The sequence below is a fragment of the Cottoperca gobio genome, chromosome 7 (assembly GCF_900634415.1).
Source record: "Cottoperca gobio chromosome 7, fCotGob3.1, whole genome shotgun sequence".
Taxonomy (NCBI): Eukaryota; Metazoa; Chordata; class Actinopteri; order Perciformes; family Bovichtidae; genus Cottoperca; species Cottoperca gobio.
The window spans coordinates 443,832-561,693 of record NC_041361.1 but is presented as its reverse complement, the minus strand read 5'-3'; the positions used below and the strand labels follow the sequence as shown (position 1 = coordinate 561,693).

At 41.7% G+C, this 117,862-nt stretch overlaps 9 protein-coding genes and 1 long non-coding RNA gene across 22 annotated transcripts in view; 6 read left to right on the top strand and 4 right to left on the bottom strand.

The window, feature by feature from the left end:
• The first annotated feature begins 11,963 nt into the window (after positions 1 to 11,963).
• Positions 11,964 to 15,787, top strand: LOC115010826 (zinc finger protein 652-like). 4 transcript variants are annotated; one of them, XM_029435651.1, is made up of 5 exons: positions 11,965 to 12,225; positions 12,980 to 13,067; positions 13,596 to 13,737; positions 14,028 to 14,254; positions 14,306 to 15,787. In XM_029435651.1, exons 2-5 carry the CDS (start codon positions 12,991 to 12,993, stop codon positions 15,042 to 15,044), a joined length of 1,185 nt encoding a protein of 394 aa, XP_029291511.1. In that variant the 5' UTR covers positions 11,965 to 12,225; positions 12,980 to 12,990; the 3' UTR covers positions 15,045 to 15,787. The 4 variants fall into 4 exon arrangements, with proteins under 4 accessions (XP_029291510.1, XP_029291511.1, XP_029291508.1 ...); XM_029435650.1 differs by having other exon boundaries at positions 11,964 to 12,225; positions 13,614 to 13,737; positions 14,028 to 15,787; XM_029435648.1 differs by having other exon boundaries at positions 14,028 to 15,787.
• Positions 15,788 to 16,309: 522 nt separating this feature from the next.
• Positions 16,310 to 24,850, top strand: porcn (porcupine O-acyltransferase). 3 transcript variants are annotated; one of them, XM_029435645.1, is made up of 14 exons: positions 16,310 to 16,648; positions 17,487 to 17,624; positions 18,009 to 18,201; positions 18,282 to 18,325; positions 18,461 to 18,642; positions 18,771 to 18,901; positions 19,188 to 19,208; positions 20,281 to 20,406; positions 20,488 to 20,588; positions 20,710 to 20,786; positions 21,743 to 21,806; positions 22,004 to 22,089; positions 23,699 to 23,809; positions 24,549 to 24,850. In XM_029435645.1, exons 2-14 carry the CDS (start codon positions 17,489 to 17,491, stop codon positions 24,648 to 24,650), a joined length of 1,374 nt encoding a protein of 457 aa, XP_029291505.1. In that variant the 5' UTR covers positions 16,310 to 16,648; positions 17,487 to 17,488; the 3' UTR covers positions 24,651 to 24,850. The 3 variants fall into 3 exon arrangements, with proteins under 3 accessions (XP_029291505.1, XP_029291506.1, XP_029291507.1); XM_029435646.1 differs by lacking the exons at positions 19,188 to 19,208; positions 20,281 to 20,406; XM_029435647.1 differs by lacking the exons at positions 21,743 to 21,806; positions 22,004 to 22,089.
• A 6,776-nt stretch (positions 24,851 to 31,626) lies between these two features.
• Positions 31,627 to 32,602, bottom strand: LOC115010829 (uncharacterized). Its single transcript, XR_003832538.1, has 4 exons — positions 32,478 to 32,602; positions 32,304 to 32,335; positions 32,144 to 32,213; positions 31,627 to 32,010 (listed from the first exon to the last, which is right to left on the bottom strand). It is a non-coding gene; the product is annotated as an uncharacterized LOC115010829 (long non-coding RNA).
• A 2,435-nt stretch (positions 32,603 to 35,037) lies between these two features.
• wdr13 (WD repeat domain 13) lies at positions 35,038 to 48,453 on the top strand. Of its 2 annotated transcripts, none has more exons than XM_029435642.1 (10): positions 35,038 to 35,104; positions 35,945 to 36,032; positions 36,154 to 36,385; positions 37,160 to 37,269; positions 37,395 to 37,525; positions 38,008 to 38,315; positions 43,740 to 43,920; positions 44,057 to 44,198; positions 45,132 to 45,250; positions 47,601 to 48,453. In XM_029435642.1, exons 2-10 carry the CDS (start codon positions 35,992 to 35,994, stop codon positions 47,783 to 47,785), a joined length of 1,449 nt encoding a protein of 482 aa, XP_029291502.1. In that variant the 5' UTR covers positions 35,038 to 35,104; positions 35,945 to 35,991; the 3' UTR covers positions 47,786 to 48,453. The 2 variants fall into 2 exon arrangements, with proteins under 2 accessions (XP_029291502.1, XP_029291504.1); XM_029435644.1 differs by lacking the exon at positions 35,038 to 35,104 and adding an exon at positions 35,117 to 35,353.
• Positions 48,454 to 52,732: 4,279 nt separating this feature from the next.
• gpr173 (G protein-coupled receptor 173) lies at positions 52,733 to 56,986 on the bottom strand. Its single transcript, XM_029436502.1, has 2 exons — positions 56,862 to 56,986; positions 52,733 to 55,866 (listed from the first exon to the last, which is right to left on the bottom strand). Exon 2 carries the CDS (start codon positions 55,695 to 55,697, stop codon positions 54,492 to 54,494), a length of 1,206 nt encoding a protein of 401 aa, XP_029292362.1. The 5' UTR covers positions 55,698 to 55,866; positions 56,862 to 56,986; the 3' UTR covers positions 52,733 to 54,491.
• Positions 56,987 to 63,423: 6,437 nt separating this feature from the next.
• On the bottom strand, positions 63,424 to 74,768 carry LOC115011340 (protein phosphatase 1 regulatory subunit 3A). 2 transcript variants are annotated; one of them, XM_029436468.1, is made up of 5 exons: positions 73,656 to 74,768; positions 69,898 to 69,944; positions 69,234 to 69,304; positions 68,904 to 68,930; positions 66,667 to 66,802 (listed from the first exon to the last, which is right to left on the bottom strand). In XM_029436468.1, the coding sequence occupies exons 1-4, from the start codon at positions 74,510 to 74,512 to the stop codon at positions 68,904 to 68,906; spliced, it is 1,002 nt and encodes a 333-aa protein (XP_029292328.1). In that variant the 5' UTR covers positions 74,513 to 74,768; the 3' UTR covers positions 66,667 to 66,802. The 2 variants fall into 2 exon arrangements, with proteins under 2 accessions (XP_029292327.1, XP_029292328.1); XM_029436467.1 differs by lacking the exon at positions 68,904 to 68,930 and having other exon boundaries at positions 63,424 to 66,802.
• Positions 74,769 to 76,154: 1,386 nt separating this feature from the next.
• tspy (testis specific protein Y-linked) lies at positions 76,155 to 81,508 on the top strand. Of its 3 annotated transcripts, XM_029436223.1 has the most exons (8): positions 76,155 to 77,610; positions 77,701 to 77,778; positions 77,860 to 77,971; positions 78,468 to 78,622; positions 78,923 to 78,999; positions 79,262 to 79,473; positions 79,977 to 80,024; positions 80,192 to 81,508. In XM_029436223.1, the coding sequence occupies exons 1-8, from the start codon at positions 76,651 to 76,653 to the stop codon at positions 80,227 to 80,229; spliced, it is 1,680 nt and encodes a 559-aa protein (XP_029292083.1). In that variant the 5' UTR covers positions 76,155 to 76,650; the 3' UTR covers positions 80,230 to 81,508. The 3 variants fall into 3 exon arrangements, with proteins under 3 accessions (XP_029292083.1, XP_029292082.1, XP_029292084.1); XM_029436222.1 differs by having other exon boundaries at positions 79,977 to 81,508; XM_029436224.1 differs by lacking the exon at positions 79,977 to 80,024 and having other exon boundaries at positions 76,156 to 77,610.
• A 10,116-nt stretch (positions 81,509 to 91,624) lies between these two features.
• Positions 91,625 to 97,907, top strand: LOC115011425 (semaphorin-3F-like). Of its 2 annotated transcripts, none has more exons than XM_029436634.1 (9): positions 91,625 to 91,688; positions 92,461 to 92,605; positions 92,682 to 92,904; positions 93,210 to 93,298; positions 94,132 to 94,173; positions 94,260 to 94,417; positions 94,498 to 94,565; positions 94,646 to 94,773; positions 96,012 to 97,907. In XM_029436634.1, exons 1-9 carry the CDS (start codon positions 91,660 to 91,662, stop codon positions 96,384 to 96,386), a joined length of 1,257 nt encoding a protein of 418 aa, XP_029292494.1. In that variant the 5' UTR covers positions 91,625 to 91,659; the 3' UTR covers positions 96,387 to 97,907. The 2 variants fall into 2 exon arrangements, with proteins under 2 accessions (XP_029292494.1, XP_029292493.1); XM_029436633.1 differs by having other exon boundaries at positions 95,982 to 97,907.
• A 6,967-nt stretch (positions 97,908 to 104,874) lies between these two features.
• LOC115010445 (uncharacterized) lies at positions 104,875 to 109,968 on the bottom strand. 3 transcript variants are annotated; one of them, XM_029434986.1, is made up of 5 exons: positions 109,495 to 109,968; positions 108,791 to 109,130; positions 105,991 to 106,035; positions 105,634 to 105,691; positions 104,875 to 105,510 (listed from the first exon to the last, which is right to left on the bottom strand). In XM_029434986.1, exons 1-4 carry the CDS (start codon positions 109,924 to 109,926, stop codon positions 105,648 to 105,650), a joined length of 861 nt encoding a protein of 286 aa, XP_029290846.1. In that variant the 5' UTR covers positions 109,927 to 109,968; the 3' UTR covers positions 104,875 to 105,510; positions 105,634 to 105,647. The 3 variants fall into 3 exon arrangements, with proteins under 3 accessions (XP_029290846.1, XP_029290845.1, XP_029290844.1); XM_029434985.1 differs by having other exon boundaries at positions 104,875 to 105,691; XM_029434984.1 differs by having other exon boundaries at positions 104,875 to 106,035.
• Positions 109,969 to 112,210: 2,242 nt separating this feature from the next.
• Positions 112,211 to 117,862, top strand: part of gripap1 (GRIP1 associated protein 1) — a 52,921-nt gene continuing 47,269 nt past the window's right edge. Inside the window, exons 1-8 of the mRNA XM_029435875.1 lie at positions 112,211 to 112,401; positions 114,818 to 114,884; positions 115,711 to 115,772; positions 115,922 to 115,948; positions 116,210 to 116,317; positions 116,515 to 116,677; positions 116,989 to 117,149; positions 117,504 to 117,543. Of these exons, the coding sequence (XP_029291735.1) occupies positions 112,354 to 112,401; positions 114,818 to 114,884; positions 115,711 to 115,772; positions 115,922 to 115,948; positions 116,210 to 116,317; positions 116,515 to 116,677; positions 116,989 to 117,149; positions 117,504 to 117,543 (676 nt within the window). The 5' untranslated portion in view covers positions 112,211 to 112,353. The remainder of the gene's footprint in view (positions 112,402 to 114,817; positions 114,885 to 115,710; positions 115,773 to 115,921; positions 115,949 to 116,209; positions 116,318 to 116,514; positions 116,678 to 116,988; positions 117,150 to 117,503; positions 117,544 to 117,862) is intronic.

Below are 117,862 nucleotides of genomic sequence, written 5' to 3'. Positions count from 1 at the left end.
CTCCTCACTCCCTCCTCCTCCTCACTCCCCTCCTCCTCCTCCTCCCCTGCCTCTCTCTGCTTGTCTGCAGGCAACAGAGCACGCAGAGTAAAGCCTGCATACTGTTTGAGCAGGACAGGACGAGATAACCAGCAAAGCTACATAAAGTGAATTGAAATATCAAGGCACGCCGCCCTGCACGGTGAAGACACGCAGACAGCCTTCATCTTATAGCATGTAAGCAGTTCTGTGTCACCTGAGTTGTTATTCGATGGTGTTAGAAAGAAAAGGATGATTGCACCTTTTCATACCAGCAGAAAACGCCCCAAAGCAGGTAGAGAGCTCATGACTGGCTGTGCATTTAGATGAGGCTCTGCACAGCCACGAAGAAGGAGAAGAAACACTGTGGGGGGAAAGAGGAAAAACAAGTGAATAACAGGTGTGACGGGATAAACTGGAAGATATGGAAAGAGCCAGGAGAGGAAATGCAAATGACTGTGTGGGAGAGCAGCGGAAAAATGTGTTTCTGCAGTAATCAGAATGACCTGCTGAGGAGTGTGTGTGTGTGTGTGTGTGTGTGTGTGTGTGTGTGTGTGTGTGTGTGTGTGTGTGTGTGTGTGTAGTAGTATCTGCCCAGCCCGGGAGATATTTGTGAGTAAAATCGTGTTCTCCCAGTGAAACTCTGCACACGATCAGAGCACGACTCGCCGGCTAATTTTCAATTTAAAAAGGTCTTTCCGGGCACATTAGCTGCACTGCCAAGTACCTCGGGGCTGGAGAAGGAGACAGAAAGGATTAAGTCACTGAGACCAACTCGCTAAAATAAATTTAAATTTAAAGTACGCAGCCACGCTCAGGGTTGACCTTTCAATGGTGATGCTTTCATTTCCTATTTTTCCATCATTGAGTGCTTGGACTCTCAGAAAGCCATTTATCAGCGGTCACTTTGCTTTGTGCCGTGTCACAGAAGTCTATCCTGCACGGGGTCATGGGACATCTGTACGGGTGTGTTGTGAATGAAAGCTGGAACATTGCAGGGAAAAACATGTAAAGTCTGACGAAAGACACTTGAACCAATCACAAGACTCCACTATTTATTTTTGGTTTAGCATTTACGCTACCGCTAAAAATTAGCATTAGCCTGCCCCATCTTCTTCTTCATCATCTTCTTCTTCTTCTGTTGAGTTTTATGGCGGTTGGCATCCATAAGCGTTGCATTACCGCCATCAGTTGGACAGTCCCTCGCTCCATCTGTCCTGGCCGTGCCATGGCAAGACGGAAATGTCCCTGAATGCATCGCATGTGTGAATCCTGAAATGTCCCAGGAACTATGTGTGAAAGAGTGTTTCTGTGTTTACCTGCTGCTCTTTCTCTCTCACACACACATTGTTAAACTCCCGTTTTGCAACATGAGCTGTTTGAAATCCATGTTGGCTGTTGGTTCAACAGTTACACACATATTCTAGTTAATCTCAGAATGCTGCAGAGCTGCTCATACTGAATGCGCCTCACATAGTTACACTCACACGACTACACAGGCAGACGTCGCTCTGCTCTTGTTATCTGTTGCATCAGTCGGCCCCAGTCTGTCTGATCTCATCCCCAACACGGAAGGTCAGCGTGTTGTGTGGAAATAACTCTGAAATATCAACCGCTGCACAAGACAGAAGAAAGCAGAGATCCTCACATTTAATCGGACACATCCGCCTCGTACAGCTCATGTCATGATCTGTCACCTCACATTATCCACCAGTGAGTTCTACTTTCACTCCCGCCTGAACAAAGAGCAGGGAGCACGGAGGATTATTTCTCAACCTTTAGTCTGACATTAGTATACGTCCACAGATCTCAACTCTACATGAGTGATAAACACGAATGCATAGCAATATGTAATGGCCTGTAATATTCCTGCAAGTTGTGCGTCGCCAAAATGCACGAGGGAAGCTTTCATCTGCAAATGTTAATGTAAAGTATTATGTATACACGAGTCAAAGAAAAAGAGAAGTAGCTAAAGAAAAAAGAGAGGAAGTTTTTTAATGGGGAATAAAAAGCAGAAGTAAAGGAGCTGGAGAGGGGGGGGGGTGCAAAGTGGGGAGATTAAAGCAAAAGGAATAAAAGATATAACAAGAAAAACAGCCTCTGTCTTTCAAGCGAGACCTTCCTTCTCCTCAGAGAGAGGCAGAGCAAGAAGGCACAAGCAGAGCAATACTGGATGAATTTTAACAGCGTTCTCATTATTTATTTACTGCTCCGAGGAAAAGACTGCCAGGACATAATACACTGCTGCAGGAGCCACGTTGTGTGTGTGTTTTGCATACATGTGTGTGTGCATGCTTGCGTCGGTGTGCACGTGGCGTGATTGCCACGATAGTCAGGGTTATGACTGACAGGTAGTAGAGAACGGGCCCGTCAGCAGCAGCTTCATTCACATTCTGGAGAGGTCTGTGTGAAAGCGATTTCATAGAGTAAAACGATGAGGGCCTGCAGCCCCTAAGCGGCACTGAGATGGGGGGCTTAGACTGTGGAGAGATGGATAAATGAAAGAATGTAAGAAATGGAAAGCCTGCGTGACCACTGAGAGGAGGCTCTGCGATCGGTGACTATATCTAATCGTAGCTGAGTGGAGGAAGCTTTCGTCAGCAGAAGCGTGGACTTTAATTAAGTAGCTGAGGAAATAGACTCCAGACAGGAATCAACACGCATCAAGACAAAACACGAGCACACATTGTGCTGCTAACTGATCAATAATAACAAAAAGGTAGTTATCCCTAATATCAATATGAATATTGTACATTTGGTTGCTTTCAAAAGGATGTTGCTGTTGGTTTCAAATCAAAAGTTACCAAATGGTTGATTAAGGTGTCCCACAGGGATCCATGTTAGGCCCTCTGCTCTTCATTATAGACACAAATAATATAGATGTTTTTCAGCTGAGCGCTGCGATGTTCCTACTTATGCTGATGACACCGTGTTGTATAAGATCGTCTTTGCCTTAAAACAGTCTCTCTTACAGTCTGTGTTTGACCTCTAGACCTCCGTGACAGCCCCCGTGTGTTCCAGGTGTTGGTCCGTCCCGTTCTCTTCAACGTAATAACTCAAGAACGCCTGCAGGGAATTTCTAGAAATGTGCACAACAGTCACCTTCAAGGATGGTCTGTTAATTTAGCTGTCAATGATGAGTTCGGGTTGGACAATGTTTTTAAACACAAAATGTACAAATAAAGCCTCTGATGGACCTTAAAGTTCTACTGACTGATATGTTATATATTATTTGTTCTTGCTTTAAACAGTGTGTCTGTGTCGGTGGGATTTTAAGTCAGCTTGAGATCTTTTGTTCTCTTGCAAGATAGTGGTCTCTGGAACACTTCCTGTATAAATAAATCTAATCTAACTATTGTAATAAAGTAGAAATGCTGCGGTGAAGAAGACCTAAAGTATGAGAGATGTTGTAACACGGTGTAAACAGCACGGCCTTCTTCTTGTGAGCGGGGAGAGAAGAGCCGTCACACTGAGAGTTGTTGAGCAGCACGAAGAAGTGAACTATCTGTCGATCATAAAAGACTGACTGGCATGTGGGACATGTAAGTCCTCCTACACAAATTAATGGCTTTTCATGGCAGTCGGGGTGATTGGGCCGGGCCGGGGGGGACGAGGGGCGTTATTCCCTCATGTCAACCCATCACAGTTCTCAAATCCTCACTCATCACAACTCCATATCCTCTATTCCCAATTCTCATCTGGCTCTGCTCGTGTGCCACGACAGACTTAACACAGAGCAGGGGGGGGGGGGGGGGGGGGGGGGGGGGGGGGGGGGGGGGGGGGGGGGGGGGGGGGGGGGGGGGGGGGGGGGGTCGTCTTTGACCAACACACCTCGCCTCGGGCTGAATAATTCCGAGAAAATATCTAATTGCTGTTATTTTTGACAGATTTTATTATTGCAAGTTGTTATTTTTGCATAGTTTTTCTCATTTTCATTGAAGAATTTATTAGAATCATGGTGGTTATTTTGTGAGGATGTGTTCCAAACATTAGTCTTACATGAGAATACGATTTGTAGGCCGGGATATATATATTGCACAAGTCCAAATTTCAATGTAAATAGAATCGAGATACATTTTTCAGCCCTTATCTCATGAGAAGGAATCAATACAATGCAGACTGAGACCAACGAGATGAGCGTATAAAACCCTTTGTTCCACCAAAATGTGCGTTTATGAGGTGTAAACATGTGAATCTGCTAATAATACACGATTGCCTTTCTGTTTATTTTTCTGGTGCGTCACGTTACTTCTTCACCAGAGTTGGTGATTGTTGGAACAGTGGAGAGACGAACAAAGACGCTTGTTTAAGATGTTTAAAGATGATCAGTGTAAAAGAAAATACTGTTTTTTTAATGGAGTGTGGTAGCTTTGAGGGAGAGCTTATTAATTGTGTGTTTTGTACGTTATTAATTTATCATAATTGTCCAAAATAGTGTGACTTTAGTTTAGTGTGTCATTTGTTCCTGGAATGAATGTCGAACCTTTCCAACGAAAGACAAAAGCCAGATGTTAGTGGGGTTTATGGTCCAATGGGAAAAAGGACCTTAATTGGCTCCTGGACATCGTCAGTAAGGACCAGCTGAGAGCTGCTTGTGGCATTTTTGCAACAACATAGAAAGAGATTAGCTAAAGGAGAAAATGGAAAGGAAGGAGTGAAGTGAAAGTGAAGGGAAGGCATGAGAGAAAGCTGGGTGGAGGAGGAGAGGTGAAGCAGCAGGTTGGGAAACAAAGGAATACACAAAACAAAGTGCAGCGGGCGTTAGATTTTCCAAAGGGAGAAGTGATTACCACGATACCGCTGGGGAGGAGGAAGGCTTAGAGAGAGGTTTAGTTTGAGTGCTAATCTGGAGACCACATTATGGAGTCTCCATCTCCTACACCTACATCTGCCTGCACCACCCCCTGCATACTGGACGTGGACGTAGTAGCTTCTGGACTACCGTTTGGAAGCCTTGTTTGGCAGTTTGGCCGTCGCCATCTTGTTTTTTTGGAACCAGAAGTGACATGAGAGGGTGGAGCTGAGTACAACCGAACGCTGAACAAGACATAAAGCCATCAAAATGTTACGCCCCCTGCTGGAGGTTACAGAAAAGTAGAAACATTTTCTCATAGACTTCTATACAACCAGAGAAGTCGCCCCCTGCTGGAGGTTACAGAGAAGTAGAAACATTTTCTCATAGACTTCTATACAACCAGAGGAGTCGCCCCCTGCTGGAGGTTACAGAGAAGTAGAAACATGTTCTCATAGACTTTTATACAATCTGACTTTTTTATGCAGCCAACAGAAGAATTCAGGTTTAAGGCCATTTCTTTTGTTCTTTCTTTTTAGGTCGCTTGGTCTTCACACATGAATTCACATCTCAAATCTCACTCCTGTGCATCACAGGAATCTTTATTTTTCTTTATTTTTTCTGTATGTTTCTTGTCTAACCACCAAAATACTAAAGCAAATTTCTTGGATTTGAAATCAGCCAGGTAGAATATGTGAGTCATAAAGGCTCAGTGAGAGCTAAATTGAACAATTAAATTAATATATTAAATCAGATTTTAATTGAACGTCTCCAGCCGTGAGCTTCCAGATTATTCCCACATAGTTTTCTCATCATGATGCTTCATCTTCACTGGATCTTCAGATCAATAAAGACAATATCTTTCACCCAGCAATGTACTTAATGATCTTTCACCTACTTGCTCACGAGGACATGTGCATGGATTGACACACACACACCCACACACACACACACACACACACACACACACACACACACACACACACACACTTCGATGCATTATGAAGAGAAAACGTACAAAATCCCATTAATTCCACTCCATCCCCCAACATGTGATCTCACCTAATGTGATCCCCGATGGCCGTCCGCTGTCTAAATGCTTTTATAGCCACAAGCTTTGATATTATTGTGGTGCAGCTCTGGCAGACAGCTGAGCGATCGTGTTTCTAACATGAAAACCAATTAAAATTCCCGTCTAACTGCACTTTAGATGAAGTGCTGCAATACAACGTTGAAATTAGGGCTGTCACAATATCAGATTTTCACTGCAGGATTATCCTGCCATAAAGAATTCATAATAATTAGAAAAACTGTGATCAGTCAAATGTATCTTTAACTTTGTTTATTATGTGTACATGAGATGCATAACTGTACAAAAGCATTAAAAACAATCAGAATGATGCTTGTTGTCTTTACACTCAGCTGCAATAACATGTTGTGAGATCCTCCTGTCCTTAAACAGAACACTAATAACTGAAAGCAGTAATGAAAACAGTGATAGCTGCTAAAAACAAAAGCTAAACATACGTGTATTATTAACATGATATAATATGTTGAAATATAAATATTTTGTAGGTCTTGTTTACAAAAGATGCTCTCTCTCCGTCTCTATGAGAACATAATAAACTCAACTTATCCCGCCAGGTGTTTTAAGACATCTGCGAGCTGCGGCTCTCCTCCCACACACTCCCACTTATATGCTCGAGGCTCAACCAAATCAATACACCATTATCCAGAAAACCTTCCCCCCCCCCCAATTCTTACTCTGTTACTCTATTTCATGCTGTTTACCTCCCTTTACTCCCTTTACTCCCTCTCATCCCTCTAGTCTCGCTCCAGCTCTGCTTCTGTCCTTTGTGCATTTAGGAGGAAGAAGCAGACGTAGCAGGGAGAGATGGAGACGGTACGCTTTGCAGGAATATGAAGGAAGGTGGAGAAAAGAGCAGGGAGGAGGTGGGGAGCACGAGGGGGGAGGGGAGGCTCTCTGGCTGGCTGGCTGCGAGGGTGAAATGAATGTGTAATTGCGTTGTAGTGGCTCAACCCTTCACCAGACAACTGAGTGATGGCAGGAGCGACAGCCACAACGCTCCCCGGTGGAAGTGACTGAGCCTGTGTGTCGCTGTGCATGTTGGGTAAACAGAAACGCTTGTCAGTATCGTGCACAGGCGGCGGCAGCACCAGGAAGCAGCACGGACCCTGCTGCAGAGTGTCAAACATGGCAAGTGGTGAGGTGAGAGAGAAACGTGCAGGTGAAGTACAGACCGATCTGAAGAAGAGAGAGACACGTGAAGAAAAATTATATATACACACAAAATAAAATATCAATTAACATGCAATATCTTTTATGTTATGTTTATGTTTTAAAATATACATTTATTGGGTAAATAATCAGTTTTAAATTTGGGGATTCGGATATTCTTTTTAATATTTTTTGCTAAATTCAGGCGTACAGGAAATACATTTTGTCAGCACATTCTTATATTATATTTATAAAATGTGTAAATACTGTATCAAATCAAATCAAATCAAATCAAATCAAATCAAATCAAATCAATGTATTTATACAGCCCAATATCACAAATTATACATTTGTCTCAGTGTTTACAGACTGTACAGGATACGACACCCTCTGTCCTTAGACCCTCTGTCCTTAGACCCTCTGTCCTCAGACCCTCTGTCTTTAGACCCTCTGTCCTCAGACCCTCTGTCTTTAGACCCTCTGTCCTCAGACCCTCTGTCCTTAGACCCTCTGTCCTTAGACCCTCTGTCCTCAGACCCTCTGTCCTCAGACCCTCTGTCTTTAGACCCTCTGTCCTCAGACCCTCTGTCTTTAGACCCTCTGTCCTTAACCCTCTGTCCTTAGACCCTCTGTCATTAGACCCTCTGTCCTCAGACCCTCTGTCCTTAGACCCTCTGTCCTTAGACCCTCTGTCCTTACACCCTCTGTCCTTAGACCCTCTGTCCTCAGACCCTCTGTCCTTAGACCCTCTGTCCTTAGACCCTCTGTCCTTACACCCTCTGTCCTCAGACCCTCTGTCCTTAGACCCTCTGTCCTTAGACCCTCTGTCCTTAGACCCTCTGTCCTTAGACCCTCTGTCCTTACACCCTCTGTCCTCAGACCCTCTGTCTTTAGACCCTCTGTCCTCAGACCCTCTGTCCTCAGACCCTCTGTCCTTAGACCCTCTGTCCTCAGACCCTCTGTCCTTAGACCCTCTGTCCTTAGACCCTCTGTCCTCAGACCCTCTGTCCTAGACCCTCTGTCCTTAGACCCTCTGTCCTTACACCCTCTGTCCTTAGACCCTCTGTCCTCAGACCCTCTGTCCTTAGACCCTCTGTCATTAGACCCTCTGTCCTTAGACCCTCTGTCCTCAGACCCTCTGTCCTCAGACCCTCTGTCCTCAGACCCTCTGTCCTCAGAATCCAGGAAAATGTCAAAAAGGCTTCCTGGTGTCCAGCAGGACCAGGGCAGCAGGCGCAGCCACGATTCATGATCCTGACGTAAACTTTATCAGAGGCAACCTGCCACATGAGAGACAGACACTCCGGGATGATGCCCTGGATGATGAGTTAGTAACATACATTTACATTAATGCATACAGATAGAGAGGGAGAAGAAGAGAGGGAGGGGAGGAGAGAGGAAGAGAAGGAAGAGAGCAGGGAGGTGTCCCCCGGCAGTCTAAGCCTATAGCCTATAACTAGGGGCTGATCCAGGGCATGCCTGAGCCAGCCCTAAATATAAGCTTTATTAACCTGCTCTTAAATGTGGAGATATACGTCTCATCAGCACTTTGACACACGTTGACTTTGGATTCGGATCCTTATGAACATTTATGTTCGTCTATAATTAATCCAATATAAGAATAAATCACAAGAGTGCAGAGATGGGACCTCGTTTAACCAAAACATTTATTTAAAAGCAAATAACATAAACTGTAGAATAACAGAACGCTGTCTTTAATCAAATAAAGAACTTTTAAAGCGTTCTGGCAACTTCATAAAAAAAATAAAGGTTCATAATTGAAGAATGTTAATATCCAAAATAGCTCATTTCAAGAAATGGTCATTTTTTAAATGGTATTCTGTATATTTCAGCTGTTAAATTATATTATTTGAATGTCTGCCTCACTTTCTCTTCTCTCTTCACCCCGCCCTTCTTTCATTTCTAAAGAAACTGCATTCTCTCCTCTTTATTCCGTCCCCCTCCTCTACCTCTTCACTTACAACGACGCGAAGGGGGTGAAGAAGAGGATAATTAAAATGTGGAGGCTGCGCAGTGAAATGAAGCGACACGCCCTCGTCCCTCAGAGATGAAAGTATGAATGGAATAGAAAACACTCGAGTGTGCGCTGCAGAAATAGGTAAACAATATATATTCAGATGTTATTTTCCATAAGAAAAGAGGAGAAAAAGCCAACTTTGATGACCCACCTGCTCCTCACACACACACACACACACACACACACACACACACACACACACTCACACGAGGAACAAAGCAGCACAGCGGTGCGATTGATGTGCATAGCTCCAGCACGATGAAGGGAACAGCCAGGTGAGACAGTGACAGCTCACAGAATCAGATCCAGTGTGCTGCAGAGAGGGAGGGACAGGCAGCAGGCTGCAGATGGAGGAGTCACCTTGAGGGAGGAGAGGGGACGGAGGGGTGGAGGGGGGGACGCTGGGGACACTGGGGCAATGCCAATTTCTCTTCTTTTTCAGGTCATAAGCTTGTAGATATTAAGAAACACACTTGATGAGCTTTGTTAACTGTTTCCTGACGTGGAGTTCAAACTTCACAGGTGTCAGCAGGATTTTCTCTGGAGGTGCAAAGATATTGATTTAACTCTCAGACGCAGCTTTTTATAGATTGATCTTCAAACCGTGAGACGTGACGTTTGTCCACAACCGTCCTTAAGCTCACCAGGTTACTGTTTATCACCAGGACACATCAGCTGAGCTCTGGACGAGTTGGTTTCAAATAGTTATATATATATATATTATATTGTATATTGTGTATATTGTATATATTATATAGACATATAAGTCATGTCAGGTGTTAATATTGTGTTATTTTACTCTTATTTTGAAATCCTGAAACCCAAAGCGGATACTTCCCCTCATGACACAACAGTGACATCTGTTGGAGGAGCTCTGACACACAAAACATACGTTTGCTGATATTCTATATTTTTCTTATTCCAATGAAAAGACTAAAAGTGTCCAGCTGATGCTTTTAAGAAATGTAAACCAATATATTTGTGGGTCATTTTTTAAAGATTTGTAATAACATGTGGTCCGAGCTCGAGAAGCAGCTGAACATAAAGTAAAAGTGCATAAATGAATACACACAACATCTCGAGCCTCGTCCTTTTACTTAATATAATAAATAAAGTTTACTTAATATGTGGAGTTCAATGTGCTGTGACTGATATTAATCTTGAGTTGTTGTGGGAGGAACAATAATCCCGTCAGCGTGTCACAGCAGACATTTCATGGCAGTAAAAGCTAATAACCTTAATGATGGCTGTTCTACACAAGTGCTCCAATAAGCATCATTACTTTTTATTATCTGACAAATCTAGAAGTCTTCCGTGTGAAAGTGCTCGTGCATTAAAGCCGGCCGTGTATCCGTCACTGTCACACAAAGCACTTCTGAAAAGGTTTTACTTAAGAAATCTTGTAAATGTAAAACAGGGTTTTAAACTAAATTAATCTCAAGGACAATTTATGAACGTAAAGCCAGAGAAGTGGGAGATGTATTCAGCACAGAGATAAAGCATCATGTGCTGCACAGATACATGTGAGACATGTAAATATCAGCATATGGCAGGACAGTGAACCTCACAGTGTGAGCCTCGGTCCTGTTTCTGCCCCTCGTGTGATCCCAGCCGTGGGAGGATGAAGAATGTGTTTGAGGTGTGGCTCTGCAGAGGAAATATTTTAATGTTTTAAAGTGCAGCCCAGAATATATTTGTGAAGATGCACGAGCTGTGCTGCACTGATTACTGTAAAATATGTCTGTACCAGACCAAGGACACTGACAAATTAAACTAATGTTTCACATAAACACACTGTACTTTATATTTTAACTGGAAATATTGTATTAAAACACCTCAGAGAGAATGAAAATGATAGTTTAAAGCTGCGTGTTCTGATATATAAAACAATTCTAGCCCACATTCTCACATAAACACATTCTTATTGAGGTTGATCAAGAGATCAATAAAGTTTTATTGTAACCTATGATAATACATGATCCATTATTTGTTGATCAAACCATGCATTATTAATATGAATCTGAATCTTCAAAGTAACTTTAAAATACAAAATGGAAATACTCAAGTAAAGTATGAGAACTTTAAAATGTACTAAAGTACAGTACAAGTAAAAGTAAAAGTTACTTTAGACCACTACTTAAGATGGCTTTATCAAGGTATTTGTTGAAACTATTTAAATGATTGTATTTCCATTTATATCTTAAGTTCTGAATCTTTGTTAATTGTATCATGTTGTATTGTTATTATTATTATTATTATTATTATTATTATTATTATTATTATTATTATTATTATTATTATTATTATTAAGTAGCTGAGGGAGATAGCACCTTCTGCTCTGCCGCTCCCAGACTGTGGAAAGCTCTCCCTGAACATCTGAGGACGCCACAGACTGTGGATGCTTTTAAAACAGGCCTAAAACGCATCTTTTTAACTTTAACCATTTTAAAGTGTTGTCTTGTCTATCAAATGTTTTTTTTAAATGTATATTTTGCTCATCGTTTTTACTCTGTAGCACTTTGAGTTTTGTTTACGCAAATGAAAAGTGCGCTTATAAATAAAATGTATTATTATTATTATTATTATTGTTATTATTATTATTGAGTAGGCTGTACTACCCTAACCCGCCACCAGGGGTCCTCAGTGCGCCGCGTGGTGTCACACAGGCACAACAAAACTCTTCTTCGCTGTTTTCTTTTACGTTTGAATAAATACCCAACAGTCCCAAGACCAACGTTTTGACCTCAAAGTAAAATACACCAGATATACTGTTCAACAACATGTTTAACAACATGTTCAACATCTATGTTTAACAACATAGATGTTTAACATAAAAACAAATCGCTCACAAACCCTAATGTTTTATTCACGAGGGTGCGCGCGCATCTTGGCAACGGAAGTCGTATGATTGTTGTTGCCGGTAACTTCCTCAGCCGAAGATAAACAACTGGATCCAAAACAGTTGTAGAGTAAAGAAGAGAAACATGTCCGCCTGCTGCGTGTCTGGCTGTAAACACATTCCTCCAGCAGCAAACTGAAGTTCTTCAGAATCCCGTTTCAGACGAACCGGAGACGTTTCCGGCAGCCGCGAGGAGATCCGAAGAAACGCTCGTGTTTGTGGCGCTCATTTTATCTCACGTAAGACACGCACGTTCTCAGTTATACGCGTGTACGGCGGGAGCATTGTTGTGGTGCAGCCGGGAGTGTTTGGTGTGTGTTTAGTGTGTGTTTAGTGTGTGTTTAGTGTGTTTTAGTGTGTGTTTAGTGTGTGTTTGGTGTGTTTGGTGTGTGTTTGGTATGTTTGGTGTGTTGTGTGTGTGTTTAGTGTGTGTTTGGTGTGTGTTTGGTATGTTTAGTGTGTGTGGTGTGTTTGGTGTGTGTTTAGTGTGTGTTTAGTGTGTGTTTGGTATGTTTGGTGTGTGTTTGGTATGTTTGGTGTGTTGTGTGTGTGTTTAGTGTGTGTTTGGTATGTTTGGTGTGTGTTTGGTATGTTTGGTGTGTGTTTGGTGTCTGTTTGGTGTGTGTTTAGTATGTGTGGTGTGTTTGGTGTGTGTTTAGTGTGTGTTTGGTATGTTTAGTGTGTGGTTTGGTGTGTGTTTGGTGTGTGTTTAGTGTGTGTTTGGTGTGTTTGGTGTGTGTTTGGTATGTTTGGTGTGTGTTTAGTGTGTGTTTGGTGTGTTTGGTGTCTGTTTGGTGTGTGTTTAGTGTGTTTGGTGTGTGTTTAGTGTGTGTTTGGTATGTTTAGTGTGTGTTTGGTGTCTGTTTGGTGTGTGTTTGGTGTGTTTGGTGTGTGTTTAGTGTGTGTTTGGTATGTTTAGTGTGTGGTTTGGTGTGTGTTTGGTGTGTGTTTGGAGGTTTGACTCTGAAAACGTCATTTTTAATGTTTGTGCAGAAGAAGCGTCCATGGAGCACGAGAGTCCGGACTTTGTGCCTTCTGTGTTTCTAAGCACTAAACACCGTCCGAAGAGAAAAGTGAAACGGTAAGAAGTGTAAACTTCAGTACATTTACTCGAGTACTGCACTTCAGTACAATGTTGAGGTACTTTATACTTATACACCTCTACAGAGGGAAATATTGTACTTTTCTTTTTACATGTTTGATAACTTTAGTTACTTTGATTCATATTAATATTACATATATATAATAATAATAATAATAATAATAATAATAACTGTAGAAATCATAAAGTATGAATATTTCTGTGTATATACTCCCGGTAGCTCCACCAGCATGTGCCGTATAAAACAAGTACACATTGCTGTGCATATGTCTTAACGTTGCATTTGTGCCTCTGTATAATAATACTATACTATAATATATATATATATATATATATATATATATATATATATATATATATATATATATATATATATAATAATTATGCAGCGTTAAGTTGCTGCACTAACGTCTCTCACGGCACCACATGCTGTTAATTCTCACCGTCGTTCCTCCTCCTCCTCCTCCACACCGACGAGTACATGTGAGATGTTTGTTGTGTGTTCAGATCAAATTCTTCTCGTAGAAAAAGACGTTGCCGTGCAGCCGATGTGGAAACGGAAGAAAAGATGAGTCCGTCTCGAGGGGATTGTCCCGCGGACCTCCCGTCCTCTGCTGGGGCGCAGGAACAGACTCCATCAGTGCTGAAGGTAGCAGCCGCTGCTTGTTGTGCTGTTAGAACATCCGTATATTTAGTTCAGTGCTGTTATTGTGCAGAGCGTTCACAGCTCCTTTAATAAGAATAACACACGTGTCTTTTATAAACTTTAAAGGAACTTTAATAATCTTTAATAATAACAAACTAAATCCTCCTGCTGGAGACCGAAGGAGCAACTTGGGAAATATTTCATGATAAAAATCAGGAACATGTTGGATTAAAAACAGAAGGTGACAGTTTGCAGTTTGGAGGCATAAAGGTTTTCTCTTCTGTGTTCCCCAGGAAGGAGAAACGTCGCCTGAAGAGGCCGAGTCCAGCACGGACAGAGCGTCACCAGTCAAAGCTCCGGCCCGCTCCCTGCACCTGCACAAAATGATTCCCGTCGTGCTGCTGAAACATGTGTTTGTATCAGCAGGAGGGTTTAAGTGTGAGAAGTGCAATCAGAACTTCCCCAACATACCACAGCTAATGAAACACAAGCAGCTGCATGAAGAGGAAGAAGCAGCAGCAGCAGAAGAAGAAGAAGAAGAAGAAGCAGCAGCAGAAGAAGAAGATGCAGAAGAAGAAGAAGAAGAAGAAGAAGAAGCAGCAGCAGAAGAAGAAGATGCAGAAGAAGAAGGCGGCTCCTTAGTCTGTGAAATGTGTGGAAAGCTTTTCCCGGGTCGGGCTCGTCTCTCCGATCACCGCTGTCCGTCTTCCTTCTCGTGCAACATGTGTGATCGAACCTTCGTCACGAGTCGGAACCTCAAGCGTCATAAACTGCAGCACGTCAAAGACGGCAGGAAGTGCCCAAAGTGCGGCGTCCTGTTCTGTAAACGTCACAATCACATTTTATTCCTGCCACAGGCCGATTCCATCACCGAGTATGAAGATGACTCCATTGAGCCGAGCCGGCCCCCCCGAACCCCCCGAACCCCCCCTCCGGCCTCACACACGGGCATCTTCTCAGGGATCCCTGCGCCGCTAACAGCTCCCGCTGTGTCACGTCTCCCCCCGCCTGTCCCCAGGTGTAAGAACGCCTCGTCTCAGTTTAAGTGCCCCCCGTACGTCTGTCCTGCAGCCTTCTTGCAGCCCCTCCCCCCCCAACACCCAGAGCTCCCGCCCTCACTGAAGCTCTTTTCACCACAGCACCTCACCTCGGCGTTACTCGAGGTTAAAAGGAATTCCGAATACATTTTCAGCAAACAGAGAGCTGTGAAGCAGGAACCGTGTGAGCTGCCGCTGGTTCCTCCAGACGAGCAGACGGTGACGCACGGCCGACGGGAGAGGACGGCGTACGACCTGGAGATTGTGATCTGATCCTTTAGTGGCGTTCGATTGTACGTGTTGCTGCACGACGTTGGAAATGTTCCGATTTGTCTTGAACGCAGCATCAAAGCAAGACTTGTGCTCATGAAGCGAACAGAACCTCCGTCACACGTCGATGCACGTCGGCATCGTTCTGCCGCACGCGGAGCAGGAAGTGGCGCCGTTTGGCTGCACGCGGATGTTTAATGCTGCTACTTTTATTAGTAAGAGTGTGTTTGGTAAATAACACTGTGAATCTGAATAATCTGAAACTGATTTTAATATCTTGACACTTCTGTCGGGTAATAACCGCTGAAGTCTGCGAGTTGATGCACACGGCGGTGAATGATCTACCTCAGTGTTTGTTGTGTTTGTTTCACCGTGCATACACGGTCACCTGCCGCAGCAGAGACGCACGCCATGGATTTATACTGCATGAGAAACTGCACGGGTGTCTTCCTCTGGTGGAGCGTGCTGATACATTGTGCATCCTTAGTTTTACTCCAGTTTCTTTGAGACGCTTCCTGTAGCGGCTGCTGACCCCTGAGACATAATGTTCACGACTCTAAAGCTGCAGCCTTTAAAACATTTGACTAACATTTCATCTCTTGCAGGAAATCTTAGTGACAGTCGACGGATGATTTTATAACGATGAATGTTTTCTTTGCCTCGTCATCCTCACTGTTTATCACTGACATTAAAACCAAATGTAATCCTGAAGATACGAGATAAAGAGATCACATCTACACATCTGAGCTGCATGTGTCCATACGAGTCTCACTGAAAGGTCTGTGTGTGCAGCGTGCATTAAAGAGAGCTGTCACTGAATCTGTAGAAGAAGAAGGAGGAGAAGGAGGAGAAGAAGAAGGAGGAGAAGAAGGAGAAGAAGAACTCGACCATAGTGAATGTTTGACTATTTATAAACTCATGAGTTGCAGTTGCAGGTATTTAAGAGAACTAATATTGAAATAATAAAGATATGTTAATAAGACATATAATATGTTAGATTCAGGGCCTCGCACACAAATTACTGTAAATTTGCCAAAAGAAAAACAAAACGCACAAACAGTTAAAGATTAATGTCACTAATGTGTAGATATTGTGATAATGTCGTGACTCGTTATAACTTTAGAGGATGCTGTTTGCTGACATTACACAACATTACAGTTTAACTCACTGAACACAGCTTTGAGTCGAACTATAATATATCTTAGAACCTTGACTTACACACACACACACACACACACACACCATCCCTCATCCCTCCAGATGCGGGTCTTCTGTCTGCACGCTGTACACATCCCATTGGTCAGGAGGCACGAGCGAGGATTCTGATAGGCGGAGCCGGCTGTCACTTAGAGCCGACGACAGCGCTGATTGGCTGGCGTGCCCGCACTTAAGGCAGCCGATTGGTCGACGGGTATCCTTGTGGCTGCCTGGAGATGACAGGCCAGTGGTGCTGATGCTGTGACAATGGGAGTCATCCAGAAGATCAGCATCATCTGGACCGAGCGTGCTTAACACCGCGGCGGCACGCGCACAGCTCGCTGCACCGGGACGGGGACGCAGCTGTGAGGAAACACGCGCAGGAAGCTGCGGCTGCTGCTCCGACAAGGGTAAGTGTACCCCCCTGGAAAACAAACTGACATGCCCGCGGGGCGTCCAGCTAGCTGTCCGTGACGCGGGGGGGCTGGGGAGAGCCGCTCTCCAGTACGCGTTAGCAGGACTGACTCCCGCTGCCGGCCAGGTGAACACAAGGTGAACATGATGCAGCTGTGAGTCAACTCATCACCTCGGCCGACTGCATTGCGGAGAGAGCCGTGCACACTATCCCGCACACTGCCCTGTGCAGCAGTCCTCCATACACCGAAGCGGCGCAGAATAATTCAGCACGGTGTTGTGCACGGTGTGCACGTGCAGATGTTGTTGTACACGTGCAGCTGGATGCATGTGTTGCACAATGAAGACGATGTTTACTATATATTTACCAAAACGTAAATCATCAGCAAAACTTTGACAGCCATTGCATTGCATGGGTTTGCACAGATTTGTAGTGAGGTGCTGTGCATGCTGGGAGTTGAAGTTTGTGTGTGTTGACAGTGAGTGGTGAAGTGGGCATTCTGCCTGTGTGTGTGTGTGTGTGTAGAGTGTATTAGTTGACACATTTTTCGTGCAAACATGTCTTTAAATGCTGTTTTCTGCGGCAGCAACATGGAGATTTCCTGCTTTTCTCTGATTGATATCATATTAAAGTGACAAAACAAGACATTTAAAGACATCAGCTTAGACTTTGACATTTTAGACCGAATTATTAATCGATGTTATTTGCAGCCCTGTTTAAGTGCCTCACACACACAGTATGTTGTACTGGTGCATTATATCCGTATATATGCTGACGTAATGCAGAAACCTTTTCTTTAGTTGCTCTATAAATGGCGCCCCTCTGCTCCCTAGTGATGGGAGCGTTCAGCCGACAGAAGTTCTTCCAGGAGCTCGCTCACGGCTGCCTGCTGCCTACAGCTCAGCAGGGCCTGGAGCAGGTGTGGCAGCTGCTGGTGATCTGCCTGCTGTGTCGGCTGCTCTGGATGTTGGGTGAGAGTTCAGTCCCTTTGTACCCACTCGCTGTTATTCACCACTCTTACAGTCCAGGCTTTATTTATACAGCATCTTTAAAAACAGGCTTACAAAGTTATTAAAGTTATTAAAGTTATTAAAGTTATTAAAGTTATTAAAGTTAGCAGCAGACGCGTCCTGGAGCTGCTCGCTCTTGTTTTCTCCAGTTAGCAGTTCAGCTGCAGCATTTTGTAAAACAGGAAGTAGTGCTGAACGATATTAAAACTTCATTTTAAAACTAAATTAATAATTCTAAGGAGAAAATAAATAAGTATATGACGAGCTTATATCACTACACTACCATACTCACGATGAAAAGTAGTGTAGTACTTCTAACCCTCGCGTGTCTCCTGGCTGCGGCAGGCCTCCCCTCGTTTGTGAAGCACCTGGGCACCATCGCCGGAGGCTTCTACACCCTCTACCTGTTCTTTGAGCTGCACATGATCTGGGTGGTGCTCCTCAGCCTCCTCTGCTACCTCTTCCTCTTCCTGTGCCGCCACTCCACCATGCGAGGCACCTTCCTCTCCATCACCGTGCTCATCTACCTGCTGCTGGGGTAAGAGCCGACAAGTCGCCGTCGCAGTAAAGTTTAATCAGTGAAACGTCCAGACTGAAGCTTTTGTGTCACTTCCTCAGAGAGCTGCACATGATGGACACCACCAACTGGCACAAGATGAGAGGTAGGACTCGTTGCTCCACCTTCATGTTCTGTTTGATAATGTTGGAATATAGGGACCATCGATAGGAACACTTTATGAATGTTCCCTCAATCCTCTGGGAGAAGCGTTGATCTCAGTGCTGCTGCTGTCGTCCAGGTTCACAGATGGTGGTGGCCATGAAAGCCGTCTCTCTGGCCTTCGATCTGGACAGAGGAGTCGTGGCCAGCGTGCCGTCGCCCATCGAGTTCATGGGCTACATTTACTTTGTGGGCACCGTCATCTTTGGTCCCTGGATCAGCTTCAACAGCTACAAAGACGCTTTAGAAGGACGTCAGCTGGTGAGTGTGACGGACGTTTATTAGCAGCTTCTCTTTTGTTTACTTGTCTGTTGATCGTGTTTGAAGTGTTTGTGTTTGTAAAGGTTCATCCTCTAACTTCTTCATCTTTGCTTCTTCCTTCTCCTCAGAGCCTGTCGTGGCTTGTGAAGGTGTCTGTGAGCTGGATGAAGAGCCAGGTGTGCCTTGTGGTTTCCAACTGCGTGGCCCCTTACCTCTTCCCGTATTTCATACCAGTGTATGGAGACAAGCTGCTACGAGGGTGAGGGGAGCTCAACGATACAATAATCAAAATCCCTGTTTATTGTCTGGCTTGCATCGTTCACATCTTAAAGGGACAGTTCACCCACAAATCTAAAGTGCATATTGTTCCTCTCAGCTGTAGAGCTGTTTGTCAATCTGAGTGTTGCAGACATCAGATGTCTTCTCCGTCAGATCATCAAACAGTTCCTACATGAAGCTGCTCACGAGACAAAGTAAACAAACAGCTTTACAGGTGAGACGGGAAGTATTTAATTATGTTCCTGTGTTACCTGCTTTGTTTACAGCAAAAAGAGGAGGAAGATCAGGTAACTGTCACCTCAGTGATGCTCACCTGCACGCATGAAACCCTCCCCTCTGTGCACCCGTCTCACCCCTCTATGTGCACCCGTCTCACCCCTCTGTGCACCCACATGTGCACCCGTCTCACCCCTCTGTGCATCCCCATGTACACCCGTCTCACACCCACATGTGCACCCGTCTCACCCTCTCTGTGCACCCACATGTGCACCCGTCTCACCCTCTCTGTGCACCCACATGTGCACCCGTCTCACCCTCTATGTGCACCCACATGTGCACCCGTCTCACCCTCTATGTGCACCCACATGTGCACCCGTCTCACCCTCTCTGTGCACCCACATGTGCACCCGTCTCACCCTCTATGTGCACCCACATGTGCACCCGTCTCACCCTCTATGTGCACCCACATGTGCACCCGTCTCACCCTCTCTGTGCACCCACATGTGCACCTGTCTCACCCCTCTGTGCACCCACATGTGCACCCGTCTCACCCTCTATTTGCACCCACATGTGCACCCGTCTCACCCCTCTGTGCACCCACATGTGCACCCGTCTCACCCTCTATGTGCACCCACATGTGCACCCGTCTCACCCCTCTGTGCATCCACATGTGCACCCGTCTCACCCTCTGTGCACCCACATGTGCACCCGTCTCACCCTCTATGTGCACCCACATGTGCACCCGTCTCACCCCTCTGTGCATCCACATGTGCACCCGTCTCACCCTCTGTGCACCCACATGTGCACCCGTCTCACCCTCTATGTGCACCCACATGTGCACCCGTCTCACCCCTCTGTGCATCCACATGTGCACCCGTCTCACCCTCTATGTGCACCCGTCTCACCCTCTGTGCACCCACAAAACACGATAAAAAGAATAAACTGCACCTGAGACGAAGATCGCCACATCACAGTAAAACATGATTCAACGTGTCACTAACGTTAACTTCTGAATGTTCTCTTTATTCTGATGCTTCTCAGAGGTACACTCGCAAAGTATGTATCTCAGTGTTGAATAACTCCGTTTTAGTTCAACCTGAAGTGCACACGTAACAGCCTCTTTTAATGTCGCTGCATCAGGTGGCTGCTGGCGTACGAGAACACGACGTCTTTCCACTTCAGTAATTACTTTGTTGGTTTTTTGAGCGAGACCACGACGACTCTGGCCGGCGGCGGCTTCACTGAGGAGAAAGAAAACCTCAAATGGTCAGAAATGCATGTTCAGTATTCCAGTAAAGTGTGTTTGTCTTCACGTTTTAAAACCTCTTGAACCTTTTTGTTTTGCAGGGACTTGACTGTATCCAAGCCCCTGAGTATAGAGTTCCCCCGCTCGATGGTGGAGGTGGTGACGTCGTGGAATCTGCCCATGTCTCGCTTCCTGCACACCTGTGAGTTCTCATGTTAGCAGTGAGCGTTGACGGCAGCAGCTGTTTCCGCTCTCATTATGAACGACGTGGTAACGGCTCATTTAAACAGACGCTCAAACAAGCTGATGCTCTCGTCTCACAGATGTTTTCAAGAGCGCTCTCAAATTCGGGACGTTCTCCGCCATCATGGTGACGTATACGGCCAGCGCCTTTCTGCACGTGAGTACTACGGCACGTTAGGTCACTTCATTTGGGTCCTTTTCAACTTATAAATACACTTTTAAACTCAATAAGTTTGACTTTTAAAAAGGTGACAGCCCAGATGTGTTCTTCTGCTCACCTGATGCGGAGACACTCCCATCTCTCCCCCAGCAGCCGGCCCCGTAACCCCCCCCACTGCCACACTGTTTGAGTTTATTAATCTTATGTTTGCTGGTTTCAGTGTTATTATGTATTTCCTCAAACCTCCACATACTAGGTAATAGATAAAAACACGTGTCATGAATGTCATGTTTGTCTTTATATTTTATTTCCATTAACTTTTTCTATTTCAACGTTTTCTATCATAATGTATTTTGTATGTAATGTAATTTGTCGATATTAAAACATTGTGATTAATGAAGCTTTATTTAAATGTTTAACAACCTGTTAATATCAAACCTTCGTTTTAAAGTTTTAAAGTGTCCAGAAGCTGCTCAAATCTTTAGCAGAACAAAATACATTTACATAAATCTGCAAACGAGACCTCATATATATATATATATATATATATATATATATATATATATATATATATATATATATATATATCATTAATTTACAAAGTAACAAGCGTAGGACCCAGCACTGAGCCCTGTGGAACCCCACAAGCTAGATTTATAATGTTTACCTAACCCTAACCCCCGAACCCTAACCCTGAATACTTAATAATCTATAGTAATCTATATATTTATCTATTATATATCTATAATAATCAATAGTGTCAAAAGCCTTTTTTACATCTATGAATACCCCTATAGTACACTCTTTATTTTCTGTATGTATTTGATATATTTTGGCTGCGGATGGATTCGATCTAAAACATATTAAAGGTCTCTCGACACGAGCACTTCCAGCTCGCGCTCTGCTCTCCTGCACGTCTGCGTTGTTTAGTTTCTAACTCTTGTGTCTGCCAGGGTTTGAGTTTCCATCTGGGTGCAGTTCTTCTATCTCTTGGGTTCATCACGTACATCGAGCACGGTGAGAGTCGGCCTAATGTTTTGTTTTTCCCACATTACACCCTTTTTCCATTTTGAAGAAGTGCTTAGCTTTGCAGTAACGGTTAATTACCCACTGGTTCTGTTCTCCGCAGGGCTTTAATTTACCTCTTATGGATAAAAAGGAGCTCTTCCTCTGGCTTCATGTTAATGCTCTGCTCTTGTTTCTTTTCGTTTCAGTGCTGCGGAAAAGGCTTGCAGCCATTTGTAATGCCTGTGTCCTCTCAAAGAAATGTCAGCCACACTGCACTCACCGGAACAAAAAGGTACGATGCATCTTCCTCCTGCTCCTCTCCGTTCACAGTCTTCATCAGCAGGGACTCTTCAGAGGCTTTTATTCAAGTAGTAGAAACACATTTTAACATATGTTGTGTTTTATGAAGCACTTTGTTAAGATAAGTACTAAAAAGTAAAGTTATTATTATAAATAGAATTCTTTATTAAATGCTTATTAAAGCAAATTATAGATATTTTCAGCTCCACATTCTTTATTGTTTCTTGCATATTTTTAATTATCTGTAGTTTAGTTTTTAGTTTCTCTTTCTGTTGTTTAATTAATGCTTCACAAAAATAAATCTCTGTTTCAACCACAGATATCAGAATCCAGTTTAAATTAAAATAAAAGCAAGAACAAAAATCAAGAAACGTAAATATAGAATAGAGGACAATTAAAATAATAATAAATACATAATATGTACATATATATATATATATATATATATATATATATATATATATATATATATATATGACTATAAAAAATGTTGCATAATATATACGTATAAATACTATTAAACATATATATATATATATATATATATATATATATACTATTTAAATATTTTACATAATATATACATATACACTATTAAAAAAAGATGTACATAATTTTGACATATATACTATTAAACTAATATATACATATAATGTATTAAAAGAATATGTACATAACATATATAATATATACTATTAAACAAATATATACATAATACATACATGTACATATATACTATTAAAAATATATATAGATAATATATAATATATACTATTAAAAAACGATGTACATAATATATATAATATACATATATACTATTTAATAACAAATATATAATTTAGCACTTTGAGTTTTGTTTACGCAAATGAAAAGTGCACTTTATTATTATTATTATAATATATATATATATATATATATATATATATATATATATATAAATATATAATATACACTATTAAGAAAATCTGTGCATATCCTGGTTTTCTTCCAACTCTTCTCTCGGTGCAAACGGACGCTGCACGGGCATCGCTGGCACTTCCTGTGAGAGCAGGAGGCGCTCACAGGGGGCCTCGTCCATCTTCTGGCCTCGTCAGCACTGTGGTCTCTGTTTTACTCTGCATGTAGTAAATATCTGAAAACTAACCCCCCCCTTTGACTCCGCCGATAGTAAGAATAATGATGAACTCACTCAGATGAGAAGACACAAGAGAAGTGTGATGTGTATCTCATGTGTTACACATGTTCTGGGGTCTGCTGGCCAGGTGCCGAGCAAGAATCCCTTCTGCTGTACACACACGAGAGCAGCGGGGGGGAATGATGATCCATGCCAAGGGGAAGCAGCCGGCGTGCACTGAAACATACGGCTGAGTCCATCACAGTTTAGACGATGACACTAATAGATATGGTTTCAAATGACAGTTATTATTCCAGAACTTTCAATCTGCATCAGCAACATTTAAAGGGAGAAGAATTCTTATAGAATATTGTGTTAAGAGTTCAACACTCATCAAGACTCATTCCGGCGCTTTAAGAGACACATTGCAAAGATAAAAGCTCTTTGTTCTCAGCTGTGTCTCGCTGCCTCGTGTCTCCCTCTGCAGAAGCTCTGGGTTTATCTCATCAACATCGCATTCAGCGCTTTGGCAGTCCTGCACCTGACGTACCTGGGCTCTGTGTTCAACTCCAGCGTGGACTACATGGAGGAGGATGAGGTGAGGTCACGGAGTGTGTGTGACGCAGATATTTATACACACTGTACTCGTAGAGCACGCTATGTGACGTAGGGACACGTGAAGTGCTGCGGAGGAATGTGAGCACAGCTGCAGCTTCTACACTTCAAAGGTTTAGTGCCGAGTAAATAAATGTGCTAATATAAACTTTAAATAAATCAGGGTTCCTGCAGATCCTTAAAGTCTTGAACAGAATTTAATTAATTAATCTGATAATAAGGTAATTAATTGGTTTTAAATGTTTAAAGTTCATCTTAAAAACGCCACGATATGGGAAGTAATTTAAAATCTCTAAATAATCTGTTTTTTAAATTATTTAACAAATGTTTACATCACGCAGAACCAACTTATTTAGTTTGTTAGGGAAATATTTTATGTTACAATCGACATTTGTGGAAAACCGTTCTTAATGTTTTAGTTATTGTAAAGTTAAATTAAGCTGAAAACAATCAAGAAACATAAATATAGAAAAGGAAAGATATAAAGAACATACTATAATAATATGTGCAATATATCTGAATTAAAAAGGTTTGTGCAGAAATGTGAAGAACGCACACAGATGTTATGTCACGTGTAATTAAAGTGGTTTCACATTATTATTATTATTATTATTATTATTATTATTATTATTATTATTATTATAGAAATGAATGACGTACACATATTTTGTGCATAATGCGTCGTCCCATTGAGCTCACATAGTGTGTGCTGCCCCCTACAGGGCGACATCGGCCATCACACCGTGCAGAAGTGGTCGGAGCTGAGCTGGACGAGCCACTGGGTCACGTTTGGATGCTGGATATTGTACCGTCTCATCCTCTGACAACAAGAGACGGAGCACGAGAAGCAATAACGAGAGACGTGCGGCTCCACGTCTGCACTGTGACGCTGTTCTGCAGAATCTACAGCAGTAAACCAACACGCAGCGTTCAGGTCGCACCGCATGTCGGCTGCGTAATCTTTCATCGTAACCTGCTGGGGACTGGTTCTGATATCCGTGAAACGATCCTCCCCCCCCCCCCCCCCCCCCCCCCCCCCCTTCTCTTCTCTGTATCGCATCCTTTTTATCTGAGCTGCATTTGTGGAGCCTCGTGTTGTGACAGCAGTTACAGATGTCTCATTGTGAGTCGCAATCAATACCCATCAGCATGGTGGGCTGCTCCTTTCTGTGGACGCTCCATGCAGCACATTATCGACAGCTGCAGATGTGCCCCCCCCCCCTCGCCTCAAGTGTTTCACAAATGGTATTTTTTAGGCTTGAAGGGTAAGGCTGGAGATGTGGTGTGGCTTTCTTATTCTCAACAGATCCCGTAAAAGAACAAAACAATGTGTTCGTTCTCTCGGCTCTAAAAAACAATCAACACTTTAAAATGATTCCAAAAATAAGGTCGTAATATTATTAAAAATGATAAGAAATGTGACGTAACATTTAATAACATATTTATTTGCCATGTAAAATCTTAAAGTCTTTGTTTTTGTTTTATTATTTTGCAAATATCTCTCGCATTAACGTGACAGACATCCAAATAAGCGGTAAAGGTCCTGCCACACATATATCCGTATGACAGAAACATATGCGCATACGAAATATCGGCAATACGTTGATATAAATTAAGGGTAAGTTGTGATCGAAGGACGCAGACGTTACGCCGAACACGCCAGACATACACAGCTCCGTACGGCAGAAACAAGCCGGCGTATATGGAAAGTAGCTCAAAATGTGTCAGAGTCCAAATACGTCCAACTTTTCCACCACTGACGTATACATAACGAATACATAACAAATTATTATACGCATGTCAAACATTGATAGCGTATCACTTACTTATTCAAAACGTATCAGAGCGTCTGGACAACGGAGCTGGAAAAGTGCCGTCTGGTTCACGTCATGCTGATGCTGGAGAACGGCTAACATGCTGAACGCTAGCTGTACTGTAGAAACACGTTTAATAAGTTACTCCGTCGTCAGGCATCATCTTAACATCGGGTAGGAATAGGTTATCCACTCGTTATCAATAAACTGGCTGTAGGAGTCACCGTCAGCTGGCGTAGCCTATATCTAACGTACCTCTAACGTAGTCACGTAGGTATTCACGCAGGTATTTACGCAGGTATTCACGTACTGTATTTACGTAGGTAGGTATTTACGTACTATATTTACGTAGGTAAGTATTCACGTACGTATTCCGTATTCACGTATGTCTAACGTAACGTAACGTAACGTCTGCATATCTTATGAAGCACACGTCGGGTACGTCCGGTAATTTTGAACATGCTCAAAACAACGCACCCCAGCGTAACACAGCGAGCTCTTAACGAATACTACGTATACCTTATATCAACGTACACCAGCGTGTTGCCGATATTTTGTACACGCCATATTTTTGTACACGTTATGCATTTGTTGGGTATTCGTCACATTTTGTATTAGGAAGTGATAACATTGCGTGTACAATTGGTCTTAAAGCATAAAAAAAAGTCTTAAATCTAACTCTATAAAGGTTGTTTTTTTAACTCCATGGGAACTATTTTCTGTAGCGGATTTATACACATTTCTAAATATATAATATAAATATATAACATACATATTAATTAATATATTAATATAAATATATACGGATTTATACACAGACTCTGCAGAGTATTCAAGACATGAATTAATAAAAAGTTTTTCACCATCAACACAAGATTTACTTTCGTCCGCCATGTTTCTGCGTAATGTGACGTCAGCTCGTGCACCAAACTCTGCGCTGACTTTCCAACTTGACAGTCTTTATTCCGACACCCCTTGAATGCAGCACAGGACTCAGAGAATACAGAATAAAGAGAAAACACTTGTTCGTAGAATTAATTAATTATTGCTTTTGGTCTTTCGATGGGATTTGTTGGGAACAAGAATAAAACAGAATATCTCCAGATTCATCACACGAGTACGACAACAAGAGGTCACGGCGGGTTACGAGGCAGCAATTAAAATGTACAATGATTTCCCCTTTTGTGATTTAATCCGTTATATATATATATATATATAAATATATATATATTATTATATATATATTATTATATATGTATTTATATATATATAATAATATATATAAATATATATATATTATTATATATATATATTATATATATATTTATATATATATTTATATAATATATATATATATATATATATATATGAACTAATTTCTGTGGTGACATTTCTTAATGGTGTATTTAACTTTGTGTTATTTTGATAATTTCCTTTAAATTGAATTATTTTCCTTTAGCTTAGCGAAGGTCTTTTTAGTATTTGTGAACGTTTGAAGAAGTCTTTCACTCGGTTTAGATTCAGGGTATTTCACACGTGTTACTGTCTGGGGGGGGGAGTATTATGAGATGAAATGATACAGTACGCTATATTAAATATGTTTCCTGAAGTACAGATTTTATTTTCATGTACTGGATCACGTGAAGAATCAGACGTTCTGTTTGTCTGAAGTCTGGCCGGTGTTTTAGATTAGAGCTGGATGTTTGTCTCTGCAGACCTGATGCCAACAAGTTCAATATTTTAAATATTCTTCTGATATTTACTTCGAGGCAACTTTTCTCCCTGTAAATGTGAAGATCTGTGATATTTTATAAAAGTTTTACATCAAACCTGTGATTCATTCTGTTTCATTGTGGAGAAGCAGATTTAAAAATGATTCAGGATCTCCTCCAGTCTGCTGGGGAGAAAACATGTATTCATGCTAAATAAACATGTTTTACTAAAAGGTTTTTAGTATTTATAAATCCTCAGTGACTTCAAGAATAACAAGTTAAAGTTATACAAAACATTAAAAAGCTTTGCCTGTTAAATATAAATATAAAAGAGCTTTAGTCTCGCTGCCTTTTTATTTCTCAGACAAAAAACAATTGTGCTCAAAATAACTGTAAAACTGGTATTTTGTGTTTCACGCTTGACTTGGTGTGTCGATTACTGTCCATCAGCAGCAGTATATAATATAATACAATATTATATGAATGGATTAAGATAAAAGACAATCAAACAAGATAATATAAGAAAATATAATAAATGAGAGAGAGAGTGGAGGAGAGAATAGAATAAAAGAGGAGGATAGGGGAGGAGAGGAGAGAAGAGAAAGAAAGAAAGAAAGAAGAAAGGATAAAGGGAAGAAAAGATAGATTAGAGGGAGTATATTGATAAGATAATATAAGAAAATAGAATAGAATAGAAAAGACAATATAGATAACATATAATAAGAATAGAATAATAGCAAATAGATATAAATTATATAAATATAGATAATATAATACAATATATGATATATAATACAAATAGATTATAGATAATTACAATATAATTAATATAATATAATACAATAGTAGATAATATATAATACAATATAATGTAATACTATATAAGTATAGATAAATATAATATAATACAATAAGGTAATACTAGATAATACTAATTATAATATAATACAATATAATGTATAATACTAATATAATTATAATATAATACAATATAATATAATATAATACAATATAATGTAATACTATATAATATAATATAATACTATATAATATAATATAATACAATATATTATAATATAATATAATATAATATAATACAATATAATGTAATATAATATAATACAATATTATATAATATAATATAATACAATATAATGTAATATAATACAATATTATATAATATAATATAATACAATATAATGTAATATTTAGCTTGTTTTGTAGAGATGAGAACATCAGATGCACATAGAAGCCAGATAAACATGGACCGTTGAAAGAAATAGTTTTTAATTTGGCGAAAGCGAAATAAGCCAAGATTGACACGTTTAAGTTTAATAAGTTACTCCGTCGTCAGGCATCATCTTAACATCGGGTAGGAATAGGTTATCCACTCGTTATCAATAAACTGGCTGTAGGAGTCACCGTCAGCTGGCGTAGCCTATATCTAACGTACCTCTAACGTAGTCACGTAGGTATTCACGCAGGTATTTACGCAGGTATTCACGTACTGTATTTACGTAGGTAGGTATTTACGTACTATATTTACGTAGGTAAGTATTCACGTACGTATTCCGTATTCACGTATGTCTAACGTAACGTAACGTAACGTCTGCATATCTTATGAAGCACACGTCGGGTACGTCCGGTAATTTTGAACATGCTCAAAACAACGCACCCCAGCGTAACACAGCGAGCTCTTAACGAATACTACGTATACCTTATATCAACGTACACCAGCGTGTTGCCGATATTTTGTACACGCCATATTTTTGTACACGTTATGCATTTGTTGGGTATTCGTCACATTTTGTATTAGGAAGTGATAACATTGCGTGTACAATTGGTCTTAAAGCATAAAAAAAAGTCTTAAATCTAACTCTATAAAGGTTGTTTTTTTAACTCCATGGGAACTATTTTCTGTAGCGGATTTATACACATTTCTAAATATATAATATAAATATATAACATACATATTAATTAATATATTAATATAAATATATACGGATTTATACACAGACTCTGCAGAGTATTCAAGACATGAATTAATAAAAGTTTTTCACCATCAACACAAGATTTACTTTCGTCCGCCATGTTTCTGCGTAATGTGACGTCAGCTCGTGCACCAAACTCTGCGCTGACTTTCCAACTTGACAGTCTTTATTCCGACACCCCTTGAATGCAGCACAGGACTCAGAGAATACAGAATAAAGAGAAAACACTTGTTCGTAGAATTAATTAATTATTGCTTTTGGTCTTTCGATGGGATTTGTTGGGAACAAGAATAAAACAGAATATCTCCAGATTCATCACACGAGTACGACAACAAGAGGTCACGGCGGGTTACGAGGCAGCAATTAAAATGTACAATGATTTCCCCTTTTGTGATTTAATCCGTTATATATATATATATATATAAATATATATATATTATTATATATATATTATTATATATGTATTTATATATATATAATAATATATATAAATATATATATATTATTATATATATATTATTATATATATATTTATATATATATTTATATATATATATATATATATATATATATATATATATGAACTAATTTCTGTGGTGACATTTCTTAATGGTGTATTTAACTTTGTGTTATTTTGATAATTTCCTTTAAATTGAATTATTTTCCTTTAGCTTAGCGAAGGTCTTTTTAGTATTTGTGAACGTTTGAAGAAGTCTTTCACTCGGTTTAGATTCAGGGTATTTCACACGTGTTACTGTCTGGGGGGGGGAGTATTATGAGATGAAATGATACAGTACGCTATATTAAATATGTTTCCTGAAGTACAGATTTTATTTTCATGTACTGGATCACGTGAAGAATCAGACGTTCTGTTTGTCTGAAGTCTGGCCGGTGTTTTAGATTAGAGCTGGATGTTTGTCTCTGCAGACCTGATGCCAACAAGTTCAATATTTTAAATATTCTTCTGATATTTACTTCGAGGCAACTTTTCTCCCTGTAAATGTGAAGATCTGTGATATTTTTATAAAAGTTTTACATCAAACCTGTGATTCATTCTGTTTCATTGTGGAGAAGCAGATTTAAAAATGATTCAGGATCTCCTCCAGTCTGCTGGGGAGAAAACATGTATTCATGCTAAATAAACATGTTTTACTAAAAGGTTTTTAGTATTTATAAATCCTCAGTGACTTCAAGAATAACAGTTAAAGTTATACAAAACATTAAAAAGCTTGCCTGTTAAATATAAATATAAAAGAGCTTTAGTCTCGCTGCCTTTTTATTTCTCAGAAAAAAACAATTGTGCTCAAAATAACTGTAAAAACTGGTATTTGTGTTTCACGCTTGACTTGGTGGGGGAGGAAGAAGCAGCAGCAGGAGAGAGAGAAGAAAGAGGAGATGAGGGAGGGAGAGAAGAAGACAAGACAAGAAAAGAGAAGAGAAAACAAGAGAAGACAAGAGAAGAGAAGAGGGGAGGAGAGAAGAAAACAAGAGGAGAGAGAGGGGAGGAGAGGAGAGAAGAGAAGACAAGAAGAAGAAAGAAGAGAAGAAAAAGAGAAGGGGAGAGAGATAAGAGAATAAAGAAAGAGAAGAGAAGAGAGAAAAGAAGAAAATAGAAGATAAGAGAAGAAAGAGAGATATAATATAATACTAATAACTATATATTATAGAATAGACTAAGATCTAATGGTAATTACGATATAATATAATATAATACTAGATAATATAATATAATACAATATATTATAAATATAATACAATATATTATAATATAATACAATATAATGTAATATAATATAATACAATATTATATAATATAATAATACAATATAATGTAATACTATATAAATATAATATAATACAATATAATATAATACAATATAATGTAATACTATATAATATATATAATATAATACAATATAATGTAATACTATATAATATAATATAATATAATACAATATAATATAATATAATACAATATAATGTAATACTATATATATAATATAATACAATATAATATAATATAATATAATATAATATAATACAATATAATATAATACAATATAATGTAATATAATATAATACAATATTATATAATATAATATAATACAATATAATATAATATAATACAATATTATATAATATAATATAATACAATATAATGTAATATTTAGCTTGTTTTGTAGAGATGAGAACATCAGATGCACATAGAAGCCAGATAAACATGGACCGTTGAAAGAAATAGTTTTTAATTTGAATTATTATTTACAACAAGAATGTGTGGACTGTTAGACAGTCGGTCGTGGTGAGGGGGGGGGCTTGTTAATTAAGGGAGGACAAAATGTTTTTTTGTTGTTGCTCAGAGCAATCGTCCGGTTTCACCTGGAGTCTAATCCTGAGCATCCTTTAAACCAGTGGGGGGCGGGGGGGGCAGGGGTTGAACAACAGATGGTGATGGATGGAGATCAGGTTCACGTGCTGCCTCTGTGAGAGGTGAGCAGATGCTGTGTTTGAAGCACAACAGCCCAGTCTGCGGGCTCCGGGGTCACAGTGCGCTCAGCCCTGCCTGCCCCGGGGGCTCCCGTGTTTACGACGGCAGGACCCCAGCAGCGTCTCCAGCGCCATCTTCACAAACGCCTGGAAGTTATTGCTTCTCTCCCTTCGGCTGTCCTGCGAGGGGATGAGACACACACAGATACCTTCACTGGGGACACGACACTCCCAAAGCACAGGACGTCCCAATCAATGTGTGTGGGACTGTAACCCTGATCATGACCAGAGGCGGCTTCTTATAAATGTTTACCTCCTTGCTTCTTGTTGTCATCTCCTTTCTGATCAACTTTCTTCGGCTGCTCTTTAGGACTCTGAGGTTGCTGAGAAATGAAAGCAAATATAATTTAAGTTAAGCTGCAAACGTTGAGAAGAACACGAGTATTTTAGACGAGCAGAGAGGATGTATCTACCTTGGTAGCTGACTTCTTGTCCGACTTATTACCTGAAAATAGCAGAATTCAGATTTGGAAACATGTCGATTCTTAGTTAGATGAGACATCTAATTGTTTATGCATTGCAGCTCTTCTGGTATCCAGATAAAATAAACCAAAAAACATTTAGTATTCTTGTTGCACATGTGTTACCTTTTGTTCCTGGCATTTTGGCTTTGCTCCGTCCTGCTTCGTGAGAATGCGGTGCTTAATGTGGCGTTCAACTCGGTCATTTATGGCCCGTGCTTGTGAATGGCTCTGTCACTGGGGCCCCTTCGAGAAACAGCACCACGAACAAGCAAAGAGCCCCGTCAGCTGAGCAGCGTGCCCCGCAGCTCTGCAGGTCTTTGCTGAGCCAGGCGGAAACCCCCCCTCGGAGCTGACCTTGTCATACTGCCATTGTGAAGCCACTGGAACTGCACCTATTGTCCAACGACAAGGAAGCGTTTTCATCAGGCTTCACGAGAGTGTGCTTTATTATTTTAAAACATGTATTTTAAATGAGGTCATCACTTTGATGTATTTAATGTTGGGTTATGAGCTCGTGCGCAGGTTGAGTTGGTGCATTACAGGTCATTAGTCTTCAGTGTCGTCAGCACTGCGGGGGGGGGGGGAGAGCAGCTCATTACGTGAGGCTCACTTCTGCCACATTTGCATTCTTCATTGTTTGGAAGTATAATTTCTAAAATACTGTAATTAAATTCAATTTAGAGGTATTTACACTTTACTTTGTTTTTTAATTTATACTTCTACTCCACTACATTTATTCAACAACATTGGTATCTAGTTATTTTGCAGATAAAGATAAAGATATGAACTTTATTGATCCACAGTGTGGAAGTTTTCATAGCATAGCTATATACATATATTCACTATATATACACCTTTTAATATATACATATATGATCCAGGATGGAAAATAGATGATTAACAAATAAATATAATATATGTTAAAATGTTAATAAAATATGTTGTGTTTAGTATTTGATTATTAATAATTTCTTCCTCTTTTTATATTCATTATTTTTGCAAATAAACTACCCTAAACTGTTTTTATTATTATATAAATAATGATTATAGATTAAGTTTCCCAACAGTACTGTATATAAATTAATTCCAATATTTTTAAATTAAATTAAATATACTAGATATGTTATTGTGAAATGGCACATTCTGCATAGTGAGTACTTTTGGTACTTTCAGTAGCCTATATTTAGATTGTAATACTTGTGTACTTGTAAGTAAGGCTTTGAAATGAACACTGTATTATTGCTGTTACCTCTTGTTGTTTGACAGGCTGGTAAAATATTGCTGATATTAACTAGTTCCATGTGGTCCCTGAAGGCAACACTCCTAAGTGCCATTGTTATAACTTTATGCGTGTTATTACAGCCTATGATATGTATGTTATGTTATATATGTTATTACACCCTATGATATGTATGTTATGTTATATATGTTATTACACCTTATGATATGTATGTTATGTTATATATGTTATTACAGCCTATGATATGTATGTTATGTTATATATGTTATTACACCCTATGATATGTATGTTATGTTATATATGTTATTACAGCCTATGATATGTATGTTATGTTATATATGTTATTACACCCTATGATATGTATGTTATGTTATATATGTTATTACACCCTATGATATGTATGTTATGTTATATATGTTATTACACCCTATGATATGTATGTTATGTTATATATGTTATTACACCCTATGATATGTATGTTATGTTATATATGTTATTACACCCTATGATATGTATGTTATGTTATATATGTTATTACACCCTATGATATGTATGTATGTTATATATGTTATTACACCCTATGATATGTATGTTATGTTATATATGTTATTACAGCCCTATGATATGTATGTTATGTTATATATGTTATTACACCCTATGATATGTATGTTATGTTATATATGTTATTACACCCTATGATATGTATGTTATGTTATATATGTTATTACACCCTATGATATGTATGTTATGTTATATATGTTATTACACCCTATGATATGTATGTTATGTTATATATGTTATTACACCCTATGATATGTATGTCATGTTATATATGTTATTACACCCTATGATATGTATGTTCATGTTATATATGTTATTACAGCCTATGATATGTATGTTATGTTATATATGTTATTACACCCTATGATATGTATGTTATGTTATATATGTTATTACACCCTATGATATGTATGTTATGTTATATATGTTATTACACCCTATGATATGTATGTCATGTTATATATGTTATTACACCCTATGATATGTATGTTATATATGTTATTACACCCTATGATATGTATGTTATGTTATATATGTTATTACACCCTATGATATGTATGTTATGTTATATATGTTATTACAGCCTATGATATGTATGTTATGTTATATATGTTATTACACCCTATGATATGTATGTTATGTTATATATGTTATTACACCCTATGATATGTATGTTATGTTATATATGTTATTACACCCTATGATATGTATGTTATGTTATATATGTTATTACACCCTATGATATGTATGTCATGTTATATATGTTATTACACCCTATGATATGTATGTTATGTTATATATGTTATTACAGCCTATGAATCCATGTTGTCTCACAATAAATGATGAATCATGTAAATGTGAATCTTCAGCTCCGCACGAGATCAGTGGGCGCGTGACGCCGCGTCACGTGACCTGACTGTAAAGCAGCGATGGAGAGAAGCTAAGGAAGGTGAGCCGGTTCCACCTGTGTTTCTCCGCGTTAAAGATCGTTATTATAACCGTGCAGTGCCTCGCACTCTGTGTACAGCTGCTAACCGACGGACTGTACACGTACACTGAAGGTTGAGGGGAAACCGGATGTTTACGCAAGGACATCGCAGATGATGTTGTGGCTAACTTGCTAGCTGCTAGCTAACGTTAGCTGTCAGGCTCGCCTGCTTGCTGGTGCTACTTCCTGTCTGCACGCTCAAACAAACACGTTCGTTCTTTAGCTCCTTTCGACCATTTCAATGCACATTCACTGTGTTCTGGTGTCACGTAGCTTCACGTTGTGTATGGGGGGGGGGGGGGGGTGATATTTCCTTTCTGTGAATGTGAAACTGTTGTGACATTAATGTAGTTTATGAATTATTTTAAACAACATTTATTTAATGTGGCTTTTAACATTACCACCGCTTCTAACACTGCACAGCTCGTGCATCTCTTGTGTGAAAAGTGCTTTAAATAAAGTTTATTGTTATTATTAGTCCTGACAGTTTTGCACAATAATACCACTTCTAAAACGGCACAGCTCATCTTTTTATTCAGATTTACTGTACGTGTTTTGTTTAAAGTAATTTGTCATAATCTTATTTTTGTTTCCTGTACACATTTCTTATTTTATTATATTTTTATTATCATTTTTAAATGATTTGTTCCAATATTTAGTCTTATTTATCCATTTTAATTCATCTTACTGTGTATGTATGTACTAAAGCAAATTCCTTGTATGTGAAAACCTACAATAAACCGTATTCTGATTCTGATTAAAGTAGCGATGAAATGACCTGAATGTTGTGTATTTTGACAGGAACCTGCCCTGGCAGTGGACTCCTCTCTTCCCAGATTGCTTGTGGAATGGCAGCAGTTTGGCAGCAGGTTTTGGCAGTGGACGCAAGGTGAGACTCAATCATGCAGCAGGCTTTTAATAGTCTAAACTGATGAAGAAGCTATTCAGACGTGTAATTGCTTATGGATCACTTGTGAGTTATCGTGTGTGTCACTTCTTTCCCTCCGCAGGTACAATGCTTACCGCACGCCTACGTTCCCACAGTTCCGAACTCAGTACATCCGCCGACGCAGCCAGCTGCTCAGAGAGAACGCCAAGTGTGGCTTTGAGCCGGGGCTGCGCAGGCAGTACCTGAGGCTGCGCAGTCAGCTGCTGGCCCTGCGCTACGGGCCCCTGTCTGAGCAGAGCAGCTTCAGGGCCAGCAGTGTGCGCAGCTCCCGCACCACACTGGACCGCATGGAGGTCAGACCCAAAGAAACAGAAAGGGGACGTAGAAGAGGAAGAATAGGAAAAATATCTGAGGGTTGGAATGAAAATATAGGATGCAGCATATGAGAGCCATCTGGAGCAATTCTCCTGCCAAAACTTAACAAACAAACAAAACACGTCTTACAAATGTCGTCAATTCACTTACAGATACAGTGTGGTTTTCAAATACTGCAAGAACAAAACAATAAATCCATCAATCCTTCTGCTTAGATTGTGCTGAGTAATTCTCCCGTCACAGCAGCAGCTGCTCTGAGTTTAAAAGTGAAGCCTTAAACCTGCATTCCTTTTAATATCCAGCAGGGGGCAGAAAGAAGTCAGGTTGTATAGAAGTCTATGAGAAAAAAAGATTAAGTTTAAAATACAGTAATTTAGTAAATTATGTCCCATTTAGAGCAGAGTCGGCTTTAGGGCGGGGCTACCTTGTGATTGACAGGTTCAAAACCGTGTGTGTGTGTGGGTGTGTGTGTTATTGAATCATGGGGCGTTTGTAAAACACGTTTTGTTTGTTTTGGCTCCATCTATCTCCATCGGCTCGACGACAGTTAGACGATCATACACTACATATTGCTCGTACACATGAAGCTGAGCAGCTTGGTTGTAATGGCTGTCTTATATTAATAACATTAATTTGCTTATTTCAATACGTTTTCAAATATTGATGTTTGTTTATGATTGTTTGTGTTATTACTTGCGCTCACTTCTACGAGGTTCTGTCCCCCCCCCCCTCCCCTCTCTTCCGTCGGGCAGGACTTCGAGGAGGACCCCCGCGCCCAAGGGGCTCGTGGTCACCGCCGGTCCGTCAGCAGAGGCTCCTACCAAATACAGGCCCAGATGAACAGAGCCGTGCACGATGAGAGGTACCCAGACGAGCAGTAATGATGGGCTCCCTCATCTGGAGCAGTCGGCTGTAGGCGAGGGTTGTGAGCTGTGTTGTATCGATTATAAGCTTTTTACATGGAGGGTTTTTTATTTCCGGCCGCAGGCCTCCGGGCAGTTTGGTGCCAACGTCAGTGGCAGAGGCCAGTCGTGCCATGGCAGGGGACACAACTCTGAGTGAAAATTATGCTTTTGCTGGCATGCACCACATATTTGACCAACATGTCGACTCTGCTGGTAAGTAAAATGTTTTTGATTTATGATAATTCATTTTTTATACATCAAAAAGTGAGATTTCCATTTTTTGGACAGAAGTACCAGCACAGAGATAAAGCGATGTCCTGCTACGCTATATTTAGAATACTTAACCGCTTTACCGTGCTGTCAGACGGCTCTTTGCGACGGGGAACTGAAGATGACATCTGCGCTCTCTTCAAAGCCACCAGACTCCGTTGTAAAAAACAGTACTTCTACTTCACAGAGCGCAGGAGCTGCTGGCGCTGCCTCCATCAGTTAATTTGTTTGTGTTATTGAAACAAACAACCGATCGAGGCTGTCTGACAGCAAGGTGAAGGAGAATATTCTAAATACAGCGTCCACAGCAGAACGTTGTTGAGCTTCCTGCTGCTACTTCCTGTCTGTTTCTACAAACTGCAGTTGTACCTCATGCAACCCACTGCTATCCCTTTAATCTGCAACATTTCTCTTTGTTCTTTCAGTTCCACGGTTGCAGTTTGCCAACGATGACAAGCACCTCCTGGCCTGCTGCTCCCTGGACGGCAGCCTGTCCATCATGACGTTGTCCCCGTCTCCTCCCAGCGTGAAGGTGACCTTGAAAGGTCACGGAGGCCCCGTCACAGACTTCGCCTGGTCTCTGAGTAATGACATCATTGTGTCGACATCCCTCGATGGGACTCTGCGTATCTGGAACACGGAGGACGGTCGCTGCATCCGAGAAGTCAGAGACCCAGAATCCAGCGAGTTGCTCTGCTGCACCTTCCAGCCGATGAACAACAACCTGACGGTGGTGAGTTCCCTGTGAGGCACGTTGTCTCTGTCATGTTCTCCACCACTAATTCCCTGGTACCGAAACAACTTGCGTGAGAGAATTGTGCTCGGGTACATGACATCGACACAAACAGAAACACTTAAAGTAAGACGTGAGTGAGGATGCATCATCGTTGTGTTACAGTATTATACTTCTAATAGATCTAAAATACAGTTTCATCTTTTATATCAGTGGTCCCCAACCATCGGTCCGCGGACCGGTAGTGGTCCGTGGGTCGTTTGGTACCGGGCCGCACAGAAAGAATGAACAAAACAATATTTTCTTGATTATCAGTCTGAAAGATGTTTTATCTTGAAAAATGACCGGATACATCCGTCTGTGTGTCATGACACACGTCAAGACGCTCGTCTCAGTCACGTGATACTTTGCTTCAAAGATGAAGCCCACAAGCGAGTAAAAGAAAACAAACGTCTTTAAAGAGCTTTTTTGGAAAGAGAAGAACAAGAAGAAGAAGAAGAACCACCAGAAGAAGAACCACCAGAAGAAGAACCACAAGAAGAAGAAGAAGAAGAAGAAGAAGAAGAAGAAGAAGAAGAAGAAGAAGAAGAACCACAAGAAGAAGAAGAAGAACCACAAGAAGAAGAAGAACCACAAGAAGAAGAACCACAAGAAGAAGAACCACAAGAAGAAGAAGAACCACCAGAAGAAGAACCACCAGAAGAAGAACCACCAGAAGAAGAACCACCAGAAGAATAACCACAAGAAGAATAACCACCAGAAGAAGAACCACAAGAAGAAGAACCACAAGAAGAATAACCACAAGAAGAATAACCACAAGAAGAACCACCAGAAGAATAACCACAAGAAGAACCACCAGAAGAAGAACCACAAGAAGAACCACCAGAAGAAGAACCACAAGAAGAACCACCACAAGAAGAACCACCAGAAGAATAACCACCAGAAGAATAACCACAAGAAGAACCACAAGAAGAACCACCAGAAGAAGAAACAACTTAGTGACCGTATCGCTAAGGTGAAGAAACCTTTTACTATCTGTGAAGAATCGCTGTTAAGGACATTTGCCGTGAACTTCTAGGCGAGGCGGCAGTTTAAAAGACAGCCCACTGCTTCAGCGTATGGTTTTTTATGCACTTTATATTTGTTTTCATGCCGGTCGTATAATTTTATTTTGTCATATTTACTTTGAAGTCCGTGAAAATATCGTCTGACATGAAACCGGTCCGTGGTGCAGAAACGGTTTGGGGACCGCTGCTCGATATGGTCGACTTTTAAATCCCCAACAACAAAGTGCAGATATCATGAGCGCAGGAACAACATCCTGCAGCTGTGACGTTTTCACCGTCGCAGTAAATCAGTGAGAGTTCAGAATTTCTTTATAAGAAGTAAAATTCCAAAAATATTTCCAGTCACATTTAATAATCTGCTTCAGACTTCAGAAGGTCACATGAGGCCGTTCACTATAAAGTCTGTAATTGAGTTTTAAACAAAGTGTGTGACGCACTATTTAGATTTCTCAAAGGCTCCATTTTTCTACACGATGCGACCGTGTTCTCGCCGAACAACCACGACATGAAGCGGTACGAATGTCAGTATTTAGTTTGCGTCTAATGGGGAAATGACCGTAGAGACGAAGCACCGGGTAAACATGAGAAATACTTCTCTCATCGTGCATCTGGTCCGTCCAGAAACCACCGTTATTCCTCTTTCCAACGTACATTACATGCTATAGATCAGGGGTGGGGAACCTCCGTATACGGCCCGCGAGACCATTTGATCCGGCCCTCGAGGTAATTCGTAAAACGCACGCAAAAAAAATCCTAGACGGCAATATTTTAAACGGGCAATTGACTGTTTTTCCTGGCCATGGTCAGGGTCCTTGAACACAACACAAGCGTAACGTGTCATCACGTGGTCACGTCATGTCAAAAAACTTAAATATTAAACGAGACGGTCGTTGACATCAGTGAACGCAGCGTGCCGAGTGTAAAGAAAGGTGGATGCAGAATGTCGCACTTTCCAGGAGAAATGGACGAATGATTATTTATTTGAGGAAGTTAAAGGCCAGTGTGTCGAGTTTGTGCGGACGTACTTACGGTGATGAAAAATAATCTCGAGCGTTGAAACATGCCGAACTGTACGAGCTGAAAGGACGAGTGTTTGGATAAAGTTAACGCTCTTCGGCGGAGTTTGGCCCAACAAGCAGCTCTCTGCAGAGCGGAACATACAAACATGGACAGATAGAGAGGTAGACCCCCCCACCAAGAACAGACTGTTCCACCACTGCTGTGCAGTTATCACTGCCATGTGCAATACTCACTTTATTTATATCACTTGGTACTTATATTATGTTTTGTTCTATTTAATTATTGTGTTCTGCCTTTTTACTTCATATGTTCTTCTGCTGTGACGAGATACGTTTCCCCGTTGTGGGACTAATAAAGGATTTATAATAAAACAGATAAAAATAAAGTTGCTTTTTTGCACAGCATGAAAGAAAAGTGAAATGAACGGGCTGCGTCTTCAATAATTAGTACGGCCCTCGAAGGATGTTGTAAAAAATAAAATGGCCCTTGATAGGAACAAGGTCCTGACCCCTGCTGTAAAGAACCACAATGCATCTTGTTTTACTCTGAACACACAAAGCGTGCAGATGCAAAGCCTCTCAGCGTTTCTCCCAGGAAGTGAATGTGAGCGCGCACACTCAGATATTGATTCAAGCTTTAGTATTGAATGTCATCTTTTGTTACCAAAACAAAACCGCTAAATGTCCCAGATAATTTAGTTTTCACTTAGCGCTCTCATCGGCGAATACTTAAATTAATTGATACATTGAATGTAAAATGAAAGCGGGAGGTGCACAGCAGCGTCCAATCACGGCTCATTAAATGGAACATGAGGGAGATGGATGTTGGGTTTCACTGCTCGGGCTGAACATTTGGAAAAATATGTAATTGTGATTATGTTGACTGATATTGTGATCGGAGTCCATATTGAAGGGAAAGATTATTATTATTGCATCATTATTCTCAGACATGACATCATTTCATTATTACATATATAATGTAAATGTTCTCCATGTGGCGAAGAGGTGCGGATGGAAGTGGTTGTTTTTCAAAATAAAATACCCTGCAGACTAATTTCAATAAATATTACCCCTTATCTGTGCGTCCCAAATGATCCGCGGCCCGGTGTTTGGGGACCCCTGTTTCAGAGTGTTTCTGTAGAATACGATGTACCACAATACTTCATTCAGAAGGATGTTTCACATTTAACACGCGTTGCACTTCCTGCGATTTGGATGTTGCACGAGTCCGTAATGCGACTAAATCTATAAAACTTCTGTTTAATTGTTCAGTCGAGTTAGATGTCAAAGAAGTGCTTCATATCTTACAGAGATCACTGGTCTAACTGGTCTTCACTGGTCTAACTGGTCTAACTGGTCTTTACTGGTCTTCACTGGTCTAACTGGTCTTCACTGGTCTAACTGGTCTTCACTGGTCTTTACTGGTCTTCACTGGTCTAACTGGTCTAACTGGTCTTCACTGGTCTAACTGGTCTTCACTGGTCTAACTGGTCTAACTGGTCTAACTGGTCTTCACTGGTCTAACTGGTCTAACTGGTCTAACTGGTCTCACTGGTCTAACTGTCACTGGTCTCACTGGTCTTTAACTGGTCTTCACTGGTCTCACTGGTCTAACTGGTCTACTGGTCTTCACTGGTCTTCACTGGTCTTCACTGGTCTAACTGGTCTTCACTGGTCTCACTGGTCTAACTGGTCTTCACTGGTCTTCACTGGTCTAACTGGTCTTCACTGGTCTAACTGGTCTAACTGGTCTTCACTGGTCTAACTGGTCTTCACTGGTCTAACTTGTCTAACTTGTCTAACTGGTCTTCACTGGTCTAACTGTCTTTACTGGTCTTAACTGGTCTTTACTGGTCTAACTGGTCTCACTGTCTAACTGGTCTTCACTGGTCTAACTGGTCTAACTGGTCTTCACTGGTCTTTACTGGTCTAACGGTCTTCCTGGTCTAACTGGTCTAACTGGTCTTCACTGTCTTTACTGGTCTTTCACTGGTCTCACCTGGTCTAACTGGTCGCACTGGTCTAACTGGTCTTCACTGGTCTAACTGGTCTAACTGGTCTCAACTGGTCTTCACTGGTCTAACTTGTCTTCACTGGTCTAACTGGTCTAACTGGTCTTCACTGGTCTTCACTGGTCTTCACTGGTCTAACTGGTCTAACTGGTCTTCACTGTCTAACTGGTCTTCACTGGTCTAACTGGTCTAACTGGTCCTTTACTGGTCTTCACTGGTCTAACTGGTCTTCACTGGTCTAACTGGTCTTCCTGGTCTAACTGGTCTTCACTGGTCTAACTGGTCTTCACTGGTCTTCACTGGTCTAACTGGTCTAACTGGTCTTCACTGGGTCTTTACTGGTCTTCACTGGTCTAACTGGTCTAACTGGTCTTCACTGGTCTAACTGGTCTTCACTGGTCTAACTGGTCTAACTGTCTTCACTGGTCTTTACTGGTCTTCACTGGTCTAACTGGTCTTCACTGGTCTAACTGGTCTTCACTGGTCTAACTGGTCTTCACTGGTCTTCACTGGTCTAACTGGTCTTCACTGGTCTTCACTGGTCTAACTGGTCTTCACTGGTCTTCTAACTGGTCTAACTGGTCTTCACTGGTCTAACTGGTCTAACTGGTCTTTACTGGTCTTCACTGGTCTTCACTGGTCTTCACTGGTCTTCACTGGTCTAACTGGTCTTCACTGGTCTTTACTGGTCTTCACTGGTCTAACTGGTCTTCACTGGTCTAACTGGTCTTCACTGGTCTAACTGGTCTAACTGGTCTTCACTGGTCTTTACTGGTCTAACTGGTCTTCACTGGTCTAACTGGTCTAACTGGTCTTCACTGGTCTTTACTGGTCTTCACTGGTCTTCACTGGTCTAACTGGTCTTCACTGGTCTAACTGGTCTTCACTGGGTCTTCACTGGTCTAACTGGTCTTCACTGGTCTTCACTGGTCTAACTGGTCTTCACTGGTCTTCACTGGTCTTCACTGGTCTAACTGGTCTAACTGGTCTTCACTGTCTAACTGGTCTAACTGGTCTAACTGGTCTTTACTGGTCTTCACTGGTCTTCACTGGTCTAACTGGTCTTCCTGGTCTAACTGGTCTTCACTGGTCTTCACTGGTCTTCACTGGTCTAACTGGTCTTCACTGGTCTAACTGGTCTTCACTGTCTAACTGGTCTAACTGGTCTTCACTGGTCTTCACTGGTCTAACTGGTCTTCACTGGTCTAACTGGTCTTCACTGGTCTTCACTGGTCTAACTGGTCTTCACTGGTCTAACTGCAGCAGTCAGTTTTTCAGTGCTGCCTTGTGGAAAATAACGCCCTCCCTCCTGGTTCTGTGTTGCAGGTGGGAAACAGCAAGCACCACCTGCAGGTGGTGAACATCTCCACTGGGAAGAAGGTGAAGGGGGGCTCCAGTAAGCTGACGGGCCGGGTGCTGTCGCTCTCCTTTGATGCTCCAGGGAGGATCCTGTGGGCGGGGGACGACAGGGGGAGCATCTTCTCCTTCCTCTTCGACATGGCCACAGGTACGCAGCTTTTTATACTTGGCAGAGGGCGAAGTGTGCAGCGCCTGAATCACACATTCTAATTAGTTTTCGAATCATGCGCTTTCTCTGGTTGAGAGGATTGATGTGTCTCTGCCGGTCCCCCCCCCACCACCAGGGAAGCTGACCAAAGCCAAGCGTCTGGTGGTGAGTGAAGGCAGCTCCATCTGCAGCATCTCTGCTCGGTCCTGGATTAGCCGAGAGGCCAGAGACCCCTCCCTGCTGATCAACGCCTGTGTCAATAAGCTTCTGCTGTACAGGTCAGTGTGTGAGGGCGTCAGTGTGTGAGGGCGTCAGTGTGTGAGGGCGTCAGTGTGTGAGGGCGTCAGTGTGTGAGGGTGTCAGTTTAGTATCTGGAGCTGCAGCCAGCCATTACTCTCATTACATTAATCAAGTCGTCGTTTGTTCTACAACATGTCAGAAGATAGTGAGAAATGTCCGTCCCTGTTTCTCAAAGTCCAACATGACGTCTTTAAACGTCTTGTTGTGTCCAGAACCCAAAGATATTCACTTTAATCTGATATAAACAGAGCAGGACATCTCCACATTAAAGAGGCTGAAAACTGCACATTTAGCCATTTTTGCTTGTGTAGAATTACTTTAACGATTTACAGATTCGCAAAATAGTTGAAGATTATTTATTTGTGCGTCAATAAATCCACGAATCAAGAGATTAGGAATTTCACAAGAACCAATACTTCGGTACCAAGTCGCTGCGATGAATCTGAAAAGATGACTCGTGACTGACAGCGTTAGTCTCAATGTGAACAAACTGAGATCTTACTCACATCTGCAGGAGAGCTAGCTAACGTTAGCTGTTAGCAGCGCAGTCCTGCTTGGGTAGCGTAGCTAACAGCTAACGTAAACTGAGGTTGTATTAAGTTGCATTATGATGCGTTCAAGCTCTTTTCAGTAAAGTATTGGTCGAAGGTGAATTATAACGTTATCATGGTGTGTTCAAATGTTGTCTTGTAAAATGTAGTTTTACGTGAAAACTTGAATAAATCCAGATGTTTTCATTGTAATATAAAATAGATATTAGAGGGACTCACCCGTATGCTAACGGTAATAAAGGAGTGTGTTGAAGAACATGGGATTTATGTTTTTTTTAGCTTATCGAATAATATTGAGAATCATGTCATTATTTTTTAAGCCTTTGAATCTGATGAGTTTTGCCTCGTGTGCGTTGGCAGGGTGGTGGACAACGATGGAACACTCCAGCTGAAGAGAAGCTTTCCCATCCAGCACGGCTCTCAGCACGTTCACAGCATCTTCTGCCCCCTCATGTCCTTCAGACAGGGGGCCTGTGTGGGTAAGAAGTCTCTGTGTTCCTGCTGTGATGTTTGAACTGAGTATTACAACACATATGCTGCTTAGTTTAGCTTTTAATACATTTAAATGACTTTGTAAAGTGTTTATCTGCCAAAGAGTTGGAGAGTTTTATGGTATTTGAAGTCGTATTATTGGACGATATCTCTTTAACAAATGGGAAAAGAATAAATGTTTGTTATTGTGGTTGTATAAATGTAATTTATAGTGAAAGGATCAACAACAACAAATTGATTGAAGCAGAATATTTGGTTCAAGAACACGTTTGGAGTTTTGTAACTGATCACTTCTATGTTTCGTTCAACAATCCTACGCAGAAATACTGGAATCTAATTCTACTAATAGTGTCATACAGATCATATGAGTGCAGCCTCATCTCTATCTGCACATACAGAGTTTAAACCTTATTCAGCATCTTCAATCAACCTCGGAGCTTCACCTTATTCGACTCTCCTCACATTTTATTATTTCCTAACAATCGGCAGTTTATGTCACATTGAAACCTCGTCAGTGTTTAAATTATCGGGTTTGTGTCCAATTAACTGAAACATCTCACTCGTAAAGAAACACCCTGGAGAAGCGTCAGTCAGGGACGTGTTGCAGCACGTTAAACTGAACCCTGAGCAGCGGCTGCAAATGTAAAAGCTGTTTTCTGCATAAACGTGAATCAAATCAAATGTATTTATACAGCTCAATATCACAAATTATACATGTCTCAGTGTTTACAGACTGTACAGGATACAACACCCTCTGTCCTTAGACCCTCTGTCCTTAGACCCTCTGTCCTTACACCCTCTGTCCTCAGACCCTCTGTCCTTAGAGCCTCTGTCCTTAGACCCTCTGTCCTCAGACCCTCTGTCCTTAGACCCTCTGTCCTCAGACCCTCTGTCCTCAGACCCTCTGTCCTCAGACCCTCTGTCCTTAGAGCCTCTGTCCTCAGACCCTCTGTCCTCAGACCCTCTGTCCTCAGACCCTCTGTCCTTAGACCCTCTGTCCTTACACCCTCTGTCCTCAGACCTTCTGTCCTCAGACCCTCTTTCCTTAGACCCTCTTTCCTTAGACCCTCTGTCCTCAGACCCTCTGTCCTCAGACCCTCTGTCCTCAGACCCTCTGTCCTTAGACCCTCTGTCCTCAGACCCTCTGTCCTCAGACCCTCTGTCCTTAGACCCTCTGTCCTTAGAACCTCTGTCCTCAGACCCTCTGTCCTCAGACCCTCTGTCCTTAGACCCTCTGTCCTCAGACCCTCTGTCCTCAGACCCTCTGTCCTCAGACCCTCTGTCCTTAGACCCTCTGTCCTTAGACCCTCTGTCTTTAGACCCTCTGTCCTTAGACCCTCGCATCGCACAAGGAAAAGCTTCCTAAAAGAAACCCCATAATTAAAGGGGGAACATGTTATAAACCTCAGAGAGAGACTGAGGAGGGATCCCTCTCCCAGGACGGACAGACGTGCAATAGATGTCGTGTGTACAGGATAAACAACATAGTACAAATACAACATTTGACAGAAATGATGTTGTGTTGGAAAAGAGAAAGTTTGGATGAATCCAGGAAAATGTCAAAAATTCTAATCCCGTCTCTGAGGCTGTTCGCAGGCTGCAGGCTTCAATTGTCTGAATTTTAGGCTTCAAAAGATCAGTTTAATTATAGGTCTTACAATAAACGCTCTAATGTCGTGTTAACTGCAAATAATCAACCGAGGCTTCAGAATTTATTTGCTCGGCAGTCGAATAGAAACAACAATCGAAATGAATGTTTTCTGTGTGAAACTCCAGCAGCTCGTTAAGATTCAGATTAAATTCTGCTTCTGTTTGTCGTTGTATGAAGTAATTATATTCATTTACTGTTATATATTAAACTTAAAATAGTTCTAGCACTTATTTGTATTTGTATGCTACTCATGTTCCCTCATACTGTTGCTAGTTTGACTGCAAATACAAATGGTTGTTACATTTATTTCTATTAAAAAGATCTTTAAAAGTCTTACATTTAACTTTTAAATAATTATTATAATTATTACAACTTTTATCATTTGGGTTTGTTCATTAATGTATGTATATAATGCGTATAAGTCTATTTTATTCTAATGTTGCATGTCTGTAAGTCTGCATACAAAATGTTTCTCTATTTATAATAAATGGTAAAGCCTCTAATATATATAAATATATAAAATAATAATTAATTAAATTAAAAATGTGACCTTGAGTGTAAAATATTGAGACACGCATTCAAACCAAAGCGAATTGTTTCTATAAACCATCATTTATTTCTATCTTAATCAATTCTTAAGATTTAGATTTAACTTCTTGACTTACTGATTTTTCCTGCGGACTCAGTGACCGGCAGCGAGGACGCCTGCGTCTACTTCTTCGACGTCGAACGCAACACCAAGGCGATCGTGAACAAGCTGCAGGGTCACGGGGGGCCGGTGCTGGACGTCAGCTTCAACTGCGACGAGAGTTTGCTGGCGTCCGCCGACTCCACCGGCATGGTCATCATCTGGAGGCGGGAGCAGAAGTGACGCCTCCTCCAGCAACAACAAAAACAAAAAACTTCCATCCACTGCATAGAAAAGGGCGGCGCCGTCCAACAACAAGTCTGTCGGTGTTCACTGGAATGTAACGGGCTGCATCAAACGTTTCATGTAATGATAAACTCAAGTGCAATCAGATAAACACCGTGCTGCGTAGGTGGTAGGGATGTCTTAGAAGTTCAAGGTGTGTGTGTGTCTGTGTGTGTGTTTGTGTATGTGTGTGTGCAGCTGAGAAAGAACGTAAAGAGCACTACTCCCGTGCATGTGTCATGGCTTCCCTTTGACTTGTACAGATATGACTGACTTCATGTGCAGAGGCTGCAGCGTGATCTTCCAGAGAAACACTTTGTATCTGACGTCCCTCTGGCTTTGATCTAGTTCACTATTTATGTAACTGTTACTCAAGCCGTGTAATCGAGTGTAGTAAAAACTGCCTGGTTTGCTTTCAGTTCTGCAATTGCCTGTTTGCATTTGAGACCATGTGCATGAATCTGAGAGTCTGTGATCATCTCCGATGGATCGTCACAAAAGACAAAACCAGTGTGTTTTTAAGTATGTGTTTGTACTTAATCTGTGTGTGTGTGTGTGTGTTCATGCTGGTTGCAGATTTATATAATTTATTTAATGCACATACAGAATAAACTACTGTAACTGTCTGCACTGTGTTTTTCTTTTTAAATATATTTTCACACGTTACATTTGTGCACAGTGCAAACAATCAAATGTAAGTGCATCAGCTTCATGTACTTATGTGTCACGTACAGAAATAAGATTGTTTATTGTGTCGGCCGAGCTGCAGTGGAAACAGGTGAGTGTTCAGTCTGCGACAGAAGGTGTGAACACTGTCTGCTGACCTGACATCAGTGGGGAGCTCGTGCCACCATTTTGGAGGCAGGACAGCAAACAGGCGGTTTTATTTGAGGGGATTCTGAGTCCCACTCGCAGTGAGGGAGCAGCGAGCTGATTGGCCGATGCAGAGCGACGTCAACGAGCTGGGGGTGTCTGGTTTGACCGAAGGACTTGATCCCTTCACAGCACGGTGGACTGAAGGGCCGCTGTGAAGCGTCTTCATCAGCTGGTAAATAAGATATAGAGGCCAAAGCCTTGTTTCTGTTCCAGGCTGTTTGTTTCTGCTGTACAGTGAGACATGTTGACTCATTCAAGGAACTACTTTTTGGTTGTTCTGCCTTTGCTTCATCTGTCAGCAACAGAGGTTGACGATTGCTTCTTTATTTCTTTTGCAGCAAAGGGCCACAGGTCAGATGTATTGCTTCCATTTACCATCAACAGAGGATATGCTTCAATAATGCTCTAGCTGAGAAAACAAAGTTGATTCTTTGCCTATTTGGCCATCAATCATAACAATCACAAGGAGGCTGGAATAGTAATTAGTTTTTGCTGACATGCATGTTCCCCAGAGGATGAATCCTCCGGACTTTGGTGCCGTTTCATCCGGCGTAACATCTCGGTCAAACTTTAAATGTATCCAATACTTTAGTGTTTACTGCTGATGAACAACTGTTGTTAGCATTGTCACTGTTAGCATGTTAGCGTCTCGCCTAAAGCACTGCTGCCGTGTCGTTGTATTCAACAGTTAGTGAGTACGTATCTCTTTAAAGCACCAACAGTCAAACCCCAAAACATCCTCACTATCATTATATAACAAATCACAATTAGTTGCAGGTACAATGTCGATTTAAGACCCCTCATGGTGTTAGAAGTGGATATAAGGGAGACTTTTCTGTTTCCGTGATTTAATTTGCAGGATTGTTAGAGGCTGAAGAGAAGAAAGTCGTCTTTCACAAGAACAACATGATGTTGTTTAGCGGAGGTGTCTGGTGACCCTCAAATATTTCTTGGAGCCCTTTGATGGGTCACTGAAGCTCCGACAAATGTAGAAATTAAAAAATGTTAAGCCCAGGAAGCTATAAACATAATAATTATTACGGCTTTCTTTCTTTTGCTTTTAAGCATGATGATTTATGATGTGTCTGTTTTATTTGTGAAGCACTTTGTAACGTGGATGCTCTATAAAGAAAGCTTATCATTATTAATATTATTATTGTTATTATCTCAGTGTTGGAGACAGACATAAATAATTCACTAAAACTTCACAGGGAATGGGTAATTTAACGTTTCGATTACATTATGTATGATTAATGCACAAATGCAGCCCTTCAGACTTCTGATTGTTTTCCTCTCAAGGTTGAAGAGGGTATTGTGACGTGTGTGTGAGGCTGTGTGGGTGTGAAAGCACAATGAATGGTTGCTGTCTGGGAAGGTCAGGACAAGGCTTTGTTTGAAACAGGCAGGAAAGGTGCTGATAAAAAAACAAAACAGAAAACAGCAACGATTTCTATCCAAGAGAGAAACAGGAAAGTTTTCCTGCGTGAACTCGAGTGCTCTGATAGGACGACACAGAAACGCTTCAGAAAACATACAGTGGGTAAGGGTACGTTTTCCCAAATGAGTAAGACAGCCTTTGTTGTGGTGGGAAAAGAACTAAAAATAAGCGTTTTAGATGAATCTTCAACATCAGCTATGGTGAGACAGAGAGGCAGGCACAACCTGTTATTAGAGGATCTTTTTCTCTCAGCCGCAGTCTGAGCGCTCAAATAAACACAAAGCTAAATTATCTTTCATTCAAAGTCAGAATATAGGCTGATTGTTTATCGAGAGAATACGCAATCATTGACTGAAAAACATTACATTCTCCATCTTTTCCCTTTTATTTCATAATGTCAGAGCGTAATTATGTAATACGGTTGGTTGCATAAGATTTGCTTTACATGTGGAATACATACTTTCTATTATCAGCAGTCAATGCGTTGAGATTTGGTTCTTCTTCTGTTACAGGGGAATCTAGTTTCTTGTAAAATGAAATGGTATTCATCCAGACATTGTGCCAAAATCATTATGTGAGTTATAAAGAATACAATTAGTTTTTCTGGTCAATTGAGCCGTTTCTCGGTTTACACAAAAGATTGCAAAGCCTCGAACAGAGAAGCAGTTCTCTTTATTGACGTTATTCTTGTTCTATCAAATCTTCTTTGTTATGTCGTTTGATGTGGTAAAAATAGATTGCATGCAATTTATTTTACCAATATCAAATGCAAGTTTTAAATCTAAATGTTAATGAACTCACTGTGAATTTTTTATATCACTCACAATATATTTGTTTTAAATAGTTTAAATCTCAACTAGGTAACTTTTGAAAGTAGAAACAACAGATTCCTCCTCACAAAATAAAAATCATCCGGCTCAGTGCAGGATAGTCAGAGGTGCTGCTGCGGCCTCACTGTGTCTGGTGTGACCAGTAGCTTAAGGTGCTAATGTTAGCCATCTTTAAATGGGTGTTGTTGTACGTAACATTCATAACATTGTATGACACTGCTTAGTCATGTTCCTAAGTGTATAACTTCTCTATCTGTGGTACATTTACCCAGGCTAGGAGAGCTAGGTAACGTTAGCTGTTAGCTTTTAGCTGTTAGCCGTTAGCTGTTAGCTGTTAGCAGCCGGTGGGCTGCACAGTCCTGCTTCGCTAAAAAACGGAGCTAACGGCTAACAGCTAACAGCTAATGTAACTTAGCTCTCCTAGCCTGGGTAAATGTACCACAGATAGAGAAGTCATACAGTTAGGAACTATAACTAAGCAGTGTCATACAATATTACGAATGTCACGTACAACAATACCTATTTAAAGATAGCTTAACGTTAACAAATGTAGCATTGAGTGACATCATGACGTAGCTATTCAAGCTACTATTCAGTAAAAACAAATAGTATTTAACAAAGGTAAATTATAACGTGTTAAATTTTAATCTTGAATAAATCCAGTTGAGATGTTTTCACAGTAAATATAAACAGATATTAAAGAGGTAATTATGACCTGTTTAACTTCCTGACACAGCTCATAAAACATGATTAAAACTACTAATGCCAAGATTTCTTTATTTTATCAAAGCAAGTGTTTAAATAAAAATACAATCATTTATTCCCCAATCATTTTAATTGTGTAATTTAATGCAAATAACCACTAGATATAATAATAACAAAGTAAAATGATAACATTTACAATTCTTGACGGTTTACACTGAATTTGGAACAGTTCTTATCCCGGGCGGTGGTGAAAAAAGTTATCTTTTTCTGGTGCGTCACATTTGACGTCCCGGACGGAAAGCAGGGTTAGTAAACAGAAAGAATGTTTTGGTGGTTAGTTAATTTTTTATATCTGTTACTCTCTTTCAGACAAAGAGGAACAGTGGAGAGACGAACAAAGACGCGTTACTTTTGTTTCTGTCGAGTTTGAATGAAGTGTGTTTTACAATCATCGATTACAATGACAATTACTGTTTCCGTCAATGGAGTCTGGTGGCTTTGAGGAGAGCATGTTAATTGTATGTTTTGTACGTTAATACATTATAATAATTGTCCAAATCCATGTTGATTTTATTCGTTTTTTATTGACTTCAACACGCAGGTGTCATGTTTTCGTCCCTGCCGATCGGAGCTGGAGCCGATAAATACCGTGACGACTGCAGAGTCATTTGTCCCGGGAATTAATGCTGATTTTAACCTTTTCCACAGAAGACAAAAGCCAGATGTTGCTGTGTTTTGTCCAGTGGGAAAGAGGCTATAGCAGGAAGGTAAGTATATCTTAAGAAACATTTTTTGTTCCCACATAGTTCAGTTTGATCCTTGTATAATTTATTCTAACTCCTCAGTTTCTTTTGTCTATTTATACACCTGTCTCCACTGATTTGAAAAGTTGCTTTTACTTGAGTGAGAAATCACAAATCATTTTGACCCTACACCATTTATATGCAGATTTGTCACACATTTACCTCGAGTGCACACAGGATGTAATGTGTGCTACATGTAAAGCGGTCTATTTCCTGTTCAGTGTTCTCCAGCCATGTCAACATCCAGGCAGAATGCATCAAAAGTAGAGTCTTTATTGATGAGTGGGCAAAAGAACCACCTCAGTTAAACTGTACAGTTACAGAATATCATCTTGCGAAGGAATGCCAGACGTAAAAAGTATGAACCTCAGTTCCCGTTTCACTTTGTTTTCCCATAATCAACATCTGTACAAGTTGTAATCCCCGGTCTTGAATCTATGAAATGCAGTGGAATGCATGCTAATACAGTATGCAGTGCAAATGTCCACATTTAGAAAATTGACTGCACAAATATATCTATGCTTAACATACTGTAGGTCTGACATTTGTATTACATGAATCTTAATTTGGAGACAACTTCATGTAGTCTGAGCCGGTTTCCACACAACAAACATCCCTGTGGTCGTATCCAGCCTGAAGACGATTAGATTTTGAACTCACTGTAATCCAGGACCCTTAAATGGTGACATTTATGTTGGGGGGGTAATAAGAGGGCCTGGTAACATTCAAGTTTCCTTCCCATTAAGTGCCACTTCATTTCTTCTTTTTTTTGTATTCTGGTGAGAGCATAACAGTACTTTAAAAACATTCCCAAGATCATCATTTGCAAATAAATGTTCATTCGCTAATGTTTTTTTTTTTTTTTTAAGACGTAATTTACATCATCATTCAAGTCATTAAATCCTCCGGCCTGTTTGCAATGCACAAGTGTTGTTTTCTAATTATTCGGTCCCCTTTCTTTTTCTTCCATAATCCATCTGTACTTCACATTTGCTTGTACATTGAAAAAATCTGAATACATTTTACGGAAATCCATTTAAAGGATACATTTCCATATGAATATTGTTCAATTTTGCATGTTTTTGAGACACCAAGATGAGGCTGCTTTCATATTGACTCAATATTACTGGAACCTATTCTATCATTATATTCCTCTCATCTTTCTCCCTCCCTGCTCGCTCACACACACATACACACAAATGCTATATAAAAACACACAAGCAGGAATATACATTCCTGTACAGTCTGTACATTATGAAATCAAGTCATATTTCAAAATAGTGTCATCTGCTTAACATGTATAGTTTACAAATAAAAGGAAAAACAGGCAATTTTTTTTATGATACAAAGAAACCTGACACGCCCTAAATCAAGTCCAAAAAATCAAGCATGTTAGGGGCTTCTCGGGTTCACAACAGCTATTTAAATGTATCCAAGGTTATTGGGTCCATTCGATATTCTGCAGTCTTCTTTGAATTACATGAAAAGGCGTCCGGGGTGGTCTATTAATCCATTCAGACCCTTTGAGTTCCTTGATGTGTTTCAGAGTTAGTAACGCTCTGATCAACACTTTCTATTCAAAGTCCGCAGCTCATTTATTCAAGGTTTTCAACCCTCCGTGTGTCTGATTTGTGCCTCGTGTGACACACTAACTCATTCTCAGTTGAAAGCTCTGGGGCGTGTCCCACTGAAATAAGGCAACGTTATTTTAAAATGGCATCTGTCACACTTAGTTGGAGCGGTGATAGTTGTGATCTTTCCTACTTGTTAATCATACAGTACATCATCAGAAACTATATAAGTGTTAGCAGGGCTTTTCTTTTTAATTGCCCTGTTCAAACGTTTGCACCTGACACATTTATTCAAACATCAACATTCTCAATAAAATGGCACTGCGCCTGCATTTGTTGGCAAAAATTGGATTTTGTTGTGCAAAACAGACACTTAGCCAAGGTGCGTTACATCACTTCAAATCTCCCTTTAAAACCTGAAACATTCTCTTCGTTGTCTGATCACATAATGCAGTAGGCCTCATCCTGGGGAAGGTGTTGTTTAGTCCTCCAGTAGGTGGGCAGGTGAGCTCTCAGCACTTTCCTCAGGTCCTCGTTGAGCAGGAGACAGAAGATGGGGTTGACTCCGGCTTGGGCGAAGCTCATCCACACGGTGATGGAGAGGTACCTGTGAGGGATGGTGCAGGACCTGACGAACACCCTCCAGAAGCACGCCACGATGTAAGGCGCCCAGAGGACCAGGAAGAGCAGGGTGATGGTGTAGAACATCCTGCCCAGCCTCCTCTCCGACCTCACCTCCTCCATCCCGAGCAGCCGCCGGTGTTGATTGTGTAAGTTTTGCCTGATGCCCAACAGAGTGGGTGGCATGGGGCCACGACCGAACCCTGCAATCCAGTTAGCCGCAGCTTGCCCCGTGGCCCCAGGACCGTGGAAGGTCCAGTTCTGGCTGATAGCCGGCACGAGCTGGACCGGTTTCATCTTGCGGTGCCGGTACTCAAACAGCAGCAGCTTGGCGTAGAAGCCGTGGGTGGCCAGCACCACCACGGCCAGCATGAGCATGAAGCCCAGGGTGTCATTGGTCTTCAGGTAGCGGTGTTCAAAAATGCACTGATCCTCGTCACGGATGAACTTGTACGTCCCCACATCAAAGACAGGTGGGAATGCCATGGCAACGGCCAGAGTCCACACCATGCAAATGATGGCGGCGCAGGTCCAGATGGTCATGCGCTTGGCGTAGAATCGGTGGTGGGCGATGGCAAGGTAGCGGGTGACAGCGACACAAAACAGCATGAAGGCAGCGTGAAAACAAAACAGCACAGCCATGAAAGCCACGACTTTACAACTCAAGGCGCTGTAAGTCCAGGCCGAGCTGTTGTGGACGGAAACCAACACGAAGGGGAAGCAGGCGGCGGAGCGGACTGCATCGGCCAGGCACAGGTCCAGGAGAAAGAAGTAGGGAGCCTTGTGAAGTGTCCTGTCTCGCAGGACGAGCAGGGAGACCAAGAGGTTGCCCACAAGGCTGACACAGATGATCAAACCCAAGAAGACCAGCTTAAAGTAGGCAGACACATCTGTGGCAGAGATTCCTCCACTGTTGCTGCCGCTGCCGCCGCCGCTGCTGCTGCCTCCTCTCGCCATCCCACTCTGTGAAGCCAGCACAGCCAGCAGACTGCCCGGGCCATCGATGGCAAAGCTCTGGTTAGCCATTGTATCACCTTCCACGAGCGCCGGCCTGGTTCGGGCCCCTTTATAAACACTACAGATCCCCCTACAGCCGTCGTCTCCCACGGCTCTCTCGTCTCTACAAGGAGAAGCCGTAAGGATCTTTTCTACATGACAGACTCATCTTTTTCCTCTTTGTCCACAACCTCGCCACCTGCGAACAGAGACACACATTTTGAGGAATGAAAAACAAGATGTCTGACGTGCTTGTTAGGGTTCTTAAAAAACTAAACGTAAACCAAACTTAAATTTAATAAAGCACATAGTGTCGGGCAACACAGAGGAAGTCTTTGCCTTCCTGTTTCTCTGAGGCTGGGATCAGATCAGCAGCTCTTCAGCATGCCAGCTCCTTGGCTCTCTCAGTAATTACCTTGCCCGTTGCTAAGATACAACAGCTCACATACTTTGTGCAAGTGTGGGTGTTTGAGTGAATGCATGGGGGTGTACAGGGGGGGGGGGGGGGGGTGGAGCAGACACAGTACAACCAACACTGGGCATGTCCAACAAACAGAGATGTTGTAAATTAGCAAAGAACATTTTATGCTTTCTCTCTGCTGGTCGTGTGCGTGACAGTCAAGAGGGTGTAATCTGTACCCTTCACAGCACGTAAAAATAAAATATGGCAGAGCAGGCAGCCATTTGTTGTTTTTTTATTTATTTAAGCGTAGGCCTACGTGTGAGAATTTGAGTCAACAGGAGAAAGTTGCCATCGTGATTATCAGTCAGGCCTCAGCGAGGAGCCGACAATCAGCCGTGATTCAAAAAATCTGTTTAAAAAAACAGAAATTCAAAATGCAGCTTCATCTAAAACCTCATTTACTGGCGTGAGATGATAATAAACCATAGTGTGCTTGTCTGGGTGGGCCTTGTCTATGTAGGCCATGAAACACAATATGATCTTCTGTAACTGTGGGTTTATTTTTCCTCCATATACAACAACCCTCTGCCACCTTGACAAATATAATTTCACCTGATTAGATGGCTGTCATGTCAGCTAGGCCTGACACAGGCTGGACTGAAAAACAGATGAACAGGTGTCAAAATCACCTCTGATGTGTGTGTGTGTGTGTGTGTGCGTGCGTGCGTTTGTGTGTGTGTGTGTGTGTGTGTGTGTGTGTGTGTGTGTGTGTGAGACAGATGATAACCTACCTTTCATCCCCTCATCTTTTTTGGATCTGCTCTTCTCTCAAGGCAAAAACAAAAGAATGATCCCAGTCGCTTTGTTTCACTGGTTGTTAAAGCACATAATAAAGCCTCATGCTCGTGCTGGGCTCAAACAACACCTGTTATGCATAAATCCATCGCGAGGAAATCAAATATATAATAAACATAAGATCTAATAATAATAATGATAATCAACAGCTGATCAGACAATCCGGGGTGAGGACTCTGCCACATTTGGGAAAAAAGCATCCACCGCCACCCTTCTCCAGTCTCTCACAGAGGGATGTGTTCATTTGTGTCTGAATATCATCCGAGAAAACAGATTTATATGTTGCATCACGTCGAAGATGGAATTCCAGAAGGCTAGAAACAGACGCGATTAAAAAAAAAAAACATACCTTGTTGTGTTCACATATATCCAAATGATGTCAGATTTTCAATGCTTATAATAACCCACCCACAAACGTTAGAGAGGAGGAAAAACACATCGCGCATCCCCTCAATGAATCGCCTTGGCATGTATATTGGCTATGGGCAGCAGAACAATTAGTCCACACAGACAACAGCCTCGATATGTCTCTATTCCCATTTTCAGCCAGAATTATTTTTATTTACCACAAACTGTTAATATGCAGTCTTTGTTTTGCTGTCCAGCGAAGGTGGACTACATTTTATAATCGTCCACAATCAAATAAAAAAAAGCCTCCGTGACAGAACAAATACATTTCTGACAAATCCAGCGATGTCACGAGAGGATGCACGTCCCCCCCAACACTGTCCAAATCACGATCTGAAAAAAGAAAAAGGAAAAAGAAAAACAACGCGGCTGGATTAGGCGAATTATTCCTGAATAATCCCAATTATGGCTGCTTGCACGGAGGCAGCTCGCACATTCACGGAAACAGTCGGTTTTATTCGGAGAGAGCGAGAGAGGGAGGGAGAGAAAGAGGGAGAGGGAGAGAGAGAGAGAGAGAGAGAGCGAGAGAGAGGGAGGGGGAGAGGGAGAGTAGAGAGGAGGAGAGAAAAAGAGGGAGAGATAGAGCGTCGGGAAGCGCTTGATAGTGATGGGGAGAGATGGATAAGGAGTGAGAGAACGATGGAGATGTAGAGAGAAGAATAAAGATATATTAGATCGCAGAATAGGTCTTTTGTTGATTGCTTTGTTGTTTTCGCCGTGTTTTCTCGCTGTGTCGGCGCGCCTCGGGCTTTTTTCTCGATCGCGTTCTTTCGTTCGCTACCCTCGTGCGAGGCGAGAGATAGCGGAAGACGAGAGAGAGCGCTCGCACGTAGCTGTGTTGAGACGTCGGTAGATATGATCGCTAACGAGGGGTCATTTCGCTCGCTTTATTCGTTCTTCCTTGCCGGGTCGACTCCATGCTTCCTCTTCGTTCGCCGTACTCTCGCAGAGACCGCTCTCGTAGAGATGTTCAGCTGTTTTCTTCTCTTTCGTCTGTGCCTTTTCTCTGTCTTTTTTCTTTCCTTATTCCTTTCTTTGCTTTTCTTACGTGTCTTCTGTTTTACTCTTCTTCCTCCTCCGCTTTTTCGTTTCGATTTGTCTTCTCTGCCCTCTGAGCGTTCTCCCGAGCGCTGCGTAAATTGAAAAAAGGAGGATAGGGAAGTGGGGGAGATCATTTTCTCTTCTTTGATCTCTCACGCGTCTTTCTCCGCCGCTCGCTGGCTCCATCTCTCGATCTCCAATCTCTCTCTCATCCTCTCTCCTCCGCTCTCTCTTGTCTTTCTGTTTACCCCTATCCTTCTTGTCTTGCTCCTTTCTTTCTCTCTCCTCTTTCTTCTTTCTCTCTCGTCTCTCTCCATCCTTTCTCTTGTTTTTTTTTTTTCTCTTTTCTCTAGCTTTAGTTGCCGTTTTTTTGTGTGTGTTTCTCTTATTTTCTCTCTCGCCCGTACTGTTGTTCGCAGAGATGCTCGCTCTCTAACACTAGACATCTCTATCGAGATCTATATAGTACGAGATCTACTTGTTTAGACTATATCACTAATCATTCTCTTATTTTTTTTTTTTTCTCTTCTCTTTTCCGCTCCTTGACTTTCCGGTTTAACCGTTTCTCTCTCTCTGGCACTCTGCTCTTCTATCTTCCGTTGGAGGGCGCTACAGAGATAGACGATACAAGAGAGATACAGATAGAGGAGGGAGGGAGGGAGAGGAGAGGGGAGAGCGCTACGAGAGAGAGACAGAGATAGATAGAGAGTACTAGAGAGACGATAGAGAAAACAAAAGAGAAGAGACATAGAAGCTCTCTCCTCTCTCTCGTCTCGGCTCCCTCGCTCATCTCTTCGTCTCTCTCATACATCCTCTCTTCTTCTTCTCCCTTTTCTCCTTTTACCTGCTCCGTATCGCCTATCTCTCGCTCCTCCCCCCTCGCCACCCCCCAACCCTGCGCTAGCTTGCGGTGGTCCAGTCTCCTTTCTTCTCTGCTCTCTCTCTCTCTCTCCTCTCCGTCGCTAGATACTTCTCCCTGCTTTCTTTTTTTCTCCTCTCTCTCGCCCTATCCTCCAGAACCACCACTACATAGCTATCTATACATAGATATGACATACACACAAAAAACATCACAGCATAAGACCCCAATAGATACAAGGGAATACATATATGAGACGACATACATAGCAGACGACGACAGACATATAGACAGACATTACGAACCCGAGAGACGCAGACCTAGACAGATAAAGAACATACATCTAATAGAGAAGATAGATATATAGTTAGTTTTCATATATAGAGATAGACGACAATATAGGACCGAGAGAGAGACCTGAACCTAATAACCATATATATACATACATACATATAGATAAGCATACCAACAACATACATGTATAGAGATTAGATTACATACATATATATACAAAAATAGATATCATAAGTCTATATATACATATAGATATAGTATAGACATAATATATATAGTTGAGACATACATGCCATACCTATAGTGAGATCTACAGTGGACTATAGAGAGACAATAATATTAACAAGACCAGGCAGAGAGAAACAAGAGTAGAGATAGAGAGAACAGAGAGACAGGTATATAGAATGATATAGATATAGACATATAGACCAGGAGATAGAGCAAGAACAGATAGAGACATATAGATAGGACAGATATAGAACAAGAGACGAGAGCTGTGAGTGGGAGAGAGGTAGAGAAGACATAGAGAGACAGAGACAGAATATGAGGTGAGTGGAGATCAGAGGGATAGAGTAGACAAAAAGAGAGTAAGAGATAGTGAGAGGTGGGAGGGGTAATATAGAGAGAGGGAGAAGAGACAGGACAGAGAAGACAGACGAGGGACCAGATACAGATGAGACAGAATAGAGAACATATAGGAGAGACACAGATAAAATACGAGTAGATAGATGGTAGATAGTGATGGGATAAGATAGAGGTGTAGAGAGGGAGGAGATGAAGAGATGAGCTATCATAGATAGCACAGACATTACATTTATTTTTTTTCTCCTCACATTATCCTCTGCTCCCCTCGCTCGCCCATCCTATCCCTGTGCCTCTAGGCCTTTGCCTTTCGCCTCTTTCGTTGCTCGTCGTCTTTCTCCCCTCGCTCTCGCTCTGTCGCTCCGCTCGTGCGGTTTCTCAGTCTTCTCCGCTCGCTCTCTCTTCTCTCTACCTCTCGCTCCTCTCCTCTCCACGGGGAGGTTTCTCTTCTATCTCCTCACTGCTGGTCTGTTGCTATGTTCTTAGGAGAGATCTCCAGAGATATCTCCCCCATAACTAACCTACATCCATACTCTACATAGAGAGCACAGACGACGTCCCCGATAGAACAGACAGAGAGCGAGATACAGCACAGACCGATACAGCCGAGATAACATCCCGATCATAACAAGACCATAGACAAACATGGAACAGATCATACATTGACAAGAGAGCGTAGACTACAGAAGAGACAGACAGACAGACAAACAGCGACCTACATACACGAACACGATACATGATACAAAGCCGACAAAATGATAGAGAGAGAGACAGACCAAGACGACATATGAGAAAGAAGATACAACAAATGATAGACAGACTATAGAGAGACAGAGATAAAAGATAGACCTAGATGCAAATATAGAGGAACAACAGAAATAGAGGAGACCATACAATAGTGAGAACAAGACAAATATGCAGACAGAGAAGACAATAGAGAGTAGACATGCAACGAGAGATGACTATATACATTCACAAGACTCTAACCGATGCATATCTACGACATAAATAGAGAACCTAGAGATAAGATAGGACAAATTCTGGCATATAGCTAACGAATAGAAGAGAAGACATTATAGACCGAGAAACAAGACAATTAGAGACAGATATAGTATTCCTAAACATAATAGACAGATAAACAGAGTAGTTCAGTACAGACATAACAGAGAGACAGAGCAGAACAAGAACACAGACATCATACAATCGACATTACAATAAACGCGACGATAGACATGATAGTCATACAGGAGCGAATAAAAACAGACAACCATATATAAAAACATACCGAAATTATACATTAGAGATATATAGACCTACATCACAGACATAAACCATACAGACATAGATACAGACATGACCAATTACACAACAACAGACGAGTAGCAGAACAGACAGACAGATGAGTACATACATCAGAACAGAACATACATGACAGAAGACAACATGACATACAATCATACAAGACAGACATAAGACGACATAACAGATATCAGAACAAACAGATCAGAGGACAGACATACAGACATACAGACACAGATACATAGGCGAAGAGCAAGAACATAGGGACCAGACAGAATACAGACAGATATCTCATAACAAGACATACAAACATACAGATACAGACCAGACAGACAGACAGAGAGACAGACATAATAACTTAGTGATGTTTTATTCTGTCTCATCATGTTTGAATCTGTTTTCAGGTGTAAACAAACTGTCTCTCATCGTCTCATGCTGTTGCCCCCGGTGACAGACTGGACCCACAATGACACAGACGTCTCACAGGGCAGCAGCAAGGAATTCTGGGTCCTCTGGAAGAAAATTGGGCCTCATTTTTTATTATATTTTAAAGAATGAAATAATAAAACTTGAATTTAAATGGGAACATCATCCCATAAGGAATATGCAGCCAATGCAGAAGTGCCTTAAACCTGCATTCTCTCTAAACATCCAGCAGAGGGGCGACTCCACTGGTTGCAAAAGTAACTCTAATTGTGTAGAAGTCTATGAGAAAATGACCCCTCTGTAAATATTTTCCTGATGAGTTTATGATCTCAATATGTAGTTTAAAGTCTTCTCTAAATCAGCAGGATGTTCATTTAGTAAATTATGGTCCTGTTTAGGGTAAAATAGACGATAAAGCAGGGTACGCTTTAAGGCGCGGCTACCTTGTGATTGACAGGTCGCTACCAGTGTTCAGATAAACTGTTGTGGTTTAGCACTAACTTTTACATGACTCTCATCAGCCGACACTGTGCTTTGTATTTGGTGCAAATGTTACCATAATAACAAACTGGACTAAGAAGGTAAACATTGTACCTACTGAACATGTTAGCATTAGCATTATTAGCATGCTGACTTTTTCAGTTCATAGCACCTCTGAGCCCACGTATGTTTTACTATGTATGTAGCTTTAATTAGTATATTCATACCAGGTATATTACATATTTGGGGTATAAAATGTCCCAGTTTTTATTATTATGTTGGGGACTGACATTTTGAATTACAAAACTCATAATCTTTCTGGCTGATTCTCCGTCAAACTCACCAGTTGACATGTTTGATATGTTTTTATATAATTTCGAGGGGCTTTGGGGTTCGGCAAAGAGTTAGAGATTTATGTCCTATAAGCTGATTTCCACTGACCAGATGGCTCGTCTGATATAGCAGCAGTCCTACATTTAGTTCTGGTTTAAAAGTAAATGTTTTTAAGGGTTTATTCAACGTTGAAAGTGTCATGTTTTTATAAAACTTGTAGATTTTGTGTCTTCTTGAGGACAAAAAAAACCAAATCTCAGATTTTGGCTAAATGAAGGCTGTGATCAGATAAAGCCAATAAACATCAATGGATTATTATTATTTTTGAGTACAAAGACGTAATGAAGGGCTGTTATTGTTTTCTTTCTGTCAAAGATATTATTGAAGTAAAAGCTGAAAACGCTCCATTCAAACAAAGTGAAGAGCCCCTCAGTAAGAATTTAACCCTTTAAACTGCTGTTTGTTAATGTAATGTCACAACACTCACTGAACCTCGTTTAAAATCTCTACTTCACACGGCTTTCAGTGGTATATTCCTTAAAAAAGCATTAATAATTTCAAAGTGAATCTCTGTTGTAGACTTGGCACTGATTATCCTCCTTGGGTCAGTTTTAAATCTGCTTAAATTTTTAATACATTCCACACTGGAGCTATGTGACCATCACACAAATTAATCACTCCCACCCTTTTCCCCGCACAAGCCTAAGAAGTGCAAGTGTGCTCTGATTAATAATTTAGTTTTAAGGCCAAATACATAATCCACATAATCCAAAGGATACCTGACATCCAAGGACGTTTGTAGGCGTGAAGTTAATAAAGTTTACAGATTGATTCAGCAGGAAAACACTGAAGTAGTTTCATAACTCTTCAAGGCTCCCGTGTTTATTAATAAAGATGTTTTTAAGATATCAGTCGATGTCTATAATCAGAAGTAGTCATCTCATCAGGCAGCACCTGAGGTTTCCTGAGAGCTTTAAAACACTGAGCTCAGCTTACAATGGCCTGTGTGCTCTCTGGCATGACACCATGACTTCAGTGCAATGCGCGACCTTTGGCTCCTATCTGCAGCTCATGTTGCCGTGCGTGTATTTCCACTTCAAGCTGAACAAACTGGAGACAGAGGCACTAAAGGCGCTGCTGTTATTTTTGTGTCCGTCTCTCTGCACTGCAGTGTCATTACTGTGCATGCAACTGTCATGCACACTTTAATCAATGCAGAGCGGATGAAAAGACAAAATAAATGAACAAAGACGTGTAGTGGTCCAGGATATAGGACCACGTTTAATGGCAATACACTGCAAACACTTGCATCACTTCAAACATGTCATTCAGTGCCTCAGTCTGTCTGTGAGGTTGTTGAAGTAGTGCTTTAAAACGTCATGTTGTGCAACAACAATATGGGTTTACTAGCAAGTAGGGGTGGGGGAAATCGATACAGCATAGTATTGCATATTTTGCGCGGCAGTATTGAAACGATACACGGACGCCAAGTATCGATCTTTTCTTATATAAATTATTATTATTAAATACAAATTAAACTTTCGGTAGTGCAGTAGATGGAGTCGTTTCCCTGATGAGGTCAGCAGGACTAGCAGGACATTGGTCAAAACCAAAATGGAGACGTCGGAGAAAGAAATCTTTATCTTATTAGATAAAACAAACTGAACGCAAAATGTTTAAGATCGGATGTTAGTATCAAGAAAATGTTGTATCGTGGGGCCACCCCTACTAGCAAGAATCAACAGGAAGACTTATCAAATAAAATACAGTGAGGACGTCGTCGTTCTCCAGTGATAAATAAAGATCACTTCCACTCGTCTCACTGGATTGTATTCCACTTTTGTCCCTCGAGCAGCGTCACAGGTTCACTACAGGTCGGTTTGTTTTAGGCATTAAGGCAAAAAATACTTCACATAACCAGGTTTTGCATTTTGTAAACAAAATTCCATTTGTGAAAAACAAATCTCTTTAGCGTCCCACGACAGTAATGTTTTGTGTCCTTCATTAAAGACGTAACAACACGTGGAATTCACAAAAGTTAAATTCATGGCAGTGGGGTTAAACATCATCCGTAGTTACGCTCACAACAACAATGACAAAACTCAAATGCATTATAGGACTGATTGAATAAATCAGAATATAACACCACATCACCACATGACAAGAAAAAAGTAATTACTGACCACTTACAAAACATCACGATATACTGTGCTGGAGTATTAGGGCGCATTCACAGCCGTCTGGTTCAGTCCGGTTGAACCCCTGGTGCGCTTTGTTTGGGTTGATGTTGAAGCCGGAATCGAACTCTGAATCGCCAAACAACCGTTCTCTGGTTCGCCACGAAGGTCTCAGACCGCTGAGTGAACTCTGGAGCGGTGAACTACTGATGTGAACATCATTCAGACCAATAACAGGAAGTGCACCATTTATGTGCCATTTTCTTGGTTAAAAAAACGTTTTATTTTCCTGTTTTAGTGACGTGTGAACTAGTAGCCCATTTATGTGTTTGATACCACTGCAGTTGATGAATTTACTGTTTATCAAACCACAAATGAGGCAATAATTAACTAGCTAGCGCACCACCCAACGCACCAGCCTGCTGTTCAGCTAACACAGTGTAGCATGAAAGCATGGTGGAATTAGCAGGCTAACTAGCTAAATAACCAGCCACTAAATGTGTAAAATTGAACAACTTCATACTTCATTCACACTCCTTAGTCGCAGCGTTGGAAAGCACACTGCGATCGCCAGATGAGAGGTACATTTTCTGTAACCAGTGTAGCATGAAAGCATGGCGGAATTAGCAAGTTAGCTAGCTAACTAGCCAGCCCCTAAATGTGTAAAATGTAACAACTTAATGCTTCATCCACACACATGATATGACTTTTGTTTACAATTTCTGGGCCGTTTGAGATTAGCCTTTGTGAACGCAAACCGCACCAGTTGTATCATCATGGTTCAAGAACAGGACCTGTAGGTGTGAACCGCCCTTAGTGTTGTAGAAATGTGGTAATAATGGACTGCTAATCTATTACTTAACACTTGTTTCACAGAATGCATGAACATATTAGTGTAATTACTTTCTCCTTGCATTGGAGAATCATAACTTGTACCCTTTCATTTCATGAAAGCGTACACTAATCTAACATCACACAGTGATACACAACTTCAACAGGAGATTCGTGTTTTGTTTTTTTAACTTGTTGGCTTATTTTGGAATCATGAAAAGGCACTTCAATTGAGAACAGATGAGAATGAACGTTGGTGGTATAATCACAACAGGTGCAAGACCCAAAGTAGTCCGATAATGAAGAGGGCGCTGGGTTCCTGCAACACTATTGAGAGGGAGACAACTCCGCTCAGGAAGACGATGGATGGCATCAGATTCCTGTTTGCGTCATGTTCAGACTGAAGCTCGGGAACCTCTACTAATGCGTCAGGGGCCTTCTCTTCCCGGGCTGAGGCCGACTGAAAAGCTAAGTCCTCTGTGAGTTCAGGTGACGGTGGAGTTTCACCTTCAGCTCCCAGAGACGTCTCACTCTCTGCCACAGGAGACAAGAGTGCAGGCGTGCTGTCTTCGTGATTTGCTGCAGACCTGGTGGAACCTCCTGATAATCCTGCAACAAATTCACTCAATCCCACTGCAAGCTCTCGCTCCAAGCCCCGAGTCACACTGGGAGCAGAGACACACTCAGCGGGCAGTTCAAGAGGAGGACGGCCGGCCGTGCTGTCGGTCGATTCGTCCTCTCCTGTTGCTGGCCACAGATTCGTCTCTGTGGTAGGAGGATGCATGCGTGAGGCCTCAGAGGGAGGGATTTCCTCTCCGGTAGCCTGGGAGCTGTCTGATCTCGGACTTGACTCTTGTTGTGGGGAGGGAGTTGAAGCAGGCAGCGGTGCACAGGGACTTCCGTCTTTGCGCTGCTCTGACGTTTGGTTGCCTAATTCACAGTGGAGTCTGGGTAAAGGCTGTGACTTATTTGGCTGGAGCGACTCGCTGGCACAGAGTACAAAGGATGAATCAGTTTGAAGTGTGGTTTCGGAAGACATACACGGGAATTGTTCACCTGGGGATACAGTGTGAGCGGATAGTGTGCCATCAACAGATGGAAGCTCTTGGTTGGGGGGGACACAGGGACCAGATGGGTGAACTGCAATCTGTTGAAGTAAAACAGCGAGACAACAATGACAGCTAGGAGACCAAAGACAAAGGGGAAACATTTGTATTCCACATTAACGTTGCACACACAGAGAGGAAAAGCATTTTACTGCATACTAATGCTTTTCTGTGAAATGGATCCCATGCTGACAGTGTAATAGTGAGGCAATGCAAACACAACAGGCGCAGGATGATGGGATTATTTCCATCTTTCTTTCTTTTTATTATTGGCAAAATAGTTTTGACTTCCTGCTCAACGGCGTTTGAGGGACAGTTCACCGCAAAATCAAAAGTACATATTGTTCCTCTGACCCTACCTGAGTTTTTCAAATGTTTTGGCACTTCGAGCCCCACAAAGCCGAGCGAAGGCCGACACCTCTAGATTGATAAACAGCACTTCAGGTGAGTTTTGGGGTGAACTGTCGCTGTTAGAGATGTGCTTTCCCTTAACTGGAGTCCATTCAAGATAGTAGTAACTTAGCTTAGTATTATTGTATCCCAAAGTTTACCCAATGTACATATTTTCATATATTAAACTGAGGGTGTGACTAAACACTGGAACTACTGCCCTCCCTAAAACACCCTTATTTTCATTTTCATTTGATTTTTAAAGGAATATAGCCAATAATGCAGTAGAGCTTTGCCTGTGACAAACATCAAGATGAAATCACGACAATATAAAACCCAAAGACAGAAAGCAAAAGACAGCACCCAGAAGAACAAGTGCAAAACACGTAGGACACAAACAGAAGGGCTGAGACAGAGCACGTGTGGAGATGAATGTCAAGTTATTCTCATGTTTCCAGAGGAAGATCCTGGTGTCAACACAACAACACTGACTAAACGTGTACAATTTTGTATCCTGAACTTTTTACTTCGGCCAATGAGGTCGTGTGCTTCCGTGTGTTTTCGGTTTGGCTGGCCCAGTTTTCCTGAGACTTGGTGGAAGGGTGAAGTTTGGGCCAAGGAAGAATCCATTACATCGTGGAGCAGACCTGCATTACGGGACGGACACGCGCATTTCCTTTCACTAATGGAAACGGCCTTGGCGGAGCTCTGTGCTCTCCGAGTGCCCTTCTAGTTTCTATGCTTCATCAATTTACAAAAATACTTCCAGTTCGCCTCGTGAGAGCACTTTGTGTAAATCTCAGAGAGAAATCTCTAATGAAATGATTTTATTGCACCACAAAATGAGTTCTGGAAATTATACTGACAAACAATTTCACTTGAGAACTATTAAACAGAACTTGGAGAATTAATTTGTCAGGAATGATTACGTCTGAATTGATTCTTAAAATATACTGTAAACATTTACCGACTGGAAGCAGCTGATGTTCACACAGTCGTTCACGGGTTCATCTCTCATTGTGACGCTCTAGCAAAGGGAAGCAACATGCATGTGATGGATGAGTACATGCCTGACAGCGAGTCATTAATACCAGGTCACGTTGCTGTTAGGTCCGTCGTATATTGTTTGACTGACTCATTTATTCCCGTCTGATTTGCTTTATGTAAGGAGCCGTTCCAAAATCAACTTTTGTTTTGCGTACGTAATCCCCGCTCAACGCTAACACAACATATTGAGCATCGCAGGATTTACTTGCACCACGTTTAAAGGAAAAGTTCGTCATTTTAAGAAACGTGATCGTTTGCTTTCTGCAGGAGTTGAAGAGATTGACACTCGCATGTCTGTTTATTTAAAGGTGCAGCGACAAGATGTTAGCTTAGCTTAGCACAAAGACACCAGGAAGTAGTCCGGCACATGAAACAAAGCCGCTCCGCCCACATGATGCGTTGGGTCCGCGTCACATCTATTGTTACTCAGCAATAAAACAAATGAGCGTTACCAATACCAATAATACAAACAGTTGACAACGCAGTAATATTTGGGTTCAGTGCTAATCACAAATACACACATTACACATGGTGCACATTAATATTAGTACACCGAGTCCCTCAAAACTGAGAAGTACATGAATTCTAATTAAATGCGGACAAAATTGAAAGGTGCAAAAACATGAACGGCATGCATGAGGATATAAATACAACAAGACGCTGACAAGGAAGAAGCATCCAGTAAAGTGAGAAGCGACACGTTACCTAAGTTGTTGCTGAAGCTTCAATGAGCTGTGAACAATATAAACAACCGAGCCAGTGATGAGGAGCTTCAAACGTTGAAGAGTTTGTTTTATTAGACTCAAAGCACTTCAGAGGCTCACCTGTTCAATGGACATGTGTCAACAACTGCATGCAAATCATGATCGTTCGAACATTACCCAACAAGTAATTCACTCAACGTGAGTCCTCAAGTGAGTAAATGTGTTTTGGACTTTTGCAGGTCACAGACAGTTCGTAGAGAAACAACCCCGATGAACCCTCCTGTTGATATTTACTGCGTTAGAAGCTCCTTTCTCCTTGTTCGACACTTACCTCGATGTCGATCTCCGGCTGCACGGCTGAGCGGACAGCTGTCGGCCTGACGAGTCCGGCCCTGCGGGTCTCTGCGGACGGAAGAATCATAATGGTGCTGTGAGAGCCTGATCAGTGGACAGAGGTCATTAAAGGGGCACTCCGCAGTCGAAAACTTTTCTGTGATGTTTATGTTTATTAAGTGTTATCGGATTATTGCGTAAACTGGCAATGATCCAGTATATAAGGCTTTATCGCAGGGGGGGGGGGGCAGTGGGAGTCTAATGAAAGACACTACTGAGTTGCACTATGGGAAATGTAGGATTCAGGATTTGTGAAACTGGACTCATATTAGACTTAAAGGAGACGTGTCATGCTAATTATTATTAGTTTATTTTGTGTTTACATGCTTTAATGTTATTCTTCTCATACTGTCTGGATGAATACACCTGTATCCACCCTCGAGACAAATATGAACGGCTTGTTGAATCCCATGTTTGTGGGTTAATACTGAGAAGTCTTATTCAGGACATGTCCCCTTTACAGTCAGGCCATCCCTCTAACACTTCCCTTTATACGGGTCCTTTTTCAATCCCCAACTTTATGGAAGTGCAATTCTCCCAGAGTACCGCTTTAAGTAAACCGATCTCTTCTGCATCCTATGCAATCATATATAACGCTGTACCTTCGTCCTTTTCCTGCTCGTCCTCGGAATCGAAAGCATCGTCCATACTGAAAGAAGACAGAGACACTTGTATATATATAAAACAATATAACAATACAACACTATGCTATACACTTTACACTCAGACAACATTGTATTGATTCAGAACACAAGGCCCGATGATGATTAAGCTGTTAAAACACAGAGTCGTCTTTGTACAGTGTTTATGGAATCTGATGACGGAGGTGTAATATAAAGATTGGGATCTACAACCAGACAATAAACATGTCCATGTGTGTGCAGTGTTTCTCACATGGGGGTGTGTTGGAGGACTGCAGCAAATGGATAAAAAACACATTTTCACAGTTGTGTTTGGTCAGCGTGACAGGGACTTCCCTCATGAATGACTATATTATATGAAAATGGATTTGTGGTTGAAAAGAACCGCGGACTACACGCAGAAAGAAGGAAGAAGACGCTCGTGTTTCTTGCGGAGGCATGAATTTAGTGACAGGTTAAAAACATTTGAATGTTCGGTCACAAGCTTTGTGTTTAGTAAATCAGACACCGATTGTCCCTCTCTATAAAGGATCTCCCTCCCAAAGGTGTTTGGTGTAAGACTCGTCTTTGACGATAAAAGCAGCATCTGAATAATCTGAGAGCAGAGAACGAACACCACATTCTACATGGCAGGTGGTCATACACCATCATCAACACCTGTTACGGATAATCAGGCATAATATCTGCTGATGCAGATTGGCTGTTAATGTGCTGAATTAGCTATTTTTATATATTATCTCTTTGTACTGCATTGTACATTCTGTACGGTTCAGTCACTGAGCTGCTGCACCGGCTGAGTGTTTAACGCCAAACTCCTCAGCGATGACACATCTCATTAGAGGGTTTGTTAAAATAGATGGGAAATTACTGAGCGAGGTAATGTGCACTGAAGGTGAGGGTCTGAAGACTGCAGAGCTCAATAACAGCCAGGAAGTCATTTTTCTACAGGGAAGTTGATGTAATTGTGGACAATGACAGGTTACATCAGACCCTAAATATTTACGAATGAATGGGAGAGAAACCCCCCAGTGAATGTGGTCTAAAGAGAAGTCTGGATGAAGCAGGTTCAGAGTGTTTCATGTTGTTCACATGTCAAAGGTTTGTACAGATTCTGGATCTGTCTTTGTATCACTCCATAAATCACTAAATCCTGTCAACACACAGAACTCTGTGCATCTCCTGCATGTAGTGAGTGTCGCTGTAATCATCTGCAAAATAACGGCACAGAAATGATTTCTAAAAGAAGGCACTTGTGTTAGAAGGGTGGGGGTGCAGCATTGCAAAGAGTCCTGCGAACGATGCCAAATGAACTAAAGGTCAAGAAGTGTGACGAGCATGTGACAGGAGCTGCACACACACAGTGGGGACAACCTGGCAGGCTGCTCATGCAGCTTATTTCATTCTTCTATCCGCCGGTAGATTTAAAACCTGATCGAGATCTGACGAAGATCTTTGCGTTATAGGAGCCGTGGTGATGTGAAGTCATCAGACGCTACGCTCCTCCTGTCCACACGCTCTGCTGAGGCTCACACTCTCGCCGTACGGCTGTGGATCTTAAAACTAAACTATAAAACGGTGTAAAGAAGTTTGTATTTCATCTCTTGGCGTGTGCATGACCTGTGAACAGGTGGGGACGTTAAGTAATGAACTTATTTAAGTGGCATTTTGCACAACATTGTCTCCTTGTTCTTTGTCTTTAGTTACCAGACGAGGTTGCTCCCACAGACGACGTGGTCACTTCCTGGTGTTCCAGCGTGAAGTGGAAGCTTCCAAAGCTTTCTGTCTGCAAAGCAGCTTCTCACACTTTTATCAATAGGATTTATTTTTAAACGACGAAGAAGGAGAGCATCGTGTGCATGTCTTTGATATTCATCTTGTGCTCCCTGCTGTCTTATCATAATATATTCAGTCAGGCCACATGGGACGGCATGCTTCACAGGGCAGATACTGTGATCTCTTATCTTAAACAGTGATGTCTCAACAGACACAGCAGTCACACGTCCACCGCACATGACGACGTTGTGTACGGGCACATGTGGGTTAATGATCTCTACTTTTACCTCCATGCAGTTCAATATAAACTACACTGCGTGCGTAATTCATATTAACATGCAGTCAGATATTCTGGAGTCTAGACTCGTTTCATCTCGTAGTAATCTTCCCTCCCACCGGCTGCCGTGTTAATGTGTTCAGATCTAATTATCAGTGAACTTCAAAGCGCCTAATGAATCTGTAACGGTTGCTACGGTGGGGATGCCAGCACAGCTCCCCAAACTCCCCCTTTTCAATCAGTGACTCACCCATCCCTCACACCCCATCTGGCCCCTGCCAACCTCCAAACACACCATCATTACAAACTGCATCTCCCCGTTTGCTCCTTTTATGGCTCCTTAAAGCTCGGGAGACTTTGTCCTGCAGCTTGTCAGCCGTGCACCGTTTGTAACACACGTCATGTTGACGTGACGATAAAACAGGCTTTTAATTCTCCTGCTCTCAGAGTTTCAGCTCATTTCAGGGGCGTAAAGGAAGGTAGCGTTTCCATTCTCCAAATACTGAAGAAGCCAATGTGTTGCTCTGCTCCTCTGCGACTCTGATAGAAAAGGTCAGAGGTAAATGTAATGCAGGGAAGTGTCAGGCCTGTAAACGACACCTGCCCTTTGCCTATTTTGATCGCCCTCACACACCACTGGATGATTGGCATTCTGACGGGGGGAGTGTAACGCTGAAGACAGCCGCCATGAACAAAGTTAACTTGTGTCCTCATCATGAGACGGTGTCGCAATTTAACTGTGATGTATAAAAATGCCCCATCTAAATGTCCCCATCCTTCAGTTGTTCTTTGTGTAGACGCGTGTCCAGTCACACACTCTCCACCTTTGTGTAGACGCGTGTCCAGTCATGTCCAGTCACACACTCTCCACCTTTGTGTAGACACGTGTCCAGTCATGTCCAGTCACACACTCTCCACCTTTGTGTAGACGCGTGTCCAGTCACACACTCTCCGCACCGTCATGCTTTCAGTCTCATTCATTGGACGAAAAAGGTTTAAAAACATTTATTATTTGTGACTTTTCTCTCCATGATTTTAAGACTAATATGAATTTTGTTTGGGACTTTTTGGGAATATACAAATATTTTATTTGGTTTCTCATATTTAGTGAGAATTGTACAAAATATAGAAGAGTTAATAGTTTGCTTTGGTATGTCACTATTTCAAACTGATTTATTATTGTTTATTTCTTTATTGTTTTGTGTGTATTTGAGTTGTATAAGTTGAAATAAACTAAACTAATAAAATATGGAAACTATTTTAAATAAAAAGGTAAATTCCCAGCCCACACGCAAGATTGAGAAAATAATAATAATAATAATATTTCTTTAATAAATCAATGCAGAGGTGATACGTGTGTGCAGGAATTTAGTTTCTTCTTTAAAATTGGATCTCCGGGGAGTTCATTGTCTGCACCACAATGAGACAAAGCGTGTGTTTCCTTCTATCTGTGGATCCTCTGCCGAAGTTAGGGGCTATTTATTAGACATCTTAGTCTGCATGTATTATACATGATTGTGCTTTTAAGCTGCTTAATTCTCCCTTTGCACACCTTGCAACAGATCAACCTGTGGAGGTCAGAGGTCAAGGGGATTGGCCCAAATGCTGCACAAACTCTGTTAAATTCATCTTCCTCGAATACAAAGCACACGTGTGACAGGAGGTTTACCTGTAAGCTTTCGGAGGTTTCAGGATACCTCTGATTTGCTGCAGGTCGTAATTTGTCTGAGCAGAATCTTCTTCGTAGGACAGGAGCAGAGTCGCCACGTAATTCAGAGAGGAGTTATTGGCCCAGTAATCACCATCAGAGGTCTCATAGCGCACAACAAACTCAATGCGAGAGCCATGTGTGATGTAAGGAGGCGCAAAGGACAGCTTGAAGGAGAACTGATCAGTGGTCCCATCATGAGATCCCTGGACATACTCTGCAGGGTGATCATAGTAAGACGCCCAGCTGTCCATGGTGGATCTGATGTACACTGCTTTGTGGAAGGAGATGTTCAGGACTCGTATTACCCCACTGAAGGCAAGAGGCTCATTCTCTGCAGGAGACATCTGCTCAACCTCCACTTTGTGAGCGTGCACAGCCTGCAGCAGGGCACTGCCGCCGGGCGCGTAGAACTCTGGGTGCACAAGATAGGTTGGCTCTCGCTCCGGCTTTCGGTACTTTGCCTCCTCTTCCTCCCATCTTGCACTTTCCTCTTCACTGTCCGAATCAAAGGCAATAAATTCCTTCACATCCACCAGATCCCCACCTGTTGTATCGGCGAATGACACTTTCTTCCGGGATGACAGCGCCAAATGGATCCGCATATACTCGGCATCCTCGTCGTAGATGGAGTGGCCTCGCTTTCTGGGCACCGGGGAGGATCTTGGGATGAGGTGCACGTTCCCGGTGTCATCGTCTTCATCATCATCATCATTGCCCTCGTCGTCCATGCACCTACTCTCTACCTCCACGGAGGATTCGTCGATTTTAATCGTGGTAAAAAGGCCCTCTTGTTGTGGTATGGATAAAAAAGACATGTTTGCAGACACTCATGGAAGCTGCGCGCGGAAGAGAGTACATATGGCGTCTCCAAAAAAACCAAGAAACACACACTAGCAAATAGTGATTGTGTGCGCTGCAGTGCCCAGTGTGGATCCGGCTGCTCCTGCCTCACGCACGGAGCCTCTTCAGTGAACGTGTGGCGTTAGATGTCTGCCATGGAAACATGTCTTTACTGCCAGCCCTGTGAGAGTGTATCCTCTGCTTTACATGACTTTATGCATCGCACTGTGGCTGCTGTCGCGGAAGGAGCAGCATCTAATTTTAGCACTGACCTACAGGGCTCTCCGTGCCCCAAATGTGTATTTTAAATTGGTATAATCCTGCGACCCCCCCATGTTGGGTTTGGTTTAGGCTGGCCAAACGCCCACTACTGGAAATGAGATATTAAAGTAAAGTCATATCAGCCAACTGCCAGCCTTACTAAGGTATGGCACCTTTTTACACCGATATATAGCATTATATATATATATATATATATATATATATATATATATATATATATATATATATATATATATATATATATATATATATATATATATATATATTCTTTGTTTTATAGGTGTGAGTATAACGATATGCAAATTGTGCATGGTCATAGATGTTGCACAAAATAGCGGAGTCATGGTTTAATGTAGGCTACCAAAAGGGAAATAATTAACATAGGCCAACTCATTTATTTAATGTATATTGTATATATATTTATGTGTTGCAACATGCACCTGCTGCAAGCCCAAACTATTCAGAGGCTTGTGCTATAAATCATGTTTATTTGTCATCCAATACATTACTGTGTTTTAATTCAGTAATATACTTTGAATGCTGTGATTGTTATGTAATTCCACTCATGTAGCCTGCAAAAATATTCCTGATTTTTAAATATATTGAACCCCAGCCAAACATATTATAGGGTTTGATCTTATTGCCAGAGAGGGGGAAACAACTGAAGTGTATTATTAGGAACTTCAAAGTCAAGTGGCCTACAGTGCAATAATTCAACTGTGCAATACTCTGTGCATTAATTTATATATACTGTATAAACTAACATTCTTGCTTCTTTTTTTAAATGTATTAAAGGAAACAAATTATTCTTCATCTCAAATAACTAGGTTGACAGTCTGATACATTTGATATATATTTTAGTGTACATGTTTAACATATGTATTATTAAAAATGTTCCATATATGTTGTATTTATAAATTGTAACTCAGGCCTACATATTTTATGTAATCTGTATTTATTATCGTTATATATTGTAGTATATTGCACATTTTACATATTTCTTTATTGTTATGTTATTTCTGTATTTTTAATATATATATATATATATATATATATATATATATATATATATATATATATATATATATATATATATATATATATATATATATATATATATATATATATATATATTTGTAGAATAGGAGCACCTGTAACGGGATCAATAACGTGTTGAAGCATGAAGTAATATCTGATCATACATGTTGTCGGTGTAACGTGTAAACATTATTTTACATGTATTGACGTTCGTGTTGTCTCGCGAGCAGCTGCTCGTGCTGCTGCTCGCGCTGCTGCGCAGTTAACCCGCTGCTACAGATAGATCACCATGTAAACACACACTTGTAAATGATTGGTGGAGAGGTTTTAGCGCGGCGTACCGTAGCCAATCAGAGGATTGTTTTTCTGTCACGTCGGTGCACGGATAGTAAGCTAACGGATACTGCAAACATAAACTAATATAAACAACGCGGGTTGTTTCTAAAGACGGTACAGCACGGGAAGGTTTGATTATTGGGACCGAGGCTTTCCTGTTGGACTTTTATTCGTGAACATGTGGTGGAGCCGTCGCTGCGAGGACACGCGAATTGGGTAACGTGAGCTAAACAACGTTAGCATTAGCTTGCTAATTTCTAACAAGGCCGCGCAGAAATACAAGAGCTGCTTCCTGTTCGAGCTTCATTGAGAATGTAGGTTACGCTACGATCCGAGTTACAAAAGCACAGCTGTTATCTAAGGAGCACGTCCAGTTGTGTAATCGATTGCATTTAAGTTTGTTTTAGTTTTGCTTGCAGGCTACCTAGCTTGTTAGCTCTTTGGCTAGCTAGCTAGCATGAGTGAACTGACGGGCTGCAAACAGTCCGCTGACTCTGCATCGAGGAAACGGTGTCTGTCACCCGAACACGATGAAGGCAGCGAGGTCGCCGGCAAGTCCACGAAAGTAAGCGACGCATCAAATGAAGCGGGGGTCATTTCGGAAAGTTGCAAAAACAGTGAAGCTGAGAGTAAAGAAACAGCCGGGAGCGAGGGCCAGTCGAAGGACTGCGAGGGAAAACCAGCTGCCTGTCTGCAGGGTTCAGACAGCACGGATGGCACCGCTGCACAGCCTGTCAACAACTCCAAACCGGACTCCCACGACGCCAGCAACACAGATAAGCCACAGTCCTCTGATGCACAAGGATCTGCTGACTCTAAGGAGGACACAGAGAAGACACCGGGGACAAAGCAGCGTCCCTCAGCTTCTCTGGACCAGAGCGACTCGGCAGCCATAGCAGCTGCTGAAGCACTTGCCAGCCTCACAAGAGGAGACGGGGAAGACAGTCGAGAGACTCCTTGCTCATCTGAAAAGGCGAAACAGGTGAAACAGGGGAGCAAATTCAAACAACGTGGGGGCCACCAGTCCTCAAGAGCGGGCTCTAAAACGCAAGCAGCTGCTGCAGATAGCTCCACATCTGTGCACAGTACTGACCGAGAAGATGGAGATGAGATGCCAGAAGCCGATGAAGGAGATGAATCCATCTCTGGGTCGTCGTCCACTCCAAGCTCTTCTTTCCCATCAGACAATGAGGACAATGACGATGGGGAGTGTGCCATAGTGTCAGTTAAGATGGCCCCGGAGATGAGGCAGTCGGTGGCTCTGCTGGCGCAGGTACAGATGAGACTGGAAGCTCTGGAGAAGAAAAACGCCCGGCTTCACCAACGGCTGGAGCTGAAGATCAGTCGCCTGCGGCGCCCACATCTGGATCAGCGCAGCTCCATCACAAAAACCATCCCTGGCTTCTGGGTGACAGCTGTATCCTTACAATGAGAGCGCTCCTTCTGTGTGCGCTCCTATGTTGTGTTTGAATATCTCAATGTGTTTTTCTTAACTTCAATGTTCCAGCTGTTGAACCATCCTCATCTCTCGGCTCACATCGACGAGACGGATGAAGATGCTCTTAGTTACATGACTGATCTCGAGGTAGCTAATGTTTCTGTGTTAAAGTTTGGCTCTTCTTGCAGCCGCCTAAACTGAGACATTTCCTCCGTGTTTTCTTTTCAGATCGAGTCCTTCAAGAATAATAAACTGGGCTACAGGATCCGTTTCCACTTCAGGCGAAACCCGTACTTCCAGAACAACATCATCATGAAGGAGCTGCACCTCGGGATGGGAGGTAAACACAAGCATGTGGGGATAAAGTCCAGCGTACACAATGAGTGTGCATCATGACGCTGTAAAGGTATTCTGTAGCGATGTAACGCGTAGCGTTCAGTAATACTTCTAAATAAAAGGAACGTTCTCTGGGACCGCTGCCGAAGTGCGGAGTGACGAGAACACGGCTCAAAGCAAAGCGCCGTCCACATTCTGATTGTGCTGCAAGTTGTTCTGTGTTTTAAAGCTGCCCAACAATAAACAATATCTTTAACTTATGTTGAACTCATCGTCACACCTTCATGTGCACACGCCGCCGTGCAGCGAGCGCTACAACACGCTGATGCTGTTGGTTTAGTTCTGGTTGTCAACGTGGAAGACTTCATGTTTCTCATGGCTGTCGCATCACATCGTGTTCACACCGTCACAGATCTTCCTCTCTGATGGTTCAGACGGTGCTGACGCGACTGTAAAATCTACGCGGCCGTTATATTCTGGACCTTCTGCTCGTGTTTCAGGATCTCCGATGTCCTTCTCCAACCCCATCCTGTGGCACCGCGGACAGAACCTGACGGCCCACAGCGACGGCAGGAAGTCTTCGCGTGGCGTCTACCAGACCTTCTTCAGCTGGTTCAGTGACCACAGCAGCCCGGGACAGGACGATGTAGCACAGGTACAGCCTCACACGGACGCAGCGTCAGGATCACACGCTCAGCGTGAGCGGCAGACGTGCGACCGTTACTCAGTGTTCTGATGGCGGCGCCGTAACATCGGAGCCCACTCCACGACCTTTAGTTGTAATCGTCATGTGACGGATGTGTGTGGTCGTCATTTCTACTTCATTTATTCAACTTCTTGGCAGTTTATAATAACTGATTCGGGGGGGGCCCCCCCACCCTGCTCCACCACAGTTACTGTGTTTATGTGACTCATGATACTCGGAGATGTTTAATGACCCTGTGCTGCTGTTTAGATCCTGAAGGACGACCTGTACAGAGACCCTCTGAGATACTACCTCACCCCCCTCTGGGAGCCGAGGGAGAACGGCAGGTATGTTCCGTGTGTTAGATCTCTCACACACACACACACACACACACACAGTGTCGGTGGACAAACCACTTATTAAGCTATAAATTGTAGAAGTGTCCTCGGCCCCCGGGGCCCCGAAATTATAGTGCATGTGCCAACTTTAACAGTTTCCTGATTTGTCCCCCCTCCCTTATTTCCTGCCGGTGAGACCAGGTGGGATGCATACCGAAACAATGAGTGTGTGTGTGTGCCGTTAACACGCATGTGTGTATTCTCTCTGCAGCGGGGGCAGCGGGGGCAGAGCAGCTGACAACAGCAATGGAGATGACTGTGTGGTGATCTCCGACTCGGACGATGAGCCCGGCGAGGAAGCTGGCGAGGCTGAGCAAGGCCGGCGTAAGGAGGAGGAAGTGGAGGACGAGGAGGAGGAGGAAGAAGAAGAGGAGGAGGAGGAGGAGGAGGAAGAAGAAGAGGAGGAGAGGGGGCCAAGCGCTGGTCAGTAGAACTTATAACACGTTATCTATAAAGTAAAATTCTTATTTATTTTTATAGATTAGTTTTTTTGAAAGCTGTGAAGATTAGAGTTGTTCCGATATCAGTGACACGGCGCTCAGCGCTGGAGGGGTCTTTGCAAAGATCCGATCTCACGCTATCAGCTCGTCGCTGCTGCAGCTCAGCAGAGAGGACGAAGAGGCGGCGCGGCGTGCAGAGAAAACCATCGCTGCGTCGGAAATCACTTCTGATTCCTACATTTCTTTATTTGAGTTATTTTTCTGTCAAACTAGAAAATGCTCATTCAAAGAGGAATGATTTAAAAAAGTAGTTGAGTGTACCCCCCCTCACAAAGGGGGGTGCACATCAACACGTGTGTGTGTGGCTGCGTCCGTACAGAGCAGGGTATCGGAACACCTCTAGTGGAACGGGTTCACGCTGAACTCTGCAGCTGAAATATAAATGTGCAGGCTGAACTGAATAGACAGGAAATATCTCCTCCTCAGATGAGAGTCCAGAGGAGGGGGAGGATGGTGGAGAGATTGTGATTGACGGTAAGACCACTATCACAACCACCAGTGGGGGTGACGTCATCTTAGTTCTCATACTTTCTACTTCTTAATTATGCTTTTTTATTTTCTTGAACGCTAAATAAAAAGGTGTCACATGTGACCTCAGCGAGGACGCTTCTGAAATGATGAGCGGCTCTTTTGTCCTGCAGGCTCTGATGACAGTGAGCAGGAAGAGGAGGGGGCCTGAAGAGGAGGGACGAAGCAGGAGCGTCATCGAGGGACCAGAGACCAGAAGGACGATGAAGATGAAGAGTACCAGAGCAATGTCATTTTTATGCACAGAATATCAGTTTTTGGTTGTTTTCTACCTAAACGTACACGGAGCATTTTAAATCAGGTTAACTGTAATAATAAAGCGGCGGCGGCGCGTTGTCTTTTATACAGCTGCGGATTCTGGTTCACCTTTTTTGCAAAATGTTTTTTTCTAAAGCGGTTCTTCTATTTAACGAGGAACGCCGCGCAGCCTGCGCCTGTAAGGCCGCGTCTTGTCGGCATTCAATCTTTTGCAAATTCTTCAAACCAATAATGCAGAAACCTTCCGTGGCGTTGCTCGGTGGGCGCTTCAAGGCGACGTTCGGGCTGTTTTTTAGAGTTTAAGACGAACTAAATTGATAATAATGACAGTACGTTTCAGACGAGTACTGAACCAAAATGAGTTCTCAGGGATGATCAAGGGGAAAGAAGCTTACTGACATTTCCACTCTCTGGCTGGCTGTAAGGAAACGTGTCCTCTACTGTAGTCAATAGGAACAAATATTGTTTTAATATGCGACCTGTGTTCCCGTCGATGTGTCGGCTCTTGTTCCGCACCAACGTCTACCCCCGATAACCATCTGTAAATCATGTCCGATGTTTCTAAGCGTGGCGTAACCACGGACTCCCACATGTTTGTGACCTCCTACAATAAATAGCTGAGTTTTGTATTACTTTTCCCCCTTTTTAGAATTTAACTTAAATATGAATTTGCTTTCTAAAACATTGAAGGTTTGTTTTGGTGTAATGTGTTTTGAGATTTTGTGTTATCTTCTTTTTTAAAAAGATGGTATTTATTACATTGTTTTTCTACACGTCCACATCTGGGCATGCCTGTGAGCATGACGCGGCAGGAGGACGATCACATCACTTTCCAGGCTTCTCTCCGTGCACGGTGTCGGTAAATGTCGGTAAACTCACAGCAACATTATGGGATGCACTGTAACAAACTAGTATTTGTATTTGCTTACTTTTCTTAGCAATGACCTGTAAATATTTCAGCATTGTCTCTTGGATAACGCGTGTTTAATCCATGGATGCATCGAGTCATCTGGAGTTTGTTTCCATAAACATGATCAGAAAGTTATATTTTGTGTGCTGTGTTTTCTAGAACACTAGTTTAAAGATACTCGTTTGTTGCTTTTGGTTCATTTTGTTTGCTTAAAAGATAAATGTCCACCTTTGACTCCGACCTAATAAAGAGAAGGCGGCTGTGTGTGGTGCACAATGAGCCTGTTTGTTGCTTTGCAGAACAGAACCACGAGATGGCAGCGTCGCTCTCATCATGTTCACTTTAGTGTCATGTAACACTTTGATGCCAAGCTTTCAGATGTGCATAACTCCGTAATAATTAAATGTTTCTTACTACACAAGTGTCTGAAATCGTCACAACAAAGCGTCCATGTGGGACTTCTGGACGGAGACGTCAGCTCTTTGAAGCCACTTGGCTGCAACATGTGAGAAGAATCAAACTCCAGTGAGATACAGCTGTTCTTTAATGTGTTCCAGCTTTGATATGACAGCAGTGTGTGTGTGATATCTGACATTTCAAACACAGCCCTGCAAATAGCCCCCCCGGGCAAGACATTTTTGGACAGGCCCAGACAAAGGAGCAGCAGCGGTGTTGCAATGGTACACTTAAACCCTTGATTCCACTTTTAATGCACAGCTATAAATATTCCACGAGCAAAAACCTGTCGTGCTGCAGGGGTGTGACGTCTCTGCAGCGGCCATGCACTATTAATACTGATGATGAAGCACGTTACACCCCGCGGAGTGATCTCTCCCCGCGGAGTGATCTCTGTCAAGCTGCTTTACTCAGCCCACAGAGCAGCACGTGTTTCTGCGAGGATCAATTAATCATGAGCTTTGGTTGCTACAATATTGATCGTGACAAACTAAGTACAGATTGCTGGGACAACACCAGGGTGTGTGTGTGTGTGTGTGTGAACTACACTCCTCTGGGTTGAGCCGCTGTTGCTACTGTACACAAATCATCTTGTCGCTGCTTCATGCTCTCATGTTTCACAGAGTAGTTATGAAGAATCTGCACGTCCTGATTCACCACACAATGAAAAGATAACACACTTTACCCCCCCCCCCCGCGTGATTGATGTGCGGAAGGAGATTTTCTCCTACAACATGTACAAGAAGAAGAGCTCGTGCTGCTCTGTGAGGCGCTTCTGTAGAAGGTAATGTGACAGGTGGAGGCTGGGGCCCTGAATACTAACTACCTGTGTGCAGCAGATCAGGAAACACCCCCCCCCCCCCAAAAAAATAGAAACTTCAGGGAGAAGCACCTGCGGAGGGATCTGTCCCAGCACGTGCAACACAACATTCAGATCTTTTATTTAAATGTTGAAATAGTATTACCATAGAAATATGTATTATAATTATTAATGTTTTCATGCAGCTGGTAATAGAGGAGCTTTAAAAAACATATATATATATATATATATATATATATATATATATATATATATATATATATATATATATATATATATATATATATATACTGCCGGTAGATTGTGACTTTCAACAATGGATCAATAAAGTTTAATTTGACCTATATTGTTTCCTCATTTACTTGTTGATTCTATTTTGTATTATTTATATTCATCTGAATCTTTAATGTAACTAATGATGTCACATAAATGTAAAAAATATACTATTTGCATCTCAGAGAAGAAGAAGTAGCATGAGAGGTGTGTGTGTGTGTGTGTGTGTGTGTGAGTGTGTTTCTGCACATGGCTACATGCTTGGAGGCTTGTTGTGAAAGCTTGCATTCTCTCATGCACCTCTATGCATGCAGCAGCAGCGTGGTGCACGTACAGCTCATCAAGATGAAGCGCAGGATCTGAACTGTGGAGGGATGAGGAAGGAGGACAGAGTGAGTGTGATTGAGGGAAATGGATGAGAGCAGCGATAAGCGGAGCTGCCTGGGCCCTGACAGATACACACAGCAGATGGATGACTCTTATCTGGGAGATCACAGAGTGCATACTCACGCCTGGGCCCAGTTACAGAGAGCCACGATCACACCAGACAGATGAATAGGCCTATCTCCCCCCCACCCCCACCAATCACATTGCACATACAGTACACACGCGCACACCTACACACACAACCACTTGACAGAACGAACAGATTGCAGCGCCCGCGTTACCTTCATGTCTTTGACATTGAAATTCACCTGAAGTCTGGCCGGTGTCTGCAGGATGTGTGCAAAGAGGGAAGATATGGAAGTGTGTGCAGGGAGATAAGAGAAATCGTTTTTATTTTTAATTGAAGTAGCAGAGCGTGTGTGTGTAGGTGTGTGTGTGTGTGTGTGTGTGTGTGTGTGTCTGCATGCATACATGTATGTTGGCGTCCGCTAACGAGAGCCACATGCACTCTTTTCTCACTTTTCTTTTTCTCAGCATCACAGATTTCTCCTCTGATTCTCTGAACACAAACAATGTCTGTCGTGGAGGTTAAGATGGAGCTGAAGTCACACAAAGACAAAACAAATATTGTTTTGGACTGTTTTTGCGTTAACCGTCTAATACTAAAAGGCTTTTGCATGAGTGCTGACAGATTTACCTTTTAAGACACTCTGCTTTCACACCTTTATTGTCCTCCTTTGCATGTAGTCTCCCTCCCTCCTCCTCACACACAGCACACACCCCTTGTTTTTTGGAAAGAGCTCTTCTTCGACAGCTGTTGATTCTCCCAGCTGCATTTTATAGTGAGTGAGAGTGCCAGTCTTGTCTTGGAGGCAGATGGCGGCTGGCTGGCCCGGTGGACACGTGGCACGTTGGACGAGTGCAGACGGTGCTCCGTCTCAGGGAAGCTGCAGCTACAGTATGCTGTACAGTGTTCTCTGTGATCACCTCACTCTCAGACTGGAATGTGTGCCACGTACGCAGCCTCCGTGTCAAAGACGTTGCTCTCCTTTGATAATCATCGACGTGTGAAGTTCACGGACGGCGCGCAGCACCTGTTCCCTTTATGATGCATGTCCATGTTTACATTTTTTGCTGACTTGTAATATGATAACTAGAAGACGAGGAGAGCCGTGTGAGAAGCACAAGTGTGGACTTGAGTCACATGACTTGGACTCGACTTGACGAATGAAGAAAGACTTGGACCTGAGGCTGCTTTATACTACGGCTGCACCATAATGGAAGAAATTGCTATATTTATTGCGATATGAAAAAAGGTTTCCTGTACCTGCTCATCCTTTCTGTAGAAATATTTACAGTCTACTGACGTTGCAGGTTTTTTTGTCTCCTGCTCCTCACTCATCTTCAGGTTGCTGTCGACGACTAGCGGCGCCGGCTTTGGCTGTTTGATGAATTGATGAAGGATGATTGTGATCGGTGGTTCACTGTGCAGAGCCTGCAGGTCACCAGCAACACACTCTTCTTGTAGATCATCAACAACGTTTTCCTTTTGTATCAAGCAGCAAAAAGCATTTTTCTTTCTAAACGATATATTTCACTAGAGTCAAAAGTATGTTATTTAAAAAGCGTGCAACGAATCATTTCATTCCCTGAATCAACAAACGTTAACGCTTTTCATTCCCAGCAGGTCGACACGTAATTCCCCAGATTCACTTTATTTAAATAGTCAAGCAGCCGATTGGGTTTCAGGAGAAAACCATGAAGATCTAACGCGACGTTAAGAAATGATACCAAAGATCATTTTCGTTGAGAAAGTGAAATGCAGGATGCAACACGTCGAGTGCATTCAGACTCTTTAAGGACTCGTAACTCAAAGTTATGGACTTGAGACTTTCTTGTGACTTGGAAACATTGACTTGGTCCGACCTCTGCTGAAGTGTAATCATTTATTTCCTGCACACTATCATGTCCCCCCAGGGTCACCGTAGTCTCTCCCAGCATGCACTGGCTCTGCCTCTTTCTAGCAGGAATGTTCAAACACTCCTCAATTCATCAATATACTTGCAGGAAGCCCATCAGTAGGTCAAATCACGGGTTGTTTTTCCTCGGGAGACAATGCTCTGCCCCTTGAGTCGTCATGATTGATGTGTCTGAGGGTCCGGGATTCATCCGGAGCCTCAGATAAATCACGTCTACCTTCACGTCACCGATCCATTAGAGGAGAAGATCTTCCTGACAGAGCTTGTTGTAGACCAGAACAACAGACTCAGAGCTTGTTTCCTAATCCACGCCGCCTGTCTCCGTGTAGCTGCATCCATCATGTTCGACCACTACTTCCTGCTCCTTCCTCGTTTCCTCTCGTGCCTGAAGAGCTGAAGGTTGAGGCAGTCGTGGGTGCGAGATGTAAGAGATGTAGGAGATGTAGGAGATGTAAGAGATGTAAGAGATGTAAGAGATGTAGGAGATGTAGGAGATGTAAGAGATGTAAGAGATGTAGGAGATGTAAGAGATGTAGGAGATGTAAGAGATGTAAGAGATGTAGGAGATGTAGGAGATGTAAGAGATGTAAGAGATGTAGGAGATGTAAGAGATGTAAGAGATGTAAGAGATGTAGGAGATGTAAGAGATGTAGGAGATGTAAGAGATGTAAGAGATGTAGGAGATGTAGGAGATATAGGAGATGTAAGATATGTAGGAGATGTAGGAGATGTAAGAGATGTAAGAGATGTAGAAGATGTAGGAGATGTAAGAGATGTAAGAGATGTAGGAGATGTAAGAGATGTAAGAGATGTAGGAGATGTAAGAGATGTAAGAGATGTAAGAGATGTAGGAGATGTAGGAGATGTAAGAGATGTAAGAGATGTAGGAGATGTAAGAGATGTAGGAGATGTAAGAGATGTAAGAGATGTAGGAGATGTAAGAGATGTAAGAGATGTAAGAGATGTAGGAGATGTAGGAGATGTAGGAGATGTAGGAGATGTACGAGATGTAAGAGATGTAGGAGATGTAAGAGATGTAGGAGATGTAGGAGATGTAGGAGATGTAAGATATGTAGGAGATGTAAGAGATGTAAGAGATGTAGGAGATGTAGGAGATGTAAGAGATGTAGGAGATGTAGGATATGTAAGAGATGTAAGAGATGTAGGAGATGTAAGATATGTAAGAGATGTAGGAGATGTAAGAGATGTAGGAGATGTAGGAGATGTAAGAGATGTAGGAGATGTAGGAGATGTAGGAGATGTAAGAGATGTAGGAGATGTAAGATATGTAAGAGATGTAGGAAATGTAAGAGATGTAGGAGATGTAAGATATGTAAGAGATGTAGGAGATGTAAGAGATGTAGGAGATGTAAGATATGTAAGAGATGTAAGAGATGTAGGAGATGTCGGAGATGTAAGGAGATGTAGGAGATGTAGGAGATGTAGTAGATGTAAGAGATGTAGGAGATGTAGGAGATGTAGGAGATGTAAGAGATGTAAGAGATGTAGGAGATGTAAGAGATGTAGGAGATGTAAGAGATGTAGGAGATGTAGGAGATGTAAGAGATGTAGGAGATGTAAGAGATGTAAGAGATGTAGGAGATGTAGGAGATGTAAGAGATGTAGGAGATGTAGGAGATGTAGGAGATGTAGGAGATGTAGGAGATGTAAGAGATGTAAGAGATGTAGGAGATGTAGGAGATGTAAGAGATGTAGGAGATGTAGGAGATGTAGAGATGTAAGAGATGTAGGAGATGTAAGAGATGTAGGAGATGTAGGAGATGTAAGAGATGTAAGAGATGTAGGAGATGTAGGAGATGTAAGAGATGTAGGAGATGTAAGAGATGTAGGAGATGTAGGAGATGTAAGAGATGTAGGAGATGTAAGAGATGTAGGAGATGTAGGAGATGTAGGAGATGTAGGAGATGTAAGAGATGTAGGAGATGTAAGAGATGTAAGAGATGTAAGAGATGTAGGAGATGTAAGAGATGTAGGAGATGTAAGAGATGTAAGAGATGTAGGAGATGTAGGAGATGTAAGAGATGTAAGAGATGTAGGAGATGTAAGAGATGTAAGAGATGTAAGAGATGTAGGAGATGTAAGAGATGTAAGAGATGTAGGAGATGTAAGAGATGTAAGAGATGTAGGAGATGTAGGAGATATAGGAGATGTAAGATATGTAAGATATGTAGGAGATGTAGGAGATGTAAGAGATGTAAGAGATGTAGGAGATGTAGGAGATGTAGGAGATGTAAGAGATGTAAGAGATGTAGGAGATGTAAGAGATGTAAGAGATGTAGGAGATGTAAGAGATGTAAGAGATGTAAGAGATGTAGGAGATGTAGGAGATGTAAGAGATGTAGGAGATGTAAGAGATGTAGGAGATGTAAGAGATGTAAGAGATGTAGGAGATGTAAGAGATGTAAGAGATGTAGGAGATGTAGGAGATGTAAGAGATGTAGGAGATGTAGGAGATGTAAGAGATGTAGGAGATGTAGGAGATGTAAGAGATGTAAGAGATGTAGGAGATGTAGGAGATGTAAGAGATGTAAGAGATGTAGGAGATGTAAGAGATTTAAGAGATGTAGGAGATGTAAGAGATGTAGGAGATGTAAGAGATGTAAGAGATGTAGGAGATGTAAGAGATGTAAGAGATGTAAGAGATGTAAGAGATGTAAGAGATGTAGGAGATGTAGGAGATGTAAGAGATGTAAGAGATGTAGGAGATGTAAGAGATGTAGGAGATGTAAGAGATGTAAGAGATGTAGGAGATGTAAGAGATGTAAGAGATGTAAGAGATGTAGGAGATGTAAGAGATGTAGGAGATGTAGGAGATGTAGGAGATGTACGAGATGTAAGATATGTAGGAGATGTAAGAGATGTAGGAGATGTAGGAGATGTAAGAGATGTAAGAGATGTAGGAGATGTAGGAGATGTAGAGATGTAGAGATGTAGGAGATGTAAGAGATGTAAGAGATGTAGGAGATGTAAGATATGTAAGATATGTAGGAGATGTAGGAGATGTAAGAGATGTAGGAGATGTAGGAGATGTAAGAGATGTAAGAGATGTAGGAGATGTAAGAGATGTAGGAGATGTAGGAGATGTAAGAGATGTAAGAGATGTAGGAGATGTAAGAGATGTAGGAGATGTAAGAGATGTAGGAGATGTAAGAGATGTAAGAGATGTAGGAGATGTAGGAGATGTAAGAGATGTAAGAGATGTAGGAGATGTAAGAGATGTAAGAGATGTAGGAGATGTAGGAGATGTAAGAGATGTAAGAGATGTAAGAGATGTAGGAGATGTAAGAGATGTAGGAGATGTAAGAGATGTAGGAGATGTAAGAGATGTAGGAGATGTAAGAGATGTAAGAGATGTAAGAGATGTAGGAGATGTAAGAGATGTAAGAGATGTAAGAGATGTAGGAGATGTAAGAGATGTAGGAGATGTAAGAGATGTAAGAGATGTAGGAGATGTAGGAGATGTAAGAGATGTAAGAGATGTAAGAGATGTAGGAGATGTAAGAGATGTAGGAGATGTAAGAGATGTAAGAGATGTAGGAGATGTAAGAGATTGTAAGAGATGTAAGAGATGTAAGAGATGTAAGAGAGTAGGAGATGTAAGAGATGTAGGAGATGTAGGAGATGTAGGAGATGTAAGAGATGTAAGAGATGTAGGAGATGTAGGAGATGTAGGAGATGTAAGAGATGTAAGAGATGTAGGAGATGTAAGAGATGTAGGAGATGTAGGAGATGTAGGAGATGTACGAGATGTAAGATATGTAGGAGATGTAAGAGATGTAAGAGATGTAGGAGATGTAGGAGATGTAAGAGATGTAAGAGATGTAGGAGATGTAGGAGATGTAGGAGATGTAAGAGATGTAGGAGATGTAAGAGATGTAAGAGATGTAGGAGATGTAAGATATGTAAGATATGTAGGAGATGTAGGAGATGTAAGAGATGTAGGAGATGTAGGAGATGTAAGAGATGTAAGAGATGTAGGAGATGTAAGAGATGTAGGAGATGTAGGAGATGTAAGAGATTGTAAGAGATGTAGGAGATTGTAAGAGATGTAGGAGATGTAAGAGATGTAGGAGATGTAAGAGATGTAAGAGATGTAGGAGATGTAGGAGATGTAAGAGATGTAAGAGATGTAGGAGATGTAAGAGATGTAAGAGATGTAGGAGATGTAGGAGATGTAAGAGATGTAAGAGATGTAAGAGATGTAGGAGATGTAAGAGATGTAGGAGATGTAAGAGATGTAGGAGATGTAAGAGATGTAAGAGATGTAAGAGATGTAGGAGATGTAAGAGATGTAAGAGATGTAAGAGATGTAGGAGATGTAAGAGATGTAGGAGATGTAAGAGATGTAAGAGATGTAGGAGATGTAGGAGATGTAAGAGATGTAAGAGATGTAAGAGATGTAGGAGATGTAAGAGATGTAAGAGATGTAAGAGATGTAAGAGATGTAGGAGATGTAAGAGATGTAAGAGATGTAAGAGATGTAAGAGATGTAAGAGATGTAGGAGATGTAAGAGATGTAGGAGATGTAGGAGATGTAAGAGATGTAAGAGATGTAGGAGATGTAGGAGATGTAGGAGATGTACGAGATGTAAGATATGTAGGAGATGTAGGAGATGTAAGAGATGTAGGAGATGTAAGAGATGTAAGAGATGTAGGAGATGTAGGATATGTAAGAGATGTAAGAGATGTAGGAGATGTAAGATATGTAAGAGATGTAGGAGATGTAAGAGATGTAGGAGATGTAGGAGATGTAAGAGATGTAGGAGATGTAGGAGATGTAGGAGATGTAAGAGATGTAGGAGATGTAAGATATGTAAGAGATGTAGGAGATGTAAGAGATGTAGGAGATGTAAGATATGTAAGAGATGTAGGAGATGGAGATGTAAGAGATGTAGAGATGTAAGATATGTAGAGATGTAAGAGATGTAGGAGATGTAGGAGATGTAAGAGATGTAGGAGATGTAGGAGATGTAGGAGATGTAAGAGATGTAAGAGATGTAGGAGATGTAAGAGATGTAGGAGATGTAAGAGATGTAGGAGATGTAAGAGATGTAGGAGATGTAGGAGATGTAAGAGATGTAGGAGATGTAAGAGATGTAGGAGATGTAAGAGATGTAGGAGATGTAGGAGATGTAGGAGATGTAAGAGATGTAGGAGATGTAGGAGATGTAAGAGATGTAAGAGATGTAGGAGATGTAGGAGATGTAGGAGATGTAAGAGATGTAAGAGATGTAGGAGATGTAAGAGATGTAGGAGATGTAAGAGATGTAAGAGATGTAGGAGATGTAAGAGATGTAGGAGATGTAGGAGATGTAAGAGATGTAGGAGATGTAAGAGATGTAGGAGATGTAGGAGATGTAGGAGATGTAGAGATGTAGGAGATGTAGGAGATGTAAGAGATGTAGGAGATGTAGGAGATGTAGGAGATGTAGGAGATGTAGAGATGTAGAGATGTAGGAGATGTAAGAGATGTAGGAGATGTAAGAGATGTAGGAGATGTAGGAGATGTAGAGATGTAGGAGATGTAAGAGATGTAGGAGATGTAGAGATGTAGGAGATGTAGGAGATGTAAGAGATGTAGGAGATGTAGGAGATGTAGAGATGTAGGAGATGTAGGAGATGTAGGAGATGTAGAGATGTAGGAGATGTAGAGATGTAAGAGATGTAGGAGATGTAAGAGATGTAGGAGATGTAGGAGATGTAAGATGTAAGAGATGTAGGAGATGTAAGGAGATGGTAGGAGATGTAAGAGATGTAGGAGATGTAAGAGATGTAGGAGATGTAGGAGATGTAAGAGATGTAGGCGATGTAAGAGATGTAGGAGATGTAGGAGATGTAAGGAGATGTAAGAGATGTAGGAGATGTAAGAGATGTAGGAGATGTAAGAGATGTAGAGATGTAGGAGATGTAAGAGATGTAAGGAAGATGTAGGAGATGTAGGAGATGTAAGAGATGTAGGAGATGTAGGAGATGTAGGAGATGTAAGAGATGTAGGAGATGTAGGAGATGTAGGAGATGTAAGAGATGTAAGAGATGTAGGAGATGTAAGAGATGTAGGAGATGTAAGAGATGTAAGAGATGTAGAGATGTAAGAGATGTAGGAGATGTAGGAGATGTAGGAGATGTAGGAGATGTAAGAGATGTAAGAGATGTAAGAGATGTAGGAGATGTAAGAGATGTAGGAGATGTAAGAGATGTAAGAGATGTAAGAGATGTAGGAGATGTAGGAGATGTAGGAGATGTAAGATGTAGGAGATGTAAGAGATGTAGGAGATGTAGGAGATGTAGGAGATGTAAGAGATGTAAGAGATGTAAGAGATGTAGGAGATGTAAGAGATACGTGAGGCCGCAGTCAAATCTGCAGTTTTAAACTGAAAGCCTTTTTAATCGCAGCTGCTTTTAATGCCGTGTTATTTGTTCCGTATCTTTCTTCCAGGGGATGTGTTTATTCAGGCCACACAAGATGAACGAAACCCCATGGTGTACGCTCTCTTCACTACAGCGGGGTGAGGAGCTCTTACTGCTCAGTGATGTATCTGGTGATCAGGGATCGGTCGGGCAGGAGGGTGGATTTCGCTCAAAGCTACATTTTGTAGCGGGAGGGCGTACTCGCAGGGGTCCCTCGACCTCTCACCTCAACATCTCTGAATGAAAAAGGGCTCTTTGGAGACCCTCACGCCTCCCCTTTACAAACATGCCTGCTCTCTTAATTTATGCTAATCCGAAGCAGTTTGGGGCAGAAAGCATGCAGTACAAATATGTTATTTCTGCCTCGTTCTATAAAAGGGTTGTGCATGCTGGGGTCCCTCAACACTGTTGGACGTGCATACATTAGGTGTGAGTGGAAAGCTGAGCCTCTTGTGGATTCAATGAGCCCGATTGTTTTCATGTGTGGTGAAACAGGCGGAGGGCATTCAGAGGCTTTACTCGGTTTATTGACAATAAGAGGGTTCGAAGCAGCTTCCACAACAGAAGACATCCAGTCGCTTTTGTTCTGTTCCTCAAAGTGTTGGTGGCTAAATGTGGTGCTTTGGACGGATTTGTGTCAATTTCTATCAATTCTTGAGATATATATAAAAAAATGTTTAAATTCGGCACCAAATGTGTGAAACAAATCGACCCCCATCAACAACTTATGAGACATCAGAGCATGGTGATGTCATCTTGTGTATGTCCTCCAACTCCCATGCTTTTTGTTGTGCACATCTTTGTGGAGGGTTAACGCTGTAATGTCAGGGATCGGCTCCTCTCACCTTTAATGGTGTGTCTCTGCTTCAGCTCTGTGTTCAGGGGCTCAGCAGTCTGCATGTACTCGATGGCCGATATCCGCAACGTCTTCAACGGACCGTTTGCCCACAAACACGGCCATAACTACCAATGGACCGAGTACACTGGCAAGATTCCCTACCCACGGCCTGGAACAGTACGTCCCGTCATCTCCACATATCTTCTAGAGCCTCATCATCTTTAATCTTACGTTCCACCTCTTCTGTCTCCAGTGTCCAGGAGGAACGTTCACTCCTGGAATCCGTTCCTCCAAGAACTTCTCAGATGAGGCTGTGAATTTCATCCGCGCCCACCCCCTCATGATCCACCCGGTTTATCCGATCCACCGTCGCCCCCTGGTGGTGAGAACCGGCGTGGACTACAGATTCACGGCCCTGGTGGTGGACCAGGTGGACGCTGTGGACGGACGCTACGAGGTGCTCTTCCTGGGGACAGGTGAGACAGACACTTGTCCGGCTGGAGGGTTAGTTTGGAAAGGAAGTGTTTCAATTACAGTGCCGCGATGATTCATTTAATAATTATTGAATTGGTTGGTTACTTTTTACTGAATATGTATTGTACTGCTGCATCCTTTCTGCACGCACACACACACACACACACACACACACACACACACACACACACACACACACACACACACACACACACACACACACACACACATTACTCATTTATTTATTTATATTTGTCATATTAATGTTTTACATGTTGTCTATATAACATTTTTATTACATTTCTAGATCGAGGGACTGTCCAAAAAGTTATAGTTTTGCCGAAGGACCCGACGAGCATGGAGGAGCTAACTCTGGAGGAAGTGGAGGTTTTCCGGGTACGTCCACATATCCACACGTCCTGAGAAGATAGAAACAGTCTAATGTCAAAGATTAAGATTAAAGGGATAGTTCGGATGTTTTGAAGTGAGGTCGTATGAGCTTCTTCTCCACAGTCAGTGTGTAGAAGCAGACAGGAAGCAGGAAGTAAAGCAATGTTCTGCTGTGGACGTGTTTCAGACACCTAAACAAATATCAGTTTAAGTGCACGCTGTATTTAGAATATTTTAACTGTCGCTCGCTGTGAGATCTTAGTGACGAGGAACTAAAGCTCTCTTTAAAGCCACCAGACTCCATTGACAAAAACAGTCATTTAACCTCTCAGAACACAGGAGCTGCTGGTCCACCGCTGCCTCCATCGGCTCGTTTGTTTGTGTTATTGTTTTATTGTGTGACTTTTAAAGGGTAAAGTTATACAATAACACAAACTAACTAACTAATCGAGGCAGCGGTGGACCAGCAACTCCCGTGTTCTGCAGAGTAAAATTACTGTTTTTGTCAATGGAGTCTGGTGTCCTTGAAGAGAGCTTTTTTATTCCCATTTAGATTAAGAATCTCTTTTACAAGGAGACAGGCAGCAGCACAAAAACACAAAGTGAAAGACAGAAAATGAGACAAATATTAAAAGGAACCAGAGAAACAGCTTCGTTACCAGGTGAATTTAAAAACATTGACATCTTAAGGAATCAAAGTGTTCAATGAGATCAATCCATTGAGTCGATCTACAACTCCACTTATCATTGTGTCATCTATAAGTAATATAGACTATGAGGACGTCACACAAACACACTTCAGACTATTAAAACTATGCTTCTTATTGATTCATTTACAGTCCAGAGCTCCAGTGAAAACCATGAAGATATCGTCTAAAAGAGTAAGAGACTTCTTCTAGAAGACAGATCGGACGCTTCAGTGCACAAACCAAACTGAGTTTAATGTGTTTTTCTTGTTTCACCTCAGCAACAGCTGTACGTGTCATCAGACGCCGGGCTCACGCAGGTGTCGCTGCACCGCTGCGGTGTGTACGGCCGGGCCTGCTCCGACTGCTGCCTGGCTCGAGACCCTTACTGCGCCTGGGATGGAGAGAGCTGCTCCGCCTTCACCCCGTCCACCAAGAGGTCAGCGGCGCCTCACATCTCCACAGTGCACAGTTATAAACTAAGAAGTGTTGTGTCAACTTCTCTATTCTTTGTCTCAGGAGGAGCAGAAGACAGGACGTTAAACACGGAGACCCTCTGAGGCAGTGCAGAGGCTTTAACGCCAAAGGTGCGGCGACCGTCCCGTGTGTTTTAAAGATTGTGCACTCTGAGAAGGTTTGTCTTGAGCAGTTGTCTCTTTCTGTGCAGTGGAGAAGCGTCTGAGGGAGACGGTGCAGTTCGGGGTGGAGGGCAGCAGCACCTTCTTGGAGTGTCAGCCTCGCTCTCCCCAGGCCACCGTCAAGTGGCTCTTCCAGAGGGAAGGAAAGAGGAAAGTGGTGAGGAGGAACACCTACACCTTATCATATATTAAATAAATATATATATATATATATATATATATATATATATATATATATATATATATATATCATATATTAAAGGAAATACCATTATTTGCTTTCTTGCAGAACGTTAGATGAGAATATTTAAAACCCAAACATATTTGGAGTTTCTGGAAGATGGATTTAGTTTCCTTGTCAGAGCCAGGCTAGCTGTTTCCACTCTTTATGCTAAGCTAACTAGCTTCTGGCTGTAGCTTCACATTTACAGACAGATGTGAGGGAGATGCATGTGTATGTGTGTGTGTCTGTGTGTGTGTGTGTGTGTGTGTCTGGGTGTGTGTGTGTCTGTGTGTGTGTGTCTGTGTGTGTGTGTGTGTCTGTGTGTGTGTGTCTGTGTGTGTGTGTCTGTGTGTGTGTGTGTGTCTGTGTGTCTGTGTGTGTGTGTGTGTCTGTGTGTGTGTGTGTGTGTCTGTGTGTGTGTGTCTGTGTGTGTGTGTGTGTCTGTGTCTGTGTGTCTGTGTGTCTGTGTGTGTGTCTGTGTGTGTGTGTCTGTGTGTGTGTGTCTGTGTGTGTGTGTGTGTCTGTGTGTGTGTGTCTGTGTGTGTGTCTGTGTCTGTGTGTGTGTGTGTGTGTGTCTGTGTGTGTGTGTGTGTGTGTGTGTGTGTGTCTGTGTGTGTGTGTGTGTGTCTGTGTGTGTGTGTGTGTCTGTGTGTGTGTGTCTGTGTGTGTGTGTGTGTGTATGTGTGTGTGTCTGTGTGTGTGTGTGTCTGTGTGTGTGTGTGTGTGTGTGTGGCCTGCAGGCTGTGGTTTAGTCGATCGACAGAAAAGTATTTTGATAATCTTTAAAATCATCTTTTGTTAAAAAGTTTTCAGCTTCTCAGATCTGGAGATTTCCTGCTTTTCTCTGTTTCATATGAAAGTGTGTGTTTAATATATCATATATTTGGGTTTTGGACACAACAAGACATTAAAAGACGTCACTTTGGACTTTGAGAATGAAAGTAATCGTTAGTTGCAGCCTTAATATTTATGCTAAGCTAAGCTAGCCGGCTCATTTTCACAGGACAGATGTGATTTGGTGTCAACTCTCAGCAGGAAAGCGAATAAATATATTTCCCATATTTAAAACATGTTTTAAGGCATTAACTTCTTGCACATCTGTAATCTGTATACAAACTCAGATACGTTGTTCCCTCTCTTAGACTCCTGCTGTTTCATTCCCTTTTCTGCAGCTCAACCGTGTGGGAGGTGTCCTGAAGACCAACCACGGGATCCTCCTGAAGTCTCTTAACCAGTCCGACGCGGGGCTGTACCACTGCCTCGCCACGGAGAACAACTTCAAACACACGGTGGCCCGCGTGGCGCTGCGTATCCTGGACCGAGACATCGTGTTAGCTCTCACCGCTCAAGATGAGGACGAAGAGCCAAAAACTCGGCAAGCCGGGCCTTACACGCAGCCGTCCCTCGTCTCCACGCCCTTCCCGCCTGAGATTAGACTGATTAACCAGTACTGCCAGTCCTACTGGGAGCAGCTCAGCCCCAGACAGCAGCAGCGCAAGCGCACGAGCCGCAGGCACACAGAGGGCCAGGACCAAGGCCTCGGCTAGAGGACACACTGACGGCGTCCAGCACTGGCCTGTGTGGACTTTATGGTGGACTTTTATTTTTTACATGCATGTTTGTGCGTCACCGCCAGTCATTAGGCAGGTGACGCCTTCATGCTGTCGGTAAAGTACTATATTTGTGGTTTTGCAAAAGTGTCGGCCTAAAAAAATACAAATTGTGTATATTTTACATCACGTCCCAAATAACGCCGCACATACATTTGACATCGTTGGTGCGTTCAGGTGCTTGTGGGAAACTCCAGCATCTTTGCGTAAAATCCCAATTAACGTTAAAATAAAGTAATGTTCACAACATCCACGTTTGCTTGCTGTGTATCTCTTAGGTCTGATTTTCCAACAACATCACTTGCGAGTGCAGCTGACTCTTAAATGTTGGATTGTCCTTGAATGCACCAACAAAAAGAGTTATCGTGCACTGTGATGGGAAGTCTAAGCAACTGTGTTTATAGGCTCAACATGCAGAACCACAGGCAAGTACTGTCAAGTATCTTGAAACAGAAATGTAATATATTGATTGTGAATATAATATATATGGTCATTGGATTACTCTTGTATTGTATGAAGATAGTATGATGATATAAATGCACATGTTGCATGCATATCTGTTGTTGTTTGTTGCAAGTTGTACATTTTACTTGGTGTGTAATCATGTTTGTAAGGTGTAATGTATTATGTTAAGCTAATTCCATTGGACTCACAGTCCTGTGCTCTAGTGACCTGCAGTACGTGCGTGCTGACGAGAGGCATCGCGTACAGTGTTCCAGTTATGCACTTTGTCGGTGGTGGTATTTGAGGGAATTTGGGTATCTTTGCACAGATGTATTAGAAAGTGAAACTTTTTATTTCTTTTTATGTACAGTATGTTATTATAAACAAACGGGACTGGCTCAGATTTAGTGTTGACTGTTGGTGTTTTGTCATATTCTGTATTTACAGACTTTTAAAAAGGCTCGTTGTAGTGGCAGCGTCAGGAAGGAGAGCCAGCGTTCACCGTCATTGTGAGTAGCACAGTGCTTTGTGCCGTCGTATGAATCCTACACTGGAAATGTTCCAACAAATATATAAACATTTCAGAATTCTTTCACTTTCAAGTCCTTTGCATTGACTCATTTAATCATATTACAGTTTTATTATCAATTATTGAACCTGAAATCAAACGTACACTGATAAGAAATATCGTTTTTATTATGTAGACGAGCAACTCGAGTGTTTTGCGATGATTTTAAGCCGTATTTATGTATGAAAGTGTCGCTACGTGAAAAGATCATTTGAAAATTAAACTTCAAAATGATATTGGATGAGGATAAAGAAACTTGTGTTGTGTGAGACAAAGCTTTGCTGGGATTATGTAAATTCATCTTGTTAAGGAAATTAATTACAAATCTGGATTTATTCACGTAAAGACATAATATTAAATATTTAATAATGTCAGAGTAACTTCTGCTCAGAGGTTTGTTTCTCCTTGATGCACACAAGATTAAACTTTCCATGTTTTTACCTCTTCCTCTCTGTAATTCTGTTTTTGGCCACTTCAGGTGCATCATCGCCACCTGCTGCTGTAACAGGGTAGACCTGTGTGTGTGTGTGTGTGTGTGTGTGTGTGTGTGTGTGTGTGTGTGTGTGTGTGTGTGTGTGTGTGTGTGTGTGTGCAGCCTGGCTGTGATTAAAGGCAGGTGTGTCTCATTCTGAGGTGCAGCTGACCTTTGACCTTTGACTCGTCTCCCTCCTTTCCTGCTCGTAGGAGACGCTGAGTTTTTAAAATATTTGTGAGATTAGAGTATCTCCATGAGCCCTGAGGTTTTCCTGTTGGATTTTTTAGCAAATGTATTAAGACAATTTAACCTTTGAATCATTTCCTGTGCTCTGGTCTTTTGCCTCTTGCTTGCAGATTCTGGTCAAATTCAGAATCTGTACCTCAGTGGCCGTGTTCTGGAGCTCCTCAGGATTTAAGAAACAATCTTTGTTGTGTTTGAATGCTGTATGTAACTTAGCCTGCTACAATCCAGCCTGACGACCAGAATCAGAAACTTGCCAAGTAGGTTTCTTCCCTGCCTGATCCTGTCTCCCAGCCAGACCTGCAGCCTCCGGTCCTGTAGCCTCCGGTCCTGCAGCCTCCGGTCCTGCAGCCTCCGGTCCTGTAGCCTCCGGTCCTGCAGCATCCGGTCCTGTAGCCTCCGGTCCTGCAGCATCCGGTCCTGCAGCATCCGGTCCTACAGCCTCCGGTCCTGCAGCCTCTCATCCTGCAGCCTCCCGTCCTGCAGCATCCGGTCCTGCAGCCTCTCGTTCTGCAACCTCCGGTCCTGCAGCCTCCCGTCCTGCAGCCTCTCGTCCTGCAACCTCCGGTCCTGCAGCCTCCCGTCCTGCAGCCTCCCGTCCTGCAGCCTCCCGTCCTGCAGCCTCCCGTCCTGCCTCCCGTCCTGCAGCCTCTCGTCCTGCAGCCTCCCGTCCTGCAGCCTCCCGTCCTGCAGCCTCCCGTCCTGCAGCCTCCCGTCCTGCAACCTCCGGTCCTGCAGCCTCCCGTCCTGCAGCCTCTTGTCTACTGTCCTCATCGGCAGTCGATCCTCAGATGACAGGACGGCTGTCGAATAGTAGCAGCCGAGTCCTGAGACTTGTTGTAGAGTCCTAGAGTGGTCATTGTGTCTCTTTGAAGTAATTTTGTGTCTCTTTGTGGTTTTGTGTCTTGTTGTAGTTGTTTTGTGTCTCTTTGAAGTAATTTTGTGTCTCTTTGTGGTAATTTTTGCGTCTCTTCAAGTCATTTTTGCATCTCGTAGTCCTTTTGATTGAAAAAAGAAAAGTTAACTTTCACTTAAAGCGGAGGCCCCCTGACTGCTCGGGGCTCTAGACTGGGACTATTTGCCTCACACAGCTCTAACCTGCAGTGAAGTACAGAATAAATGTATTCACTTTTCACCTCAGCCTCAAAACCTGAAGTTAATAGAAACATGTAATCCTGTAAAAGAGTAAAGAAAAGTTGACTTTGAGTTACCTTTTCTCCCATTGAGTCAATGAACTCCTCAACAACGTCCAAACAATTGATCCACTTTCCTTGAGCAATGTCCTCGTCCACCTTTTCTTTCATGGTCTTTGACACGACCTCTTCCCCCACTTCCAAAACCAGCTCATGCACTTGAACTTCTCTCCTGCAGCATTTAGGACAGCAGCTGTCACAAGCCCAGAATGTCCAGGTCGACAGAAAGATGGTGCCCACAACCGTGATGCCAAAGAGTAAAGTCATGCCAATCATCTGAAAGGAGACGCGCTGAAGAGCAGGTTGTATTTATCACAGCATCAAGGTAAGGTCACTTTACATTTACGGCCTACGAATATTCCCTCCGACTCCCATTCACTCCCATAGACAGCCAACCACGTGATGTCACTTCCTGTCTACTCCGCTCACTTCTGTAAGTCGATGCAATCTCTCACACTTGCCATTAGAACAATGAAATGAAGTACAGGTGTAACGGAAAAAACGGTTCTGAGGCTAACGGTAGGTGGAGTTGATTTCGAGTAAAGAATATATATTAAAAAAATAACATTCTATATCTTTTCCTTGACCTTTTTATGGAAAGCGTCTTGAGGTCAAGGAAAGACGTGAAGAAGAAATCATAAGGACTTAGTATAGGTTTTTATGCAACTTTATTTGGGCAATAAAGTTCAATCACAATTGATCCATAGTGTATAGTTAAACAGTCACAGCGGATGTTATTGACGGCTGAACGGTGCGTCACTTTAAATGTTGCTGCCGCAAGGAATTGTGGGACGGCATTATCTCCTTTCCAGTGTTCCCTTTGCTAAAGGAGATCAGAAAGGAAGCATTGAAGCTCCTTTCCTTCACATTTAGAGGAACAGCTCTTATCATGGCCGACACTCAGACACTTCAGGGTCATTTCACTCAGGTAGGAAAGCAAAGATCATCCCAAAATGTCAAAGTTACAGGTAAAGAACAAATGTTACAGAAGCTAGACGGCAACAATACAGAATAAAGTTGTTTTAAAAAGAATGCTTTTTACCCTTGAAGCCATTTTCATCTCAGTGATGGTCACGACGGGTTCCCCTGCAGGTGTGATGTCCGTCTTGGCCTTGCATTGTAAACCTGGCACCTCTTTGGGATTCTGATTGTTACAGCAAACAAACCAGTCTGTATCAATGAGCACGGACGCGTCCCACAGCAGACCCACACAGAAAGCCTTGACCGTGCGACGGGACAACACGCAACAGAAATGACACGACCCCTTCGACCTCGTGTACCTCCAAGCCCTCTGAAACGGCGGGTCGGTCGACAGCATCAAGATGGTCACGATGAGACACGGCATGATCATGTATGCGCTGCAGTAATCGGGTTGGGGTTTGCAAGAGCATGGAAATTCGTTCTTGAGGACTTGATAGGAAAAAACCAGGACGCTGAAAACCAAGGCGTTGGCGTTGTCTTTGACCTTACTGATGAACTCCTGCAGTGGCACAGCTATGTCCTGCATCTTCGGGGGAGAAGTTGTCATCTGCTGAGACCAGCAGCCTCTGAAATATATTTATACCACGACGAAACCATGCTTTTCCTCTTTTTGCAGTAAAGAGGCGGTGGGAAGGGGAAAAAGGACATTGTCCTTCAGTTCTGTGCTTCTTCTTTACATTAAGTGTCAGCGTAAAAAGTGATTCTGCTGTTAGCTAGCAGTAGCACGTGACTCTGATGTTAGCTAGCAGTAGCACGTGACTCTGATGTTAGCTAGCAGTAGCACGTGACTCTGATGTTAGCTAGCAGTAGCACGTGACTCTGATGTTAGCTAGCAGTAGCACGTGACTCTGATGTTAGCTAGCAGTAGCACGTGACTCTGATGTTAGCTAGCAGTAGCACGTGACTCTGATGTTAGCTAGCAGTAGCACGTGACTCTGATGTTAGCTAGCAGTAGCACGTGACTCTGATGTTAGCTAGCAGTAGCACGTGACTCTGATGTTAGCTAGCAGTAGCACGTGACTCTGATGTTAGCTAGCAGTAGCACGTGACTCTGATGTTAGCTAGCAGTAGCACGTGACTCTGATGTTAGCTAGCAGTAGCACGTGACTCTGATGTTAGCTAGCAGTAGCACGTGACTCTGATGTTAGCTAGCAGTAGCACGTGACTCTGATGTTAGCTAGCAGTAGCACGTGACTCTGATGTTAGCTAGCAGTAGCACGTGACTCTGATGTTAGCTAGCAGTAGCACGTGACTCTGATGTTAGCTAGCAGTAGCACGTGACTCTGATGTTAGCTAGCAGTAGCACGTGACTCTGATGTTAGCTAGCAGTAGCACGTGACTCTGATGTTAGCTAGCAGTAGCACGTGACTCTGATGTTAGCTAGCAGTAGCTTGTTGTTACCGTCTCTGCGTAGAAGAAGAGCAGCAACACGAACCTGTGGGCTCACGTGCGCCCTCTTCAGAGTACTGTCTGCCTCACCAGGTATCTTCTCACTGTGGTTTTATGTCACATCAGCGAGACTAAATATGTTACACATACATTAACTGGACTGTGGAAAGTCAGGACGTATAATAAAAGTGTCTATAAACATTATATTGGCGACATACAGAGAGATAGCAACAGGTATGCGCCAAATGCATGCGCTCAACCTAGTTTGCGAGGGATTGTGCAATCCGAGGGAGGCTCAGCTCGTCGCTGCCTCAGCTCTCCTGTATCTGAACAGAGAATACGCACAGTCAGCGATTTTGACAATAAAAACGACAAAAAAAAAATGATTGGAATTATACAGAAAATGCAGTTAAAGCACAGACCAGTGGACAAATATACATTTATATTTATTTTATTGTTTTTTTACTTTTCTGAAGAAATATGTTTGCAAAATACACTTATGTTATTTTACGCGTGGTTTCTCCTTTTATTTAATGTTATTGCTTCCTTATTTTATGTGTTTGCATCTTTTTATTTTATGTTATTTTATGTTTGTAATTCTAGAATAAAGGATTTCTGATTCTGAAATATAGTTTTAACGCACGTTTTGAAGACCTTGTGTAATGATCTCACACTGTCAGGAACAGATAGGATTGTTTTATTATACAATATGATTGTTACATATTTTAAACATTATATCTGCACATTGAAACGCATTCAAAGGTCACCGACAAATATCTCAACGCCTCTCTGCCTGGATATGTTTTACTGAACACCTTGAGGTGAATGAAAAGAACTCTACACGGTCGTTGTGTCTGGTGCCGGCTCGGTCGATGATGTTTTCTCTTCAATCAGCTGTACGTTAACAGCAGAACTCTTTTCATATCCTTTGTTGTGGATTTTATCCTTGGATTTATTAGTCGAATCTTCTTTTACTAAATCCTTCAAATTCTCCTCCTCCCTATTTTCCTCCGCTTCCAGCTTCAGGTCATGATATCGAAAATCTCTGTTGAAGCAATGAGATTCTTTCCCACAGCATTTGCTCCTCACGCAGAGCGGCACAATGAACGCCACACAAATTATGCCCAAGAAGAGAAAGCCACCAATAACCTAGAAAAGAAAGATATATGTTATACCAGCATTACTGCGCTCTTGTAGTTTTCTTCAGGCTGATCCTGTAGGTGGAAACGCTCACCCTGGAGCTGTTCTTCAGCTCAGCAATGATGACTCGTTCTTCGTCGGTGTTCTCACGCTTGCAGGCGACCGGTGCCTGTTGTTTAGAGCCGTCATTCTGACAGCAGACGTACCAGTCTCCATCGATGTACACTAAAGAGATCCACAGCAGGCCGATCAAAGTTGCCTTGACAAAGTGATGTAAGAGAAAACACAAACAACTCCACGCGTCACCGGCGCAGCATCTAAACGGACACGAGAGCAGATGTCCAAAGACTCTCATGAAGGACAAGTCGATGTACAGCATTAAGAGCAGGATTACACAACCTGGCAGGCACAGGTACACGTAGCAGTCAAAGGTTTGCGGTTGGCAAGTGCACGTGAACTCCCTGTCGATCACCATAGTGTAGGTGATCATCAGTATGATCACAGTCCAGGTGCCCAGCTTCTCAAAAGCAGTTTTTGTCAGAATCTTGTCCATCTTTGATGTGCAGCTGCTGGCAACGAGCAAAGATGTGCAAACCTCTGAACAAACCCTCTGGAAAGCACTTCTTTGGTATAGCTTTCAGTATGTGTGAACTTTACAGGTGTGGTTGAGATAAAATGAAGGCAAAGGTTGAAGATGGGTCCAAACACACACACACACACACACACACACACACACACACACACACACACACACACACACACACACACACACACACACACACACACACACACACTCTTAATGTGATTTTTATTGCTGTGGTTTTGTGTGTTGGATAGGGTTAAAACCGAAAGTATCTTATTTGTGCCGTTTTGTGTTCTTGTTTTTCAACCATGGACCAAAAAAGAGTTTATCGTAGTTCAGTATGTTGAACCTTTAAGATACATTATTATTATATGTGGTACTGTTACGTGCCAGGCAGGTTGTGTTTTGGTTGTGTGTGTGTGTGTGTGTGTGTGAGTGTCTGTGTGTGTGTGTGTGTGTGTGTGTGCGTGTGTGCGTGTGTGTGTGTGTGTGTGTGTGGATTTAGGTAAGTTGGACATATTCATCCACGTGGAGACTTCTTTGTTAGAAACGGTAGGTGAGCAGGTTGTTTCCACCTCTGTATGTGTTTCTCACCACTTGTTATTAGATCAGTTCGTGAGGGCTTTAGTTTGAAAGGACCGTAGTAGCCAGGCCTAATTTTGTAAAAGTTATTTCTTTTGTTTGGCTCAACCATTTGGTTCCTTCCTCACTCTTACTTTTGAGAGTTCATTGGAACCATAAATCATCAACAATAAACAATTATACACGTTCACTCCGACTCTGACTCGCTCAATCATTGGTTGTTGTGTTATTGGCCCCCTCTTCCCCTAGCTACACCTTGGGGACGTAACACTGATGTACCTGCAGGATTCTCATGATTGTTTGCACTTATTGTGTCGCTTTGGACAAAAGCGTCAGTTAAATTAACTGTAACGTAAACTAGAATTTAGCAGCTTCATTTATCTCCAGCAGTTATTTATCCGATTAGAATATAATTACCTTCGTATTTTTGCCAAGCGTGTTAGAGCTCCGCAGCCCGTCAACTATTAGCCTCTCGACCCCCAAAAAACGACCCCCTATGTACGGAGGCCCGTTGTTGCACCTCTGTCAACAGGTTGCATCAGCGCGCTCTGGACGGACGTTTTTTTAACGTTTCTTCTTCAAACCTAACTTGTGAGTACCAGTTAAACCATAAATTGCAGGTTTACACAACCTGTACATGCAACAGATAGAAGAGAGGTGCACATAAGGCATCTTGCACTCAGGAAGTTGCACACCACTGGTCACATCATTGCAACAGAGGATGAGTTGAACATAAACGTGTTTAAACCCCTTTTCCTGAAACACAACCTTTATAAAACCATAAAACATTCTTAAACAATGTGATCAAAAATACAAATGACAAAAGATACAAATAAAATCCCTTTTATTCCCTTCCTCTTGATGACATCCATTAGGAGAACAAAGTTCCTCCCCTGACACACAGTTTAATCTATGAATGAAACATAACGCTAAAGAAGTTTAAACAAGTACAATTGTATATCAGTACTTCAGCAAGCAAACTCTTATGAACGTTTCACAGGTTGAATAACTTGTTAATGATACACATAATCCTTAAAGAATAAATGTAAGGTGAGTGACACACAGTCAAACACTTCATTTAACTGTCACACCGTAAATGTATATTTATACATAGATGTAGTCGGCACATATCTTGCAGGGTAAAGCTCTCCTCAAGATGTTTGAGCCTTTTTGTTTTTTCAGTCTTTTGTAAATGTTTTTGGAGTAAAACGTCACATCTAGCTGTGAAAGCAACATCTAAACTACTGTAGAGGAAAATGTAATCAAAACACTTGATTGAGTTGCATTTGGTGCTGCAAGCGAATACAAAATATATAAATCATAGAAACATTTCTAACCCTAACATTTAAAAAAATCCCAATAAAAACATTTAAATCCCAGATTAAAGCTCCATGTGTAGGTTTGAAGCATCATAGCATCTTTACTGCACGATGAACCTGGAGTCGCATCCATAATGGAGACACCTGTTTGGAAAAAAGACTAATTTAAAGTGAAGTTCTGTAATGTGAATATACAATAATACTTATATTTGCTTTCTAGGCTCCATCCCGTCCACCTCCCAGAAAGATACAACAGGATTAAGAGACCTTCCCTGACGGCATTATGTCCTTTCCTTTGGTAAAGGAAGGTCCAGTGTTCCCTTTGCTAAAAGAGATCAGAAAGGAAGGTCAGATTATGGCGTTAAATGAAAAGTCAGAGGATCTCAACCTCTAGAGGATTCGTCCTCTGGAGGATTCGTCCTCTGGAGGATTCGTCCTCTGGAGGATTCGTCCTCTGGGGGAACATCGATGTCTGAATAAAAACTCATCACAATTCATCAAATGTCAGTTGAGATATGAAGTCTTTAAGTGTTAAACTAAATGTTGTTCATCAAAGATGTTCATCAAATGTCAGTTGAGATATTTCAGTCTGAGTCACAGTGGAGCCAACGGGCTGTTCTTTACCGGCTGTCTCCACCTTCACTGTATCCAGCAGTTGGATGTTTTCTTCTGCAAAATGAAAACATTTGGTTGTTTTATATGTTTGTTTTGCTTTGACAGACAGACAGACAGACAGACAGACAGGCAGACAGACAGACAGGCAGACAGACAGACAGGCAGACAAACAGGCAGAGACAGGCAGACACATACACACATACACACAGACAGACAGACGTGTTTCATACAGTGAGTGACGGCTCCATTTTCAGAAAGAATAAAAAAAGAAGAATTGAAATGACAGAAGATGACGTGTACAATTAATGCTGTTGTTTTAATACCCGCGCCCTCTTTTAGTTTCTCTCTTGTCTCATTCTTTCCCTCGTGTTCGGTTCCTGCCCACCGTGTAACAAACATAATTCTGTATTAAAAATGATCCATAAATATAATTGCTTCAGCTTGGGCTGATAGAGATAATGATGATGGTGAGCAGATATTATGATGAGCTAATAATAATAATAATAATAATAATTAAATAAAAATAAAAATAGTATAAAATAACAGTGGAATTCATGCCTAGTTTCCGTATCTGTGCCGTACTTAACGACCCTCCTGCCGGGAAATCACATTCATCACCATTCTTGTTTTAAACTGTCAGAGCCATATTTTGAAAGCATGAGATGAACAATGGGCCCCTGTGGCCCTTCAGCTGGTTTACTCCCTTCAGTTAAAGCCAGTTTTTCTCCAATACACATTTATCAGAGAAACTCCCTCTTTTTCCCGTGGTAACACAGTCTATTTGATCTCAGGCTTTTCAAAAATACACACTCTGAAATTTATCTCAGTTACCTTTACACATTCAATGTTAAACCAGGCATAGCAAACATTTATGAAATCATTTAAATTAGTTTAAAGTGGCACCATTAAAAGGCTAAAGTAAAGAGATATAAAATATCACCATTAAAAGGCTAAAGTAAAGAGATATAAAATATCACCATTAAAAGGCTAAAGTAAAGAGATATAAAATATCACTATTAAAAGGCTAAAGTAAAGAGATATAAAATATCACCATTAAAAGGCTAAAGTAAAGATATATAAAATATCACTATTAAAAAGCTAAAGTAAAGCGATATATAATATCACCATTAAAAGGCTAAAGTAAAGAGATATAAAATATCACCATTAAAAGGCTAAAGTAAAGAGATATAAAATATCACTAATAAAAGGCTAAAGTAAAGAGATATAAAATATCACCATTAAAAGGCTAAAGTAAAGAGATATAAAATATCACTATTAAAAAGCTAAAGTAAAGCGATATATAATATCACCATTAAAAGGCTAAAGTAAAGAGATATAAAATATCACCATTAAAAGGCTAAAGTAAAGAGATATAAAATATCACTATTAAAAAGCTAAAGTAAAGCGATATATAATATCACCATTAAAAGGCTAAAGTAAAGAGATATAAAATATCACCATTAAAAGGCTAAAGTAAAGAGATAGAAAATATCACCATTAAAAGGCTAAAGTAAAGAGATAGAAAATATCACCATTAAAAGGCTAAAGTAAAGAGATATAAAATATCACTATTAAAAGGCTAAAGTAAAGAGATATAAAATATCACTATTAAAAGACTAAAGTAAAGAGATATAAAATATCACCATTAAAAGGCTAAAGTAAAGATATATAAAATATCACAATTAAAAGGCTAAAGTAAAGAGATATAAAATATCACCATTAAAAGGCTAAAGTAAAGAGATATAAAATATCACCATTAAAAGGCTAAAGTAAAGAGATATAAAATATCACTATTAAAAGGCTAAAGTAAAGAGATATAAAATATCACCATTAAAAGGCTAAAGTAAAGAGATATTTTTTTACTTTTGAAGATATTGAGCTTGCCTCCCTAATGTCTGCAGGTAAAGTGTTCCATAGCTTTGGTGCATAATTGCTAAAGGCTGCATCCCCAATTTTCCTTTGGATGTTTCTGGGAACATTTAATAAACCAGTAGTGGATGATCGTAATGTTCTTGGGGCACATAGTTGATTAGAGAGTTGGCAGTGTAACTTGGTGCGGTTCCGTTTAGAGCTTTGTATACAAGAAGGAGGACCTTAAAGTCTAAATGTTAGTGGAAGCCAGTGTAGAGCAGCTAACACTGGACTGATGTGGTCTCTCCTCCTGGTTCTAGTCAGCAGCCTCGCTGCAGCGTTTTGGATGAGCTGAAGTCTCTCCATTGTTTTGTTTGGAAGGCCGGTAAAGAGTGCATTACAGTAATCGGGTCGGCTTGAGATAAAAGCATGGATTAGTTTTTCAGCATCCTTTTGATTTAGAAATTGTCTGATTTTAGCTATATTTCTAAGGTGGAAGAATGATGTTTTTGTCACCTTGTTTATGTGGGATTTAAAGCTTAGATCTGAGTCTATGATAACACCAAGACTTGTAACTTCAGGTTTAATCAAAGGAGTAAGTTTCCCCATGTCATTCAGCATCATCTCTCTTTTTGTTACAGGACCTACTAGTAGGACTTCAGTTTTGTTCTCATTTAATTTTAGGAAATTAATGCTCATCCATTTATGTATTGCTGACAGACGGGTGGTGATGGAGTTAACAGCTGTAGCATCATTTGGTTCAGCAGAGATGTACAGTTGTGTGTAATCCGCGTAGCTATGGAAGCACACTCTCACATATCTCTAATTATGTCCCCCAGTGGTAGCATGTATAGGGAGAACAGTAATGGACCGAGGCAGCTCCCTTGTGGAACTCCAAAGTGGGCATCATGCTTCTCTGACACATGGAGCTAATGACATCGTTACATCAGAAACAAACCAGCTGCTGATGGTGCGTCTGCTGCTACTCCTGCTGCTGCTGCTGGTGCGTCTGCTGCTATTCCTGCTGCTTCTGGGTCTGCCATGAAGGTCTCTTTCAACTTGTCTTTCGCCGCTGCTGTCAAAAACTCTCTCAGCGCATTTTCCTCCTCGTCCAGAATCACTTGCTTGTATAACGTTTTTCTGTCGCAACAATCTGAATCCTTGAAGCATTTACAACATAAACCTGAATCCTCGAAGCATTTACACCGTAAACCTGAATCCTTGAAGCATTTCCACCGTAAACCTGAGATTATAGCAGCTAATAGCAGGCAACAAATGAGCACACCCAAGGCAATCATCTGAGGAAGAAGCAACAAAGATTGTTATCAGAAGTGGGAAAGAAACTGTGGATGCAATAATCTTTGCAATTCAAAAAGTTTTTAGGACAACAGACCTTTTTAAACTTCGCATGCAGCAAATGTATGATGATGATTATTATTAAAACAGTATTCTGTACAAACTCTGTAAAGTTGCTGCTTTAGTCTTTTCGTTCTCATAAATAGAATTATGTTTTAAAAATGGTAATGTTCTCGAGTTTAATGGCATATAAATATTATCACAAGAGCACATAATAATAGTACAATTAAATGATTACAACCAAGGCTGTCCTGCATATAGCACAGACGAAGAACACAGACATGATGTGTAAAAGACAACACTCACCATAGACTCGTTTTTCAGTGCAGCGATGGTGTGTTCGTCCTCAACTGAGATGTTTTTTTTGTATTTACCTAACGTACATTTTTTGCAGGTTGCCTCGTCTTTGGTCATACAGCAAACATACCAGTCTCCATCGAGGAGCACGAATACGACCCACAGTGAACCGATGCACGCTGCCTTGATTATGTCATGAAACATAATCAAAACACCACTTCTCATACAGTAATATATATATCTCAAAGTCTTGTGCGTCCAGAGTTCTAAAACAAATACGACAATGAATGGTATAGCCATGTAGACATCACATCCAATCCATCTATTTTCACAATTGCACACCATGTCGTTGTTAAGCACAACATTGTTGATGAAAATTACAACGAGTGTGACAAAGGTGCCGAGATGTTTGACAGGAGCTTTAGGAAAGCGGTTCTTCATCTTTGCTGCAAAGTTTTCTATCTGCTGAGAGCTGCTGCGTGTTCCCTTTTAATCTGCCAATAGGAAACCGTACGTTTCCTGTTGATTAAAGAAGCAAACACTTGCGTTGGCCCTGCAAGTGTCCTCGAGTCATATTTCACTTTTGGGTTTTACTTTCTGTTTTCATTAGTTAAAGTTTAATGTTGAATGACTGGAAACCTTTTGTTTCTTGTGCTAGTTTTTCATTCTTTCAACAAAATGTAGAAAAAACAAAGGAGAGTTGTTTATACTCTGCACCCTAATGGAAATTATGAACTATAAATAGTATCAATAAATGTGAACAAACTACAATAAATATGTGAAAAGACTCAGGTCACTGGGTATCCAGGAGTGTGTGTGTGTGTGTGTGTGTGTGTGTGTGTTAAATATATCCTGCTCTCAACATTTGCATTGAATGGCTATGCTCTAGTGAATTGTGACATTTTATCTGCATTACTGCATTCTTGATATTTATTCCTCCAGAAGTGTTTTAATCTAAATTGATGTAATTAGTTGTGATTGGATAAGAGAGCAAAAGCTTTGATATATGATGACGGTGGATTTGTGGGGAGATTTGATTAGTTTGGATTTGTTTTGAGGGAGGAAAACATATTTGTCTTATTTCATAGTAAAAGTGATGCATGAGAAGTGATTCCACAACACTTTTCAGAACGGCTGCAACAATTGTTTGTTTCAGTGAGTGTTGAAGATGATGTGAAATGCTACAGTGACAGGATGCACACAAACGATGTGCAGCACAAGAAGAAAATGATTGGCCTGAGAAAAGAAACCACAAGAGCGTGTGGTAGTCGTGTGGTAGTGTTATGTGCTGAGTACTTTGTATTGCAGGTGGCAGCATCACTAACTCTGCACACTTTGTGCAAAGCTTCTTTTTTTCTCACTGAGCGTTTCCCGGCCTCTTTGTTTGATCAGACAAAACCAAACATATGCTGCTTCACATCTCGTCTAAGAAAATGAAAATTAATTGTTATCTTGTTTCAGTGAAGTCTTCACACAATTCATAAAAGAAAAACAAACGACTAAAATCAGGATGTGATTCCTGATGTTTCTGGGATTTCCTATATATATAATTATAAAACGGACATGTCAAATCAAGCAATCTGATTGGTTCTTAGCCGTGGTATAATGAGCGTATATCACAGGTAGAATTGTAGTTACTTTTCACAACAAGTCAGTATCCCTCCGCGGCGGAGAAAAAGCTACAACCGTTACAGCTGTTAAATTAGGTCCGTTTAGAAACAAACTTACAAAGCTTTACTCTGGAGGAGTGGATCGATCAGTGCCTATCTCCAGAGAAGAGAGCCCCTAAAAGACGACATGCAGAGCTACGTGAAGAGCAGGTAGAGCAAATATGTTCGCTAGCTGTTAGTGTTGTTGCATAGCAACCACCTCGCACTATGTTTTGTGCAGCAGGCAACGGAGGACTATTTTATTTTGAACATCATTATTTAATTATAAAAACTATTTAAATTAGAGTGTATTTTTCTTTCATATTGCCACACTTGGTAACCGTTTTATAAAAGCAATAGCTCACTTCAGACCGTGATATATGGTCATTATATCACAGTTAAGGGGGTTACACCACACCCCTTAACTGTGATGTAATGACCATATACCACGGCCTGTCGTGAGCTATTGCTTAATTATAGGCCAGAAATGACATATAATAACTAAAACAGACTTAACGCTCTATCAGCAACATGTGGGTCCGCAGCACCTGAGCAGCAGCCGTACAGAACCAGTTGGCATTTTAACACTTTTATTCAAAGAAAATTATATTGGCTCTGAAAAATGTTCCAATGAAAAATGAAAAACACAAATTACAATCTAAAGTTAAGTGACTGAAGACTTGAGGACTTGGTTTGGATATAAAACTCAAGCAAAGTCCAAATATAAATCAATTCAAGAAGAAAAATCAGAACATATATATAAATATACTCCTTTTCCCACATGTAATATATAGTTGAGCTGTTTATTTTCTGTGGTTTATAAGAATCTGAGATGTTGCTATATGTTTACTGTTCATTTAATTTGTTAGAGTTTTGTTTTTGTTTGTTTTTTTACTTATTTGTTATGAGTTCAAAATAAAACATTTAAAAAACAGTTTTTGTTTGTTTTATACAGTAATAGGCCTACAGCATATTTTCAGTGTAGTTAGACGATGCTTTTAACTCTTGGTATTGGTACTTTTACTAAAGTGAAGGATCTGAATACTTGCTCCACAGCACACAGGCCTGAGCAGCAGCTGAACACACTGTAGTTCCTGGTCGGTTCCGGGAAACAGAGTCAGAGTGAGAGCTCTGTCCCGTCTCCTCCTCTCTGCTGCTCTCCTTCTCCTCCGTCTCCTCCGCTAGCTTAGCCTGCTAGCTGCTAGCAGCTCAGGTAAACATGGCCATGTCACAGGCTCTGTCAGAGGAGGAGTTCCATCGGATGCAGGTGAGATATAAACAAATATACAAATGTTGTTTCAAGTCGGTGAACTGTCAGTGCTGTGAACAAACACCTGTCAGTGCTGCAGGTGTGACATCACTGACAGGGACGTTAGCTCACTATGCTAACGTATACTAATGCTAGCCGCTTGTAGCCGTTGGTAGTTACGGTTGTCCGGCGTTAGTTCGGCAACTTGTAATAACATATTAATTTAACAATGCCAGGTGAGTCTGAGCTAAAGTATCCCTCGCTTGATCATACATTTATATTAGCATCTTTATTTGACAGTTCACGAGAGTATGCTAGCTCAGTTAGCTTAGCCTAGCTTCCTCTAGAAGGAAAAAATGGTTCCATGTAGCTTTCCTGAAGCTAACCCTTATTTGTATCCGTAGTATGCTAACATGTTAGCATCCACGGGACAGAGTCACGGGATCTTGCATACAGAGGTGTATTTGTGTATTTGTATAGCTCAGTGTTGGCTGTCAGTCATGCAAAGATATAATACATGTAATAAAAGTATCCATGCAGAGTCAGTCACTCAGTATGTAAACATACTCAGATCCTTTACTGCAGTACACGTACTAATACCACAACAATAATAAGTAGGAGGATAAAGGAAAACCTCCTTCAGTTTATCACAAACATTCAAAATCATCACATCTGGAGTGAAAGACTGTAATCTGAAAAGTAACTGAAGCTGTCAGACAAATGTTGGGGAGTAAGAAGTCCAAGATGTACCCCTGAAGTGTAGTTGTGTATAAGTTTAAACCTACACAAAATGTAACTAAGTACATCTACTCAAGTACAGGACTTGAGTAGATGTACTTAGTTAGATTTCACCTCTGGAGGCAGACTGACACCTGTCGGCATGCTACCTGCAGACAGTGATGGTGTTCACAGGTTGCAGGTGTATTTACTAGCTAATGCTCTGCTGGTGCTAAGTGAAGCAAAGCAAGAGAACTTCTCCACCTGTTGCCTTCAGGCTCTTGTTGGGTGCTCCCAGCCAGGAGCAAATGCCTATTAAATTCACATTTAGACGTGTATATTTAGAATCTGCAACTAATATCAACAATGTATAACCTGTTTACATTACGTTATTTGCACTCTTTCCCTCGTTGTACTTCAACTGCTGCACAACAATTTCCCTCAGGATAAATAAGGTCATCTTATCTAATCTTAAATAGGGCGAGCTCTCTTGAGAGTCATTCTAACATTTCTGTTTTTAATGAGTCATGAGCAACAGTCCACATACGTGTGTGTGTGTGTGTGTGTGTGTGTGTGTGAAAATACTGTGCATTTGTGCCTAATTTAACTGTAAAACGTTTTTGTTTTTGGTGGGTGTGAGACGTCCATGCTTGTTTGGTTTTCTGAAAGCTCGTATATATTTAACTAAGCTATCGTAAGTTGTAAAGTATGACTTGAAAGTTAGTGTGCACATTCTTTACAAGTCCAAAACTCATAGCTACGATAACTCTGCTATGACATAAACGTGGTAAAAAGCCCACAAACTCATGCCATCCTATTTACACAAGCAAAAGTAGAGGAAGATGTTTTTCCTTCTTAATTCCCGATAACGCAGCAACAAATGGGCTCAATGATCAGGTGACGACTGACTGCTCTGCAAGTCTTCTGTGTCCTTCTACTAGTATTCATTTATGCTTTTTATAAAGTACTCGTGCAGAGGTTCCAACAGGCCTGGTGCAGAACATTTATTACATTTATTATAATGGCAACAATATCATCCTGCAAAAAAATAACATTTCTGCAGTTCTAGTCATTTCTGGCTGTAATTACCTTCTTGCTGCAGCACAGACTGCGAGTTCGAGATCAAGTGGACGAGATGTGTTCTTCAATCTCTGCAGAGTCCTCGCTTGTTGGGAGTTATTGTGCTCTTGTTTACCGTGCATCCCCCAGACAGTTGGGCCTGTAAACAAAGTGAGGTTCTTCTTTATCGCTGTGTAAAACCAGAGACTGTTTCACATGATTCTCACGTAGTTTGTTCCTCAACTGTCTGTTTTTGACTTTCTCTCAGACGTGTTGTTCACACAAGATGTCTTTGAGCTTTCTGTGAAGCTCTCCTCATCACGAGGAGCCGCTCAACTCCTCATCTTAAACCATGATAATGATATAAGATGATAACGCGTGTGTGTGTGTGTGTGTGTGTGTGTGTGTGTGTGTGTGTGTGTGTGTGTCTGTGTGTGTGTGTGTGTGTTGTGTGTCTGTGTGTGTGTGTGTGTCTGTGTGTGTGTGTGTTGTGTGTTGTGTGTGTGTGTGTGTGTGTGTGTGTGTCTGTGTGTGTGTGTGTTTGTGTGTGTGTGTGTGTGTGTGTGTGTGTGTGTGTGTGTGTTGTGTGTGTGTGTGTGTGTGTCTGTGTGTCTGTGTGTGTGTGTTTGTGTGTGTGTGTGTGTGTGTGTGTGTGCAGGCTCAGCTGTTGGAGCTTCGGACTCAGAACTACCAGCTCTCTGATGATCTCAGGAAGAGCTCTGCTGGTAAAACCCCTCTCTGCTCTTTCTCTACTTACTGATGACGAAGATGTTTGATGTTCTGTTTCTGAATCATAATGACTTCATCACAGCCGGACATCAGTTCACCTGCTGCCGCTTTATTTAACGTAAACAGGTATCGTCTTTGAGATGGAACATTTCTGTAAGTGTTAAGATTTGCTTTGGTTCTGTTACAGAAACCGTCCATTTGTCCACGTATGTTATGACGTCATCACCCTAAAAAGAATTGAGTGATTCATCGGATTAAATTAGCCTTTCGTTTATTAATTCAACTTTCTCTCAAGAATATAACTCGTCAGTGAAAATCTGGATTAAATCAGAACATTTCATAAAAAATGCTGTGAACTTTAAATGCTCTGCAGTTATTGGAAATGTATATCTACTGGAATATAAATCTACTAAAAGCATAATAATAATAATAATAATAATAATAATAATGTGTAGTGTCGATCCTTTAAACACAATGAACAGACATGCAAACAATAAAAAGCACTAAAGTGTTGATTAAGAATTGAAATGGTTGTGAACGTCTCCGCTGCAGCGCTGCACCCTGAAGCGATCATCAGCGCCTCACGGTGCACGATGAAGCCTGAGATGTGTGTAGAAATAATATGTTTAATAATTTAGAGCCACAGAAACAGACGTCAGGTTGTTTTATTCATTAAATAAATCCTTGACTTGTGTTTTATATGATTTATGAGTCAAACACCTGAGTTACTCCGGTGACGCTGTGAGAAGACGAGCAAACACTTTAATACAGTTTTCATTTCATTCAACTTTTCTAACTCTGAGGATTTCTGTTGCGTTCCAGAGCTGAACGCCGTCCGTCAGAAGAACGTGGTTTTGGAAAGAGATTTTGTCAAAGCACAGAAGGTAACGAGGACCTTTATGTTTTATATTTTCTGAACAGAAACCGATGAATCTCGCCTGCAGGAGGTTTGATGTCAGAATGTTTTGCACTCGTCTGTGACCGTCAGATTACAGATAGTTTGGAGGTTTATTGAAATGTTTTGTCTCCTCAGGCTTTGAATAAGAGCAAGAAAGCTCAGGTGAGTTCCCTGTTTGCTTGTTTTGTGTCCAGATTATTTATATTTCAGTTTAAACCTGTGAGTCTAGTGTCGGTAGTTTTATCTTTGTTATATTTATATGATGATGTCACCGATTTAATACTGTCGTTTATTATTCAAATCTTTTCTTCTTGGTTTTATTTTTGCTGCAGCGTTTATTTAGTTTTTGTTCAAAGACAATAAAGAAGTAAAACATTTTAGACGATGAACTGAGCGTGCATGTGTTGCCGTGCGTTCCTGCAGGAGGTGGAAGCGTTGCTGAGTGAGAACGAGATGCTTCAGGGGAAACTCCACAGTCAGGAGGAAGACTTCCGGCTGCAGAACAGCACGCTGATGACCGAGCTCTCCAAGGTAACTCGCACATACTCGCAAAATATAGAGAAGATGTGTTCAGGAGCCGTGCAGAGTGTAGGACAGGAGAAATACAGAACCAAGAAAAATGATAATAACTTGAAATTCATCATTTTAAGTCTGACTCAACACACCCCCACGTCAGCTCCTGAAGCCTCCACACTTCGAATGTTCATGCCATCTGTGTGTGTTTCCAGCTGTGTACGCAGATCGAACAGCTGGAGCAGGAGAACGAGGGCCTGAAGGACGGAGCAGCCGCCTCTGCATCCGGCCCCCCGCCCAACCCTGCTCCAAGTCCTGTAGATGGAGAGCTGCTCCACCTCCAGGCTGAGAACTCCACCCTCCAGAAGAAAATGAAAGGTGTGTTGTCATAGCTGCGAGGAAACCTCAGATGAAGTCCGCAGCAGGTGGAGGTTATTGTTTCGCTCCTCTCTGGAGCAGGAGTCTCAGAGTTCTGCAGAAAATAACATTAATCGAGAATGAAAGGTTTTTCAGTCCACCTTTAACGGGGGAGATGTTCCGGACCAACACAAAGTGTGTGTTGAGAACCGTGTGTTATGATGTCATGCTGTATTTGTCTGGTTGGGACTTTAGGATAAATGTGGTTCTGTTGAGAAGAAGCTCCTGCAGGTGAAACTTGTGATAAATAAATGACTGTATTCTTCCTGCAGCTCTCCAGGAGCGCTACGACAAGGAGCTCCAAAAACAGCCGGTCGCCCAGGGCAACCAGAGCGCTACCACGGAGACCGACGGGTCAGCCAATGGAGTCTCTGATGTCACCGGGAGAGGGGAGGAGCCTGCAGCTGAGGGAACCAATGAGAGACTGGAACAGGTGATTGACAGACAAAATCATTGTTATTTTTTATGCTAACACACAGCTCATTATGTTGTGTGAGGTTAATGTAATTATAACCCTGTGTTTATTTAAATGTATTAAATTAACAGTTATTTGTGATTTTTAACATTTTATTGTTTGGGCTGCGTGTTTGTATGAAGGTTGAATTTTAGTTTAATTTGTATGTTCGATGATTAGATTTTTCTCAACATTTCTAACTCCTGCAGGAGTTATGTCCATGTTTCTCAAACTGTCACAAGGGATGTGCTTTAGTAAAATATTGTTAATATTAATATGAGCAACAGATTAACACCCAGAAGGTATTTAAAACGAGTGATCTTCTGTTTGCAGACGGAGGCTCGGCTGGAACACAAAGAGAAACAGCTACATGGTAAGTTTACAATCATTTACTTATTAGTCAGCATTTTTAAACCTCCTTTCCTCTCATGTGATCTTTAATAATTCTCTGATCTGATTTAAAACACACACAGATTGTGCAAATTACTCGATGTGACTCTGAAACTGTTAAAATAGCTTTTACCAGAAATGATGAAATATTCACAGTCAGCCGTCGACTCGTAGACCAGTGAAGCGTTTCTCCTCCATGACGTCACAATAAGATGAATTCTGCTGACTTGCATTTACTCTCTTGACGCACGCCGTCCTGAAGGACTTTAAAGGAACTCTGAGTGTTTTTGTTTTGCTTGATT

Coding starts and splice junctions, on each gene's coding strand:
- LOC115011340 (XM_029436467.1), bottom strand. CDS start 74,512: ATGTCTTTTTTATCCATACCACAACAAGAGGGCCTTTTTACCACGATT. Junction 69,945..73,655: donor AAACCTCCGAAAGCTTACAG/GTAAACCTCCTG, acceptor GTCTTCTTTCAG/TATGGACGATGCTTTCGATT. Junction 66,803..69,233: donor AGCCGGAGATCGACATCGAG/GTAAGTGTCGAA, acceptor TTACTTCAACAG/ATTGCAGTTCACCCATCTGG.
- porcn (XM_029435645.1), top strand. CDS start 17,489: ATGGGAGCGTTCAGCCGACAGAAGTTCTTCCAGGAGCTCGCTCACGGC. Junction 18,643..18,770: donor CTTTAGAAGGACGTCAGCTG/GTGAGTGTGACG, acceptor CCTTCTCCTCAG/AGCCTGTCGTGGCTTGTGAA. Junction 21,807..22,003: donor CATCACGTACATCGAGCACG/GTGAGAGTCGGC, acceptor TTTTCGTTTCAG/TGCTGCGGAAAAGGCTTGCA.
- wdr13 (XM_029435642.1), top strand. CDS start 35,992: ATGGCAGCAGTTTGGCAGCAGGTTTTGGCAGTGGACGCAAG. Junction 36,386..37,159: donor CCACACTGGACCGCATGGAG/GTCAGACCCAAA, acceptor TCCGTCGGGCAG/GACTTCGAGGAGGACCCCCG. Junction 37,526..38,007: donor CCAACATGTCGACTCTGCTG/GTAAGTAAAATG, acceptor TTGTTCTTTCAG/TTCCACGGTTGCAGTTTGCC.
- gpr173 (XM_029436502.1), bottom strand. CDS start 55,697: ATGGCTAACCAGAGCTTTGCCATCGATGGCCCGGGCAGTCTGCTGGCT.
- LOC115010445 (XM_029434984.1), bottom strand. CDS start 109,926: ATGAAGAACCGCTTTCCTAAAGCTCCTGTCAAACATCTCGGCACCTTT. Junction 109,131..109,494: donor CACTGAAAAACGAGTCTATG/GTGAGTGTTGTC, acceptor CTTCTTCCTCAG/ATGATTGCCTTGGGTGTGCT. Junction 106,036..108,790: donor AGACGCACCATCAGCAGCTG/GTTTGTTTCTGA, acceptor TTCATTTTGCAG/AAGAAAACATCCAACTGCTG.
- LOC115010826 (XM_029435648.1), top strand. CDS start 12,991: ATGGAGCACGAGAGTCCGGACTTTGTGCCTTCTGTGTTTCTAAGCACT. Junction 13,068..13,595: donor CCGAAGAGAAAAGTGAAACG/GTAAGAAGTGTA, acceptor TTGTGTGTTCAG/ATCAAATTCTTCTCGTAGAA. Junction 13,738..14,027: donor AGACTCCATCAGTGCTGAAG/GTAGCAGCCGCT, acceptor TGTGTTCCCCAG/GAAGGAGAAACGTCGCCTGA.
- tspy (XM_029436222.1), top strand. CDS start 76,651: ATGAGTGAACTGACGGGCTGCAAACAGTCCGCTGACTCTGCATCGAGG. Junction 77,972..78,467: donor GCTGCACCTCGGGATGGGAG/GTAAACACAAGC, acceptor CTCGTGTTTCAG/GATCTCCGATGTCCTTCTCC. Junction 78,623..78,922: donor GACAGGACGATGTAGCACAG/GTACAGCCTCAC, acceptor GCTGCTGTTTAG/ATCCTGAAGGACGACCTGTA.
- LOC115011425 (XM_029436633.1), top strand. CDS start 91,660: ATGGTGTACGCTCTCTTCACTACAGCGGG. Junction 93,299..94,131: donor AGGAAGTGGAGGTTTTCCGG/GTACGTCCACAT, acceptor ATTCATTTACAG/TCCAGAGCTCCAGTGAAAAC. Junction 94,566..94,645: donor CAGAGGCTTTAACGCCAAAG/GTGCGGCGACCG, acceptor CTTTCTGTGCAG/TGGAGAAGCGTCTGAGGGAG.